Source organism: Coregonus clupeaformis, chromosome 35, assembly GCF_020615455.1.
Source record: "Coregonus clupeaformis isolate EN_2021a chromosome 35, ASM2061545v1, whole genome shotgun sequence".
Classification (NCBI taxonomy): domain Eukaryota; kingdom Metazoa; phylum Chordata; class Actinopteri; order Salmoniformes; family Salmonidae; genus Coregonus; species Coregonus clupeaformis.
This window is the reverse complement of record NC_059226.1, coordinates 8,402,886-8,547,064: the sequence shown is the minus strand read 5'-3', so window position 1 is coordinate 8,547,064 and position 144,179 is coordinate 8,402,886. Positions and strand designations below refer to the sequence as shown.

The following is a 144,179-nucleotide window of genomic DNA, read 5'->3' as shown; positions in this document are numbered from 1 at the left end:
ATGCTTGGCTACGTTTAGCCCATAGCCTCATCATAATGAAACAGCAAGCAGTCAGACTTGCAGCAGAGGCATTTCACTGGAAGAGGAGAGAAACTCTGTGCCCCAGGCTCTGTTAAATGATGCTCCTCGTCCACAGTCACTCCCTCATTTCTCTTCTTGTCAATACCCTTCTGAACGCTTGGTCGGATCTTTGTCTGTTCTGCACAAGAGGCACAGAATCTGTCTCGTTCCTCTGTATAGACAAGGCAATGGCAATGATAAATTAGATTTAGGTATATATTGGATGTTGGTATAAATGCATTTGTGTGTCTCCCCTCCACAACCGTATCCATAGTAGGAAATGTGCAGCGACTGACTGTCATAAGAATATATTGTGTTGTTATTGTTGCCCCGGTGACTTGTTGTGGATACACCTGTAAACCATAGAATGGAATTGTCAAAGCTTGACCTTCTGTCGCCTAACATTTTTTTGTATTCACTGATGCAGTGCAGATTATTGTTGAGATGTGTAGATGTTGCAACAGATAAGAGAAGGTCTAGGGCTGTTTTTCCGATGTGCCGTGGCAATTCTCCTTATTCTTCCATTGTAAAACATGAATAAATTAGGTCTGTTAGCTGAAACTAATCTATAAGATGTAATTATGGCAATGTTTTAATTAACTGTAATTACTAGCACTGTGTCTAGTTATTTATCCTAGTGCTAACAGAACTGGACAAGGTCGCTGTTCAATTAAGGAAGGACATGTTCATCTAAACAATTAAGGATGTAAATAAGGACCCATCCCCTTGAGCAATAGTGAACTTTGTCTGGGTTCAAACTGTGTTTCTTTCAACAACAGTCATTATCACAAAAATGAGTCCCCAAATGCATGTGATAAGGGGTTTGTGTAACATCTAATAGGAACACATCAATTGCAATGTTTCGACCATTATCATGCTTTCCTTTATTGGCCTTGACCTCAAGTCAAGGGCCAACAGTGGGAGTGGCCATATTTGAAGTGGCTCTCCATTAGTTGTGTTGTTTCCACGGTTATGTAGGAATAAATAACCATTTAGTTGTTTATCATTGTGTTTATGTTCTTGACATTTTAATCTTCCAAGTTTACTTACATATTTCTCTGCCACTATAAAAAGTTGTAGTGAATATGAAATGTGCTTTCCCTTGGTTTCGGTTATATATTATACATGAAGAAAAATGTATCTGCGTCTGAGAGCAAACTAAGAAATAATAAATGCTTAGATCAAAGGTTTGTTTTCTGCCCTGATGTTTTTGCAATAATATGTTGTATTCTCTTTAAATTAAATGTTGTATTCTCTTTGCATGTTACCCACTGGGCACAGACGTCAATTCAACGTCTATTCCATGTTGGTTCAATCTAATTTCATTGAAATGACGTGGAAACAACAGTGTGTGTGCCCAGTGGGTAGGAGCAGTAATTAGGTTGATATATACCGTACTTCACTTTAGATTTCTAGCTTTAAAACTGCAACATTTTCTCTCCACCCCATGGCAAAATAAAGAATTTCAGGAAATAAGCTTTAAAACTGCCAAATGTTCTCTCCGCCAACAAAAGGAGTGTGAACAGTTTGTGTCATGGACAGTGTGTGTGTGTGTGTGTGTGTGTGTGTGTGTGTGTGTGTGTGTGTGTGTGTGTGTGTGTGTGTGTGTGTGTGTGTGTGTGTGTGTGTGTGTGTGTGTGTGTGTGTGTGTGTGTGTGTGTGTGTGTGTGTGTGTGTGTGTGGGAGGGGGGGTCACATGGGTGGAGAATATCCATCCCATGTGACTCAAGTGACCGGACATTCTCAAATAGTATTTCAGTAGCCCTGCTGTAAACAGTAGGCCTAATTGAGTGAATGGACTTACAAACAGCTACAGTTAAGTCGTCATACCAGAGTTTCTCCAGTGACAGCTTGGTAGCTGGGTAGTGGAACCTAATAGAGCTGTGTGTACCTCACAGACTACCAGTTCCATTTCACAGGGTTCACAGAATACATTTTCAAAGTCATTGCTTTTATTTACTTCAAACTGTGGTTGTAAATGTGGTCAGTGGGTCGGTTGCCCTGTGTGTGCGTGCATATGTGAGACAAATAGTACTACAGAGAGTGAGAGGGGTGAAAAGCTGATTTAAGAGGCACACGTGTGCCTTTTCATCACATATTATTTGTTACTTGTATCTCAGGCACAGGTGGAAGTATAAGCTCTCTTCTGCAATATAAATTTTACGATTTTGTTATCGAATTTTACATATGCAGTGGTTTTCAATGAAAATATGCAAATAAGGGGTGCGAGTTAAAGTACACTACTGTGCACTGATCAACATGTTAGTATGATCAGTGCACAGTATGCCTTGGCTACAGGACTGAAGCCAGCCTAGATAACATACTGGAGTAGGTAATTGCAGTTCTTGGTGGGAGTGCAAAGCTTGTGATTCCTCTGTTCATTAGGGAAGAAAAACAGAATATATATCAACTTGACACAAACAGAAGTCTTGCATTCTGGCATAATGAATCACTCTCTGACATCGTCTCACATTTAATGAGCAATCTAAAATTGGTAACAGCTGATCATGAAAATGTGTTTTAAATATCCATTCTGCATAAGTGTATCATGAATGTTTCATTTGTATAAAATTGTTCAACTACTGATAAATACAATATTTACCACGCAGTTGTACAGACAATGTGAATAAACTTCAGGAAAAAGCTATAAAAACAATTGTAAGTATTGTAAATAATGTGGGAAATATTAATGTTACAATGCAAGAGGAGGTGGGGGCACAGGATTGAGAACGAATGCTTGGATATGAATGGTATAATTGGTTAGATAAGGTGTTATTTCAGAAGAGGTAGCAGTAGTTACCATGTGGAACAACATATGAAAACATAAAAGTAGTAGTATAAAAAACAGTAACTTCAGCAATGACAGACAGTAATTGTCTAGGTTATGGGAAACGTTATTAAGAGTGCCTGTGCTCAGAGGCCGACATTCTTCACAAATTAAGTAATTGAAATATTTATACTGGTTACAATATCAAGTTTCAGTTACAGGAGGAGGATGCCTCTATATTAACCTTTCAAAGAGCAGACCAGATACAGTTGAAGTCGGAAGTTTACATACACCTTAGCCAAATACATTTAAACACAGTTTTTTACAATTCCTGACATTTAATCCTAGTAAAAATTCCCTGTCTTAGGTCAGTTAGGATCACCACTTTATTTTAAGAATGTGAAATGTCAGAATAATAGTAGAGAGAATTATTTATTTCAGCTTTTATTTATTTCATCACATTCCCAGTGGGTCAGAAGTTTACATACACTCAATTAGTATTTGGTAGCATTGCCTTTAAATTGTTTAACTTGGGTCAAACGTTTCGGGTAGCCTTCCACAAGCTTCCCACAATAAGTTCGGTGAATTGTGGCCCATTCCTCCTGACAGAGCTGGTGTAACTGAGTCAGGTTTGAGGCCTCCTTGCTCGCACACGCTTTTTTAGTTCTGCCCACAAATTTTCTATAGGCTTGAGGTCAGACTTTGTTGTCCTTAAGCCATTTTGCCACATTTTTAGGAGTATGCTTGGGGTCATTGTCCATTTGGAAGACTCATTTGCAACCAAGCTTTAACTTCCTGACTGATGTCTTGAGATGTTGCTTCAATATATCCACATAATTTTCCTTCCTCATGATGCCATCTATTTTGTGAAGTGCACCAGTCCCTCCTGCAGCAAAGCATCCCCACAGCATGATGCTGCCACCCCCATGCTTTATGGTTGTGATGGTGTTCTTCGGCTTGCAAGCACCCCCTTTTTCCTCCAAACATAACGATGGTCATTATGGCCTAACAGTTCTATTTTTGTTTCATCAGACCAGAGGACATTTCTCCAAAAAGTAAGATCGATGTGCAGATGCAAACCGTAGTGTCACGATCGTCGTAATAAGTGGACCAAGGCGCAGCGTGATATGCGTACATCTTTTAATGCGTACTTTGCACAATACAACAAAACAACAAATGAAACGTGCTCGGTCATACAACACAAACCTAAACGGAACAAGATCCCACAAATGACAAGTGCAAAACAGGCTGCCTAAGTATGGTTCCCAATCAAAGACAACAAGCCACAGCTGCCTCTGATTGGGAACCACCCCGGCCAACATAGAAACGCATGAACTAGCACATGAACATAGAACACTAAACATAGAAACTAACACCCTGGCTCAACATATAAGAGTCCCCAGAGCCAGGGCGTGACAGTACCCCCCCCCAAAGGCGCGGACTGCGACCGCGCCAACTAAACCCAACAGGGGAGGGGCCGGGTGGGCATTCCACCTCGGAGGCGGATCCGGCTCCGGGCGTGACCACCACTCTCTAGACAACAAGCCACAGCTGCCTCTGATTGGGAACCACCCCGGCCAACATAGAAACGCATGAACTAGCACATGAACATAGAACACTAAACATAGAAACTAACACCCTGGCTCAACATATAAGAGTCCCCAGAGCCAGGGCGTGACAGTACCCCCCCCCAAAGGCGCGGACTGCGACCGCGCCAACTAAACCCAACAGGGGAGGGGCCGGGTGGGCATTCCACCTCGGAGGCGGATCCGGCTCCGGGCGTGACCACCACTCTCAGGAACGGGCCGGACCGGACTGGTGACACACACCACTTGCTTGGTGCGAGGAGCGGGACTGGGTTTCCTCATTAACCTCCGCTCCCTCTGCTGCCTACTCAGTTCCTCTCGCCGTGCCTCCACACTCTCCTTCTTCCTCCTGACCAATGACCCCCGTAAGCTGGTGGCCTCCTCTCCTAGTCCACAAACTCGCCCTGTAGCTGCCTCCAGCAGCCCCGTCGTCCATGCCGTGTGCCCCCCCCAAAAAAAAGTTATTGGGGTTGCCTCTCGCCTGTCCGACGACGGCCCGGTTGGCGCCGCTTCTCCTCTCCTGCCTGGGCATCCTCCCTCATCGCCCTCCGGTAGCGGACGGCCTCCTCCTCGGTGATCTTCCCCCAACCGAGGAGGACATCCACTAGCGTTACCTCCGGCGTTTGCTCCTGGACACACTAATTGGTCCTTATTTGGTGGGATCTTCTGTCACGATCGTCGTAATAAGTGGACCAAGGCGCAGCGTGATATGCCTACATCTTTTAATGCGTACTTTGCACAATACAACATAACAACAAAACGAAACGTGAAGTCCTCGGTCATACAACACAAACCTAAACAGAACAAGATCCCACAAATGACAAGTGCAAAACAGGCTGCCTAAGTATGGTCCCCAATCAGAGACAACAAGCCACAGCTGCCTCTGATTGGGAACCACCTCGGCCAACATAGAAACGCATGAACTAGCACATGAACATAGAACACTAAACATAGAAACTAACACCCTGGCTCAACATATAAGAGTCCCCAGAGCCAGGGCGTGACACGTAGTCTGTCTTTTTTGTGGCGGTTTTGGAGCAGTGGCTTCTTCCTTGCTGAGCGGCCTTTCAGGTTATGTCGATATAAGACTTGTTTCCTCCAGCATCTTCACAAGGTCCTTTGCTGTTGTTCTGGGATTGATTTGCAATTTTCGCATCAAAATACGTTCATCTCTAGGAGACAGAACGCGTCTCCTTCCTGAGTGGTATGACGGCTGCGTGGTCCCATGGTGTTTATACTTGCGTACTATTGTTTGTACAGATGAACGTGGTACCTTCAGGCATTTGGAAATTGCTCCCAAGGATGAAGCAGACTTGTGGAGGGCTACAATTAGGTATTGGCTGATTTATTTTGATTCTCCCATGATGTCAAGCAAAGGCATTGAGTTTGAAGGTAGGCCTTGAAATACATCCACAGGTACACCTTCAATTGACTCAAATGATGTCAATTAGCCTATCAGAAGCTTCTACAGCCATGACATCATTTTCTGGAATGTTCCATGATGTTTAAAGGCACAGTCAACTTAGTGTATGTAAACTTCTGAACCACTGGAATTGTGATACAGTGAATTATAAGTGAAATATTCTGTCTGTAAACAATTTTTGGAAAAAGTACTTGTGTCATGCACAAAGTAGATGTCCTAACCGACTTGCCAAAACTATAGTTTGTTAGCAAGAAATGTGTGGAGTGGTTGAAAAACAAGTTTTAATGACTCCAACCTAAGTATATGTAAACTTCCGACTTCAACTGTATACTATAACGGATGCTATAATTGTATTTTGTTGAATCAAACATTACAACACAAAAACAAAACAAATATGTATATATATATATATATACAGTGAGGGAAAAAAGTATTTGATCCCTTGCTGATTTTGTACGTTTGCCCACTGACAAAGACATGATCAGTCTATAATTTTAATGGTATGTTTATTTGAACAGTGTGAGACAGAATAACAACAAAAAAATCCAGAAAAAACACATGTAAAAATGTGATGAATTGATTTGCATTTTAATTAGGGAAATAAGTATTTGACCCCTCTGCAAAACATTACTTAGTACTTGGTGGCAAAACCCTTGTTGGCAATCACAGAGGTCAGACGTTTCTTGTAGTTGGCCACCAGGTTTGCACACATCTCAGGAGGGATTTTGTCCCACTCCTCTTTGCAGAGCTTCTCCAAGTCATTAAGGTTTCGAGGCTGACGTTTGGCAACTCAAACCTTCAGCTCCCTCCACTCCAGGACCTTAATGTGCTTCTTCTTGAGCCACTCCTTTGTTGCCTTGGCCGTGTGTTTTGGGTCATTGTCATACTGGAATACCCATCCACGACCCATTTTCAATGCCCTGGCTGAGGGAAGGAGGTTCTCACCCAAGATTTGACGGTACATGGCCCCGTCCATCGTCCCTTTGATGCAGTGAAGTTGTCCTGTCCCCTTAGCAGAAAAACACCCCCAAAGCACAATGTTTCCACCTCCATGTTTGACGGTGGGGATGGTGTTCTTGGGGTCATAGGCAGCATTCCTCCTCCTCCAAACACGGCGAGTTGAGTTGATGCCAAAGAGCTCCATTTTGGTCTCATCTGACCACAACACTTGCACCCAGTTCTCCTCTGAATCATTCAGATGTTCACTGGCAAACTTCAGACGGCCCTGTATATGTGCTTTCTTGAGCAGGGGGACCTTGCGGGCGCTGCAGGATTTCAGTCCTTCACGGCGTAGTTTGTTACCAATTGTACACAAGATCCTCCCGTGTAGTTCTGGGCTGATTCCTCACCGTTCTCATGATCATTGCAACTCCACGAGGTGAGATCTTGCATGGAGCCCCAGGCCAAGGGAGATTGACAGTTCTTTTGTGTTCCTTCCATTTGGGAATAATCGCACCAACTGTTGTCACCTTCTCAGCAAGCTGCTTGGCGATGGTCTTGTAGCCCATTCCAGCCTTGTGTAGGTCTACAATCTTGTCCCTGACATCCTTGGAGAGCTCTTTGGTCTTGGCCATGGTGGAGAGTTTGGAATCTGATTGATTGATTGCTTCTGTGGACAGGTGTCTTTTATACAGGTAACAAGCTGAGATTAGGAGCACTCCCTTTAAGAGTGTGCTCCAAATCTCAGCTCGTTACCTGTATAAAAGACACCTGGGAGCCAGAAATCTTTCTGATTGAGAGGGGGTCAAATACTTATTTCCCTCATTAAAATGCAAATCAATTTATAACATTTTTGACATGCGTTTTGCTGGATTTTTTTGTTGTTATTCTGTCTCTCACTGTTCAAATAAACCTACCATTAAAATTATAGACTGATCATTTCTTTGTCAGTGGGCAAACTTACAAAATCAGCAGGGGATCAAATACTTTTTTTCCCCTCACTGTATATATATATATATATATATATATATATATATATATATATATATATATATATATATATATATATATATATATATATATATATATATATTATAGCAGTTCTTTGACTTTAAGAATAGGACATAATACTAATGTATCTAAATTACTTAAAATTAAGAGTCCTAACAAGACAATATCCTGGCCATTAGCTATTGATTTGTTGCAAAACGTAATGAATTAGTACACATTTGTCAGGCATTTCAAGGTGTGAAAATACAGTATGACAGATCCCACAGAATATCAGTGAGTTCTCTGTCTAATTCTTTTTTGCCACTAAAATACCAAATACCAAAACTAAGGAATGACAATGACAAGTTGGTGAAAGGAGGGACTCAAACGATGGTCTCAAAGTCATGCTTCAGGAGTAAATGGCAAGCTCACTCAGACAGTACTGTGATTGACATATCTCGAGAGGATTCCCTAGGAGCAACCTGTTGAAATACTGTCTGTTACATTCAGAAAGGGGGCAGTAGTCATTACAATTAAAGGCCTAAGATTGACTGCAGAGTCATACGGCCAAATAAGAAACCTGTCTAGGCAAGTAACATACAGTCACACAATCTCATGGTCTTGTCTAGCAGCTCTGGGTGTAGTTAGTGTAGGGGCAGGTGACCTCTAAAGATTCAACATAGACCCTCTCTCAACAAATTGTATAGATGTCTCTCTCTCTTAGGTAAAAGGAACCATATTATTGTACTTACAGGACAGGTGTCTTGTAAGAAAGGATCCCTATCTGATGAGATGTTAAAGAAAATGTCCTGATGCGTTGTGATCATTAATAATCCCATTCCACATAGGCGGTATCTGAGTCCATGAAGAAAGTCTACCCTTTGTATTATTAGCTGAATAAATCATTGCTGCTGCCAAGCGTGCAAAGCAACCAGCCATGTAGGAGTTTTCTAATGCAAATGTATTGGACCTGTGTATTTACTATGCTTACTTTGTTTACTATCCAGGCTCTAGTGTTTCACTATGCTAAAATGGGTTGAGAGTTAGAATAAATATATTGTAATATGATATAATCCATCTGAACACCAAAACAATGGCTGTCAAACTTCCGGGATTCTGTCAAATATTTTTCTACACAGTTGAGACACACAGTATTTATGCTTGGCCACATGGATGGAGAATTTTAGCCAGGGAAATTCAAGTTGCTTGTGTGCCAATGGGGGAGCCTCTTGTACAAATACTGTATATCCCAATATCACTGTACAGAACTAGGAGACACTGCTTTAGCCTTCAAAATGCAGTCATTACTATGTTTCAGGGGAGGAAAGAGGATTTTGGGTTGCATAAAAAAAAATCGAAATAGTTCTGTGTGCAAAGCAGAAAAATGTCAATAGAGACATTAAGTAGACCCCGAAATGACAAATCCAACCACTCAAATTCAGCAAAAAAAATGACAAGAGAAGAATAGGCACAAACCAAGATTAACAGAGACAGAAACATAGCAGCATTGAGAACAGCCTTCAGAGAAGCGAGGCCATGGGCTGCCCCTCCCTCCAGATACGCCAATGACTGCCTCAACGTCTCCAAGACTCAGTGAGAGGGAACAGAAATATCTTGGATGGCGACCACAATAAGGGGATGGAGGGGGTAGATACTGGGCACAGAAAGAGGGTGAGCTACCCTGGAGCTTTCAGCACTGCATGGAAAGCAACAGACCATGTGCATGAAACTTGGTGAAAACAGAGAGCATTTGGCAGGAAAGGTTACACTGGGAGCATTGCTGGACTCTATGCAAAATACCTTGGAGGGTAGCCATGATTAGCTGTTCAGGAGTCTTATGGCTTGGGGGTAGAAGCTGTTGAGAAGTCTTTTGGACCTAGACTTGGCGCTCCGGTACCGCTTGCCGTGCGGTAGCAGAGAGAACAGTCTATGACTAGGGTGGCTGGAGTCTTTGACAATTTTGAGGGCCTTCCTCTGACACCGCCTGGTATAGAGGTCCTGGATGGCAGGAAGCTTGGCCCCAGTGATGTACTGGGCCGTACGCACTACCCTCTGTAGTGCCTTGCGGTCGGAGGCCAAGCAGTTGCCATACCAGGCGGTGATGCAACCAGTCAGGATGCTCTCGATGGTGCAGCTGTAGAATTTTTTGAGGATCTGAGGACCCATGCCAAATCTTTTCAGTCTCCTGAGGGGGAATAGGCTTTGTCGTGCCCTCTTCACGACTGTCTTGGTGTGTTTGGACCATGATAGTTCGTTGGTGATGTGGACACCAAGGAACTTGAAGCTCTCAACCTGTTCCACTACAGCCCCGTCGATGAGAATGGGGGCGTGCTCAGTCCTCTTTTTTTTCCTGTAGTCCACAATCATCTCATTTGTCTTGGTCACGTTGAGGGAGAGGTTGATCTCCCTCAGCCTGGGGCTCCATGCAAGATCTCACCTCGTGGAGTTGCAATGATCATGAGAATGGTGAGGAATCAGCCCAGAACTACACGGGAGGATCTTGTCAATGATCTCAAGGCAGCTGGGACCATAGTCACCAAGAAAACAATTGGTAACACACTACGACGTGAAGGACTGAAATCCTGCAGTGCCCGCAAGGTCCCCCTGCTAAAGAAAGCACATATACAGGCCCATCTGACGTTTGCCAATGAACATCTGAATGATTCAGAGGAGAACTGGGTGAAAGTGTTGTGGTTAGATGAGACCAAAATCGAGCTCTTTGGCATCAACTCAACTCGCCGTGTTTGGAGGAGGAGGAATGCTGCCTATGACCCCAAGAACACCATCCCCACCGTCAAACATGGAGGTGGAAACATTATGCTTTGGGGGTGTTTTTCTACTAAGGGGACAGGACAACTTCACCGCATCAAAGGGACGATGGACGGGGCCATGCACCGTCAAATCTTGGGTGAGAACCTCCTTCCCTCAGCCAGGGCATTGAAAATGGGTCGTGGATGGGTATTCCAGCATGACAATGACCCACAACACACGGCCAAGGCAACAAAGGAGTGGCTCAAGAAGAAGCACATTAAGGTCCTGGAGTGGCCTAGCCAGTCTCCAGACCTTAATCCCATAAAAAAAATCTGTGGAGGGAGCTGAAGGTTCGAGTTGACAAACGTCAGGCTCGAAACCTTAATGACTTGGAGAAGATCTGGAGTGGGACAAAATCCCTCCTGAGATGTGTGCAAACCTGGTGGCCAACTACAAGAAACGTCTGACCTCTGTGATTGCCAACAAGGGTTTTGCCACCAAGTACTAAGTCATGTTTTGCAGAGGGGTCAAATACTTATTTCCCTCATTAAAATGCGAATCAATTTATAACATTTTTGACATGCGTTTTTCTGGATTTTTTTGTTGTTATTCGGTCTCTCACTGTTCAAATAAACCTACCATTAAAATTATAGACTGATCATGTCTTTGTCAGTGGGCAAACGTACAAAATCAGCAGGGGATCAAATACTTTTTTCCCTCACTGTATGTCATATATGAATTATTAGATTGCTGTATTAGAATTGTTATTTATTAGGAAAGAATTCAGCTAGCTTGTCATAGAACTGTCCCTTTAGAACCAGTGGTGGAAAAAGTACCCAATTATCATACTTTAGTAAAGATACCTTAATAGAAAATGACACAAGTAAAAGTGAAACTCACCCAGTAAAATACTACTTGAGTAAAAGTCTAAAAGTATTTGGTTTTAAAAATACCTAAGTATCAAAAGTAAATGTAATTGCTGAAATATACTTAAGTATCAAAAGTAAAAGTATAAATAATTTATAATTCCTTATATTAAGCAAACCAGACGGCACCATTTTCTTTTCTTTTTAAAATTTACTTATAGGCAGGGGCATGCTCAAACACTCAGAAATAATTTACAAACGAAGCATGTGTTTAGTGAGTACACCAGATCAGAGGCAGTATGGATGACCAGGGATGTTCTCTTGATAAGTGTGTGAATTAGACCATTTTCCTGTCCTGCTAAGCATTCAAAGTACTTTTGGGTGTCAGGGAAAATGTCTGGAGTAAAAAGTACATAATTTTCTTTAGGAATGTAGTGAAGTAAAAGTAAAAGTTGTCAAAAGTATAAAAAGTAAAGTAAAGTACAGATACCCAAAAAAACGACTTAAGTATTTTTTACTTAAGTACTTTTCACCACTGTTTAGAACCATATACCTCCCATAGATTTTCTTCTGGTGCCGTGCCTGCCCTCAGTCCTCTAAGTAGTTTTGGGATAACGCTTTGGCTGGGGCGGCAGGTAGCCTAGCGGTTAAGAGCATTGGGCCAGTAACCGAAAGGACACTGGTTTGAATCCCTGAGCTGGCAAGGTTGAAACATCTTCTGTTCTGCCCTTGAGCAAGGCAGTTAAACAACAACTGCTCCCCCCGCACCTCTATGACTCAGAGGGGTTGGGTTAAATGTGGAACAGACACATTTCGGTTGAATGCATTCAGTTGTGCAACTGACTAGGTATCCACTTTGCACTTGAAATTCACCTTAAATGGATAGTTTGGGATTTTGGCAATGAAGCCCTTTATCTACTTCCCCAGAGTCAGAAGAACTTGTGGATACCATTTGTATGTCTCTGTGTCCAGTATGAAGGAAGGTATACACAAGTTCATCTGACTCTGGGGAAGTAGATTTAATTGCCAAAATCCCCAGCTATCATTGTTGTAATTAATTAATTTTAACAGAAAACACAGGGAAATGTTAATAAGAATGTACCAGTTATTTTGGAAATGAATGAATATGCCTGACGGAAGTAGTTTTCAATGAGTCACCTTCCTAACCTGGTGAAGGAATGCATTCAGAAAGAAAACATTTATAATCCACAAACACAAACCAAGACGAACAGAGCAAGAGAGAAATTGTAATTGTTAATTTCTGCCTGACACTTGACTTCTGCTGCTCTATCAAAGCCGTCATCTGCTATATGTGTTTCGTTTTCTCTACATTTTTAAACTGTGGTTGCCTTTTTTTCATATTAGTGTTTTGGCAATTGATGTCCGAGAAGACCGCTTGTCAGAAAGTAAGTTATGCAAATGAGAGATGACCACATATTTTATATGGGGGCACTACAGTTGAAGCAATAAAGCACTAGTGACAAATAGATGGGTCAATTTCTACAGGCTTGTTGCGCTTGAATGACATTCAGTAGCATGAGGCCTTGGTGGAAGGGAGTATTGGAGTAAATCATCACGCACTGACACTTGTTTCTCCCCTAAAGATGGTAATCTACTGTAAATCAATAGGCCCCTATACCATCTGCATGCCTGCCCGCTGACACAGCTTAATTACCAGCCAGTCTGTGCCTTAAATCACACCAATGAGATCAAATAAATAATGACGAGTTAAAGTGCCGCTGTCCAAGTGCTTCCGTCAAAATCGGCAAGCGCAAATGAACTGCAAATTTATGGAAATGCAACAAGCTCAGGAGGAACGTCCTGCGTTTTGGGTGACAAATTGAAGAGGAGGAATGCCCAGGAACCGTCTGCCTCACTGCCAAGTGAGACAGTTAATCTCTACTGAGTCCTGGGTCGCTTAATTCTCACTGAAATGCCGGCCACTTCTCTCCCTCTCTCTCCCTCCTTTCTTCTCCCACCTACCTCCGTTTCTGAGTTTCATTTGGAGTTCATTGATGGTAGCAAATATGACAGAACTTTATTTGCTAATCCTCTGCAGGCTGGTAACTTCCAGTCCTCAGGCAAGGAAGGAATGGGTATGAAAGAGGGGATATTTTCTCTGTTACATAAATGCCTGAATATCATAGTCCTGGCTGTGAGCAAGACTAAATAGAGAGATAACGACCTCTACATCATGCAGAGTAACTATGAGTAGATTTCCGCTTCCTCCTCCTCCTCCTCCTCCTACATAGTCTGGTGTGTATTTGTGGTGATTAGACTGCATTTACTGCAAAACTCCAAGATCAGCATATTTGCTGCTCTTGAGAACCAGTGATAGCTTAGTTGGTGCAATGGATCCTGAGCTTGATGTTTGTCAACCGGGCTGCAAACTCAATTTGCAGAACTACATTGATTTTTTTTTCTCCCTCCTTTCGCACGTTGCAAAATTATTTGTGGGGGCTTCCATCCCTTTTAAAAGTGGGTCAGATATTGTTCTTCAAGGAGTTGCAGCCATGTTTCTGCAGCTGACAGGTTTATTGGGTCATAGTGGTATTTTACGCAAAAATCTCCTGTGCTGGTTTGCACAATATGTGTTCTGCCAGGTAGGTACTGCTCCTGTAATAAAACATAGTTTTGCCTGTCAGTTGCAAACATGACACACTGCAGCTGGCTCTGAACTGGCCTTAGCAATCCACGTGATTTACTAAACACTACTCCTCCATTAGGGTCAAGAAATATATACAATGCTGTAAAGTACTTAAGTAAAAATACTTTAAAGTTCTATCTGTACTTTACTATTTATATTTTTGACAACGTTCACTTTTACTCCACTACATTCCTAAAGAAAATATGTACTTTTTACTCCCATACATTTTCCCTGACACCAAAAATAACAAAGTTACATTTCGATTGCTCAGGCAGGACAGAATAATGGTCCAATTCATGCATCTATTAATATAACGCGTTGTCATCCCTACTGCCTCTGATCTGGCGGACTCACTAAACACAAATACTGCATTTGTAAATTATGTCTGAGTGTTGGAGTGTGCCCCTGTCTGTAAAAAAAATGAACAAACAAGGAAATCATGCCGTCTGATTTGCTTAATATAAGGAATTTGATGTATAGCATTAACTTTTACTTTTACTCAAGTATGACAATTGAGTACTTTTTCAAACACTGTACTAAAGTACATTTAAAACTAGATACTTTTAGACTTTTACTCAAGTAGTATTTTATTGGGTGACTTTTACTTTTACTTGAGTAATTTTATTTTAAGGTATCTTTGCTTTTACTCAAGTATGACAATTGAGTACTTTTTATACCACTGTACTTAAGTACATTTAAAACTAAATGTAATGTTTGAGAGATAAGCAGCACGTTATTATGCACACATGGTTAAAATGGTGTGCATGTGTTCAGTGCGTGATATTGGAAATATGTATCTGATTGGATGCGCATAGCTTTATTGGCAGGCCCTCATTGGTTGTTGGCCAGGGTATTCAAGTGTGCTACCTTTGAGCAGGTGCAAATAGACCCGGCTATGTTGTATCCGCTGTCATGTTGGAAATAAACCGTCTTCATGATGTTAATGCTTTATACTGTAGAGTTTCTCTTTGCAATAACTAAAAAGAACCCGTTTCCTTTAACCAGGGATGCAACACTAAATACTTTTAGACTTTTACTCAAGTGGTATTTTATTGGGTGACTTTTACTTGAGTAATTTTCTATTAAAGTATCTTTACTTTTACTCAAGTATGACAATTGAGTACTTTTTCCACCACTGCAGACATATACCACTCGTTTGTCAACCTATTGTGAAGTGAAATCTATATGGAAATCCCATTTGGATTTGCAAAAAGTCATTAATCAGTACTGTTTTCATCTAATTTCAACCAACGTTGGAAACATTGAAATTAGGGTAAAACTTCAACTTAAATTCAATTACTTAACCTGACTAACTGGTTCTTACATTAATTTAATTTCAACATACCCTTCAAAACTATTGCATTGAAAGCTAATTGCATTGCAAATTCCACATAGAAATGTTTATCTTTTTCATCCTAGATTTAATATACAGGTAACTGCCAAAATAAAGGAAACGCTTGAGTAGATACGGGATACAAAGTACTGTATATTGAAAGCAGGTGCTTCCACACAGGTGTGGTTGTTGAATTAATTAATCAATTAACATCCCATAATGCTTAGGGTCATGCATCAAAATGCCCAGTTGCCCATTAATTTGGTTATCAGGCCAAAGGAAAAGATCGCAGGGACATTGAAAGAAGGGTTCCAAATGAGCATAGGGGATTTAAAGGGTGGGTGGGTGTGAGCTGTCATGTCAACACATTTAGTCATTGATCAGCTTCCATCAGTGTTGGGGAGTAGTGAACTACATGTAGTTCAACTAGTAATTTAACTACATTTTGCAGTACCTTGGTGGTAGTTGAACTCAAATCAAATCTAGGTTGTGTTTTCAGTAGTTAATTACTGTTTTGCCATGTAGCAGCTAACTACTGGAACTACACACTACTTCTTTGCAAAAATAAAATAATATGGGTGAAGTAGGCCATAATTTCCTTTCTTTTTGGGTCATCAGACCTGCCTCATTCTCACATGAAACATTGTTTAGATTTTAATAGGCTAAATGATACATTATGTTAACATATGACCCCAATGTGATCTGTTTTGCCATTTGTAGATTTACATGTGATCATTTTTCACGAAGTAGTTTGGATGTAGTGAATTACTTTTTCAAAGTAACTTTAGTTAAATAAACTATATTAGGGTAGCTTAACTTCTTCCAGTGTGGATTTGGTAGCTTGATAAACTATATTTTCAGAGTAGCTTGGCTGTGGCTTAACATTTTATTTCAATATACCTCTTTATTTAGGTTCATGGCATGATTTGATTCAAACATATCATGTTTGAATCAAATTTGATTCAAACATATCATTTGATTCAAACATATCATTTTTGTCACGCCCTGGCTCTGGGGACTCTTAAATGTTGAGCCAGGGTGTGGACTTGTTACGTTTAGTTTTCTATGGGTTTTGTTCTAGATCGTTTATTTCTATGTTGGCCAGGGTGGTTCCCAATCAGAGACAGCTGTAGCTCGTTGTCTCTGATTGGGGACCATACTTAGGCAGCCTGTGTTCACTAGTTTATTGTGGGATCTTGTTCCGTATGGTTTGTTGTATTACCTAGGACTTCACGTATCGTTTTGTTGTTTTTGTTCGTGTTGTGTACACTTAATAAAAGTATGTACGGCTATCACGCTGCGCCTTGGTCCGCTTCTCATAACGATCGTGACAGAAGATCCCACCAAGAGAGGACCAAGCAGCGTGCCAAACAGGAGAAGTTGGCGATGTCCCAGGTGGGCGAATGGTGGTCTTGGGAGGACATATTCGCGGGCAGAGGGCCATGGGCAAAAATAAATGCCCAGGCAGGAGAGGAGAAACGGCGCCAACCGTGCCGACGACGGACACGCGAGAGGCAACCCCAAGTAATTTTTTTGGGGGGGGCATACGGCGTGGACGACGGGGCTGCTGGAGGCAGCTACAGGGCGCATCGGCGATCTAGGAGAGGAGGCCACCAGGTTTGGGGGTCTGGAAGGCTGGTTGGCGGAGCCTAGAGGTAGAGCAGAGCCAACTCCCCGTACTCAGGCTAGGCAGCGTGAGACTGGGCAGGTTCCGGGTTATGCGGAGCCACGTACTGTGCCGCGAGTGTTCCGGCACAGTCCTGTACGTCATGTGCTAGCACCACGCACGTGTCGTGCTAAGGTGGGCATGCAGCCAGGACGGAGTGTGCCGGCTCAACGCTCGTGGCCTCCAGTACCCCTCCTCGGTCCCGGATATCCTGCGCCAGTGCCACGTGCTGTAGCGCCAGTACGAGTGCACAGCCCTGTACGTCCTGTGCTGATGCCTCACACACAGGGTGTGGAGATAGGCATTCAGCCAGGACGGGTTGTGTCAGCTCTCCGCTCCAGACCTCCAGTCCGCCTCCACAGCCCGGTCCGGCCTGTTCCTGTCCCTCGCACCAAGCCTGTGGTGCGCGTTGTCAGCCCGGTCCGGCCTGTTCCTGTCCCTCGCACCAAGCCTGTGGTGCGCGTCGCCAGCCCGGTCCGGCCTGTTCCTGTCCCTCGCACCAAGACTGTGGTGCGCGTCGCCAGCCCGGTCCGGCCTGTTCCTGTCCCTCGCACCAAGCCTGTGGTGCGCGTCACCAGCCCGGTCCGGCCTGTTCCTGTCCCTCGCACCAAGCCTGTGGTGCGCGTCGCCAGCCCGGTCCGGCCTGTTCCTGTCCCTCGCACCAAGCCTGTGGTGCGTGTCGTCAGCCCGGTCCGGCCCGTTCCTGCTCCCCGCACCAAGCCAGTGATGTGCGTCGTCAGCCCGGTCCGGCCCATTTCTGCTCCCCGCACCAAGCCTGTGGTGCGCGTCGCCAGCCCGGTCCGGCCTGTTCCTGTCCCTCACACCAAGCCTGTGGTGCGCGTCGTCAGCCCGGTCCGGCCCGTTCCTGCTCCCCGCACCAAGGCAGTGGTGCGCGTCGTCAGCCGGTCCGGCCCATTTCTGCTCCCGCACCAAGCCAGTGGTGCGGCGTCGTCAGCCCGGTCCGGCCCGTTCCTGCTCCCCGCACCAAGCCAGTGGTGCACGTCGCCAGCCCGGTCCGGCCCGTTCCTGCTCCCCGCACCAAGCCAGTGGTGCACGTCGCCAGCCCGGTCCGGCCCGTTCCTGCTCCCCGCACCAAGCCAGTGGTGCGCGTCGTCAGTCCGGCACGGTCCGTCAGCTACTCCACTCCGGAGCCAGAGCAATCCGCTCCACCGGTGTCCAGTCCAGCTCCGGCCAGCGGGACCAGACCAGGGGCGCTACGGGGGGGTAGAGGGAGAGTGGTGGTCACGCCCGGAGCCGGATCCGCCTCCGAGGCGGAATGCCCACCCGGCCCCTCCCCTGTTGTGTTTGGTTGGCGCGGTCGCAGTCCGCACCTTTGGGGGGGTACTGTCACGCCCTGGCTCTGGGGACTCTTAAATGTTGAGCCAGGGTGTGGACTTGTTACGTTTAGTTTTCTATGGGTTTTGTTCTAGATCGTTTATTTCTATGTTGGCCAGGGTGGTTCCCAATCAGAGACAGCTGTAGCTCGTTGTCTCTGATTGGGGACCATACTTAGGCAGCCTGTGTTCACTAGTTTATTGTGGGATCTTGTTCCGTATGGTTTGTTGTATTACCTAGGACTTCACGTATCGTTTTGTTGTTTTTGTTCGTGTTGTGTACACTTAATAAAAGTATGTACGCCTATCACGCTGCGCCTTGGTCCGCTTCTCATAACGATCGTGACAATTTTACTATCAGCATTAAAACAAGTCAAATAAAATGTTGAAATTAGATTGATGTAACAACCTTTTAGTCAGGTTAAGTCATTGCATTTAAGTTGAAGTTTTACCCTAATTTCAATGTGTACAACGCTGGTTGAAATTAGATGAAAGCAGTATTGGTTGATGACTTTTTGCTAATCCAGATGTGTTTTTCACGTAGATTCCGTGTCACAATAGGTTGACAAATGACGTTGATTTAACCAGTGTGTGCCCAGTGGGATGTTACTCTAAGTATCATTCAACATCTGGGGTTGCTTAGCTTGGAATATAATTTCTGGAACCTAAAATGACAGAATAAACATGTTGAAGTGCTCATCAATCTTCCTCATAAAGCCAGAAGGAGCGAACAGCTGTTTCCTCTATGGAAGCCTGAGCAACAAGCCACAGACCTCAGTGTGTTGGGTGGGAAAGAGACACAAAGGTTTTCTGTAGACTCTAATCACGTTGCCACAAGACCCAGCAATCAACTGGCCCTGGACAAATGGCCATGACTGTGGAGAGGTGCAATTACATATGACGCCACATAATTTTTACATTGTTGACTGTAATTGAATGTTTCTGCAGTGCTTCTGTGACTCCCTATGCTTCACTATGACTGCTCTCATAAGCCAGGCCAAACAACGCACATTAGAGGGCCACGCAGTGAGACAGTGCAATGTTGACTATTATCCAGTGGTAACAAAAGCAAGTGGAGAGCAGAAGCACCCTTTCATCTGCCCTGTGGGTCATTAAAAGCGCCCTAGGAAATGCCTCCGCCGTGCCCTCATTTATCCATTAATCCCCTGTAATTAATGATCTTTCATTTACCTTGGTTAGAAGAAATCAATACCACAGGTTTCACTTAATTTGACAAATGTTCTTTCTCTTAATCCCTTGGTGACTTATAGGATTTGTGAGAGTTTGAATGTGTGCTTTTTTAAAGTGTTCCATGCTTTTAATGACTTAGGCCATCAATGTAACAGGCCAAAATTCCCCAAATTACCTTTTTTGGTTGCTGTGGCTTATTTTGTGTACAAGACCTAACTGCTGACCCCTCCTATTGTGTACTCCCTCAAAAGAGAGGGTGGTATGGGTAGCATAATTTCCATTGCAAAAGGAATGATTCAGCGTACTGCACTGTGCCCCTGTGTGAGGCACTCTGCCATTTGTTAACGCCTGCCGTTTGCTAAGTCCTGGCTGTTGCTTCAAAGTTCCTTATTGCATTGGATGAACACATTTTAGCTTCAGAACTTCATTGAGAGAACTGTTATGCTGAGAGTAACTGAAGTGGATGCAGTATTCCCAAATATAATTGGGAATCCATATCATGTTTTCCAAATGATGACATTCATGGAAGATAATATTTAACATATTAAACATTGAATAATTTGTGATGTTGTGTTATGTAATGTAAAAAATCAATAACACATAATAAAGATTAAAACATGTTGAACAGTACTAAAGATACTCTTACATATACCTCTCAGTAGTGAACGAAAGACAGAGTCCAGCCATATCCAATAAGAAGTGAAAAGTATTGTTTCTGATAGTTGGTATATTCCTGACAGAGGAAGGGGAGAGGTTGTAAAGTATTGTTTCTTATATTTGGTATATTCCTGACAGGGGAGGGGAGAGGTTGTCTCTTGGCCTCCTCTACTAGATTGTTTTCAACCAGGAAGATGGCCTCTGATCTTTTGAGCTCTTTCCTAACATTTACATGCTTTTCTCGAAGCTCAAAAAGTCAGTCCCAAAGGTTTCAATTAGAAAAGTCTGAAGCATCGCAGTGTATTCACTTTAATAGTAGAGACTGATCTCCTGAGTGTTGTGCAAGGGTATTGCTAGAAGTGTTGCTCTGCCTCTAACTAATTGGCATCCTTTCAGCTTTAGCCAAAAAGAGCACAGAGGAAAAGGAAGAATCCTCTTATTGTGGGTTGGAATTGTTAGCCAAGTGTGGAATTCAAATGTATAGTCTGTCAGTTCAGGATTCAAGCCTCTAATATTCCACAAACGTTGGAAATAGTGTCACATACTTAACTCGGGGGAAAGGAGCAGGGCTTTTGAAGAGCTCTCTGACCTCTTCTGACTTCATTATTTCTCTGTGTATGTACACAGGAGAGACTGCTAAGCCATGCAAATATCCCTTGGGAGTTTGTTGAAGTTTTGTAACCAAGGAAAGGAAAGCATTTCTAAAAGTTGCTACAATGAGATGAATAGGGCTGTTCTCCTGTATTTCAAGGAAACTATTGGTGAATAACATAACTTCAGAGGGCCTGGACACATCGATATGTCAATCATCTATCCCACTCCAGAGAACCTCTACTGTCTACAAGACAATACTACAGAGATGTCCTGTAAGTACGTGTAGAGAAGTGTATCCCCAACTGATCTACAACTACAGTGATGTTTCTCGGACTGCATAGCACAGGCAGTCCAGGTGATTAACAATGTAGGGAAAACCTTTCCTATTTCACCTCTGATGTAAATCACATTCAAGTTCAGTCAAGCATATGACAATTTTAATTTATCATCATCATAGTTCCAGTGCCAAAAAGTGGAATGCTTTAACAACATAACCGACAATCAGGAAACGTTTGACAAAAGTATCAAATGACAGACTATTCCATTCATATTAATTCAATATTATGTTGCCTTCGTGTTCAATTTTGTTTATACAGTGCCTTCAGAAAGTATTCACACACCTTGACTTTTTCCACATTTTGTTGTGTTACAAAGTGAGATTAAAATGTATTTAATTGTAAAAAAAATTCAACTATCTACACAAAATACTCTGTAATGTCAAAGTGGAAGAAAAATTCGAACATTTGTTTAAAAAAGTCATATAAAATAAAACAATAATATATCTTGATTAGATAAGTATTCAACCCCCTTATGTTATTCACCAATGTTAGAATCACCTTTGCCAGCGATTACAGCTGTGAGTCCTTCTGGGTAAGAATCTAAGAGCTTTGCACATCTGGATTGTGCAACATTTGCCCATAATTATTTTCTAAATTCTTCAAGCTCTGTCAAATTGGTTATTGATCATTGTTAGACAACCATTTTCAGGTCTTGCCATAGATTTTCAAGCAGATTTAAGCCCAAACTGTAACTCGGCCACTCAAGAACATTCACTGTCTTCTTGGTATGCAACTCAAGTGTAGATTTGGCCTTCTGTTTTAGGATATTGTCCTGCTGAAAGGTGAATTCATCTCCCAGTGTCTGGTGGAAAGCAGACTGAACCAGGTTTTCCTCTAGGATTTTGCCTGTGCTTAGCTCTTTTTTTATCCTGAAAAACTCCCCAGTCCTTAACGATTACAAGCATACCCATAACATGATGCAGCCACCACTATGCCTGAAAATATGGAGAGTGGTACTCAGTAATGTGTTGTATTTGATTTGCCCCAAAAATAACACTTTGTATTCAGAACAAAATGGTAATTGCTTTGCCACATTTTTTGCAGTATTACTTTAGTGCATTGTTGCAAACAGGATGTATGTTTTGGAATATTTTTATTCTGTACAGGCTTTCTTCTTTACACTCTGTCATTTAGGTTAGTATTGTAGAGTACCTACAATGTGTTGATCCATCCTCAGTTTTCTCCTATCACAGCCATTCAACTCTGTAACTGTTTTAAAGTCACCATTGGCCTCATGAAATCCTTGAGCGATTTCCTTCCTCTCTTGCAACTGAGTTAGGAAGGACGCCTGTATCTTTGTAGTGACTGGGTGTATTGATACACCATCCAAAGTGTAATTAACAACTTCACCATGATCAAATGGATAGTCAATGTCTGCTTTTTTGTTTTACCCATCTACCAATAGGTGCCCTTCTTTGCGAGGCATTGGAAAACTTCCCTGGTCTTTGTGGTTGAATCTATGTTTGAAATTCACTGCTCAACAGGGACCTTACAGATAATTGTGTAGCAGGTGATTTGGACGGAGTCAGGCGCAGGAGGGTAAATCACAGAATAAATGGTTTATTCGGCAAATACAGCGGTACGCAGCAATGCGTAAAACACTACAGTGCGGTATAACGGCGCACTGGAGAAAACAAAGCACACGGGTGAATATCCCGGCGATACAAATATATAAAGCTCCACCGAGCTATCGTCACCTCCACAATAAACAATCACACACAAAGACATGGGGGGCAGAGGGAATACTTATACAGGTACTGATGAGGGGATATGAACCAGGTGTGTGTAAAAACAAGACAAAACAAATGGAATGATGAGATGAGGAGCGGCAGTAGCTAGAAGGCTAGAAGCCTGCCCTAACAAGGAGAGGAGGCAGCTTCGGAGGAAGTCGTGACAAATTGTATGTGTCGGGTACAGAGATGAGGTAGTCATTCAAAAATCATGTTAAAAACTATTATTGCACACAGAATGAGTCCATGCAACTTATTATGTGAATTGTTAAGCAAATATTTACTCATGGACTTATTTAGGCTTGCCATAACAAAGGGGTTGAAAACTTATTGACTCAAGACATTGCAGCTTTTTATTTTAATTAATTTGTAAACATTTTGAAAAACATAATTCCACTTTGACATTATGGGTATTGAGTGTAGGCCAGTGAAAAACAAATCTAAATTTAATCAACTTTAAATTCAATCTGTAACACAACAAAAAGTGGAAAAAGTAAAGGGGTGTGAATACTTTCTGAAGGCACTGCATGTACGTATACAAACGTTCAGAAAGACAATTCATTACTTTCCCTGTGCTGACAGTATTAATTTATCTTAGTAATTAAATGGATGCTCATTTAAGTGGATCATAGTGAAATTATTTTAGTTATACAGTCGCTTTAATCATTTCACGCACTGTAATGTAATGACTTCCATGGCCAAAATGTAAATGTGAATATTGAACTGACTGCACTATTGAACTTGAAGTTACACACCAAAATGAGCAGGATGTTCTGTGAGTCTGGTTCAACCATAAAGGATAGGGTCATGTTGAGGAGCATCCACTGAGGTAGCTTTCAAACTATAAATGTTCAGCTGCATGATGTAATGTGTTAATATCCAGGATGGTGGAATGGGAATATGTCTATTTAAAAGAAGTACTTCACAATGGGGAAATCAGTAAACCTCTCACAAGAGATCCTCTGTTAAATAGGGGGATCAGCTTGCTGTGGACTTCAGTTGATGGGGGCTGCATTGGTTTTAAATTGCTATATGCAGCGCATGATAGAGGCTATTATACTGGTAAATAGGACTCACACTAATGTTCAAACAGAAATCCCCCCATGCAAGTCTATTCAACCTCCATCCCCCTCTCAGCATCTGCCTTCAATCAATATCTGTGGAATAATACATTTAATGGAACTGGAGCTGTTATAAGCTACATCTACACAGCAGAAATGATGGATTCCATTCAAAGGCTTGCTAATTACAGGAATTTACAGCATTCCTCATGAAACATCAGTGGCAGAATAGAGAATGGAGTGGCAGTGCCAGAGACTTCCCATGGAGCAATAAAACTACATGGGCAGAACTGAAGACTGATGATGAAAAATGAGTAGATGGGAGGGACTTCACATGTTTTCTGCAATCCTATTGACATATTACTTAATGGATCGCAGCATACAAACTGTGGCTCGCTTACACAGAGCCTGGAATGACTGGAACTTCCCATTCTTTAATATGTTCTTTTGATTAGTATGAGGCTGAGGCTGTTAATGGTTTTTGTCAGGAAGTGGGGGTTTGGGGATGCTCCAGTCTGACTTACTGCAAGTGCCAAAAGTAGGCAGGCAGAGAGGGCGAGGCACATAATCTAAGTCATTATCAGACATAAATGGACAGAATGTGCAACCATCTCAAACGAACAAAGTGATTTCACAGATCGCTGATGCCCTTTTTTGAAGATGGCAAATGAATGGCTGCGCTATATATTTTTTCCTCCTCTGCTGTGTAAGTTCTCCTGAGTGCAGTTATAGTGGAGCGCAATGACCTCCAATCACGGTGTTGGAATCGTTGTGTGCCCTGAAAATAGAGTGATAGTAATCTAGATGGAGAAATTCATTTGCGTTTAGTCGTGTGATCCTGTTAATTGTGCTGTTATTTCCTTATTGATTAATTCACTCATTTTTCCGACTGGTTGAGTGGTCGTCAGCTGATGTTGAGGGATATTGGGGTCGAGTGGTCGTCAGCTGACGTTGAGGGATATTGGTCAGGAAATGAATTAAAGCAATAGTAATGTGTCATTAATCAAACTGGTCAATGCAAATATGGTCATTGGTCTTGAATTGGATGAATGTTCATACTATCTGTGTATTCCAATGAAGTGTAGGGACTAAAATACTGCTGAAAACAAATCGTAGTATGTTAATGCTGTATTCTGTTCAATTTTGACAGTGCTTTGTAAGAGAGAAATCTTCCACAACAAAATACCAGGTCCATCATCGCCTGGTTGCTGACCTGCTTGTCTAATCCAGGACTGGTTTATTCAGCCAACTAAATGGGAATGAAGAAAAAAACCTTCAACACCAGTCTGCATTATATTAATACATGTGGTATATGGGACATAGTTTCTCAATATCCTCTCTCACACCTCCCAATACAATGGCAAGTTCTTATCCATATGATTATGTAATTACATATATGCATGCCAATAACTACAAATCTAATTATCCTCCATACCACATCTAATCTGATTAACCAGATTAGAATATGAAATTAACAGAGAGTTAATTTTTCAATGGAAATTAAATCTCAACTGAATTTGGCAAACGTACTGATGTATTTTTGAAGTAGCAAAACGTTTTCCTGATCATCACTAAATAGGGTCAGTGGATGGCATCTTGACCTTACATGTTTTAATATGCATACTTCAAATGATGTTTGCTATGGCAACTGATGTTTGATAGTCAGTTACCATAGCTTCATTCAATTTATAAATGTTTATACTTTGGAAAAAAAGTTTTTTCTAAGATCTGGGTCTGAACCTATACTTAGAGCCTCATTTGTCTTAGATCTTGAATGTGTCTCACTGCCTTTCTGTCAAATTGTCAGATACTTTGAACTCTTTGCTGGATGAAGTGGACTTCAGCTTCATCTGTTTCCTTAATGATGGATGAAAAGTTGAAACGCCACAATTATGTCATTTGGGTTTACCGAATAGGAAAATCTAAATATGGCTATTCTATTGTAATTCAACTCAATGAAAATACATAATTTTAAATTTTTGTCATTAAGCAGACGCTCTTATCCAGAGCGACTTACAGTTAGTGAGTGCATACATTTTTCATACTGGCCCCCCGTGGGAAACGAACCCACAACCCTGGCATTGCAAACGCCATGCTCTACCAACTGAGCTACATGAGGCAATAATAATAACCCATGCCAGGCTCATATCCATGTGTTTGGAAGGTAATGAATACTTAACAAAGGCAATGGAAAACATTTCACATTTGAATGAAATAGACAAGGTGATAAGAGTTGGTATTTTTTCAGGGGAAAATGGTCTCTCCCTTTACAAATAATCTTCTATGTGTTTTGGCAGAATGCTGATTAATTCTGTAAAAAAACCTTGTTGTGAAGAGAACAGACTCCAAAGTTGAGAAATTACTCTTTAATCCTCTTTCTTCACTTCTTTTGAGAAACAAATCAAAGATGTGATCTTCTTAATCGGCATAGACCGCAGAGTCTAGTGAATATGGTGACCTTTTTATGACAACTAGATACACCTCTACTCACTAGACAGCAATAAATAGACTACTTCCTCTTGCTGAATCACAATAAAGACAGAGAATTGTCACACTGCTTCAAAGAACTTCTTAGAAGTAAGACATTGTCTCTTTGTCTTGTGACAGGTGGTGCCACTCCTACGCCACACTAGTCCTTGGACTGATGGGGTCATACTATCTGAGTAACACAATGAATACAACAACTTGGATTGTGTACTCTACCTCGTGAGAAAACTTTAGAGACTATGCTGTACATGAGACATGAGCATTTTCCATCCTCATTTATCAAATTAATGTTGTCACATTGACTGAGAGGGCAAATATAATATGTAATTCCAATGAAAGAAGTTAGAAATGTATGCAAATGTTTTTGAGCAAATTATGACAAACTTTTAACAATTTCATACAAGGGTGACATATGATTAAATTAAAGACATCAAACATTTTCCTTTAGCTATTTTTCCACAACATGTGAAGTCCTTTTCGGGTTTAGTGTCTTTCTCAGATCCCCAATTTCTACACCCTTTACTGGAAATGATTGGATTAGCCTTACATATTTCATCTTCAGCATGCTCAAATTCCACCACAATTATTCACGTTGAACAGACAGGGGAGAAACTTAAGCCACCATGCCACAGTCATCAAAGACGCCCACATCACCCTATTCACACCAGTTACAGCTACAGAGCTGGGGGTCCTGCTAAGCTTCACACTAAACGGAAGACAAAAGAGTTTTAGCTGTCATGACAATTAGAAGGAGACAGAGCTGAGTTGGGCTTTAGTTATTAGCTAACGGTAATTACGTTTGCATTATTCTCTCCCGACACCAATATGGCTTCCTCTGTCCTCTGTCATTGCAGACAGGGTGTAAACTACTCTGGCTGCCAGAGATACACAGGAGCTGACCCTTTTCTTCCTGGGATATGATGAGGAACAATGTGTCAGAGAGGAGGGTCTGAATGAGATTATGATTTAGAAGCAGGCAATGAAGGACGATGATGAGGAAAAAAAAACGAACTTCAACTGAAAAATTCTAAGAAATGTTCAAGTTTAAGGTGGTGAAGAATATGAAAAGTTTAATTTAAGTTCACATCCTGCACATAGTCCTGTGACATGCCAAACTATGTTGCAACGCAGGGCAGGCTAGAGTGATGCGTGGTGAACAAATTAGTTTCATCAATCAAATGACATGTGATGTGTGTACATGATTGTGTACATAGTTCATCCTGGTACTATGTGGGAAATAAGAGCTTTGATGTGCACGGTTAACGTCCCAACCTACAAATAACATACAGCATATTGGAATATGTGAAACTACAGCAGTTTGGTAGTTTGCTTCACATGTTTTCAAATAAGTATATAAAATTGCATGAAAACATGGGGAAAACATTGCAATCACAAACACACATGGCATTATCAACTTTAATTTGCTTTTTTCATCATGTTCCATTCTCTGTGTGTTTTTCCTGGTAATGTTGCTATGACTGTTCTCTCCCATCCCGAATCACTTAAAACGAAAGCAGTGCATCATGTTCTCAAGGACATTGGGTTTCTGAGAAGCAGCACCAGTCTGCGGGCTTCATTACATCAGGCATCTCCAAGGTCTCTCCTCCTCCCCCCAAGCAGCTGTTTACAGAGATTGGAGAGAGTATTCTGTGCTCTTACATTCTGAAGACACAGGGACTCAGGCTGGAGAGGCTTACCAATCACAGGGAGATGACAGCCTCAGGTAGAGCAGAGCAGAGCTGTGCAGCTGAAGAGTAGAAGGACTCAGTGCCCAGAACATACTAATGCAATGCTCTGCTATGTCTGCCTCTCCATTAGACACAAAGGTGGCATGTCAATATCATTTGACAGTAATACGTGAGCTTCGCGATGCATTCATTATGTTCGTAAAAATCCCATTAATGCGATGGGATTATTGGTAATACCTGTAATATGCATATACAGTACATATTTATGGTAATTGATGTACATTATAGGTGTAGTCAGGGAGTATATGCTGTTGTGTTAAAATGATTTACATACGGCCGAGTGAGTGACAGCTTTTTATATTGCACATTTTGAATACATGTGTATCTAATGAATGCACGTACAGTTGTGTACTGTAATTTGGATTTGCTTAGTGACCCTCGTCATAACTGTGTTAAGCACAGACTAATGTGAAGCTTTGAAGTCCCCCAGATGGTGTTCTGTGTCATTATTCATGTTGACTGTTAGGGCTCCGTGACCTGTAGCTAATGCTCCAACCTGGGCTGGGCTGAATGTCAACAATAATGAACATGTGGGCATCACTGCTTTTGAAACTTCAAAGGGTCTCACGGTTTCAGAACACAAAGCTGACTGACACCCCCTCCCAAAATAATGAACTTTAATTTCCCTGCCTCTCACTTTAATATAAACATGACACCAAAGGTACAAGCATGGTATATGTTTGTATTTGGGGTTGTTATACTTTTGCTTTACAACAATACCGATAATATCTGCCTGGAATACATTTATATTAAAACGTGAAACATCGATATTATTGTTCCTTTGTCCTTGTGAAACTACGGTAGCATAAACGACAGACTGTTCCGGGAAGGTTTAAGTCATGGTGGTTCTGTTACGGGTTTTATACTGCAGTAATTAGAAAGTGCTCTGATGCACTTTGGGGACTCTCCTGAGTCCAACCCTCCTAATGCACTCTGGGTAGGCCCTGCAGCTGTAAGAAGAAGACACCATTGGGTCAAGGACCATACTTGAAGACATAAATCCAGCTGCAGCCTCCCTTGGAAAATTCTTCCAATTTAAAGGGACATTTCTTATTGCTTCTGACTGTGGTTTATCTGCCGTCCACATGCTGTTCCTATTGTTTTGAATAGTTTCTCAGCTCCAGTCCGAGGCATAATAGCTTTCCCCTAGCAATTGTGACACTGGCAAGCCCTGCTTATAGAGGTCTGACACAGAATAAATTCCACTTTCACTGACACACATTGACTAGGGAAAATCAACCCCTCATTGGTGGAAACTCCAAACAGCACACAAATACACACTCATACACGCACACATACCCACACACACACAGTAAAGTGAAGGTGACAGTGAGGGCCAATCCCTTAATCTCTGCCCAGCTAACCCATAACGTTCTGAGAACCTTTTGTTTCTTAGAGCTTGCTGAGAGTGTGGTTGTCCTATGGTTATTTGCATACAACCTTCCCACAACTTTCTGGGAATGGTGCAGGATAGTTGATTGGCTTTGGAACATTCTCAGCACATTTTAGTAAAAGTTTTTTCTTGGTATTTCATTAATTTAACAGAACATTTCCTAAAAGTTCAAACATGGTTACATTTCATTTTAATTTTGGTAATGTTCTAGGAAGGTTCTACAACTGGTTTGACATTGGGAATGTTCTCAAATAGTTAATAGAACATTAAAAAACAACATTCTTCTGTGGAACTGTCAGTACTTCAGCAGAAGGTTTATTACAGGTTTCCTCGTGGTTCTATTTAAAGCCATGTTCTCAAATTGTTCCGAGAACGTTAAACATTACATAAAAAACACAAGAAAACGTTATTAACGTTCAGAGAACATTCTAAGAATGTTATTTAAAAACATATACATTCTGTTCTCATCTTCAACAAAAGTCTCTCTATATCTTCTATCTTGTTAAGTCTGTTCAGATGTGTTGGCCACACCTGATCTTAATGAGTGCTTGAAATGGGGTATTTGTTATGGACTAAAATGAACAGCTTTGTATGCGATAAAAAAACATGGCATGCTACCTCCAAACTGGTGGCAGTGGACTAATTCCATGGATAGAGAAAAGATTATAGGTTTGAATCTCACGGATGCCCTGTCACAATAATAAAAAAAAAAAAGTGTTTGCATGATTAATGCCTGAGGAAATTAATTTCAATGTCCTACATTATCTGTGCTTGGAGTTAAAAAAAAGTTTACCCAAAAATAATCTAGCAGTGTTATTAAAATACTTATTGAAACAGTCAGGGGAAGTTTTAAGGAAGTTATTCAAAAACCAGAAAATAAGCTATAATTTCCGTTCTCAAAGCGTTAATAAAACCTCCAGGGAAAGCTTTCAAGGAACCAGAGTAAAACGTTCTCAGACCTGCTTGGAACCTAAAAATATACGTTCCCAGAACAGGCAAAATGTGTACTTCTGTTTTACAGGGCAGGAAACGTATGGCTTCTTTCCGACAACCAATGTGAAACCAAAAACATGCATTCCCGCAACTTCCAAGGAACCAAATGTGCTGGCTGGGTGCTGGGAACATTTTGTTAACGCTAATGAAACGGTGATCTGGAGGGTCACATTGGGTGAACCAATTCCCTCCACTCTGCTGCAATGTGTCACCTTTTATAAGGGAATGTCATAACTTATTGTGCTGCATCAACCATTGTCTTATGATAACTGGAAATGGTTATACCTTGGCCAAAGCCGATGAGTAATACCTTTTCCCTTTTCAGAAGTTATCCGCGGGAAAAGTTAAATATCCAATTTCATTTAGTTGGTTATTCTGGCAGAAGGTGATTTTGCTGAGTGAAATTTAGCTTGACATAAAACTGTGTGAAGGGCAGAAAATATGAGGGTTTCAGTTGAACAAAGAATTTAGGGAAGAGATATTCATGTTCTCTAAAACATTGAATGAACTCCGGCACATTTCTGATGATGGGCTAGCTACTGTTAGCCTTTTACTGCTATCAGATAATGAGTGATACTGATGCATTAGTAAATTGTTTTGAAACATATACATTATAACACAGTATTCATGACCCTTTTGTTGAATGGGGATATTATTGTATTTTAGAGACAGGACTATGTTTGACACAGCTGGGTGAAACAGGCTCTATGATTTGAAAAGTGATTGACAGTGAAAAGTCCAAAGTTTTAGAACACCTACTCATTCAAGGGTTTTTCTTTATTTTTTACTATTTTCTACATTGTAGAATGATAGTGAAGACATCAAAACTATGAAATAACACATTTGGAATCATGTAGTAACCAAAAAAGTGTTAAACAAATAAAAATATATTTTATATTTAAGATTCTTTAAATAGCCACCCTTTGCCTTGATAACAGCTTTGCACACTCTTGGCATTCTCTTAACCAGCTTCATGAGGTAGTCACCTGGAATGCATTTCAATTAACAGGTGTGCCTTCTTAAAAGTTAATTTGTGGAATTTCTTTCCTTCTTAATGTGTTTGAGCCAATCAGTTGTGTTGTGACAACGTAGGGGGGGGTATACAGAAGATAACCCTATTTGGTAAAAGACCAAGTCCATATTATGGCAAGAACAGCTCAAATAAGCAAAGCGAAACGACAGTCCATCATTACTTTAAGACATGAAGGTCAGTCAATTCGGAAAATGTCAAGAACTTTGAAAGTTTCTTCAGGTGCAGTCGCAAAAACCATCAAGCACTATGATTAAACTGGCTCTCATGAGGACCACCACAGGAATGGAAGACCCTGAGTTACCTCTGCTGCAGAGGATAAGTTCATTAGCGTTACCAACCTCAGAAATTGCAGCCCAAATAAATGCTTCACAGAGTTCATGTAACAGACACATCTCAACATCAACTTTTCAGAGGAGACTGTGTGAATCAGGCCTTCATGGTCGAATTGCTGCAAATAAACCACTACTACAGGACACCAATACAAAGAAGAGACTTGCTTGGGCCAAGAAACACGAGCAATTAACATTAGACCAGTGGAAATGTGTCCTTTGGTCTGGAGTCCAAATTGGAGATTTTTGGTTCCAACCGCTGTGTCTTTGTGAGACGCGGTGTGGGTGAACGGATGATCTCTGCATGTGTATTTCCCACCGTAAAGCATGGAGGAGGAGATGTTATGGTGTGGGGGTGCTTTGCTTGTGACACTGTCTGTGATATGTTTAGAATTCAAGGCACACTTAACCAGCATGGCTACCACAGCATTCTGCAGCGGTACGCCATCCCATCTGGTTTGGGCTTAGTGGGACTATCATTTGTTTTTCAACAGGACAATGACTTAACACACCTCCAAGCTGTGTAAGGGCTATTTTACCAAGAAGGAGAGTGATGGAGTGTTGCATCACATGTCCTGGCCTCCACAATCCCCCGACCTCAACCAAATTGAGATGGTTTGGATGAGTTGGACTGCAGAGTGAAGAAAAAGCAGCCAATAAGTGCTCAGCATATGATGGAACTCCTTCAAGACTGTTGGAAAAGCATTCCAGGTGATGTTGGTTGAGAGAATGTCAAGAGTGTGCAAAGCTGTCATCAAGGCAAATGGTGGCTATTTAAAGAATCTTAAATATAAAATATATTTTTTGGTTACTACATGATTCCATATGTGTTATTTCATAGTTTTGATGTCTTCACTATTATTCTACAATGTAGAAAATAGTTTTAAAAAATAAAGAAAAACGCTTGAAATAGTAGGTGTTCTAAAACGTTTGACTGGTAGTGTACACTACATACATTCTGATAAATCTGGCACTTGTGTTCTCAGATGAGCTGGATTATAAAACACAAATCCTTCATCCTCATCTCTTCACCACTGCTGCTTCCTTCCTCCTTCATGTATCATAATTGATGACAGCTCAGCCCTCTATGAATGAGGGAATTTCATTAATATCACAAAGGAGTCAATCTGCCTACTCCACTTCTCCACTGTTGTCTCCAGATATCTCTGCCAGTAGTCATGGTTTAAGACTACAATAGACAGCTGAGATTCAAATCTGTCTCTTTGTCCTTTCTTTTTACAGCCATTGTCATTCACCATACATGTGCGGGATGAATATTTCAGCACATTACATTAATGTGATTGCTCTTTGACTGATCTGAGGATAAATTCAAATATTGAACGACACAAAATAAGGAATCCTTGACTCCTGTAACCTGACGAGGAAGACTATAACTTCCAATTCTCACATTTAAGTTTGAATAGTTTTGCAAAAAGTAGACAACAAAGAATTAGAGGCATCTCAGACATCTCACATCCTTACAATGTACTGCTCTAATAAAAAGGTTATATTTCCTGTATTACTCTCCAGAATTGGTCTAAGAAACAGGCAATACCGCATAATGAATTCAAACGAGAATACAACAATAGCTTGGCATAAAACCCAAACTCTCAAAGCCCTCTATGGAGACAAAGGTGTTTATCCTACTCTCTGGCTTGGTAATTCTCCAGGACATTAGGGGGAGGTATCTCTATGGGGTGCACTAGATAAGTAGCCTTGCCATAGCTTCTTGTCATGGGGGTAAGTGTGAGTGATGACCAATGAAGCACATCTCCTTGGTGCATCTCCTTCACCCCTGCCACTGTCCTTAATGCTGCTTAGTGCTGCCTGGCACAGGGAGCTGGTGCCCTACTTCAAATGATGTTGTTTTTTTTGCACACAGTGCCACATTGTCTTGGTGGCACATAGCCATTCATAGCACTCTCTACATTTGCTCAGATGTCGCATGTCTGTAATCGATATTATCGTACTGTACCACTGCATCACAACTCCTCAGTAGCTCTGGAGGTCCTATTACAAGATATGAAAAATATCTAAATAATTACTGACTATGTCATTTGATCCAATTAAATGGATTTGATGAGGCGCTGTCCTCCAGCTGTCATTGTTGGCGGGATATAGGGCATAGATTTCTATTCATTCATTGCTCATGGTAATTCTAGGTGAATATTATGATGGCCTTGTCTTTGAGGTAGTAAAGTCTGGATAAATTGCATTTACCACAAATTGCAGTGAAGTCCCTTCAGAGAGACAAGTAACAATCAGAGACGTTAAATAGACGGATGGATTTTCACGCAACATGAGCTCACCTCTTTTCAGCCGTCCACTTCAGACGAGACCCACAACACTAATCCCTCCCTCTGAGGACGTGACTCCTCCAACAAAGCATGTCTAATTTGGAGAAGAAAAAGGAAGAAAAAAGGGTTTAATTTAGCCAGAAAATGTCATGCATCTGCCCTTGCCGCTTTAATGGAAGTCCATCGACTTTGATATTAATGTGAGGATTTATTTGGCTATTTATGTATGCTGCTTTCCAATTGAGAGATCATGGCCCTGCTCTATTACATGGGTTAAAACTCCTGTAGAGATCACCTGAGACCTGTTTCAGACTCCCCCCCTCCTCTTTCTCTCTCACATGTTGTCACTCTACTGCTGGACTGAGTGCCTGTCAAAATCAAATATATAAGACTAATGTAAATCACCCAGGCTTGGAAATGGCTGATGTAGGTTATGACTCATTATACTCTTAAGACATCTCCCTCTTAAGACTTTACTCTAGATAATAAAGACCAGACCAACAATTTGGACTTTATTTCTCTTACCTATTAGATTAAATGTGCAATAGAATTTTTGGGATATTTTTCAACATAGCATAATAATGTGACAGCTATTCAAAAGTGAGTTCAGTGAGTTCTATGGTCAGTAAAACCAGGATATTAATTGTATAACATGTCAGCACAATATGGACGTAATTTAACCTTACTGGGCTTTTTATAAAAAGACTGATGTAATTGTAGCAGAGAAAAAATGCAATTCTACAGTTTACTTGAAATTGTGTCAAGTTAGATGTTTCACACACGCTGTCCTCCTGAGTCCTGCTAGATGATAGATGGTATTGCCACATACTGTAAGTCTTATTTGGGGAATGATTAACACCTTCTCCCCTGCACTTGTTGTCTACAAGAAAAGGCTGTCAACAACATCCCAAATCATTGACCAATATCAAGTCCACATTACAAAAGCATATCTGAAAGTAATGTGAGGCCATCAATAACACTGATACACAGGTACATGTAAATGCTAGGTCCTCACTGTAAATCACATTAAAACTAGGAGGTGAGAGAGCACAGAGATAGTGTCAGCTCAAAGATCTCTCGATAAGAGAAGCAGACAATCTTCTGGAAGTGTTGGTAAGTGAAGATGTCAATGTGCGACCAACCAGGTACAGCAGGTAGCATGTGGTGCCGGAGCAGAGGTTAGAGCCTCCTCGGACAACAGGTCTGGCACCACACGGTCCACTAATGGATCTGGGGGAAGAGGACATCTTGCAGGGGTTAGGACTCTGAACACATAAACAGCCCTGGGAGCCCCAGCAGTTTCAGGCTGAGAGAACAGATTGCTCCAATTACAGCAAGCCTCACGCACTGGAGTCCCCCTTGACGCATGTATCGGTGTGCTTGGAGTGGGCTCTGGGAAGCTGCATGCTGCTGTGGAGCACTGGGGGCCAACACTGAGCCCTATACCAATCAGTATTCAGTTTGAACCCGGAAACATCTCCTTTTAGCCCCCTCCGCTTGCGTTTCAAATTCTGTTCAGAAACCTGGTGTCTATAGCCACCAATTCAGGTGATTGGCACCCACTCTCTGAATTTATAACAAAATCAATTCTTCAACAGCATCCCTGAGCACATCAATCTGAGAGAGATTCTTTCCCCACCACCACCTTCACAGCTGCTGCATGGTTTCAGATTAATCCCTTGGCAAAGCAACCCTATATCGGATCGAGTCTTAGTGGCTGCCTGATCCTTTAATCGGCAGCATCAAGTAATGCACAAAATATTAGGAACTAGCAGCATTGGGAATCGCATGCGTTACTTGCGGACCGCAGTTGAAAGATTGACTAATTGACCAAGGCCTTTACAGAGGTAGATAATTCATGGCGGCAACGCCAGAAGGGAGGAGCCTTGTCATTGACGATTCATGTGTCTCTTGGAGGAGAGCCTGTCTCCGTCGGCTCTTTTGTTCAGCGGGCCTGGTGTGAAGGGTTGTATCATCAGCACCTCCGCCCAAATCCTCACTTCTCCCTCTAAATCAGAATTAAAAAGGTGAGCCCAGTGTTAATAGGTTGCCACAAATGATACAGTGTGTATGTCTGTGTGCTCCCCTGGATGGAGGCTGGCTGTACTCCCTGTACACCACCACGACACAAGGAAGATGTATGGCTGTGCTTTAATGAAGGCATGAAGGGAACCTACACCACGGAGGAAATGTCTCTATCACACAGGTAGCGCAGTAATCATGCCCTCGTGTATGTGATAGCAAATGAAAAATGTGACAACATTGTGAGGCCTGAGGAGGTTGTGGAGGGTAGGGAGGAGAGGCTGGGGGAGACTGCTATTGCTGCTGCATGGTGCTGTGAGCTACATCAACCAACTCAACTAGTAGCACTGTCACAATGGGACTACTGAACGGGAACATTTGGCTCCAGGGATCTCTTTATTAGTCGTATTAGAATAAGGTGAAGAAGACTGTGAGTTATGCTTAAGACTGTGTTACATAAAGGTTGAGCAGTTGAACAGCCCTATTAAGTATCATTAACTGTGTAAGTAGCAGTAGTAATGGTAATTATTAGTAGTAGCTTTTACTGGTAAGCTTGGCGATGGAGTCTTTCATCTTTCAATTTTGTCCAACATTAATTATTTTAATTCTACTAGTCTCAATGCCTGCTCCGTAATTTTCACTGCCTTTCAAAGAGTGATGTTGCCTTTGATAAGATTATATGACATGTTGGAGACAGAATGGAGTCTTGTTTCTTGTTGAGATGTGCTGTCACAGTGGTTTAAGACAGTGGTCTGTGGCACATACTGAGATGGCCACTGCAAATTCTTCAGATAGGGAACTGTTCAAGTCATGCACTGTAAATCTAATTGTTGTTTTTTCCCCTTCTTGCCTATGTCTGGAAGAAAATACATTGACTGCATTGAAAAATAGCTTGAGGGGTATGACTTGAATAATTTTTGTGATTTCACACGGGCTCCTTTTCTACCAGCGGCGATCCGCCCTATAGGGCATTAAGGGTGGCACCTGACTTGTGATTGTAAAAAAAATAAAAAAGATTATGTTTTAAATGCTCATAAAAGTACAGGAAATGTGTACATTTTCCTGTTTCAAAAATATATTGTTCAAAACATGCTGATCAGTTACTACTTTTCTCCTCAGTGACTGCCAGCAGTCATGGAAGCATAGGCCATGCGAACAATGCTTGGATTGTTTTGCCAGCTATTTTCTATGAGGGGGAACTGCAGCATAAATTATAACAGCACAAAGTAAATGGACAGTCCTGGGGCACTGAAATGTGTGTCCGGTCCAAATTTCTGGGTCTGCTTTAGTCTCCCCCCAATGAGTCTCTCGATCACGTCAGACAGCTAACTTCCACGTGAGACTAGATCTGCTCTATCAGGTACAGATGGCGCTAAAGCTAATTGTAGTTAACTTAATACATAATCATAACAGTCATGGAAGCCTGGCACCTGATAAATTGGACAGCTACATCCAACAAGAGTTGAAGGACAGAGGGATACACTAGCTAGAACCTTCTCATCACGTATCTGGTAGGACAAAAAGCATGGCCAATTTTGTTTGCCCCCATGTTGTTCATCAGGTTCTACTGGTAACAGGGAGACATGTTGTGTGGACTAAAACAGCATAAAACTGGGTGTATCACAAAGCATGATCAAATTAATTAGCCAGCTACAGTAATTTTGAGAAACATTGAGAAAAGTTTGGTCGATTTGGGGGTCATATTAACCAGATATCTACCTTTGATAAGCAGATAGCTAGCTGGTAGCTTGCTAGCTAGTTAGCTCCCATGCCAATTTCAAGTCTTTCTAAACTAATATCTGACTAACTCAGAAATATTTCAGAATGAAAGTTACCTGGCTAGTGCATCATGCTTTGTGACATTATGTTAGCTAGCTATCTCCAGTTAGATAATGTTTTCACTTACTGCATCTGCATGCTTGTTGTGACCTCCCTGGTTTCTACTAGTTACCACAGCCACAGACAGAATTGGCTATATCGTGACAATTCATGAAAACTGCAAATAGCTTTTTGATCTTAATTTAAGGTTAGGCATAAGGTTAGCAGTGTGGTTAAGGTTAAGGTTAGGGTTAAAATCATATTTAAGAAGATAAATTGTAGAAATAGGTGGGCTTTATGACTTTGTAGCTGTGGTAGCTAGTGACGACCATTCTCCCTGGTGCACTCGTTCGTTCATGACCTGGCTGCTCGTTCTAAATAGTATAATCTAATCTGTTCAAAACAGTGGCAGCATGTGCAGCAGTGGTAATTCGGTTTTTGACATGCAAAAGTGAAAAAGGTGTATTTATGCTTTAGTTAAAATGCACAGATAGCTTTATATCTCTTCTCAAAGAAACTACTGGTAGTTCCAACATCCTCGCGCCCTGGGTATTCAGCCAATCAGCAGTCGCCGCTGCTTTCTGCTAGTTTATTATCTTGAATGAATTACACTGCGTCTATGTTTTCCATAACATTAGCATCTACATCTGTGGACCATCTCTATAAAAATATAGTCAACTATTAGAGTCAACTCTCTAAACCGAATTACAAACTATGAAGTCTGGCCAACTTCAGCATGGAGTATCAGTGAACTGCTGCTGTCTCTTTAACTCCTTTTCCCAATAAAGGATTCATCTTAAAGTTTCAGGGATGGAAAATTATTATGGGTTTTAGAGATGTCTTTCAAGGCCAGACAGAGTGAGTCACAAGGTTTTCCCACCTGCATTTTAACTCCTTTGGAAGACAAAATCCTCTGGGTTACCAGTATACACAACAGAGTAACCTAGAATGTCAGGTCCTCTTCCATGAAAACATATTATTGGTTGTTATCTTAAGTGTCAATCAAATAAAGGTGTTTCAAGTATTCTTAGGCATGTGGCATGGATACACTTAGGATACAAGTAATGTTTAATGAATGACATTAATACTGTTCTGTAAATCAGTATAGTGTTACATAATAACGCCTACTGCTTTATAGAACCCTTTGTGTGAGAATGAAGCTGTCTCCATTGGTGAACCAGTTACATCACCAATGTCAAAATACAATCTCAACTAAATGTTTCAATGAATAGACAGCCTTACCATGTGACTGCCCGAGGCTACTCTCCACTAAAGTAGACAGAAGAAAACAATTAAATGGTTTGGGCTTTGATTTCAGAGGAAGTGTAAGAAGCTTATGGGCAACTGCAGTTCTTCAGCCAGTTCAATTACGTGTCTTCACCATCATGTATGACTATGCCTCTTTTTCCAGAGACTGTCTAAGATTTGCACAAGATTTGTTGCCGAATTAGACATGTAGGCTAATATGACAAAGCATGTGCTTTCATCTCCGCTTTTTTATAATGGACGGGTTGTTTATATGGACTGGCAAAACATATGGTCTTGCAGATAGATCTAGGAGGGAGAGGAACATCCAATGTTTTGTCATTTTTGATCAAACGGGGGAAGGAAAGCAAAAGCATGAAGTTCTTAGTCTGACTGATTCATTATTACAGTCCAAATGCCATTTTTCATAACAGGAAATGATCATAATCTACAATATGGAAGACTAGATTTAAAACAATTTTCATAACACCTTCAGTTTCCAAGGTTACCGCAGAGGCAGCTCTATTATTTAGAGTCCTGTGGGGACACCATTTGTTTTACAGAGGAAAATCCACACATATGGTGTAAGAGAATCTGTGCCTTTTTACATTTTGGTCTTTACTTTAAAAACATTATTTGCATTGTCATTTGTTTGTATCATGTTGAGATGGAGGCTTCCAGAACACAATATTCAGAGAACAAGTGAAAACAGAGGATAATCAAAGCATCCTTACGCAAACATCTGACTGTAATATGAAGATCAAAGGTCTCATGAAGTCAGAGGGCCTGAGCAAAATATTTTATGTTCAATGCCATTTCAGTCCAATATGAGCACTCACTGATCAAGGAAGTGTGGGGGAGAGAGATTCAAGAAATTTGAAATAAATGACTACTCTGTTTTGTCCAATGCACGTTAAAGCACCTCTCTCAGCCAAAGAAAAATAACAAAAGGTGCCTTTATGCAAATGGTTTCAATAATGATCTAGTGGCATGACAGGTGTATGGTAATGATTTATTCTAATGGCAATAAAATGGATGCAAATTATGTCCTTAAAGTCGGGAAGCGTCACTGTCAAACAGGCTTAAGTGAGCGGAGTGGCAATGAGGGGGAGGCTCATTGCTAAGCGAGGATAGAGTAGAAATCATCAAGCTACTCCTTAGATCTCTTAAATCAATAGCAAGCGATGGCATACACTTGGCAGGGTTCTGCACAGCCCTGAACGATGGAAGTGCAGCACCTACAGTACCACACATGGTTCCAACTGAAAGCTAGACTCTCTTCTGCAACTATGTATCCTCCTCTTTCCCTCTGAAATGACCTGGCAGTTGGTGGTGGCAGAAACAGAGGCAGGTCACAGGTGCCAGAGAAATTATCAATCTCCTGCTCCCACAGAAAACAAGTGTGAACGTTTACCCTCCCACGAGCGTAGAGAGGACATTCGCTTGTACTGGTACTGGAGTGAAGAATAGACTCCTCTTCACAAGCAAAGGTGACTGCTGACCTAGTTTGAGACTGGGCCCAAGTCTCAAGGTCACACTTCCTCCCACACATCCTGACGGTTTTGTTTGTTCACAAGCTGCCCAAAGCCATTCTTATACTCAGGTGAACACAAGGAAGTGTGTTTTTATATACACTCTACGATCATTCTAAATAGATAACAACAACACCTACCGACTACTTTGGGTTTCTGTTGTGGTAGTCATGCTGAGAAGAATGTACTGCAGTCAAAAGAAGCTCTCAGAATTTAAAAAGGAGCTTCTATTTGTCTGTGCTGATATCGTATCACCTTAAATAATCAGTTCAATTCTGAATGGACCCCAGGACAATTAGCTTTCCGACCTCGTATTCAAAATGGAATAAACCCTCTTATCAATGTAAACATTCACTTTGTGTTGCTTTCAAAATAGCTGTTTCCAGCTGCTCGGAGTCCTTCAAGGAACCAAGATCAGTATCCTTTTGATACCAAGTATGGTCACAACAATGTTGTCTCCAGACATAGTCAATAAACACAAAAAGCGATCTAAACATGATTTTAAAAGCTTTCTTTGGTTTTTGCTTACTAATCCGTTAGCACTAATAATACAGTAGACACACATGGGATGACTAGCAGTTTGCTGCCACACTACTGCCCTCTACTGGAGAAGAAGCCTGTTACAGTGTGAAATACCATTTGGAAATTGTGGGAAATTAATTGAAATTATCTGTTAAAAAAATGCTGGTACTGTGAATTTTGAGATAAAACCTTGAGGTTCCTTTGAAACATACTGAAAGAATAACACACAAGATTTAATGCACAGTCTACCTTATTCCATATTGTGTAGGGGGTATTCTATATCCCCACAATCAGCTATTCAAATGCCTTATCATCCCAACACACCAACACAAGGGTAGGGAGGGAATCTGAACATGTGTCGACATAATCCTCACACAGGAGGTCTCTACCATTCTGAGGTCTATAATACAGGAAGAGGCTCCTCATTTCAATGAAAGTGTCTCTCCACGAACAGGAGTGAATTTGTATCCCTGGTTGAGTGCACATTCCATAATCGAATCATTACTTCATTAATTAAGATATAATAAAGAATATCTAATTGTAACTGCTATCCACAGTCCATTATTCTGATATATGATGAGAGAGAGACCATCTCATCAATGTCATCAACTTTATTATAATTTTTACTGTCGACTGGATCTAGGTCTCGGTTTCATTGTCCTTTTGTTTCGATTTTAGGGTTTTGGTTGTCTCTTTCCAGAGGAACGATGGCTTAAGAGTGCACTGGTGACCCACTTTGTATTTGCAAAAACAGAAGAAAAAAAAATCTGTGGAGTCCACGTTACACAATGTTTTAGTTTGCACACAGATGTCACATTCTCTTTTTTCTCTCTGTCTAAAAACCAAAGAAAATCAGAATGGAGCCCACTCTTTATATATACTATGTCTATTATATGAGTAATGTCAAAGCCAGCTTAAACTTCCCCTACCACTCACCACTGTCCCTTGAGGATATGTCCTGTTGTTAGAATGAGTAGGTGAATCCTGCCACTACTTCCATTTCCCTCCCTTCAGGCCAAGCTAGCCAATTGCCAGGAGGGCCATGCCCACTTTTCCCCCCACGGACAGCTGTTTAAAAACAGTCATCATATCCAGTGAGACAAGCAGCCACAAAAACATAATGTTATATCTCTCTATATGTCCTTGTTAGAAAAATATATACAGTTGAAGTCGGAAGTTTACATACACTTAGGTTTGAGTCATTAAAACTTGTTTTTCAACCACTCCACAAATGTCTTGTTAACAAACTATAGTTTTGGCAAGTCGGTTAGGACATCTACTTTGTGCATGACACAAGTCATTTTTCCAACAATTGTTTACAGACAGATTATTTCACTTATAATTCACTGTATCACAATTCCAGTGGGTCAGAAGTTTACATACACTAAGTTGACTGTGCCTTTAAACAGCTTGGGAAAATCCAGAAAATGATGTCATGGCTTTAGAAGCTTCTGATAGGCTAATTGACATAATTTGAGTCAATTGGAGGTGTACCTGTGGATGTATTTCAAGGCCTACCTTCAAACTCAGTGCCTCTTTGCTTGACATCATGGGAAAATCAAAAGAAATCAGCCAAAATTGTAGACCTCCACAAGTCTGGTTCATCCTTGGGAGCAATTTCCAAACGCCTGAAGGTACCACGTTCATCTGTACAAACAATAGTACGCGAGTATAAACACCATGGGACCACGCAGCCATCATACCGCTCAGGAAGGAGACATGTTCTGTCTCCTAGAGATGAACATACTTTGGTGCTAAAAGTGCAAATCAATCGCAGAACAACAGCAAAGGACCTTGTGAAGATGCTGGAGGAAACGGGTACAAAAGTATCTACATAGAGGCGAAAGAAACGCACACATATTTAGGCGAGGTGCTAACTAACGGAGTAGAACACTTGAAAAAAAGGAAAGCCGCACACTCTAGGAGCTCAGATACAATAATTTAATAACCTAATAACCAAACACTGCGGGTCACTAGTTTATATAGTGTCAAAGGACACACGCAGGTGTCTGTAATCATGGCCGGGTGTGGCCTAATAGCATTGGTTAATTCACAGATAAACAGAACATACAAAAAAACATGGATAGCATACGATCATAGATACAACTTGGCTACATAGGCCCACAAACATTTACAATGAATAGCAAAATCACAATAATCACAAGAATGGCTTCAAATCAAAGTCTACGTTGAGACCGAAGGGAGCAAGGGTCTTTAAATTAAAGATCCAGGCAGCCTCTCGTTTTAACAATAAGTTGTCGATGTTCGATGCCGATGTAACGTTGGGACGAAATCGAGTGGTTCGCTTCCAAAAAGTGGGCAGCGACTGGGTATGTTGAGTTTTTGCACCTAATGGTGCTACGATGTTCCGAGATTCGTACTTTTAATTCGGCCTTTGTTTTACCCACATAATGTTTACCACAAGGACAAGTTATAAGATAAATAACTGCCTTAGTGGAGCACGTAATAACACCTTTGATTGGGATCTGTTTCCCTGTTTGGGGGTGTTTAAAGGATCTACATTTGTAAGTGCCATTGCATTGAGCGCAGCCGTTACACTTGTAGTTTCCATCCGGTAGAGGCGCAAATAGACGTTGTGCAGGGATATTTATGGTTGGTAAATCCGAGATCACCAATTGATCTCTGAGGTTTCTGCCCCGCGAGAATACAACCAAGGGAGGGTCCGAAAACACATTACCAATACTGTCATCGGATTTTAGAATGTGCCAATGTTTGTGAACGATTCCCTTAATTTGTTCAGAGCACCTTGAATAGCTTGTAGTTAGAACACAAGAATGCTTATTTTTGCGACTGTCTCTGAAAGAGGTCAAGTCTCGATTTGTTTTGAATTTTCTCAATGGCAGTATTAATCTGACAATTTTTCTACCCCCTCTCCTTGAATTAACTTTACAAAAGTATCTATATCCACAGTAAAACGAGTCCTATATCAACATAACCTGAAATGCCGCTCAGCAAGGAAGAAGCCACTGCTCCAAAAACACCATACAAAAGCCAGACTAAGGTTTGCAACCGCACATGGGGACAAAGATCATACTTTTTGGAGAAATGTCCTCTGGTCTGATGAAACAAAAATAGAACTGTTTGGCCATAATAACCATTGTTATGTTTGGAGGAAAAAGGGGGAGCTTGCAAGCCAAAGAACACCATCCCAACCGTGAAGCACAGGGGTGGCAGCATCATGCTGTGGGGGTGCTTTGCTACAGGAGGGACTGGTGCACATCACAAAATAGATTGCATCATGAGGAAGGAAAATTATGTGGATATATTGAAGCAACATCTCAAGACATCAGTCAGGAAGTTAAAGCTTGGTCGCAAATGTGGTCTTCCAAATGGACAATGACCCCAAGCATAATTCCAGTTGTGGCAAAATGGCTTAAGGACAACAAAGTCAAGGTATTGGAGTGGCCATCACAAAGCCCTGACCTCAATCCTATAGAACATTTGTGGGCAGAACTGAAAAAGCGTGTGCGAGCAAGGAGGCCTACAAACCTGACTCAGCTCTGTCAGGAGGAATGGGCCAAAATTCACCCAACTTATTGTGGGAAGCTTGTGGAAGGCTACCTGAAACGTTTGACCCAAGTTAAGCAATTTAAAGGCAATGCTACCAAATACTAATTGAGTGTATGTAAACTTCTGACCCACTGGGAATGTGATGAAAGAAAGAAAAGCTTAAATAAATAATTCTCTCTATTATTATTCTGACATTTCACATTCTTAAAATAAAGTGGTGATCCTAGCTGACCTAAGACAGGGAATTTGTACTAGGATTAAATGTCAGGAATTGTGAAAAACTGAGTTTAAATGTATTTGACTAAGGTGTATGTAAACTTCCGACTTCAACTGTAAATATATCTTTGGCAAAAAGATTGAATACTCTGTTGAATAATCCTATTGACAAGGACTAACCTGCAATACTGCCCAATTGGCTTTCGTGTCATTGGCTCATTGGCTTTTTGCCTCTCTAACACCATCAGCAACATACAGATATTTTATGATTCAAACCGGTGATTCAGGCTGTAGAGAGACATGGGACGATTGCCCCCTCTGTCTACCCTGAAACAGCTGTTTTAGCTGTAATTAAAGGGAAGTAGCAGGTGTCACCTGAGCCCCTACTGTGGGGCCACACCTGGTTGCATTAATTTGATCCAAAGTGGTTCAGACGGACTGCCTACACTGTGGCGTCTCACATTAGGCCACGGGAACTGAGCACCTGCTTGGATTGAGCTGAGCAACATCACTACAGCTCTGCTCTACAGTGTGGAGGCATGCCAAACTGGCAGAAGTGTGTCTTCTCAATGACCCCAGGGACGGTTCAGTCATTTCTGCCACCTCAGCTGAGAAGTGGCAACATCTGTAAACGAACAAGCTTTTGATGCGGACCTGTGGTCACTTTGAGATAAGGGCTGGCTCTACCCAAGATAATTGCCTTGTGTTCGGAAAGCGCCCTGAGGCTGAAATACATTTAACTTTATACCTCTCATTTGATACATCTTCAGGGCATTTACAAATGTCCATTTAATAGTATCCATGAAGCGTAGGAGGAACCCTTAACCTCAAACGGCTTCATGCATGCATAAATTGTCTTTGTGATGCTCAGAGATACTGCAGTGGTCAGTAGTTATATTGACACGGCAGCTAGGAAGTAGAACACAGCCCCCTGGGGAGTTGCTTCACTGAGCCAATACATTTCTGTACTGCGTGTGCATTATACGAGGCTAAATAATTTTAAACTACAAACTAGCCCACAGTTTTCAATATGGCCAGGAACAGACTTATCAATGCTATATTGTGCTGTCTCTTTGACAACCCAATCGGCGAAGTACAATTTGACATTTACATCATCCAGGTATGCTCCCATGTCAGTTTGATTGGGTGCTGCCTGAGGTAACAATGTGTTTTCTGTTGTACCTGCTTCTTTTTAGCAAAACAATACATTCATTTCATGAGTCAACAGGCTAAGACTGGCAGCTTGTGTAGAGCTAAACAGTGTTTAATTGGATTCTGATCCACGGCAACACCACCGCAGGCTTTTTTCATTCCCTTCTTTTTTTTCAGAGAACCAGGAGCGTAGTGGAGTGATTACATCCCTGCGATGGGGCCTTGGTGGTTTAGTGTTGCAGGGCCCTGGGAATGTTCTGTTGACAGTCACGCTCCACGCTGCCCTGATTCCCTGGCTGGCTGGGGCCCTGGCATCCCTCATAATGTCACCAGCAGCGCTTATGCTGCTAATGCTGCTTCTGCTGCTGCAATGGAGAGACAAGCCTAGTGTTGCAGGGATTAACCCACAGTGAGTCCAGCAACCGTCCGTAATACTTTCTGGCTCTATGGTGGCAGATAACACGCTAAAGGGACTGTTCATTACAAAGTCAATGTATGGGATTTGAAATGGGGTGCTATAGTGCTAGTAGCAAGGTTACTCGGTTGACTGTAATCTTGAGGATTATGATGATAATAATCTATGACAAGATTATGTAAATGTAATTACAGTTTGGCTTTTCTGGGGGTTCTTTTTCTACCCCATGTTGTTTTCCACAGCTGGTAGAGAGACACTAGAGGTAACTATAAGTTATGGTTCTACACTACTACGGAGTGTCCTAACTGCCGCTAAAAGTTTGAGCAATATTCTGTACCAACCCAAGTCAGTCAAAGAGAGCCATGCCTGATGTTTTTTTTCTGATATTCAAGACAAAAAAGTAAATCCCACCAATAGATTCAAAGAAAAATCACCACAACAAAAGGACACCCTGAAACGCATTGCCACTTTAATTTACTGTCAGTGTCAGTGCTATTGGTCAGGGTTCAAACAAATATTGCATTAGCGATTGGAGGTTCTTTATCAAAATGTGTTGATCCAGAATAGATAAGCAGTGTATGTTGTTGAGTGACACCAGCTAACGAGTCCCTGGGCATAACAGACACGTTGAGATCTCTCAGCCCTCTCTCTACTGCACGAACCAGGAAAAGCTCAGAAACCCCTGCCGAAAAGGACCTGGCAAAACGGCCGGCAGGTGATGTCAGTGTTGACAGCCCAGGGAGGAACAGCGTTGTTGGGCCTCTGGCCTTCACTGCACTCACACCCTCCCTCCCACACACACACACCCCTCACCCCCACAGAGTGAAACACATCTGAATAATACATCGCTCTCTCCTGCAGGAACACCCCCACCTCGGACAGACCCAGAGATAAACAAACATGGCATCTACATCACAGTGTGAGCCATGTCTCTTCTACAGCACATTTTACATTTACATTTTAGTCATTTAGCAGACGCTCTTATCCAGAGCGACATACAGTTAGTGAGTGCATACATTTTCATTCTGCACCTCATGCAACACACACACACTCTAACTGCATGCCCAGCTGAGGCCAAATGTATGTTTCCTCATCATGTTCCAATGATGCAGGGACTCACAGGGACTTTGACCGTGCTACCCCAGCCCATTATTAGCCTGAAAACGTCATGGCACGTTTTTACAAAAACTTTAAATGTCACCGTAGCTGACATTTTTCTCAATAAATTGCAGTCAACTGGAAAAAAATGAGTGTCAGAGGGTTGACGTTTATTTCAATACATTGGGTTCAATGGGAAAAGATGAGTGTCACAGGGTTGATGCTTATGTCAATACATTGCATTCAATGGGGCAAGATTAGTATCACAATATGGACCCATAAAGAAATGCATCACAGAGATGACACCCTCCTCTCTCTTTCTCTTTCTCCCTCCTCTCGCTCTCTCTTTCCCCCTCCCTCCTTCACCTCCCTCCCTCCTTCACAGAAACTAAGAGCCTTGTTATGAATTCTTGAATTAATTCTGAAGAGGATATTGGTCCCAAAAAAATGTCTGGACTTGAAACTTGAAACTGTCTGTCTGCCTGTATGCCTGCCTAACTGCCTGCCTGCCTGTCTGTGTCTGCCTGCCTTTCTGTCTGTCTGTCTGTCTGTCTGTCTGTCTGTCTGTCTGTCTGTCTGTCTGTCTGTCTGTCTGTCTGTCTGTCTGTTTACAGGAAGTGACTTAATTGGGGGTCATATGGGCGGTTTCAAAGTGTAAAAAAGGTTTAATCTTCCAACATTTTACATATTTGTGACCGGGGGACTGTCATGATCCGGCATATAAAATTTGAAGTAAATCGACCCAAAAGCATTTTTGACCTCCATTGGACACAATGGTATTTCAGTTATATAAACTAAGAGCCATGTTATGAATTATTGAATGAATTCTAAAGAGAATATTGGTCACATTTTCTTTTTGATTTACGTCAAATGTTGAAACTGTCTGTGTCTGCTTGCCTGTCTGTGTGTCTTCCTGTCTGCTTGCCTAACTGCCTGACTGCCTGCCTGTCTGTCTGTCTGTGTCTGTTTGTCTGTCTGTGTCTGCCTGTCTGTCTTGTCGGCCTGTCTATAGGAGAGAGGAGGGAGAGGGAGAGAGAGAAAGATGAGAAGGGGGGAGGCAGGGAAAAAAGGAGGGACAGAGAATGGAGGGGGAGGAGAGAAAGAAAAGGGGAGAGTGAGAGAAGGGAGGGGAAGGAGAGAGAGAGAGAAGGAGAGGGTGAAGGGGGAGGGAGTGAAAGAAGGAGGGAGGGAAGAGAGTCAACAGACAGAGAGGTGGGAGAGAGGAGGGAGATGAGAATTTGTATTTGTATTTATTATGGATCCCCATTAGCTGCTGCCATGTATTGCATGTGTCTATGTTTGTGTTGCTTCACAGTCCCCGCTGTTCCATAAGGTATATTTGTATCTGTTTTTTAAATACAATTTTGCTGCTGGCATGAGTTACTTGATGTTGAATAGAGTTCCATGTAGTCATGGCTCTATGTAGTACTGTGCGCCTCCCATAGTCTGTTCTGGACTTGGGGACTGTGAAGACACCTCTGGTGGCATGTCTTGTGGGGTATGCATGGGTGTCCGAGCTGTGTGCCAGTAGTTCAAACAGACAGCTCGGTGCATTCAACATGTCAATACCTCTCACAAATACAAGTAGTGATGAAGTCAATCTCTCCTCCACTTTGAGCCAGGAGAGATTGACATGCATATAATTAATGTTAGCTCTCTGTGTACATCCAAGGGCCAGCCATGCTGCCCTGCTCTGAACAAATTGCAATTTTCTTAAGTCCCTCTTTGTGGCACCTGACCACACGACTGAACAGTAGTCCAGGTGCGACAAAACTAGGGCCTGTAGGACCTGCCTTGTTGATAGTGCTGTTAAGAAAGCAGAGCAGCACAGTATTATAGACAGACTTCTCCCCATCCTAGCTACTGTTGTATCAATATGTTTGGACCATGACAGTTTACAATCCAGGGTTACTCCAAGCAGTTTAGTCTCCTCAACTTGCTCAAATGCCACATTATTCATTACAAGATTTAGTTGAGGTTTAGGGTTTAGTAAATGATTTGTCCCAAATACAATGCTTTTAGTTTTTGAAATATTTAGGACTAACTTATTCCTTGCCACCCATTCTGAAACTAACTGCAGCTCTTTGTTAAGTGTTGCTGTCACTTCAGTCGCTGTGGTAGCTGACGTGTATAGTATTGAGTCATCCGCATACATAGATACACTGGCTTTACTCAAAGCCAGTGGCAGGTCATTAGTAAAGATTGAAAAAAAGTAAGGGGCCTAGACAGCTGCTCTGGGGAATTCCTGATTCTACCTGGATTTTGTTGGAGAGGTTTCTATTAAAGAACACCCTCTGTGTTCTGTTAGAAAGGTAACTCTTTATCCAAAATATAGCAGGGAGTGTAAAGCCATTTCACATACAGTGAGGGGAAAAAGTATTTGATCCCCTGCTGATTTTGTAAGTTTGCCCACTGACAAAGAAATGATCAGTCTGTAATTTTAATGCTAGGTTTATTTGAACAGTGAGAGACCGAATAACAACAAAAAAATCCAGAAAAACGCATGTCAAAAATGTTATAAATTGATTTGCATTTTAATGAGGGAAATAAGTATTTGACCCCCTCTCAATCAGAAAGATTTCTGGCTCCCAGGTGTCTTTTATACAGGTAACGAGCTGAGATTAGGAGCCCACTCTTAAAGGGAGTGCTCCTAATCTCAGTTTGTTACCTTTATAAAAGACACCTGTCCACAGAAGCAATCAATCAATCAGATTCCAAACTCCCCATCATGGCCAAGACCAAAGAGCTCTCCAAGGATGTCAGGGACAAGATTGTAGACCTACACAAGGCTGGAATGGGCTAAAAGACCATCGCCAAGCAGCTTGGTGAGAAGGTGACAACAGTTGGTGCGATTATTCGCAAATGGAAGAAACACAAAATACTGTCAATCTCCCTCGGCCTGGGGCTCCATGCAAGATCTCACCTCGTGGAGTTGCAATGATCATGAGAACGGTGAGGAATCAGCCCAGAACTACACGGGAGGATCTTGTCAATGATCTCAAGGCAGCTGGGACCATAGTCACCAAGAAAACAATTGACACCACGCCGTGAAGGACTGAAATCCTGCAGCGCCCGCAAGGTCCCCCTGCTCAAGAAAGCCCATATACAGGGCCGTCTGAAGTTTGCCAATGAACATCTGAATGATTCAGAGGAGAACTGGGTGAAAGTGTTGTGGTCAGATGAGACCAAAATCGAGCTCTTTGGCATCAACTCAACTCGCTGTGTTTGGAGGAGTAGGAATGCTGCCTATGACCCCAAGAACACCATCCCCACCGTCAAACATGGAGGTGGAAACATTATGCTTTGGGGGTGTTTTTCTGCTAAGGGGACAGGACAACTTCACCGCATCAAAGGTACGATGGATGGGGCCATGTACCGTCAAATCTTGGGTGAGAACCTCCTTTCCTCAGCCAGGGCATTGAAAATGGGTCGTGGATGGGTATTCCAGCATGACAATGACCCAAAGCACACGGCCAAGGCAACAAAGGAGTGGCTCAAGAAGAAGCACATTAAGGTCCTGGAGTGGCATAGCCAGTCTCCAGACCTTAATCCCATAGAAAATCTGTGGAGGGAGCTGAAGGTTCGAGTTGCCAAACGTCAGCCTCGAAACCTTAATGACTTGGAGAAGATCTGCAAAGAGGAGTGGAACAAAATCCCTCCTGAGATGTGTGCAAACCTGGTGGCCAACTACAAGAAACGTCTGACCTCTGTGATTGCCAACAAGGGTTTTGCCACCAAGTACTAAGTCATGTTTTGCAGAGGGGTCAAATACTTATTTCCCTCATTAAAATGAAAATCAATTTATAACATTTTTGACATGCGTTTTTCTGTTTTTTTGTTGTTGTTATTCTGTCTCTCACGGTTCAAATAAACCTACCATTAAAATTATAGACTGATTATGTCTTTGACAGTGGGCAAACGTACAAAATCAGCAGGGGATCAAACACTTTTTTTCCCTCACTGTACATTATTCCAGCAACAGACTGTGAACGAAAGCCGCACTGAAGTCTAACAAAACAGCCCCCACAATCTTTGTATCATCAAGGATGAAATAAATTAATAATAATAATGTAAGTCGCTCTGGATAAGAGCGTCTGCTAAATGACTAAAATAAATAAATAAAATAATCAATTTCTCTCAGCCAATCATCAGTCATTTGTGTAAGTGCGCTGTGCTTATTGAATGTCCTTCCCTATAAGTTTGTTGTCAATTTGTTTACTGTAAAATAGCATTGTATCTGGTCAAACACAATGATTTCCAAAAGTTTACTATGGGTTAGTAACAGGCTGATTGTTCGGCTATTTGAGCCAGTTAAGGGGGCTTTACTATTCTTAGGTAGGGGAATAACATTTGCTTCCCTCCAGGCCTGAGGGCACACACTTTCTAATATGGCAAATAGGAGTGGCAATATCGTCCGCTATTATCCTCAGTAATTTTCCATCTAAGTTGTCAGACCCACAAATATTCTCCACATCAACAACATAGGAATCACTACAAAACTTATAGTTTTTTTCTTGCTTTATTGGGAAGCTTAGCAGAGGTAGACGTGCTCGAGTTATTTTTATTAGTGTAGCGTGAGCTACACACAGTGGACTTACTAGTAGGGCACACCACCTCAGTGCTAACAGTTTTACTCTGGTTCATAGGCATATGATTACTGCATACAATAGCTGTAGGATCAGCAGAGCCATTCTGGGCAGTAAGCGGGACATAAATTAAGTTACTTACATTGTGTCTTCCAATGTCTCTAGGATAATGTACATTTGCTGAAGCATTATGACAACTCAGCGACACAATGGTAGGGATTAAATGAGCTGGACTTGGGACATTGATAAGTCATTGTCTCAACGCAGCCTTATAATGCTGTGAAAGGATCCAGGAAACCCAAATTATTTGGGTGGATCCTATCCTCCTTATAATACGAGCTTTGTTTCCAGAAGGTATCAAAATTGTCAATAAATGTTACACCTACATAGCTGCAATAGTCTCGTAGCCAGTTATGGAGGGCTAAAAGTCTGCTGAACCATTCAATGCCACGATTTAGGGAGGGCAGACAGCCAGATATTATGGGGCGTTTGTTGGTGTCAAGTAGAGACCCAATCAGTTCTTTAAAATCCATCTTCAGCTGTTCTGAGCTGCCCTTCATAATGTAATTTGACCCCACATGAACCATGACAGTATCAGCCATGGTGACTGACTCACAGCCTCTGGAAGCAACCTGGTGATATCCTGAACTTTTGCCCCAGGAAAACACAAAGAGAAGGGGGAGAGTGAGGGAGAGAGAGAGAGGGGAGAGAGACAGAGAGGGTGAGAGAGGGGGGAGAGGGCGGAGGGAGAGAGAAGAGCATGACGGGAGATAAAGAGGTGGTAGAGAGAGAGAGAGAGAGAGAGAGAGAGAGAGAGAGAGAGAGAGAGACGAGATAAACAAGCCCAGCATCAGCCCTGTGACACTCATCATTTTCCATTGACTGCAATGTACTGAGAAAAAACGTCACCTACTGTAACATATTACCTTTTTGCAAAACCGTGCCAGGAGGATGTTTTCCTATGATATCATGTTGGCTAGCCAGAAGCTGATAGCAGCTGATAGCTGAGATCAGACATTCACATCTTTGGAAATAAAAGGTGGGAAATGTGGAATAGGGTATGGGAAATATGCTATCCTTGATTTGTTGAGAATAGAATGTAGCCTATAACTCGGAAGAAGTCATTATTTCATGGAGTCATTTCCAAACAAGTGAGGAAACGCAGAGAGCAGAAAGCATTTATGGGGTACTAAAATCCTGCTTCCACTCCAGTAGGTGAACAATGGAGTGAGCTCCAAGCATTCAGGCTGTTTACATACAGTTGAAGTTGGAAGTTTACATACACCTTAGCCAAATACATTTAAACTCGGTTTTTCACAATTCCTGACATTTAATCCTAGTACAAATTCCCTGTCTTAGGTCAGTTAGGATCACCACTTTATTTTAAGAATGTGAAATGTCAGAATAATAGTAGAGAATGATTTATTTCAGCTTTTATTTATTTCATCACATTCCCAGTGGGTCAGAATTCACATACACTCAATTAGTATTTGGTAGCATTGCCTTTAAATTGTTTAACTTGGGTCAAACGTTTCAGGTAGCCTTCCACAAGCTTCCCACAATAAGTTGGGTGAATTTTGGCCCATTCCTCCTGACAGAGCTGGTGTAACTGAGTCAGGTTTATAGGCAAATACTTTTTTCAGTTCTGCCCACAAATGATCTATAGGATTGAGGTCAGGGATTTGTGATGGCCACTCCAATACCTTGACTTTGTTGTCTTTAAGCCATTTTGCCACAACTTTGGAAGTATGCTTGGGGTCACTGTCCATTTGGAAAACCCATTTGCGACCAAGCTTTAATTTCCTGACTGATGTCTTGAGATGTTGCATCAAAATATCCACATAATTTTCCTTCCTCATGATGCCATATATTTTGTGAAGTGCACCAGTTCCTAGTGCAGCAACGCACCCCCACAGCATGATGCTGCCACCCTTGTGCTTCACAGCTGGGATGGTGTTCTTTGGCTTGCAAGCACCCCCTTTTTCCTCCAAACATAACGATGTTCATTATGGCCAAACAGTTCTATTTCTGTTTCATCAGACCAGAGGACATTTCTCCAAAAAGTAAGATCTTTGTCCCCATGTGCAGTTGCAAACCGTGGTCTGGCTTTTTTATGGCGGTTATGGAGCAGTGGCTTCTTCCTTGCTGAGCGGCTTTTCAGGTTATGTCGATATAGGACTTGTTTTACTGTGGATATAGATACTTTTGTACCTGTTTCCTCCAGCATCTTCACAAGGTCCTTTGCTGTTGTTCTGGGATTGATTTGCACTTTTCGCACCAAAGTACGTTCATCTCTAGGAGAAAGAATGCGTCTCCTTCCTGAGCGGTATGACGGCTGCGTGGTCCCATGGTGTTTATACTTGCGTACTATTGTTTGTAGAGATTAACGTGGTACCTTCAGGCGTTTGTAAATTGCTCCCAAGGATGAACCAGACTTGGCTGATTTCTTTTGATTTTCCCATGATGTCAAGCAAAGAGGCACTGAGTTTGAAGGTAGGCCTTGAAATACAACCACATGTACACCTCCAATTGACTCAAATTATGTCAATTAGCCTATCAGAAGCTTCTAAAGCCATGACATCATTTTCTGGTATTTTCCAAGCTGTTTAAAGGCACAGTCAACTTAGTGTATCTCAACTTCTGACCCACTGGAATTGTGATACAGTGAATTATAAGTGAAATAATCTGTCTGTAAACAATTGTTGGAAAAATTACTTGTGTCATGCACAACGTAGATGTCCTAACCGACTTGCCAAGACTATAGTTTGTTAACAAGACATTTGTGGAGTGGTTGAAAAATGAGTTTTAATGACTCCAACCTAAGTGTATGTAAACTTCCGACTTCAACTGTAGCGAGCTAGTGAATAGAAATGCATGAAACATTTTACAGTCCCTTGTGATTCTTAGAAGAACTGGCTGCCTTGTTTTCCATCTACTTTACATACGGGAACATCTCCACGGTTTGCTCTGAGATTATTTGAATTTCATGGGGTTTCTGACAGTTGACAACAGTGTTGTGTCTATAGATTATTTTGGGGTCTGTGACAGGAGATTTCCTCTTGTGTTTCTTCAGGTTTCCCCAAAACCGTAATATAATGGGATATGAGAACACAAATCTCCTCGGATTAGATCAAAGACACAAGCCTATAATTATTTTGTAGCTTTTTTCATTAGCCAAACACATACAGAGATACCAATCAAATATCGATCTGACTCAGCTACACTACATGACCAAATGTATGTGGACACCTGCTTGTCGAACATCTCATTCCGAAATCATGGTTATTAATTTGGAGTTAGTCACCCCTTTGCTGCTATAACAGCATCCACTCTTCTGGGAAGGCTTTCCACTAGCATTAGTGAGGTCGGGCGCTGATGTTGGGCAATTAGGCCTGGCTCGCAGTTGGTGTTCCAATTCATCCCAAAGGTGTTTGATGGGGTTGAGGTCAGGGCTCTTTGCAGGCTAGTCAAGTTCTTCCACTCCGATCTCGACAAACCATTTCTGTATGGAACTCGCTTTGTGCACGGGGGCATTATCATGCTGAAACAGGAACGGGCTTTCCCCAAACTGTTGCCACAAAGTTGGAAGCACAGAATCGTCTAGAATGTCAATGTATGCAGTAGCGTTAAGATTTCCCTTCACTGGAACTAAGGGACCTAGCCCGAACCATGAAAAACAGCCCCAGTCCATTATTCCTCCTCCACCAAACGTTATAGTTGGCACTATGCATTCGGGCAGGTAGCGTTCTCCTGGCATCCGATAAATCCAGATTCATCCCTCCAATGGTGGTGAACTTTACACCTCTCCAGCTGAAGCTTGGCATTGCGCATGGTGATCTTAGGCTTGTGTGGCGGCTGCTCGGCCATAGAAATCCATGGAACTTGGTAGTGAGTGTTGCAACCGAGGACAGACGATTTTTACTCGCTACGTCCTTCAGCACTCAACGGTCATGTTGTGTGAGTTTGTGTGGCCTACCTCTTTGTGGCTGAGCTGTTGTTGCTCCTAGACATTTCCACTTCACAATAACAGCACTTACAGTTGACCGTGGCAGCTCTAGCAGGGCAGATATTTTACGAACTGACTTGTTGGAAAGGTGGCATCCTATGACGGTGCCACGTTGAAAGTCACTGAGCTCTTCAGCAAGGCCATTCTACTGCAATGTTTGTCTACAGAAATTGCATGGCTGTGTGCTTGAATTTATACACCAAATTCACTAATTTTAAGGGGTGTCCACATACCTTTGTATATATAGTGTGTATTTAATGTTGGAGCACCTGCTGGGATGATCCACCATTTGGTAGAATACCTTTTGTTGTTCTCAACTATGAATTATATTATACATATTATAATAATCAGAGCATGAAAGAAATCATGTCTGAAGGAAATTGATGCAAAAACATGCATTGCTATTGCATCCAAATAGGTATTGTTGTCTTTATCTTCAGCCTATGTTTAGTAAGCAATTGTAATGAAAGAGTGATAGAGGGAAGAGAAAACAAATTGCTCAGCATTTCACATGCTAATGACTTCACCATCAATTCCCATGGCTGAGACTTGTATCCAGCATGTCAAACCAACGAGATGATTCTGTGGATGAAATCACGCTGTGCAACACACACACTGAAGCACAAGCTTTCTCTTTCAAAGCCACGGAGAAGGACTTTTAACACTCCACAGGGATTGTACCTACAGCTACAAGCCCTATAGAGTTGTCAGGATAGAGCTGTATGACTTTGGCACATATATAGATCAAAGTCGTCTCAGCAGGTGTGTTGAAGTTCAGCTTGAGGATACAGAGGGAGGGGGGAGGCTCTCTCGTACACTTCTTCTCTACAATGTGCATCACTACATTAGAGCTTTTGCTCTACTAATATTAGATTGTTTGATTTTCTTGTCATCTGGTGCCCTTTCCACCATAATGAGACCCCACTATCATTTAGAAGGTTTATTCAATAGAGCTAATGAAACTATCCTCCTGGCCTCCTCACACACACAATCCTTCACAGATCATCTAACTGCATTCACATCGCCAGTCTCAGGCAGCTGGCCCATTTCCATCTAATAGTCAGACTAATCGCCAAGGGAGGAATTACCACTAAATGAAGGACTAAACAAATGTTCTAATTCATAGAAGGCTGTAAATGGATGAGCCAAACTGGAGCCATCCTCCCTATTGCATTGTCAATATTTGTTGAATATTTTGCTGCTCCATATCACTTAAATGTGACTTTATGGGCATTGATCGAGGGAGTATGATGAAAAAGCATATTCTGAGGAAATACACTGTGCTTAAAGTCCTCCTCCATTCTATTTTTCACCTCATTTAAAACCTGATTTACTTAACAAAAGGTGGTCCAAGTTGACACAACTGGGGGGTGGGCCTTTACTCTTTTGTTCTCTATTGCTCCTCTATTGTTCCTCAAGCAAGGGTGAGGCAGATGACATCACATCAGCCTCACCCAACTCTTTGAATGCCCTACTCCCTGAAGTTTGCAGTTGTGTCTAAAAAACATTTAATGTGTGTACTTTACTGTATACTTGGGATATCACTTTTCAACAGGAAATGTTCAAAAATCGCTGGAGGACGTCTTTAAGCATGGGTCTGTTGAGTCAGTCTCTGATGTTAATTGGAAAATAATATCAGTGGGGTAGAAGGGAATTTATCTAATATGCATCATATTGTTCTGTGCCGTCTTATCATGTACTTTGTACATTTATGCACATCATTAGATCAAAACAATATTTTGTATTTGTCTCAAACTTCCTTTGTGAACTGAGTATGACATCAACATGTATCTAATCTGCAGATCATTAGCCATCACAAACAATGAAGACATGAACCACACAAAGGTTCTATTAATTTAATTTTTGGAAATTGTACAGTAATTTCAGGGTGTAGTAAAGTAAAGAATGTATTAACTAAACACTGACAATGGTTCTATTTTAGTAGCAGGTCATATAACCTGGGCACAGGAGGTTGGTGGCACCTTAATTGGGGAGGACGGGCTCGTGGCATTGGCTGGAGCAGAAGAAGTGGAATGGTATCAAATACATGTTTTCCATGTGTTTGATGCCATTTCAATCGCTCCGTTCCAGCCATTATTATGAGCCGTCCTCCCTTCAGCAGCCTCCTGTGAACTTGGGCAATGCCATGACTGGCGTTTCCCCTAAACCAGTCACCCATGCAATGTTGGGCTCTTCATTTCCTAAACAGTCTGGAAAAACCAGACAATGTATAATCAATTATCTAACAAAAGTGTTAACTGTGTTAAACTATTTTCAATTTGCTTCAGTCCACTGAGCATGTTACAGTTTGTGCAGGCTATCCAGCCAAATCAAGCCTGGCTGCAACGGTCCAAATGAAATCGATGCGACATTGATAGATTGATCTTGTGAGGCTAGAGCTCTGGGAGGTCGTGAGCAGATGTGACTGGGTAAGAGAGCCACGGGTTGGCTGGGTTTACACAGTGTGGGTGTACTGTGACAAGATGTCACCAACAGCACATTTCTTTCATGAAGTTCAGTTTTTGTAAAGGGAAAACCTTCAATTTTTCACTGTCATCCATGCTTTTATTTGCAAACTATGAACCTTGAAATTGAGGATTATTAATATTCAATTATATGACTATTGAATGGAATTCAACAAACCATCATGGTCCAAACACACCAAGACAGTCGTGAAGAGGGCACGACAAAGCCTATTCCCCCTCAGGAGACTGAAAAGATTTGGCATGGGTCCCCAGATCCTCAAAAAGTAATACAGCTGCACCATCGAGAGCATCCTGACTGGTTGCATCACCGCCTGGTATGCCAACTGCTCGGCCTCCGACCGCAAGGCACTACAGAGGGTAGTGCGTACGACCCAGTACATCACTGGGGCCAAGCTTCCTGCCATCCAGAACCTCTATACCAGGCGGTGTCAGAGGAAGGCCTTAAACATTGTCAAAGACTCCAGCCTCCCTACCCCCAAGCCATAAGACTCCTGAACAGCTAATCATGGCTACCTGGACTATTAATGGAATTTGAGTAAATTATAGTGAGAACGTACACAGGGTTTATGAATTTAACCATCAATGAAATTTCTACTTAAAATATCAAAGTGACACAAAAGGCACTCTTTTCGTGGAACGACCATTCTTACTTTTTTAAAACGTAATCATCTTCGTTCCTATGTAGAATATAAGGCTTCCATGAGAGCCTATCTGCCTTTTTGGGGATGGTTTTCCATGACACGCCACAGTCCTTCATCTCCTTCTCCACAGTTCATTGTCAGGTATCCTTTGCTTCAGAATTAGAATAGAGTTAAAAATAATGATTTCAACCTATATCATATAGTCATCAATGAAATTGCCTAAATATTCAGAGTATTAATACTCATTAAATATTCAGAGATGCTGATGCTGTTGGATGGGGTGACAACCCGAGGACTGCGTTCCGCCACCTCCCACCCCTACTGGAGGGCAGCTCCCGCTCAGCCCAGGCCAAGCTCTTCTCTGTCCTGAAACCCTACCTCTTCAAACAGTATCTTAAATAATCCTCCTCCTCACCTCGACCCCTCCGCCCTAAAATAAAATAATGATAATAAAATAACACTTAACTAGCACTTGCACTTGACCCCCCCCCCCACACACACACAATTATTGTCAATAAATGTTACACTCACAGAGCTGCAATAGTCTCGTTTCCGGGTTTAAGGAATTAGAGATGCGCGGGTCAGCTGTTTGTCACCCGCAACTGCCTGACTATATGTGATAAAGACAAAATCTGAAGCCCGCACCCGACCCTAACCCGCAAATATAAAAAATGCTCTGTAGTCAGAGATTTCAGAAAGATTTTTTGACAAGGGGGGGGCGTGGGATAAATATATATTATTTTTTTACTCATTTATACTGAACAAAAAAATGTATGCAACATGTAAAGTGTTGGTTGCATGTTTCATGAGCTGAAATAAAAGATCCCAGAAATTTTACATACGCACAAAAAGCTTATTTCTCTCAAATTTTGTGCACAAATGTGTTTACATCCCTGTTAGTGAGCATTTCTCCTTTGCCAAGATAATCCATCCACCTGAGGTGTGGCATATTAAGAAGCTGATTAAACAGAATTATCATTACACAGGTGCACCTTGTGCTGGGGACAGTAAAATGCCACTCTAAAATGTGCAGTTTTGTCACAAAACACAATGCCACAGATTTCTCACGTTTTGAGGTAGTGTGCAATTGGCATGCTGACTGCAGGAATGTCCACCAGAGCTGTTGCCAGAGAATTTAATGTTAATTTCTCTACCATAATCCGGCTCCAACGTCGTTTTGGCAGTACGTCCAACCGGCCTCACGACCGTAGACCACGTGTATGGCGTCGTGTGGGCGAGTGGTTTACTGATGTCAACGTTGTGAATAGAGTGCCCCATGGTGGCGGTGGGGTTATGGAATAGGCAGGCATAAGCTACGGACAACGAACACAATTGGATTTTATCGATGGCAATTTGAATGCACAAAAATACTGTGACGAGATCCTGAGGCCCACTGTGAGGCCCATTATTTTTTAAGGTATCTGTGACCAACAGATGCATATCTGTATTCTCAGTCATGTGAAATCCATAGATTAGGGCCTAATTTATTTATTTCAATTGACTGATTTCCTCATATGAACTGTAACTCAGTAAAATCATTGAAATTGTTGCATGTTGCGTTTATATTTTTGTTCAGTATAGATAGGCCTATGTTTCTGCTTATAATTTCTGACATTTTGGTAGACTATTTGTTAGTCAACTTGTCTATAATTAGATGCAGCTTCTCTTCTGTCATTATATGTTGCCCTAGAAGACTAAATAAACCTTTGCTCATCAGATACTATGTTTTATACAACGGGTGGGTCTAATCCTGAATGCTGATTGGTTAAAAGCGCATTCCAGACGGTGTCTATTCCACAAGTTACCACCGGCTAAATCTATGACATTAAAATGCCTATTTACTCTGTTCCATCTGACTGCGTAATCCACTGTCTCATCAGCTCAGGCAGGGAAGTTATAAACTTGATCTCCACTATAAAAAGCATCTAGACATGATCTCACATTTCTTATAGACTAACATGTAGTTTTCAACAGACCTTCCTGTCTGTCTCTACGACATTTGCAACATTGTTTCAATATTCAAATTCGATCTCCAACTGTAATGAACGTGTAGGGGTCGGGAGTCAGGACGAGAGAGAGTGTCAGGCAGCATTTCTCAGTTAGTCGAAATCATGAATCAGCTGGCATCATTTCTATGGGTATATACAAAGAAATGTTAATTAAAAAAAGGCCAAACAAAATGCAGCTAGTTTGCAGTCTTTCCAGCTTCAGTTTGAAGTGAAATTGTTAGCTATGTTGTTGGTTAGCTCCTCTGAACAACAGTGTCCTAACGAGAGAGCACATTTTCTATGCCAGGCGAAATCGTGCCTCATTAGCTCATTGTTATGGATGTATCCAAATAAATGTCACTAGAAAACAGCTTAAACAAATGCAGCTACTGTTGTTATTCTGTCTGCACTGTTTGACGTGACCGTAAATAAGCCGTAGTTGGCTAGCTAGCAAGCAAGGGATAAGAACGTTGCCAGCCAGTATGGCAATGGAACATTTAGTACGAACGACTGGGTCGCGTCCATAGATACAGAACAAAAAGACTGAACGACTGGGTCGCGTCTCTGGCAACCGAACCAATAGAACGAACGACCAGCCGTCTTGGGTAGCAACCCTAGATTTGTTTCGGGACTATATATTGTGGAAGGATGAAACAGTGAATAAATTCATCTAAATAACTTTTTTAATGAAAATATGTCAATCATTATTTGAATATGTTGGTAACCCGTTGTGTAAAAGTGATAATGAAGTCGAGGGCCGGTTTGCCACCCCACAACTTCGTCTCGGGTCTAACAACACCCGTGCCAATATATCCTCCAAACACCGGCTTCTCTGGCATTATCACTTAAATAGCCTAGCCTACATCGAAAGAATGAATGGGTGGGCATATAACACCAAAGTCTAACAACCCAAAGGTTTCAATTTCGAATCTCATCAACGTGAACGTCTAGCAACCTAAAGGTTTCGAGTTCAAATCTCATCGATGCGAACGTCTAGCAACCCAAAGGTTTCAAGTTCCAATCTCAACACGGACAACTTTAGCTAAATTGCAACTACTTAGCATGTTAGCTAAACCTTCCCCTAATGTGAACGTCTAGCAACTAAAAGGTTGTGAGTTCGAATCTCATCAATGACACTTTAGCATTTTAGAAACTTTGCAACTAATTACTACTTTTTAGCTACATTGCAAATTTGTAACATAAAATACGATTTTTAATTCATAACATATCAGACGAAATGGATGATGGACATTCACAAATTAATATATACCATACGAAACGTAACATATCATACTATATGGAGTGTGTCGGATCTACGTACATAATAATACGAAATGCTCTGAGACCAGGTTGCTTTTGACTGTTGAATTTGTAAAGTGCCTCACAATCATCACACTTAACATTTGCCAAACATTAGGCTACTGTTCTGGCCCGCCCGTCTCTTTATTTTCAACTCTCCATTTTGCAGCTTTTCACTTATTGAATTAAACTCCGATATTGTCATTTTTGACTCGGTGGATGAACGTTAACTATTTCTGCCCAAGCTCCCAAAAGCATTTGTCAATTGCTGTGTATTTGGCGAATGTAGGCCTACAGTTAGGCCCTAAAACTTAAGCTTAAGCACTAACGCCAGATAAAAATAATGGAGAAAAAAAAACGAAATGTTGGCTATAGATATGAATTGCACAAGAATGATACATTTATTTATTTTTTCATGCATTGTTTTCTCTTTATTCAACCCGCACGCGCATCACCGCCAGGGATACAGTCAAATATATGTATAACTAACCCTTGTTCTATGGGGGATAGGAGAATCTGGGGTAGTCTACAGTACAGTATTTTCAACCTAAATTTCGTTTCCCCAAAAAAACGAATTTGGGGACTTCGCTCAGGCGTCTTTTTAGGTATTTTTGAAACCTCCTAAATTAGGTTAGCCGATGGCAAATTACAAAATACGTAAGGAATATTAGCGCCATTTGGCAGCAGGGCTACTATGTCACTAGCCTCTACTGAAGCTAGAAGTCAGCACAGCTGGAGGTTAGATCAAACTGTCCCCTCTTCAGACTGGAGCAAGGGGAGCAGACATGATAGATATATTTAGCTTAAGGTTGTTGTTTTTTTAACGAAAAATGTGCTTCATGTGCAAAATAATGTGATATTACTGATTGCATGATCGAACCCTATCATCACGTCGACAAGGAACATAAATAATGTAGTCGTTTTCTACACGGATATCGTTTAACGCAACACCAGCGTCTACACATTGCAACAACGGTAATTAACAGTGTTTTGTGCGTTATCCAAATTACTACAGCATTTACTATTTATTTGTCCACATGTTATAATCTCATTGTCGGTCTATTAAAGATAACACGTGCCCAGTGATGAGAAGTTTGCTTGGGGAAGAGCTATACAGTATTTCATTAGATATCTGAGCCATTCTAACAATATTTGGGGATAGGGATATTTTTTTATTGCTCTTACAGGACTCGAGGTTCAGGGGGTCTCGCGGTTCAAGGGTCTCGCTCGCTTAAAAGCTCTGTCGCTTCAAATTTAATTCAGTGACGTCATGACACACGTGAGGAAGGATATGGAAAATAGTGGTTTTAATAGAAGTCTGTTGTGTATTCGTTAGAGTTAACAGGTAGCAAAGGTTTTTCAGGTAGGCAGCCCCCATCTAGCTAACTGTTTGGTTATAACATTAGTGGTTTTCCCACCAGATTGATTGTGCCTTTTGATTGGGTCTAACAGTTCTTTCTATTCCACAGCACTAGTCTATGGCTGAACTGTGGTCAGCTATCTCTGCTGCTTTGCCTGTGACAGAGGCAGAATTTCCACTTGACTTCAGTGAAAAGGTTGAGTCCAGTGTGTTGGATGTGCTGAAACCAGAGGTGTGGACTCGAGTCATGTGACTTGGACTCGAGTCAGACTCGAGTCATGAATTTGATGACTTCAGACTCGACTCGACAAAATGTACAAAGACTTGCAACTCGACTTGGACTTTAACATCAATGACTCGTGACTTGATTTGGACTTGCGCCTTATGACTCGAGAAGACTTGCTACGAGGACTTGTAATGACTTGCAAAGGCTTGCTAAGAGGACTTGAAATGACTCGAAACTAAAATGTAGGACTTTGGACTCGACTTGAGACTTGATGGCTTTGACTTTTGACTCGACTTGGGACTTGCCTCATCTTTGACTCGACTTGACTCGGGACTCGAGGGCAAAGACTTGAGACTTACTTGTGACTTGCATAACAATGACTTTGTCCCACCTCTGGCTGAAACTTTGCAGGCAGCATCTGTACACCGGGAGCAGTCAATGGAGGCAAAACGCTCAGATCATCTTGGACTTTTCCTGGGAGAAGCTCAACACAGGAACCTGGCGTGATGTGGACAAGGAGTGGAGGTGTGTGTATTCATATGGCTGCCTGTTCAAAGTAGCAGCCCTATGCCATGATGACGCCTCACCAGGTGCAGGAGGAGGCCATACGGACATGTGACTTGGGCATGCTCATGGGGGCAGCCATCATGGACAATATTTTACAAACCTTTGTAAGGATCTTGCAAAATGAAGTCATGAAGAGGCACTCTAAAGAGGAGGAGTTAGTGCCAAGGTGGATTTAATATATTATTACATTTACATTTACGTCATTTAGCAGACGCTCTTATCCAGAGCGACTTACAAATAGGTGCATTCACCTTATAGCCAGTGGGATAACCACTTTACTAATTTTTTTTTTTTTTTTGGGGGGTTGGAGTAAAGGGGGGTAGAAGGATTACTTTATCCTATCCCAGGTATTCCTTAAAGAGGTGGGGTTTCAAATGTCTCCGGAAGGTGGTGAGTGACTCCGCTGTCCTGGCGTCGTGAGGGAGCTTGTTCCACCATTGGGGTGCCAGAGCAGCGAACAGTTTTGACTGGGCTGAGCGGGAACTATGCTTCCGCAGAGATAGGGGAGCCAGCAGGCCAGAGGTGGATGAACACAGTGCCCTCGTTTGGGTGTAGGGACTGATCAGAGCCTGAAGGTACGGAGGTGCCGTTTCCCTCACAGCTCCGTAGGCAAGCACCATGGTCTTGTAGCAGATGCGAGCTTCAACTGGAAGCCAGTGGAGTGTGCGGAGGAGCGGGGTGACGTGAGAGAACTTGGGAAGGTTGAACACCAGACGGGCTGCGGCATTCTGGATGAGTTGTAGGGGTATAATGGCACAGGCAGAGAGCCCAGCCAACAGCGAGTTGCAGTAATCCAGACGGGAGATGACAAGTGCCTGGATTAGGACCTGTGCCGCTTCCTGTGTAAGGCAGGGTCGTACTCTCCGAATGTTGTAGAGCATGAACCTACAGGATCGGGTCACCGCCTTGATGTTAGCGGAGAACGACAGGGTGTTGTCCAGGGTCACGCCAAGTCTCTTCGCACTCTGGCAGGAGGTCACAACGGAGTTGTCAACCGTGATGGCGAGATCATGGAACGGGCAGTCCTTCCCCGGGAGGAAGAGCAGCTCCGTCTTGCCGAGGTTCAGCTTGAGGTGGTGATCCGTCATCCATACTGATATGTCTGCCAGACATGCAGAGATGCGATTCTCCACCTGGTTATCAGAAGGGGAAAGGAGAAGATTAGTTGTGTGTCAGTCAGCGTAGCAATGATAGGAGAGGCCATGTGAGGATATGACAGAGCCAAGTGACTTGGTGTATAGCGAGAATAGGAGAGGGCCTAGAACTGAGCCCTGGGGGACACCAGTGGTGAGAGCACGTGGTGCGGAGACAGCTTCTCGCCACGCCACTTGGTAGGGAGCGACCGGTCAGGTAGGGACGCAATCCAAGAGTGAGCCGCGCCGGGAGATGCCCAGCTCGGAGAGGGTGGAGAGGAGGATCTGATGGTTCACAGTATCAAAGGCAGCAGACAGGTCTAGAAGGACAAGAGCAGAGGAGAGAGAGTTAGCTTTAGCAGTGCGGAGAGCCTCTGTGACACAGAGAAGAGCAGTCTCAGTTGAATGACCAGTCTTGAAACCTGACTGGTTTGGATCAAGAAGGTCATTCTGAGAGAGATAGCAAGAGAGTTGGCTAAAGACGGCACGCTCAATAGTTTTGGAGAGAAAAGAAAGAAGGGATACTGGTCTGTAGTTGTTGACATCAGAGGGATCGAGTGTTGGTTTTTTGAGAAGGGGTGCAACTCTCGCTCTCTTGAAGACGGAAGGGACATAGCCAGCGGTCAAGGATGAGTTGATCAGCGAGGTGAGGTAAGGGAGAAGGTCACCCGGAGATGGTCTGGAGAAGAGAGGAGGGGATAGGGTCAAGCGGGCAGGTTGTTGGGCGGCCTGCCATCACAAGTCGCAAGATTTTATCTGGAGAGAGAGGGGAGAAAGAAGTCAAAGCATAGGGTAGGGCAGTGTGAGCAGGACCAGCAGTGTCATTTGACTTAACAAACGAGGATCGGATGTCGTCAACCTTCTTTTCAAAATGGTTGACGAAGTCATCCACAGAGAGGGAGGAGGGGGGGGGGGGGGGGGGGGTTCAGCAGGGAGGAGAATGTGGCAAAGAGCTTCCTAGGGTTAGAGGCGGATGCTTGGAATTTAGAGTGGTAGAAAGTGGCCTTAGCAGCAGAAACAGATGAAGAAAATGTAGAGAGGAGGGAGTGAAAAGATGCCAGGTCTGCAGGGAGTCTAGTTTTCTTCCATCTCCGCTCAGCTGCCCGGAGCTCTGTTCTGTGAGCTCGCAATGAGTCATCAAGCCACGGAGCTGGAGGGGAGGACCGAGCCGGCCGGGAGGATAGGGGACATAGAGAGTCAAAGGATGCAGAAAGGGAGGAGAGGAGGGTTGAGGAGGCAGAATCAGGAGATTGGAGGGAGAAGGATTGAACAGAGGGAAGAGATGATAGGATGGAAGAGGAGAGAGTAGCGGGAGAGAGAGAGCGAAGGTTGCGACGGCGCATTACCATCTGTGTAGGGGCAGAGTGAGTAGTGTTGGAGGAGAGGGAGAGAGAAAAGGATACAAAGTAGTGGTCGGAGACTTGGAGGGGAGTTGCAGTGAGATTAGTAAAGATGCATCTAGTAAAGATGAGGTCAAGCGTATTGCCTGCCTTGTGAGTAGGGGGGGACGGTGAGAGGGTGAGGTCAAAAGAGGAGAGGAGTGGAAAGAAGGAGGCAGAGAGAAATGAGTCAAATGTAGACGTAGGGAGGTTGAAATCCCCCAGAACTGTGAGGGGTGGGCCATCCTCAGGAAAGGAACTTATCAAGGCGTCGAGCTCATTGATGAACTCTCCAATTATACTGGGATCCTTGTAGCTCAGTTTGTAGAGCATGGTGCTTGCAACGCCAGGGTTGTGGGTTCGTTTCCCACGGGGGGCCAGTATGAAAATGTATGCACTCACTAACTGTAAGTCGCTCTGGATAAGAGCGTCTGCTAAATGACCAAAATGTAAATGTAAAAATATGTTCCACAAGTCTCCCGAGTGGCGCAGTGGTCTAAGGCACTGCATCGCAGTGCTAGCTGTGCCACTAGAGATCCTGGTTCGAATCCAGGCTCTGTCGTAGCCGGCCGCGACCGGGAGACCCATGGGGCGGCGCACAATTGGCCCAGGGTAGGGGAGGGAATGGCCGGCAGGGATGTAGCTCAGTTGGTAGAGCATGGCGTTTGCAATGCCAGGGTTGTGGGTTCGATTCCCACGGGGGGCCAGTATGAAAAAAATAATGTATGCACTCACTAACTGTAAGTCGCTCTGGATAACAGCATCTGCTAAATGGCTAAAATGTAAATGATGTTGTGGCCTATTACTTTCTAACCAGTCTGTGAGCCTGTGTCATATCCCTTTTGTTCTTTCTCATAATTTTGTTAAGGTCTAGGATACTTTTATATGTTGATATCTTCCTTTGCATATTGCTTATTCTTCAAGTCAAACTGTGTTGTTAGTTTGTGCTAAAATGGTTAAATTCTCCTTTCTTCTCAACAGAAAATTAAGGTTGACTGTGTCAGTGGCTGTGGTCAAGCAGGCTCTGGCAGTACCAAGGATACACTGTCTGTCATTGGAGAGCTTCAAGACAGATTACATCCCCAAAAGCCAGTCATGTTAGAGGGTATCATAGATCACTGGCCAGCCTTCAAAAACCACCCTTGGAGGTACCTTTTTCTTTATTTTGTGTCCTTTTCTAGTCCCTTGCCCTTACCTTCTCATAGTCCCTTAGACACCTCTGTTGATTTTGTTTTCTTCCTTTGCAAAGCATAGAATACCTGCAAACTGTTGCTGGTTGTCGGACTGTACCTGTTGAAGTGGGCTCTAGATATACCGATGAGGAATGGTCAGACACTCCTTACGGTCAATTAATTCATTGATCGCTATATTGTTGTGAAAGTAAGTACTTCCTCTTGAAAAATATTGCCCCAAGGATAGACGCCTTACACTCAATGTCTAATCCCGCTCTCTCTCACTCACATTAGGACACATCAGGTTTGGGATATCTTGCTCAGCACCAGCTATTTGATCAGGTTGGTCATTGCCCTGTCCTGTTTTTTACATAACAAATTTGGGTGAGGATGTCAGTGTTGATATATACTGAACAAAAATATAAAAGCAACATGTAAAGGTCCCATGATTCATGAGCTGAAGTAAAAGATCCCAGAAATGTTTCATATGCACAGAAATCTTATTTCTCTCAAATTCTGTGAAGAAATATGTTTACATCCCTGTTAGTGAGGATTTTTCCTTTGCCAAGATAATCCATCCACCTGTGGCATATCAAGAAGCTGATTAAACAACATGATCATTACACAGGTGCACCTTGTGCTGGGGACAATAAAGGGCCACTCTAAAATGTGCCGTTTTGTCACACAACACAATGCCACAGGTGTCTCAAGTTTTGAGAGAGCGTGCAATTGGCATGCTGACAGCAGGAATGTCCACCAGAGCTGTTGACAGTTAATTGAATTTTCATTAATGTACTAAATATATATATATATATATATATATAAACCTTTATTTAACTATGCAAGTCAGTTAAGAACAAATTCTTATTTACAATGGCAGCCTACTAAAAGGCCTCCTGCGGGGACAGGGGCTGGGATTAAAAATAAAAGAAGCCACCTCCAATGTTGTTTTAGAGAATTTGGCAGTATGTCCAACTGGCCTCACAACCGCAGATCACGTGTAACCACACCAGCCCAGGACCTCCACATCCGGCTTCTTCACCTGCGAGATCGTCTGAGACCAGCCACTCGGACAGCTGATGAAACTGAGGAGTATTTCTGTCTGTAATAAAGCCCTTTTCTGGGGAAAAACTCATTCTGAGTGGGTGGGCCCTTGCCCAGTCATGTGAAATCCATAGAGTAGGGCCTAATCAATTTATTTCAATTGACTGATTTCCTTATATGAACTGTAACTCAGTAAAATCGTTGAAATTGTTGTGTTTTATATTTTTGTTCAGTATAAAACTAAAATACAACATATAAATTTCAGATTGACGTTCCAAATGTATATTTTACTGTCCAATGTATTTTTGGAAATGTTGGATATTGGCTTCTATAATCCTTGCCTCCATTTGTGTATTGTATGCTTTAAATGTGATTTGTACAAGTTTTTCAGTTACAAAAACAGTATTTTGTTCAATGTACTCTTCTCCAAGGTCCCCGAGCTGAAAGACGACATCCGTATCCCTGACTACTGTTGTCTTGGTGAGGGAGATGAAGATTACATCACGATCAACGCTTGGTTTGGGCCAGGAGGTAGTGTCCCCCCTTCATCAGGATCCTCAACAGAACTTCCTGGCTCAGGTGAGTCCAACACACATCCAGTGAGTAGGATCAGACTCTGTCCAGAGATATGTGTGAAACTGTATTTTTGCCAATCATAATTTGGTGATTGCATGGTTTCCCTATTGTGTAACAGGTGGTTGGGAGAAAGTACATTCGTCTGTACTCCCCCAAGGACACTGAGAAACTCTACCCTCACCAATCGCAGCTCCTACACAACACAAGTCAGGTTAGGATTCCATTTTAAATCTCCACATGCATCAGGTCTATAATTTTAACAATCTAGCATGTAACTGATCTACCTAATCCCTAAACTGTTAGTGCTGCATACTTTGAATGGGAGAAATGAGTAAAGTGTTTTCCATTTAAACACAAAGCTTTCTTCAATGCAGGTGGAGAGTCCAGACGTGGTGCAATTCCCAGAGTTTGTGAAGGCTCCCTACCTAGAGTGTGTGTTGCAGCCTGGGGAGGTCTTGTTCATCCCAGTCAAGCACTGGCATTACGTGCGTTCTTTGGAGCTCAGCTTTTCTGTGAGCTTCTGGTGGTCATGACTCATGATGAGGGATCCAGATTGTTGCAGTGGTCTTGTAAAAAGTCCTGTGCTCACGTATGTTGTGACTTAGGTCTGAATGTTGTTCTTTTTTAAAACAAACATTAACATGTCTCTCCTTTCATTGCTTCAGCCCTCTGAGCCTCCCCCACCAAATGGCTTTAAAAACACTTCATTCTATAAACAAATTAATGCTTAAGTGTCAATGGTAATTCAAATAGAGATCAAAATAATTTAGAAAGGAATAAGGTTGGAAACAAGTCTCAATTTACATAGTTCATAACTTACACAAAGGCGATTCACATTCAAGAATTATGGGAAATCTGCTCAACTCAATTAACTTGAGTAGAGGAAAATGGCCTAATACTACGGCTGTTTTACATAATTAAAAGTATCCCTTCCTCATGTCCATGATAAAGGAAAGCCAGTTGTGTTCATTCTGTCAACACTTGAACGTGATTGTGGCACACATTGAATGCCAAGCTACCTGCATGATTTGCGCTGGCTTTCACTCATTACAAAATTAAATGAAGGCGCAGTTGATGTATACTTATTTCCTCCTGCATATAAAATATGGAGTTGTTACCCATTTAATTTAATAGGGTATGCGTTTTCAAATTAGCATATTTAATTGTTCCCAAATTATTTCTGCAGATACTCAGATGAGAGGTAATTTCCATAATTTATTCAAATAAGGCAGTACTATTCTAATTTAACAACCTAATGAACCACAGGTACAAATTATGTAAACACAGCTTTCCATTTAAACTGCCTGAAAGAATGATTGAAGTAGTTGCCACATTTCCCAAAATTGCTCCCCTAGAAAGGAACTTAATAAAATTAAGATAATCAAGTTAAGAGTGGAGCTCATGGGAGACCACTGCCGATTCAATGAAAGATGTTCTCCAGAAATAATCTAACTAACATTTGATATACAATTATGAAAAATATTACATTGCGTTAACTGTACATTTTAATGAAGGCAAAACATTGTACTGAAAGTTCTGACAACTATACATGTATCCGTGAGATTATGACCTCCTGGTCCTCCGGGTCTGAGCTGTAGACCGAGGAGTGGGGGTGGGGTCCGTGTTCTCTTTGGCTGCTGACTGACTCTCGCTCTGAGAGGACGGAGGCTCTATAGGGAAGAGAAGTGGAAAATTAAAACATGAATGACTAGATAAGGTAGGTAAATATTTGTTTAGTCTGAGTCAAAACAGATGAACGTAATATGTATACACAGACCTTTATACAAACTATGATAAATTGTATAGACAGACTATCATGGTACCACTTGTGTTGCAATTCTTTGAGCAGTGTAACATTATTACCTGGGATCTCATGTGGCCAGAAGTCCTCACAGGCAGGGCATCGTGGATTAGTCCTTCCTTTGAAGTATCTGGCGACACAAGGGGTGTGGATTTTGATGCCACATGTAGGATTTTCACACATCTGGCACTGAGAGGTAAATATACCAGATTATTATAAAACTGAAGCATGAAACCAAATGGTTGCCTATAAAAGCCAGGCTATATCAGTGGTGTCAATCCCATTTTAAATTCAGTCAACATATTTTGAGTAGCAACTACACCATTCATGAAAATGTCATGAGAAGCATATCCAACAAAACATTGTACATGCAACATTAAACATTTATGTCTACCTTCTAGCAAGTTTGAAAAGAGAGCAGAGGATTGAGGAAAGTGAGTTTGGGAATCTAGCAAAAAGCAGATGTTACACCAATTTCAATTTAGATTCGACACGGGTCTGATTTAGCTAACAGGAAGAATATATTAGATGCAACTCATTTACTGTCATTTAAATTGAAGTTGTATCACTTTACCTGCAAGGCCACATTGTGACAGATATGGCAGACCTTGACCTGATCTTGGTACAACATCCGAATGTATGGCTCCATCTCCATTATACATCGAGTGGAGAGCGAGTAGTCACCATTTTTCTGAAGAAAAGAAGAACACAGATTGCAAGTCGATCAGTGACACAAGAAAGTGAGTGCGCACAAGTAGTAATAACTGCATGCATAGAATGTGTCTTCAGAGACTGCACCTCATTCAGCCACTTCTCCTGAACAAGCCTGTTAAGTACATCTTCTGTTTCTCTTTTCTTTAGCTTCTTCGTCTGGAGGCTGTCGGCACAGTTGAGAATGTCCGTGGAAGAGGCGGTTCCATTGTCAGAGTCCACAACCATCTAAAAGAATATGCCAGTTATTACTGAGATTTTCAAATGTTATTTAATTCTTAAGTCTTATTGTCAGTCATTTACCATTTAGTGAAAACAGCATACTCACAGTTTTTCTGAATAATTCCAACTCGTTGTCTGCATAATCAGTTGACATCCTGGTCACATCAGTTTAAGCCATGTTCACCTGGACAGGAGTAGATGTCAACAGGAAAAATAAGAGCAGTTCATGATGGTTCCAGTAGTCCTAAAAGAGCTTTGTGAATTAACTTGATTAGTGTCACTGACCAAAGCATGGAACTGAAGACCATCCTCCTCAGACATCCCTTTTCAGATCTGCATGAACATAGGCTGCAGCTGGGCATTGATCACCTCGAATTCATCCAGTTTATCATGAGCATAGTGTGCTGTATTAAAAGAAGTAAATGTGAGCGGGTGGCCCTCAACAAATACATTTTGGGCCAGTTTTTCAGACGTAGAGTAAGCCTAGTGCTGGACTGAAAGGCACTTTCAATAGAGAATCTCTATTGTGTCTGGAAAACCAGACCTTTGAGTTTAAGGTTTTACCATACGGACACTTTGCTGACAAAGATTAAACAGTAGTTTGAAGTATGCAGCTATGCTGTTCTTACCACCGTGTGTCTCACAGCAATGCCGATGGAGAGCCCTTGCCTTGGCACCATCAATGATCCCATTGACCATCATGGTTTGCAGGAACCTTTTATGGCTTTCTCCCAGTGGTCGAGCCATAGTGCAAGGAAAGCCCTAGAAAATAGTCAACAACGATTTTGAATAAGCAGCATTTGAGGGGATGAGATTCCATTGGACCCCACACGATGTGGTTGACCAAGAATTGCTAGTGCCTGGGCACACACATCGACAAGCCAATTTGCCTCTTTGCACTATAAACTGACAGACTATACACTGAACAAAAATATAAACGCAACATGTAAAGTGTCGGTCCCATGTTTCATGAGTTGAAATAAGAGCCCAGAAATGTTCCATACGCACAAAGCTTATTTCTCTCAAATTTTGTGCCGAAATTTGTTTACATCCCTGTTAGTGAGCATTTCTCCTTTGCAAAGACAATCCATCCAACTGACAAGTGTGGCATATCAAGAAGCTGATTAAACAGCATGATCATTACACAGGTGTACCTTGTGCTGTGGACAATAAAAGACCACACTAAAATGTACATTTTTGTCACAACACAATGCCACAGATGTCTAATGTTTTGAGGGAGCGTGCAATTGGCATGCTGACTGACGGAATGTCCACCTGAGCTGTTGCCAGAGAATTGAATGTTCATTTCTGTACTATAAGCCGGCTCCAACGTTGTTTTAGATAATTTTGGCAGTACGTCCAACCGGCCTCACAATCGCAGACCACTTGTATGGCGTTGTATGGGGGCGAGCGGTCAACGTTGTGAACAGAGTGCTCCATGGTGGGTTATGGTATGGGCAGGCATAAGCTACTGACAACAAACACAATTGCATTTTATCGATGGCAATTTGAATGCACAGAGATACCATGACGGGATCCTGAGGCCCATTGTCGTGCCATTTATCCATCACCTCATGTTTCAGCGTAATAATGCACGGTCCCATGTCACAAGGATCTGTACACAATTCCTGGAAGCTGGAAATGTCCCAGTTCTTCCATGGCCTGCATACTCACCAGACATGTCACCCATTGAGCATGTTTGGGATGCTCTGGATCGACGTCTACAACCGCGTGTTACAGTTCCCGCCAATATCCACCAACTTCGCACAGCCATTAAAGAGGAGTGGGACAAAATTCCACAGGCCACAATCAACAGCCTGATCAACTCTATTTATTTATTTATTTTATTTCATCTTTATTTAACCAGGTAGTCCAGTTGAGAACAAGTTCTCATTTACAACTGCGACCTGGCCAAGATAAAGCAAATCAGTGCAATAAAAACAACAACAACAGAGTTACACATGGGATAAAACAAAACATACAGTCAATAACACAATAGAAAATGTATATACAGTCTGTGCAAATGTAGTAAGTTATGGAGGTAAGGCAGTAAATAGGCCATAGTGCAAAATAATTACAATTTAGTATTAACACTTGAGTGATAGATGTGCAGAAGATGATGTGCAAATAGAGATACTGCGGTGCAAATGAGCAAAATAAATAACAATATGGGGATGAGGTAGTTGGGTGGGCTAATTACAGAATGGGCTGTGTACAGGTGCAGTGATTGGTAAGATGCTCTGACAGCTGATGCTTAAAGTTAGAGAGGGAGATAAGAGTCTCCAGCTTCAGAGATTTTTGCAGTTCGTTCCAGTCATTAGCAGCAGAGAACTGGAAGGAATGGCGGCCAAAGGAGGTGTTGGCTTTGGGGATGACAAGTGAGATATACCTGCTGGAACGCATACTATGGGTGGGTGTTGCTATGGTGACCAATGAGCTAAGATAAGGCAGGGATTTGCCTAGCAGAGATTTATAGAGGACCTGGAGCCAGTGGGATTGGCGACGAATATGTAGTGAGAGCCAGCCAACGAGAGCGTACAGGTCACAATGGTGGGTAGTATATGGGGCTTTGGTGACAAAACGGATGGCACTGTGATAGACTACATCCAATTTTCTGAGTAGAGTGTTGGAGGCTATTTTGTAAAATCGCCGAAGTCAAGGATCGGTAGGATAGTCAGTTTTACGAGGGCATGTTTGGCAGCATGAGTGAAGGAGGCTTTGTTGCAAAATAGGAAGCCGATTCTAGATGTAACCTTGGATTGGAGATGCTTAATGTGAGTCTGGAAAGAGAGTTTACGGTCTAACCAGACATCTAGGTATTTGTAGTTGTCCACATATTCTAAGTCAGAACCGCCAAGAGTAGTGATTCTAGTCGGGCGGGCGGGTGCAAGCAGCGTTCGATTGAAGAGCATGCATTTAGTTTAAGAGCAGTTGGAGGCTACGGTAAGGAGTGTTGTATGGCATTGAAGCTCGTTTGGAGGTTTGTTAACACAGTGTCCAATGAAGGGCCAGATGTATACAAAATGGTGTCGTCTGTGTAGAGGTGGATCTGAGAGTCACCAGCAGCAAGAGCGACATATATATATATATATAATATATAATAATAATATTATATAATATGCCATTTAGCAGACGCTTTTATCCAAAGCGACTTACAGTCATGCGTGCATAATTTTTTTTTGTGTACGTGTGGTCCCGGGGATCGAACCCACTACCTTGGCGTTACAGGCGCCGTGCTCTACCAGCTGAGCTACAGAGGACCACATTGATATACACAGAGAATCGGCCCGAGAATTGAGGTCCAGACAACAGGCCTTCCGATTTGACACATTGAACTCCATCTGAGAAGTAGTTGGTGAACCAGGCGAGGCAGTCATTTGAGAAACCAAGGCTATTTAGTCTGCCAATAAGAATGCGGTGATTGACAGAGTCGAAAGCCTTGGTCAGGTCGATGAAGACGGCTGCACAGTACTGTCTTTTATCGATCGCGGTTATAATAACGTTTAGGACCTTGAGCTTGGCTGAGGTGCACTCATGACCAGCTCGGACACCAGATTGCATAGCGGAGAAGGTACGGTGGGATTCGAAATGGTCGGTGATCTGTTTGTTAACTTGGCTTTCAAATACTTTCGAAAGGCAGGGCAGGATGGATATAGGTCTGTAACAGTTTGGATCTAGAGTGTCTGCGGGGGATAACTGTGGCAGCTTTCCAATCTCTGGGGATCTCAGATGATACGAAAGAGAGGTTGAACAGGCTAGTAACAGGGGTTGCTACAATTTCGGCGGCTAATTTTGGAAAGAAAATGTCCAGATTGTGTAGCCCAGCTGATTTGTAGGGGTCCAGATTTTGCAGCTCTTTCAGAACATCAGCTATCTGAATTTGGGTGAAGGAGAAGCGGGGGGGGGGGCATGGGCAAGTTGCAGCGGAGGGTGCAGAGCTGGTGACCAGGTGGAAAGCATGGCCAGCCGTAGCAAAATGCTTATTGAAATTCTCGATTATCGTAGATGTATCGGTGGTGACAGTGTTTCCTAGCCTCAGTGCAGTGGGCAGCTGGGAGGAGGTGCTCTTATTCTCCATGGACTTTACAGTGTCCCAAAACTTTTGGAGTTAGTGCTACAGGATGCAAATTTCTGTTTGAAAAAGCTTAGCCTTTGCTTTTCTAACTGATTGTGTATATTTGTTCCTGACTTCCCTGAAAAGTTGCATATCGCGGGGGCTGTTCGATGCTAATGCAGTACGCCACAGGATGTTTTGTGCTGGTCAAGGGCAGTCAAGTCTGGGGTGAACCAGGGGCTATATCTGTTCTTAGTTCTGAATTTTTTGAACGGGGCATGCTTATTTAAGATGGAGAGAAAAGCACTTTTAAAGAACAACCAGGCATCCTCTACTGACAGAATGAGGTCAATATCCATCCAGGATACCCGAGCCAGGTCAATTAGAAAGGCATGCTCGCTGAAATGTTTTAGGGAGCGTTTGACAGTGATGAGGGGTGGTCATTTGACCGCGGACCCATTACGGACGCAGGCAATGAGGCAGTGATCGTTGAGATCCTGGTTGAAGACAGCGGAGGTGTATTTAGAGGGTAAATTAGTCAGGATTATATTTATGAGGGTGCCCATGTTTATGGATTTAGGGTTGTACCTGGTAGGCTCCTTGATAATTTGTGTGAGATAGATTGGGGATAATCAATTCACATATGGTGTCCAGGGCACAGCTGGGGGCTGAGGGGGGTCTGTAGCAAGCGGCAACAGTGAGAGACTTATTTCTGGAAAGGAGGATTTTTAGAAGTAGAAGCTCAAACTGTTTGGGCACAGACCTGGATAGTATGATAGAGCTCTGCAGGCTATCTCTACAGTAGATTGCAACTCCGCCCCCTTTGGCAGTTCTATCTAGACGGAAAATGTTGTAGTTGGGGATGGAAATTTCAGAGTTTTTGGTGGCCTTCCTACGCCAGGATTCAGACACTGCTAGAACATAAGGGTTGGCGGAGTGTGCTAACGCAGTGAATAACTCAAACTTAGGGAGGAGGCTTCTGATGTTAACATGCAAGAAACCAAGGCTTTTACGGTTACAGAAGTCAAATGATAGCGCCTGGGGACTAGGAGTGATACTGGGGGCTACAGGGTCTGGGTTAATCTCTACATCACCAGAGGAACAGAGGAGGAGTAGAATAAGGATACGGCTAAAGGCTTTAAGAACTGGTCTTCTAGTGCGTTGGGTACAGAGAATAAAAGGGGCAGATTTCCGGGTGTTGTAGAATAGATTCAGGGTATTATGTACAGACAAGGATATGGAAGGATATGAGTACAGTGGAGGTAAACCTAAGCGTTGGGTAACAATGAAATAGATAGCATCACTGGAGGCACCGATTGAGCCGGTCTCCGCGTGTGTGGGTGGTGGGACAAAGGAGCTATCTGAGGCAGGTTGAGCGAGACTGGGGCTCTACAGTGAGGCATATTGACATGGCAGAGAGGCTTAAAGCAATCACAGGTGTTATTCGAGAGAGCTAAGACAACAACTGGTGATGGCTACGAAAGTTTGGGCTGAGGCTAAACAGGACAGATAAACAGGATCGGGTACCGTGTAAAGGAACAGTCTAGCAGGCATCAGCTGTGTAGCTGAGTGATCATAAGGTCCAGTGAACAGCATTAGGTGAGTCCGGGAGCAGTTTGATGGCTGCTACGGCACAGGCGAGCAGGAGGCACGGCTTTTGATTGCGTGTGCTAGCGGGCCGGGGCTAGCAGATGGATCTTCGTGGTCGTCGCAACGGGAAGCCTGTTGAAACCACATCAGACGATTACGTCAGCATACCAGTCGTGATGGATTGGCGGGGCTCCGTGTCGACACTAGGAGGTCCCGTCCGGTTGACAGAGAGGTAAATAGCCGGGAGTTGGGCCTGGCTCGAGGCTAGCTCAAGGCTAACTGGTGCTAGCTTCGGGACAGTGGTGATTAGCCAACAACAACATCCATTCGGTTGCAGCTAGCTAGTTGCGATGATCCGGTGTTAAAGGTCCAGTGATTCAGGCAGAAAATCCTATATGTTCTGGGTCGATAGCACGCTGTGCAGACTGGCCGATAATTGTCCAGGCTAGAGCTGGCTGGTAGGTAGCGCAGGCCACGGACAATGGTGAAAACCGCTAACAGTGGCTAATAGCAAGTAGCTAGTTAACTAGCCAGCTTCAGCCGGTTCTAGATAAAAAGGTATAAGAAATAATAGAATCCGTTCCACATTGGGTGAGGCGGGTTGCAGGAAAGTATATTTAGTTGAAGGATGAAAAGTGAGATTGAGAAATATAAGAAAAAAAAACAAAAAAAAAAACAGGCTATTTACACGAGCACACTACAGAATACACGACTGCACTGCTACGCCATCTTGGATCAAAAATGCGAAGGAGATGTGTCACGCTGCATGAGGAAAATGATGGTCACACCAGATACTGACTGGTTTAATGATCCACGCCGCTACCTTTTTTTTTAAAGGTATCTGTGACCAACAGATGCATATCTGTATTCCCAGTCATGTGAAATCCATAGATTAGGGCCTAATGAATTCATTTCAATTGACTGATTTCCTTATATGAACTTTAACTAAGTAAAATCTTTGAAATTGTTGCATGTTGCGTTTATATTTTTGTTCAGTATAGTTATCAATCTTTGGTTATCTCTAGCTGTCAAACAGTAATGTTAGTTAGCTAGCTCGCTCTGGGTGGGCGTGTAGCTCTCCTGTAGTAATAGACAAGGTGACTCACACACAAACATCTCATACACACACATACTCCTGTACTCACACTGATTGTACATAAAATTAGGAACACCTTGCTAATATTGAGTTGCGCCCCCCCCCCCCCAAATTGTAGAATAATAGTGAAGACATCAAAACTATGAAATAACACATATGGAATCATGTAGTAACCAAAGAAAGTGTTAAACAAATTTCAGATTCTTCAAATAGCCACCCTTTGCCTTGACGACAGCTTTGCACACTCTTGCCATATACACACACTACCAGACTCTCAAACACAGCCAACGTTGCGAGAAGGGGTTAGCTGCAACTCAATATGGCGACCAGAGTATGGGCGAGTGGGTGTGTCGAAAAGAAAGGAGTGGGTGTGACGAAAGCACTCTGCTATAGGTTAGATGGTTTTGATTGAGCTGTGTTTTTTTCTTTCGTTGATTATCACGCCACTACTGTACATTTGAGCTACCGAACGTGAGAGTTTGGACTTATTTAACTGTTTTAAACAAATAAAACGTGAGAGTCTTGAGTCGTATTTCACTGTTTTAAACAAATAATTTTACATTTTCAGTTATAAAACTGAAGATTGTTTATTTTTTATTAAAAGTATTGATGATGGGTGTACTGTTGCTTCATGCGTTGTATGTGTGTGCTTACTGTGACTGTCACCCTGATATTGGCTACTAGGTAGCTACTTCCAAAGCCGTTGCCGGACAGCAGTACTTGTCAAGTGGGAGCGAAGGGCACTGTGTCCCGGTGTTGTGGCTGTGTTTACTCCTCAGTAAAAGGCACATGACAGCCCGCTTTTGTTTCCCAAAAGGCACCTAAAGGACTCACAGACCATGAGAAACAAGATTCTCTGGTCTGATGAAACCAAGATTGAACTCTTTGGCCTGAATGCCAAGTGTCACGCCTGGAGGAAACCTGCCACCATCCCTACGGTGAAGCATGGTGGTGGTAGGATCATGCTGTGGGGATGTTTTTCAGCGGCAGGGACTGGGAGACTAGTCAGGCTCGAGGGAAAGATGAACGGAGCAAAGTACAGAGAGATCCTTGATGAAAACCTGCTCCAGAGCGCTCAGAACCTCAGACTGGGGCCAAGGTGCACCTTCCAACAGGACAACGACCCTAAGCACACAGCCAAGACAACGCAGGAGTGGCTTCGGGACAAGTCTCTGAATGTCCTTGAGTGGCCCAGCCAGAGCCCGGACTTGAACCCGATCGAACATCTCTGGAGAGACCTGAAAATAGCTGTGCAGCGACGCTCCCCATACAAAATGACAGAGCTTGAGAGGATCTGCAGAGAATGTACATTGCATTTTGTTAGCTACACTGTTTATACACTCGATTCTCGTCATGGCGCACTGTAATATATCTAATGCTGTAAGTTACATATCATTATTTGGAAATATATTTTTGGTTTAAATACGCATAGATTGCATTTTGATTACGATGACCACGTTTACATACACACCTATATCCCGTTATTATACGGGATACTCAAGTATTCTGTTTTTGAGTTGACGCATTTAAACATCATATCCTGTTTACAATAACCTCAGAAAGCTTGTATTGCAGTTATGACAAACCCGGATAAGGTGCCTGGGATATGCTGATTTTAGACGGGATACTGTGGCATGTAAACATCTTATCCCGTTTACTGTTGTTTTTGCAGTCTGCGTAGGCTCAGTTTCACATATCATGGGTGTTGTGTGATGTTTTAATCTGATTGTCAAACAAATTGCATTTTCTCAAGAGATGCTTAAAGAAATATTTTCTCCACTACTGTTCCCGAGTCAAAATTAACATTTGTTGTACCATTTTAAGAAATGCATAATTCTCCAAGAGTTCATATTATATTAAGTTACATGTGAAAGGTTATATGCCTACAGTCAGTGTCCATATATCAGTTACTATTCCATGTAATCCTTATGAATTTAAAAGGAGGAATATTCTCTTGAGCGGGATATCAAAGGTGCATGTAAACTGCTTATCCAGAATAAGACCGTGATATGAGCTACTATCCAGAATACTGTGCCCATGTAAACGTGGTCAGTGTTATTTGGGGTTGTTAGCTAACTGTCTGGAGATGTTATTTGTATTATTTGTGTAGTTGTTTGACATTTTTTGTGCACTGTTAGGAGCTAGTAACACAAGCATTTCGCTGCATCCACTATACTAGCTGCTAATGTGTACGGCAACGCGACCAATAAACTTTAATTTGGCTAGCCAGTTAACGTTAGCCAACTAGTCAACGACAGCTAACCAGCAGTAGTAACAACATGTCAGCAAATGTTCCAGGAAAAATAGACCAGCACCAGGGTATAGCAACAACAACAAAAAAGATTTAAACAACAGCATCCCCACTCACCAGGCAAGTCAGTCCTTGCTCTGTTTTGTTATGCTGGTTCTTCTACTTCTGTCAAAAGTTAGCTAGCTAGCTTTGTTTACGCAGGTGTGCTTGAGACTTGCGCGGGCCTCCCTCTTTCGCTGTAATGACGTTAACGGTGGTTCTGGGGAAAAAAAACCTTGAAGCCAAGGTGCTACCGCCACCAAGCGGACTGGTAGACCAAAAGCGAATCAAGCTAAAATAGCGCTCAGGGAACGATAGTACAGTAGCAATGGTTTAGATTGGAAACTCTGTGGCTCAGGGTTCCATGTCTTTATCTGCAAACGGACTTCCCGACAATAGATCAAGTTGCGAAAAGATAGCCTTTTCGAAATATTATCAAGATGTCGTTGTTGGAATTTGAAGTTGGTAATCAACCATAAAATGTGTTTAAAAAGCGTACGTGTGATATGGTCATACAAGGAACGGGGACGAACTTCCCATAAAAGGTGTGTCCTGTTGGAACTGTAATTTCCAGTAAGCAATGCGGAGTTGTCAACACCACAGCTTTTTCTATTTGTGTAAAGTGACAAAGTATTGTTAACACTTTTTATTTAGTTTGTTCTTTAAAAGAACGAATGGCTACTTCCTCAAAATGATGATCTATCATTGTGAGGGTGAGTGACTTTCTATTTTCTATATCTGTATGTAATAAAAGGGAATCTAGTGGGAAAGTTAGGTCTGTAAACAAAAGCAACAACTGTAGACCCATAAAAACCATACTGTATTGATAATCATTTACTTCTTCATATTTAGGCTAACATGTAGCCTATTGTAATGTACAGGAATTTAAACACTAACAGGAAACATTTTCGCTTTCTGATTTCAGATTGAATTATACTGTGTGGTTTAGTCTCGAGTACTCAGCAACAATGTTTCTATTGCTTATTATATTCACAAACCTTGGGACTTTGATAGCTGATGATGGTAAGCAGTCTTTTTTTATATAGCCTATAAACATGTGAGTAGATTTAACCTCAGTATTTTGCCTGATCATGATTAACATTTGACAAGTTTATTTTATTTTTTATTACTTGTAGTAATGAGTGATGAAAATCTTCAATGCTTCAACGACAAAGACAAAAGTATGGTTTGTCATTTTACAACTGACAAGTCTAAGTGTGCTGAATACAACATGACATTGAAATTATTGGACCCACAAAAAAAGTACGTTTATGATTGTTTAAGGTTTTCTATTGTTGATGTTAATCTCACCAGGAAGTCATATTCCATTTCAAAATTGCATACTTATTTCCCAGGGTCTGGAATGATTGTACTTTCAAGGAAAAGGAGAGGTCCAATGGTGTTTCCAAATGTGGATGTTATATTCATCCAATGGAACTTGTTATTGGGGAGGAGTTTAATGCAACACTTTGGAATTCTGGGAAGCGCCTAAATTCCAAAGTAATCAGTATCAAAAGCAGCAGTGAGTTGCATCTACATATGCAGATTTCTATTTGCAAATTAATTACTGTTATAAAGAATATTGCATGAAATTAAAACATGCTTTCATTGATTGATATGTCAAACGAGCCCTATCGTTGCCCTATACAGTAAAACCCAAAACCCCCACTGTCCAAGAGGTGAAACCAACAGAAAATGGGAATTTCCTGGTCAAATGGAAGACAAACTACCCTGATGATGCACTGTTTCCTAAGTACTTGATTGCCGAATTGAGCTACAGAAAGAAAGGAGAAACAGATGAGGTAAAGGAGGGTGATATGATAAAGCCCTCATATTACAGCATTCCCCCATTTGCTATCACATCACAAAGACAACTTTCCCTCTACCCCTTTCCTTTGTTCCTACAGGTGTCCAAAAATGACTCAACAACTTCCCATGAAATACTTGGCAGAGACTTGGAGCCAAACACCATTTATGCTCTGAAGGTCAGAACCTATACTGACTTTAGCGGCCGTTTCAGTGACTGGAGTGAAGAGTTGGAATTCACTAACCGTAAGTGATTAAAGGAGATTTATCATCCATGGGTTTTCAAACCTTAATTTCACTTTCACCTTGTAGCTCATTGTATACTCTTCTCTGCTCCACAGCTGCATCATCTCAGAAAGTGCTCCAGATTGTCATTGTTTTAAGTTGCATTACCATTATCATCATCACAAGTACTTTGTTTTGGTGCAGTGTTAGGTAAGTTGTCCTGACTTGTCTTTAGGTGATAGTACAGTGGGGGAAAAAAGTATTTAGTTAGCCACCAATTGTGCAAGTTCTCCCACTTAAAAAGATGAGAGAGGCCTGTAATTTTCATCATAGGTACACGTCAACTATGACAGACAAAATGAGATTTTTTTTCTCCAGAAAATCACATTGTAGGATTTTTAATGAATTTATTTGCAAATTATGGTGGAAAATAAGTATTTGGTCAATAACAAAAGTTTCTCAATACTTTGTTATATACCCTTTGTTGGCAATGACACAGGTCAAACGTTTTCTGTAAGTCTTCACAAGGTTTTCACACACTGTTGCTTGTATTTTGGCCCATTCCTTCATGCAGATCTCCTCTAGAGCAGTGATGTTTTGGGGCTGTCGCTGGGCAACACAGACTTTCAACTCCCTCCAAAGATTTTCTATGGGGGTTGAGATCTGGAGACTGGCTAGGCCACTCCAGGACCTTGAAATGCTTCTTACGAAGCCACTCCTTCGTTGCCCGGGCGGTGTGTTTGGGATCATTGTCATGCTGAAAGACCCAGCCACGTTTCATATTCAATGCTCTTGCTGATGGAAGGAGGTTTTCACTCAAAATCTCACGATACATGGCCCCATTCATTCTTTCCTTTACACGGATCAGTCGTCCTGGTCCCTTTGCAGAAAAAACAGCCCCAAAGCATGATGTTTCAACCCCCATGCTTCACAGTAGGTATGGTGTTCTTTGGATGCAACTCAGCATTCTTTGTCCTCCAAACACGACTGAGTTGAGTTTTTCCCAAAAAGTTATATTTTGGTTTCATCTGACCATATGACATTCTCCCAATCCTCTTCTGGATCATCCAAATGCACTCTAGCAAACTTCAGATGGGCCTGGACATGTACTGGCTTAAGCAGGGGGACACGTCTGGCACTGCAGGACTTGAGTCCCTGGCGGCGTAGTGTGTTACTGATGGTAGGCTTTGGTACTTTGGTCCCAGCTCTCTGCAGGTCATTCACTAGGTCCCCCGTGTGGTTCTGGGATTTTTGCTCACCGTTCTTGTGATCATTTTGACCCCACGGGGTGAGATCTTGCGTGGGAGCCCCAGATCGAGGGAGATTATCAGTGGTCTTGTATGTCTTCCATTTCCTAATAATTGCTCCCACAGTTGATTTCTTCAAACCAAGCTGCTTACCTATTGCAGATGCAGTCTTCCCAGCCTGGTGCAGGTCTACAATTTTGTTTCTGGTGTCCTTTGACAGCTCTTTGGTCTTGGCCATAGTGGAGTTTGGAGTGTGACTGTTTGAGGTTGTGAACAGGTGTCTTTTATACTGATAACAAGTTCAAACAGGTGCCATTAATACAGGTAACGAGTCGAGGACAGAGGAGCCTCTTAAAGAAGAAGTTACAGGTCTGTGAGAGCCAGAAATCTTGCTTGTTTGTAGGTGACCAAATACTTATTTCCACCATAATTCGCAAATAAATTCATTAAAAATCCTACAATGTGATTTTCTGGAAATGTTTTTCTCAATTTGTCTGTCATAGTTGACGTGTACCTATGATGAAAATTACAGGCCTCTCTCATCTTTTTAAGTGGGAGAACATGCACAATTGGTGGCTGACTAAATACTTTTTTCCCCCACTGTATGTCTGTTTCCACAAACATTTGTTATCATACAGCTTCATATTGGCCCTATAGGCTTTCAAATCCTCCTGTTTTCCCCCTCTGCAGACTCAAAACCAAGTTGTGGGATAATATTCCTAAATGTTCAAACTCAGAACTTTTGTATATGGTTCCAGGAATACATAAGGTGAGGCTCTATCTCCAAATATTATTTGTTTAAATAAACCTTCATTACTTTCCTACTGTAATTCCTTCCATTTGTGTATTTGCATTTAGTGATGTTTGTTCTCCACCACAGATATTGTCTCCTCCCAAAATACTTTTGTCCCCCATCTATGTTGATTCTTCAAAAATGGACATTGAAGGAAAAACATGGTGAGCATATTGATGCAATATAAACATAGCAAAATGTAAAGGTGTCTTCATGTTCAGTCCTATTCGCGTGGGCAGTCAAGTCCTTGCAATGAAAATAAGCTTTAATTCACTGTAAATTGCCCGCTTGTCTTTTCACTACAGGACAAACCTCTCGATAGGGGATGGGAGCAGTGGAAGAGGCCAGCAGCAAGGCAGTGGCTCAGAGCTTGACTCATCATCTTCCCTGGGCTATGCCCACACATGTTCCGTGAGCCCGGAGACTAGTAATGTGCAGATCATTAGCCATCTTCAAGAGGCCCTGAGCAAAGTCTTTCCCAGCCTTGTTCCTTTGGACGGGAATCCTCAGTTATTGCTCTTGGCCCCTCCTATGACAGATGCTTGTACACAAATGAACTGCCCTGAGTCAAATAGAGACAGTGGTGTGTGTTCATCTGACTTCAATCGTCTTCATTTAATGAGTGAGTTTGGAGGCTCTCGTGGGTCGTCTTGTTACAACAATATTACCTACTCCCACTCAGTGCCCCTCAACTTCCTTCAAGAGTTAACAACAAGCGAGACATCCTCATTTCCTACACAGCCTCTGCTCTTTTGTAACTCCTTCTACCATACTGGTGAGGCTGAAGTGTTGAAAAATTGCCATCCACAGCTGTTTCTTGGTACTGGTCAACAAGACCTTAACTTGTCCACTAACTGTGCACCCCTCTTGCAAACCGACTTTTCATATCACCCATGTGATGGCGCCAGTGATGATTCAGAGACTACCACGTCAGCAGAGGACACCAGTCTGATCTACGGCTCTAATGACAGCAATGTTACCAGTGTCGTTGCTGGATATCAGAGCTTCAGTGAGGCGGTCGGTAAGTACAATGAGCGAGGGACTGATGCCTTCATGGACGTGCCACTGCCACTTAAGGGTTTCAAGGATGTGAATCCATGTTACCACAGCCTGCCAGACCCTGGATGCAGCCTCCCCCCGAGTGACGGCGATTATCAGGCTTTACAGAGCCTGGGACAAAATAGCCCAGATCAGTGGGTTTCAGGGCAGAGTGCTGAACAAGACAAACTGTTGAACAAGTGTCTGGAGACTGAGATCCCTCAAAACTCCATGGGGAACATGCCTCTAAATTTCATACCCAACTCACAGGGAGGACAATGTCCGATACTTGGAAGTCCCTTTCTTACTGCTTTCTGTTCAGACCAAGCCATGCAATTAGACAATGACAGCTCTTATCATTGTGTGTGATGATACGGTAGACGCTTTTGCATTTCACTTTGCTATTTTTTTTATCTTGAGGAATTGAGCTCATAGATGTGTTTTTTCAATATCATACAAACGGTTTGAATACCATTCTGCCATGAAAATGCTGTAGCCTCAAGTCCAGAAATGGTCCACATGTTGCATGTACAGCTTCTCTAAATAAACATTTGTGTGTGGGAAACTGCAACAGTTAATTGTTGAAGAGACATTGTGTGGATACATAACATGTCTTGTCTTTGCCTCGTCTGTCTGAGACATGTTGTTCATCATCTGGGATGGAAAAAAAAGGGATGTGTACGTCAGTTGAAATACTGAGGAATAACATCTAGATTACACATCAAGGTCGTCAAACTAGTCTCCAGCCTCTAAACGTTACTTATCTTCTAATGGCTTCGCAAAATAGTCAGACAGTTTCATTGTATCTGATGTTTGATAGGCTAAATAGTGTTAGCAGTACAACTCTCATGCAAACATGGAGGTTGAATTTCTGAAGAAAAAAGTGGTAGGCCTACTTCCTCATTGCGCTGTTCCTTCAAACACGTACGTTGCAGCTTCCATGGAAATACACACCCACAAAGTAGAGCCAGCCCCCTGATGTCATAGATGTGTTGAGCAATCAAAAATAGGGTTTGTTTAGGGTTATTTTCTGAGGATGAAGTTCATGTTTTATAGTGTTTATTGTAGTGTTCTTCGCTTAACTGGTGAAGCTTGAATAAAGATTACCTGACTAGTGACACACAGTGATGGTTTATCATGCAGAAAATTGTGAGGCATTTGCCACAGTTTAACCATCAATAATAGTATACGGTTGTAATGACTGAGGCATTCAGCATAATTTCTTTCACAGTTTGTGGCGGTTTTGTGACAGGCTGTTTTTGAACAAAGTCCAAGATAGAAGTGTGGTGACACCGGAGGGGATTGTGAAAGGCCATTTTCACAGAGCCACAGGTCTGCTATGCCAGCTTGTCATGCTTGTATTGAGCAAGCATGCAGGAAAGCATTGTGGCATTCACAGCTATGTCATACTTTGAATACTTTGGACAGGCAATGCAAGTGATGGAAATTACGTTTCACAGCCTTCATTGCAAAATTGAATTTTGTTGAGGATAAAGGTCAAAGGTCTTGAAAATGTGAATTTATTGACTTGTTCTGTCATGGGCACCACTTTCTGTCATTGCCATTTAATAGCTCAAATACCTAGGTACTTCTCTGTGTTAAAGGTATGTTAAACTTCAGTCCAGTTAGTGTTAGAAATACCAAGTGAGCACTTGTAGATTCCAATGGGTAATGTACATTTCAGGACTTATACCACACGTCCTTCTTTATGTTTGTATGCAAAGGATCAAGTTGCGCAATTGACTAGAAAATGGCACGAAGGAAGAACACTTTAGGATTCTGATTATAATGCAATCAATACTCAATTACCTGTAAAGTACTGTGGGACCTCTGGTGCCCTTACTGCTTCAGTGCTTCTCTAAGGCTCAGCGTCCACCTCTATGATTTATGGGCCCTGCTCTTAAACCTTGCTTGGAAAACAAATGAACTGAAGTGATATCACATCTTCCTGCCAGTGATCAACATTAAAATGTCCTTGTTAGAGGGAGAAAATATACATCACTTTAAGGGAGTACTAACAGTTCAATCACTTTTATCCAGTTCTTTTTAGCTTTCTATCTAAATTGTTGCAAGTGTAATAAAATGTTTCACATAGATGCATTTTAAGGTGGGCATTTGTAATGGAAAATATTTTTTGGCTGAAAGTCTGCATCACCTTTAGCAATATGTACCACACATTTACAATGACGTACAGTACCAGAAAGGACTTGCAATAGAAAACAGCACACACAACCTATTGCATGGGAGGAAAAAAGAGAAGTGCATTATCATGAGGATGTAAATGTGTCTACACTTGGACTGAGTTAACATATCCGTTTCCTGTATCTAAGAAAAGGAGATCCGCAACAGTATAGGTGCTACCTGACAGTCTTTAAAAAGGAGTAGTTGCAATAGGAGTTGAATTAGAGTGCTTTTGATTGAATGATCAACGTTACTGTTTCCTCCACTCTAATCTAAATTGAGGCCTACAGTGGTATCTTAGCACCATCTTCTGAGCATAATTTGTATTGCATGTCGTTGTCCCACACAATAACCTCTGATTTTGAATGTGCAGTCTAGAACTTCAATTCCCAGTAAAAAAAAAGAAAAGAAAGTGTAGCGCGTGCCCTGTGATGTCTACCAACACAAACCGAAGAAGAGGTACAAGCAAACGCACTAGTTGGTGTAAATAAAAAAATCTGGTTGTGTTTGTGCTTTCTTGTTGCCACCGAGGAAAGGAACTCATATTGCACCTTAATACTAGGTTACTTATACCTAATCCAAAAAGTTTAGAAGTTTACAATAGTAGACATTCGCTTTATTTATAACAGATACATTAACAGGCACTTAGACTGAAAACACATTGATATGTAAAATGTAAGTAAAAGGATGCCATAAATGTTCATGCATATGGATGTATTTGTTAACTACTCTACTACTACTACTACTACTACTACTACATGCTATGCTCACTGAAAATAAGTTGTACAGTAATTGTATTATTACAAGGCTAAATTATTTCCTAAACATCACTGGATAGCACTTGCAAGCTTTGGCATGGTGGATGTTGAGAATTACATATTTTCTCAAACTGTAAAATCATTCAATAAGCCTCAATATTTACATGTCTTGTGTTTCGTATGGATCTTACATTCTAATAAACATCTAAAAACAATTCCATCAAGATACGAAATGTATGACGTATAATCACACTACAACAGAATATGCAACAATGACAATTAAATAACAACCCTGAGAGCAATGCATAAAGACAGCTAATACATCAGGTGAGTGGTTACAACTTATATTACACATACACAATCCTATAGGAACCTCTCTGTAGTTAAAAAATTACATTTACTCATAATATTATTAGTGTGTTGTGCAAGATAAGTTAAAGCTAAGACAGTGAAGGTGCAAAGTATCTTTCCTGTTAAAAAACCTAGAAATATAAGTCTGACACACATGACTGCCAGTGTTGAAATGACGGGTCCTAATATTCTTGTTGTAGGTCTACAGAGAAGTTCTGTATTCTTTCCACCATGAAGAAGCAGAGTGTTCCAATGAAGCCCAGGATGGCCATAAGGAGCAGTTGCCATGTCAACAGCAGGTAGCCACTGTAGAAAAAGGCCACTGCTGCAAAAATGGACTGGCAAAGGAATGAAGGAAACAGAAACATGTTGAAAGTAATACAAAGAGTTGACTTTGTGTTACTACTATGTTATAGTAATGTATTAATTGTATCTTAGATTGTGAGTTCTTACAGAATACTACTGTGATAAACTAATTGGTACATACAGCTATATAATAATAATGCATGTTTGTGTGGCTAAATAGACAGACACAATATGGCTTTCAATCGTCCTTCCCTCTAGTTATTCTTACAGTATAACCACACAAGGGATACATCGGCCTACATATACCTAAACAACAGCCATTCATTATTAATCAACTACACTGCAATGAACTACACCCAGCGCACCACAGTATCAGTTGCTGGTACATATGTTTTAGTAAATTATCAGCTGTATCAAGCTCTCTCGAGGGTTACCTGGATGAATTTGAAGATGGCAAAAGCAGGCGTGCTTTGCTCAGCATAAACACGCCCCAAGATGCTGTACAGTTGAGTGTTGAAACAGCTGTCACCGAGTCCAAGCAGGAAACTACACAGCAGTGCGATGGAGATACTAGGAAACAGATAGGACACGCTCAACTGTGAGGGGGTTACAACAGGTCGTTTTCAACTGACATGAACAATATACAGCCCTGTTTTTATTATTTTGTTTTCTATTAAAACAATACCTTGGTGTCAGATATGGCTTGTTCAGTGTGCTAGTTTTTAAAACCACAGGGGCATCATCTGGGATGTTGAGGTAGATCAAGTAGAAGGCGATAAAATGGACGACCATCCCCAGGAAGACCACAGATGTCCGTCTGAAGCGGTTGTTCTTACATACAAGTCCAAAGATGCCTCCACCTGACAAATAACATCAGATTACTGTCAAACTAGTTCCTTGTTAGATAGTAACACCAACATAGAGTGATGGGTAAAAGTTACACTGGGCAACACAAACCTACCAACTATCTCTCCAATCCCCACCACGATTCCAGAGATCCCAATCAAGCCTTTAGCTGCCGCTCCAAACTCTGTTGTTGCCCCGATACATGTCCCATACACACCACTATAGAAAGACAGCTCCAGACCTACGATGACAACACACTGCTAAAAACACTATTCCCCTGACAGAAATGGATGGACTTTTGGTTGTGCAGTACAATCTACTTACCACTGTATGCCATGCAACAGCTCAGGAGCAATATGGTTTTGGTTTTGAGCAGTTGCAGGATTGTCTCTGAAGAGAAGGAAACACACAAGGAATTGCTTTGGATGACTAACAGGATAGTAAACAGTGAAACAACATAAATGAGGTAACAGATGTGTCCTTTAACCCTAAGGAATAGATCAATGATTGATTGTATAATAACACATGAGCCTGTGAAGCTACATTAACTTACTGAATTCTGACTTTGCATCTTGTACTGCAAAGTTGGCTCTTTGCTTATACCTGCAAAACATTAAGAGGGAAAATGATCAAATTAGCAAGACAAATTAGACACATTATTTTCGATATTGTGATACTCAAATTCTTAGCAGAATGAATAAACACCATTTAAAACAGAGACACCAACGCAGTGCCATCGCTTCCCATTGGAATAAGGGTACAGTGAGAGAGTACTGTCAATAAATTAGGAAATTAACTAACATCATGTGAGTTGAGAGCAAAGGCTGGCCCTCCTCATCGTTGAGCATCTCCTCCTCTGGTGGAAGAGTCTTTCTCAGAGCCAGGAAGCTGAGTGTTCCCAGCACTGAGGTGACCAGCAGACCTATAAAGATAGTCTTTCTGCTCCTATCTGAGAGGGACATCAATAACAAAGAATAAAGTATCAAACAGAGAACACACTAAGTAGGGCAACAATATTGGAAGGACGCATGAGTCATATCCTAAATGAAAACAAAGATGCAATTGCAAGTTTTCATTAATGTTAGCTCTATTTTATCCATATTTTCCCATTGGATGATCTTCACATGCACATACCTGAGATTTCTGTACTTCCATTCCAATCGAAATAAATGTAAAGATTGCCAAATAACATGCTGAAAAAGAAAAAAACGTGTTACGATTACACCTTCTGCTCTAGGCCACCAAATAATGGAAATGACTGCCATTATTATGTAGTCTACCGTTAATATATACTATTAATATACCTGCACTGTAAAAGGGCCCAAAACATCCCTGTGTTCCTATTGATGGTGGAAGCATCAGAGTTCTCCACAAGGAAGTGTCCTTGAGCTGTCCAAAGCACTGATGAAAGGGATAAAAAGAGTGAGTGAGAGAGGCTGGTTAGGAACTGCAGATGTAATGAATAGAGATGGTTGCTATTTAATGACATTTGAATTTATCAAAATGCAGTATCGGGGAACTATTCAGGGTAAATATGGGTCTCTTATTTGTCACAAACTAACATTATCAAACAACTCGGTTCATCTGAATTTGTGCCCTAAGAATTCTCATTTTGGTCTCCCATTTGTAAAATGTTTGCTTTGCTTGCGATCGGAGACAATGAACATAACCCCAGCATTTCCCTTTGATGCAAGTCATTAACAAGCTCCATTTCAGACATCATAACCTTTGTCCAATGCTCAGCAACTGACAAGACACTCAATACGCTTTACCATGCATGCAGGTCATGTGCTCCTTCTGGATTTGATCTGCCGTACCCATATTGATAACTCTTTATAATACTGTGTAATTACTATGGCATTTGATCTACTTACAATTTACAAATCATTATTCCGACAGCAAAAAATGGGTACAATTCAGTTTACAAATGTGTTAGGAATGAATGGCATGCGTAAGAGAATAGTAGACTCCAGAGCCACGTAGAGAATTTTGGATTGGATTAGGCATATGCACAAAGAGGTGAAACATACACTACATGACCAAAAGTATGTGGACACCTGCTTGTCGAACCTCTCATTCCAAAATCATGGAGTTGGTCCCCCCTTTGCTGCTATAACAGCCTCCACTCTTCTGGGAAGGCTTTCCACTAGATGTTGGAACATTGCTGCGGGGACTTGCTTCCATTCAGCCACAAGAGCATTAGTGAGGTCGGGCACTGATGTTGGGCGCGATTAGGCCTGGCTCGCAGTCAGTGTGCCAATTCATCCCAAAGGTGTTCGTTGGGGTTGAGGTCAGGGCTCTGTGCAGGCCAGTCAAGTTCTTCCACACCGATCTCATCAAACCATTTCTATATGGACCTCACTTTGTGCCCAGGGGCATTGTCATGCTGAAACAGGAAAGGACCTTCCCCAAACTGTTGCCACAAAGTTGGAAGCACAGATTTGTCTAGAATGTCATTGTATGCTGTAGCATTAATATTTCCCTTCAACTAAAGGGTCTAGCCCGAACCATGAAAAACAGCCCCAGACCATTATTCCTCCTCCACCTAACTTTACAGTTGGCACGATGCATTCGGGCAGGTAGTGTTCTCCCGGCATCCACCAAACCCAGATTTGTCCGTCAGACTGCCAGATTGTGAAGCGTGATTAATCACTCCAGAGAACGCGTTTCCACTGCTCCAGAGTCAAATGGCGGTGAGCTTTTCATGAAGCTCCCGACGAACAGTTATTGTGCTGACGTTGCTACCAGAGTTTGGAACTCATAGTGAGAGTTGCAACCGAGGACAGATTATTTTTACGCGCTACGTGCTTCAGCACTTGGCGGTCCCATTCTGTGAGCTTGTGTGTCCTACCACTTCGCGGCTGAGCCGTTGTTGCTCCTAGACGTTTCCACTTCACAATAACAGCACTTACAGTTGACATGGGTAACTCTAGCAGAGCAGAAATTTGACGAACTGACTTGTTGGAAAGGTGGCATCCTATGACGGTGCCACGTTGAAAGTCACTGAGCTCTTCAGTAAGGCCATTCTACTGCCAATGTTTGTCTATGGAGACTGCATGGCTGTGTGCTCGATTTTATACACCTGTCAGCAACAGGTGTGGATGAAATAGCTGAATCCACTAATTTGAAGGGGTGTCCACATACTTTTGTATATATAGTGTATATGACTTTATACCAAATTGTCATGTAAATCATGACAGTTCAATGTAAAAACATATTTGTACCAATATGTAATGATGTGAGTGATTCTGTAGTCGGGGAATGTTAACCAGATAGCAGAGGGAACATAGGAGAGATCCCAAGAAACCGGACTTACTGGCTGCTCCTATACCGATTAGTACTGAGGTGAAGTAAAAGGACCATGTTGATGGGGTGATGAATACAGCTACGTAACCACTATGGAAAATAATGGAACCATAACAAACAACAGCACATGACCTTGTTCTAACTAGACAACTACTTCAGAAATATCAATCAACTACAAATAGAAAATTAATGGGGGGGGGGTAATTCCTTTAGAATTCTTGATACTCACCTGTAAAGAATTCCACTGAAAAACATTGTAAACTGTGGTCCAATTATTGCAACAACAGTTGGAGCTAACAAATTTGAAAAGGAAAACATTCCATAGATGATTCCAAGGCTGTTGTACAAGGACAGAAAGAAAACAGTACAGAGACAAGTTTAGTGTCTGGTATAAGGGTCAATGATTCTGAAAGATGCACATTTTCTCCCACACTTATTTTGCTGGGATAATGTGGTTTTCCAATATTTAGCCTATGGTAACACCATCCAACTCACCTGTGATAACCACTTCCAGTGAAGGTGTCATTGTCCAGGCTTTTAACTATGGTTTGCTTTAAAATAGAGGAGAAATGGGATATTAATGTGAAGCATAAGAACATAGAAAATATGTTCTCAAATATTGTTGCCACCACTACCAATGTGCTCTGTGGATATTGACCTTTACATGTATTAATTTGAGTAATTCCTTTGACATGACAATCTATTGACCAATGAAGAAATTGGAAACACAAGATGTGCCTGAACCAGGACTCCTCCAACAATGCACCACTGACAAGGCAGCTGAGGACATCATGTGAGCTGGAAGATGCACTGGAAAATAAACTGATGCAATTTATCATGGGGTAAAAGTTCTTAAACTTGAGAGTCAAAGGCAATGGACTTGAAAAAAGCAAAGTATGACTGCAAAATGACAACAATTCAAATAAAATCACATTTTATTGGTCGCATTCACATATTTAGCTAATGTTATTGCGGGTGTAGCAAAATGCTTGTGTTCATAGTTCCAGCAATGCAGTAATATCTAACAATTCACAACAATACACACAGATCTAAAAGTAAAAGAATAGAATTAAGAAATATATAAATATTGATGTACCATGAATGATAAACAATGATGACATGTCTAACGTAACAATTTTTAAAGATGACAAACAGCTACCAACTTCAGATAGCAGTTATCAATGGGTAACTGTCCATTGTCTTAAGTGAAGTTTAATATTTAGCAAACAAAACAACTGATCAGTCAATAGATTACAAACATGTCAAATGACAACATATATTATATTTCTGATTAATTAGAGTATGTAGCCTACATGACATGTAATTTGAAGGGGAGAGGTCAAACAGCTGTCAACTTCAGATAAATTAGCTAGCTAGGAAGTTGCTAATATCTGAAATATTAATGGGTAGGTGTGAATTTTCTCCAGTGATAATGACTAGCAAACAAAACATATTACCAGTCAATATAGTTTGCCTAGGTAACGACTTCAGCTGAGGTTACACAAGTGAAAGTGTGTCCTTTGACTTACTTCAATGTTTCCACACGTGGTGAAGGCAGTGAAAATGAACAGAAATCCTAGTCCCAGAATGACAACGTTGTAAATCCTAAAGTCTGCCATGATTATATTATTCGTGCACCACCTCTTGGTAGATGTCCCAGGTCGCTACACAGCACTCAATGCAATGAGATAAGATTTTTCCAACAGTTACACTTCTTGCGTCGACCAGACATTTCTGAGATGGCTAAGCAAATACAAAAAGCATAGAATCTAGGAGACCCCACGCCTCTGCTGGACATGCACTTTTCGGCTACTCTTCTTCAAAAGGTAACTTTTCTTCCGCACGCTCTCTCTGTCAATAAGTTTTAAGCACGAGCCAATTTAGCATAACCCTACCATTAGCACATTTGGTAGATTGTTGTAGTAGGCTATGTATCTAATAGCTAGCTAGCTAGCGAAGTTTCTCGTGATTGCACACAATACGACCAAGCTGTATGTCGTTGTTGTCGGGACGACAAATGCCAAATGACTTTCATTAGAAACCAAGCCAACAGTTGAGATTTATCAAACGCTTTACAGGCTATGGAAGCCCCGTAGGGCCAATACACGTCAGCGCGTACGTTTCCCAGCAGTCTCACTTCATATTGTACACAATCATCATGGCGACCCAGGATGGTGGGTATTGACAAAATATAATGTTATGCTTTCCCAAATGTCTATGCGGTGCAATTGATCAATTTTCAATTAATTATCTTAGGCATTTAATCGTCTTTCTGGTGTTAGTGCAAATTGAACATGTCAATGGGATTTGAAATCATATTTTCTTCATAATCCAATGTTCGCCCGGTTATCCTGGTCACTGGCTAGCTGCTAGCCAACCATATTTAGCTAGCTAACGTTAGCTCTTTCGATTTTGTTACAGAGCCAAAATAACTAGAGCTATGGTTACATAATTTTATTCTAGAAACCTATGACAAATGTAATATGTGTAGCTATCTCTATGTTCTCATGTAGCTATCATTAGCTATATTAGGTATTTATAAGCTAGCAAGTTATGTTAACTAGCTAGCCAACTCTATCTGACTGCAAATGTAGCTTGGATGTGTCAGCTAACTTAGCTAGCATGACTATGTAGTTAGCAAGTTAGCGCTGTTTGCAAATAAGCTACAGTAACTCGCTAACAGCCACGTGAGATGTCAGACTTAGCTAACGTGGCTAAACGACCCACAGAATACCAAATAGGTCAACCAGCCAGTTGCTTGCAGCTGCTTTGTCATAACAAACAACGAACTGCATGAAGCCATACTTGCTAGCTGTTACTTGGCTGAGAAGACCTAATGTGACAAACTTTTCCCAGACATTGAGTTTTGACATAGCTGTGCCTGGCTGAGAATTCTTGTGGATTTGAGAATTCTCAGCTAAAATGTGCCTTTCTTAATCCTTTCGTAGGAAGTGAAGAAGTCGTAATGGAAACTGAAGCCACGTTGAAAGAGCCAAAACCACTGTGTGAAAATGTTGGCAAAGGGAATACTGAAGTATCGGAAACTGTGTCTCGGACAGATGATGCCGGGGAAAGCTCTTCAACTCAGGACCCTACTGTCAGCAATGGAGATGACAGTGATGAAGGAAAGGAGATGGTGGATCTAAAGATTATTTGGAACAAGAATAAGTATGATCTCAAAATTCCTTTAGATGGCACTGGAGCCAAACTGAAAGAGCGGATCCATTCACTCACTGGTAAGTAGTTGTTTAGGCTTGCGTACTAACTACTTGGATACATATAACAGTCACAATGTTTATTAATCTCTCCCACTCTCTCTTTTTCTCTCTCATATGTTAATAGGTCTTCCACCTGCTATGCAGAAAGTGATGTACAAGGGACTGCTACCAGAAGATAAGACGCTACGTGAAATTAAAGTTACAAATGGTGCAAAAATAATGGTGGTGGGATCTACAATAAATGATGTACTAGCTGTAAATACTCCAAAAGAGGTTATTCAGCAGGAAGTTAAAGCTGAAGAAAACAAAAAGGAACCTTTGTGTCGGCAAAAAGTAGGACTTTTCAACGTCTTTTGATTTCCATATTTGTAAATAAACAACAGCTTTTTTGCCCAAGGTATGGTCACAGGTTATTATATTTTTTATTCAACTGTGAACTTAAAATAATAATGTATTGAATTTCAGCAACACAGAAAGGTGTTGGACAAAGGCAAACCAGAGGACATAATGCCATCTGTTAAAGGAACAAAGGTGAGTATTTTCATCAAGACAGCCTCCAATTCTTCAGGAAGTCAGGAACCAATATACACAATCAGTTAGGAAAGCATGTGTTGCAGTTCTTTGACACAAACCGATGTGCGCCTGGCACCTACTACCAGACCCGTTTCCAAAGGCACTTAAATATTTTGTCTTGCCCATTCACCCTCTGAATGGCACACATACACTATCCATTTCTCAATTGTCTCAAGGCTTCAAAATCCTTTAACCTGTCTACTCTCTTCATCTACACTGATTGAAGTGGATTTAACAAGTGACATCAATAAGGGATCATAGCGGTCACCTCTAATCTATGTCATGGGAAGAGCATAATTTTTTCACAGAAATTTCAACTGGAACACTGTATCGCTTGTCAGGAGCTTGGAGATGGGTTGTTGTGAATGACTTTCTTGTTCTTCGCTAATGACCAGCAAGTGATCTCTCATTCTGTTACACAGGAACGCTTACCAACAGTGCCTTTGAAAGGAATGTACAACAAATCTGGTGGAAAATTCGGCTCACCTTCAAACTGGAACAAGATCACTGTGGATTGGAACTATGGGTGAGATGACCCCCTGGTTTGGTTGGATCGTGTGTAAGAAACCAAGCGTTATGGCGCTCACCCTTATCTGTCGGTATATTCTCTCCCTACAGAAATGTTTTACCACCTAATGTCCTCCCTTGCCCTCAGAACAGCCTCAATTCTTCAGGGAAGTCAGGAACCAATATACACAATCAGTTAGGAAAGCAAAGGCTAGCTTTTTCAAACAGAAATGTGCATCCTGTAGCACTAACTCCAAAAAGTTTTGGGACACTGTAAAGTCCATGGAAAATAAGAGCACCTCCTCCCAACTGCCCACTGCAGTTGGCTAGGAAACACGGTCACCACCGATAAATCTACAATAATCGAGAATTTCAACAAGCATTTTGCTACGGCTGGCCATGCTTTCCACCTGGCTACCACTACCCCGGCCACCAGCTCTGCACCCTCCGCTGCAACTTGCCCATGCCCCCACCGCTTCTCCTTCACCCAAATTTAGATAGCTGATGTTCTGAAAAATCTGGACCCCTACAAATCAGCTGGGCTAGACAATCTGGACCCTTTCTTTCTAAAATTAGCCGGCGAAATTGTCGCAACCCCTATTACTAGCCTTCGTAACTTCTGAGATCCCCAGAGATTGGAAAGCTGCCGCGGTCATCCCCCTCTTCAAAGGGGTGACACTCTAGATCGAAACTGTTACCGACCTATATCCATCCTGCCCTGCCTTTCGAAAGTATTTGAAAGCCAAGTTAACAAACAGATCACCGACCATTTCGAATCCCACCGTACTTTCTCCGCTATGCAATCCGGTTTCCGAGCTGGTCATGGGTGCACCTCAGCCACGCTCTAGGTCCTAAATGATATTATAACCGCGATCGATAAAAGACAGTACTGCGCAGCCGTCTTCATCGACCTGGCCAAGGCTTTCGACTCTGTCAACCACCGCATTCTTATTGGCAGACTAAATAGCCTTGGTTTCTCTAATGACTGCCTCGCCTGGTTCACCAACTACTTCTCAGATAGAGTTCAATGTGTCAAATCGGAGGGCCTGTTGTCTGGACCTCTGGCCGTCTCTATGGGGCTGCCACAGGGTTCAAGTCTCGGGCCGACTATTCTCTGTGTATATCAATGATGTCGCTCTTGCTGCTGGTGACGCTCGGATCCACCTCTATGCGGAATACACCATTTTGTATACATCTGGCCCTTCATTGGACACTGTGTTAACAAACCTCCAAACGAGCTTCAACGCCATACAACACTCCTTCCGTAGCCTCCAACTGCTCTTAAACACTAGTAAAACTAAATGCATGCTCTTCAACCAAACGCTGCTTGCACGCGCCCACCAGACTAGAATCACTACTCTCGGCGGGTCTGACCTAGAGTATGTGAACAACTACAAATACCTAGGTGTCTGGTTACACTGTAAACTCTCCTTCCAGACTCACATTAAGCATCTCCAATCAAAAGTTAGATCTAGAATCGGCTTCCTATTTCGCAACAAAGCCTCCTTCACTCATGCTGCCAAACATGCCCTCGTAAAACTGACTATCCTACCGATCCTTGATTTCGGCGATGTCATTTACAAAATAGCCTCCAACACTCTACTCAGCAAATTGGATGTAGTCTATCACAGTGCCATCCGTTTTGTCACCAAAGCCCCATATACTACCCACCATTGTGACCTGTACGGTCTTGTTGGCTGGCCCTCACTACATATTCGTCGCCAATCCCACTGGCTCCAGGTCATCTATAAATCACTGCTAGGCAAATCCCAGTCTTATCTTAGCTCACTGGTCACCATAGCAACACCCACCCGTAGTCTGTGCTCCAGCAGGTATATCTCACTGGTCATCCCCAAAGCCAACACCTTTGGCCGCCATTCCTTCCAGTTCTCTGCTGCCAATGACTGGAACGAACTGCAAAAATCTCTGAAGCTGGAGACTCTTATCTCCCTCACTAACTTTAAGCGTCAGTTGTCAGTGCAGCTTACCGATCACTGCACCTGTACACAGCCATTCTGAAATTAACCCACCCAACTACCTCATCCCCATATTGTTATTTATTTTGCTAATTTGCACCCCAGTATCTCTATTTGCACATCATCTTTTGCACATCTATCATTCCAGTGTTAATACGAAATTGTAACTATTTTGCACTATGGCCTATTTATTGCCTTACCTCCATAACTTGCTACATTTGCACACACTGTATATAGATTTTCTGTGGTGTTTTTTACTTTATGTTTTGTTTTACCCCATATGTAACTCTGTGTTGTTTTTATCGCAGTTGTAAATGAGAACTTGTTCTCAACTGGCTTACCTGGTTAAATTAAGGTGAAATAAAATAAAATAAAAAATCCTTGGGGCATGGACTCTATGAGGTGTTCACAGGGATGCTGGCCCATGTTGACTCCAATGATTCCCACAGTTGTGTCAAGTTGGCTGGATGTCCTTTGGGTAGTGGAACATTCTTGATACACACGGGAAACTGAGCGTGAAAACCCCAGCTGTGTTGCAGTTCTTTACACAAACCGGTGCGCCTGGCACCTACTACCAGACCCCGTTCAAAGGCACTTAAATATTTTGTCTTGCCCATTCACCCTCTGAATGGCACACATACACTATCCATTTCTCAATTGTCTCAAGGCTTCAAAATCCTTCTTTAACCTGTCTACTCTCCTTCATCTACACTGATTGAAGTGGATTTAACAAGTGACATCAATAAGGGATCATAGCGTTCACCTGGTCAATCTATGTCATGGGAAGAGCATGTTTTGAAAGAGCATTTTTCTCACAGAAATTTCAACTGGAACACTGTATCGCTGTCAGGAGCTTGGAGATGGGTTGTTGTGAATGACTTTCTTGTTCTTCCGCTAATGACCAGCAAGTGATCTCTCATTTGTTACACAGGAACGCTTACCAACAGTGCCTTTAGCCGGAATGTACAACAAATCTGGTGGAAAAGTTCGGCTCACCTTCAAACTGGAACAAGATCAACTGTGGATTGGAACTAAGGGTGAGATGACCCCCTGGTTTGGTTGGATCGTGTGTAAGGAACAAGCGTTATGGCGCTCACCCTTATCTGTGTATATTCTCTCCTACAGAGAGGACAGAGAAAATCCCTATGGGCTCCATCAAACATGTGGTGACTGAACCCATTGAAGGCCATGAGGATTATCACATGATGGTAACATGTTTCCTTACTACAAACTGCACAAACCAGATTGACAGTTGATGGAATGTATGTTTTTTTCCCATAAACACATACATTACTTTGTGTATTTTGTCAAAAGTAGCTATCTTAATATCATTTATGGTGCAATAATTTTTCTCATTCACTTTCCTAGGCATTTCAGTTGGGTCCAACAGAAGCCTCTCAGTATTGGGTCTACTGGGTGCCAATTCAGTTTGTTGATGCAATCAAAGACACAGTCCTTGGAAAGTGGCAGTATTTCTAATGTGCCTCTATTATTGACATTGAAGAACTGCGATCTAGAACAGGAACAAATGAAAATGGGGATCTGGAGACAAGGAGTCCTAAGGAACTTAACATTGAAGCATATTAGAGAAGCAAACTGAAGGATGCCTATGGACTAATCATATTATTTTGGGTTTCAAGTGCACTATGAGGCAGCATCATATTCCTCAGCCCAGTTCATCATTCATTTTTTTGAGCAAACCCAAGGGAAAACAATAAAACTAAATGTACAGAGATTGCGGATGCATTTCTCACAGTTATTCTTAAAGTAATAAAATGTATTTAAGGAAAAGAAAGCTGCACTAGGACATTTGTATGTGGTAGCCTATGTTGTATTTATTCTATGGATCAACACAAGCAAACTTGCCAAAGTTGAATCCGGTTTCTAATGGTCTCAAGATATTGGTTTACCTGTAGTCATGATAAATGTTCATGGTAACAGAAAATATTGAAAGATCTAATGGAATTTATGGAGATTCCCTCAGCAGTAGTAGTAAGCAACTTACTCATGTAAGTTTTGCTATTTACAATCATTATTTAGAGTTGAGAGGGGATTTCTGTTGATTATTTAAAAAGAAGGGTGGGTGTTTGGGGATGGGCGCTGTGGTATTGTGTGGAATAGTCTCACAGATGATTCAGAGCATGTTTCTATTCAGCATCAGGCCAGACATTGAGCATTGCGGCAATCCAGTGTCATGGTGTCATGAGACCTCTGTCACATGCAAAGGGAATTGGTTAGTATAATCACATGGTTTAGATCAGCGATGGGCAACTGATGGGGGCCATAACAAATCTGAACTCATCATGAGGGGCCGCAGTTGCTTGCGAGTCCCCCGCCCCATCACATTAGCAGCCTCCCTCTTGACAGCGGATATAATGTTTTTTTGTTGCTATAGATTACTAACAGAGGAAAATCCTGTAATTCTACACTTTTTGCCATAAGGTGGACAGAGAGAAAAGTTTGCAGTTTTTAATATATCTGAGTGAGACTGACTAACAAAATCAATGGGGGCCCCCTGGACGGTAATTCGACCATGATTACTAAATTTAGATACTGTAGCTGGCCGCAATACTTAATTTACCAATCTAAAAAATGTAAGCTGACATGGGCTATTTGAGTGACTATCAGTGACTGACATAAGAGAACTGCTTATGCACAACCACGTTTTGAAATTGCACCTTGTGTATTCTACTATTCTAACTTGCAACAGTAAGTTGAGACCCCCATTGAGTTAAAAATTAAAAATAAATTTGATCCGAGGGCCCATCCCTGGTTAAGATGCACTCTGCTGTTCCTACAGCAGAGGGCCACAATGTCACACTTTTACATTTCTTGTTCATAGCAATATCAACTGGCATGGGTATAATTTTTCAGAAATGCATTTTCTGAAATGTATTTAGTAACACAAAGAAATAGGCCTTAATGTATTTATATACAGATAAGAACCAGTAACTGCAACATTCATATACATCGTTTTATTTAATTGAAAGTATTTGATAAATATACAAACACATTTCCATAGCCTAACAATGTATTTATTTTCCAAATCTGCAAAAGAAATACAGACACTTTAAAAGCAAAGAACTAAAATAAGTTGTTCGGGACTGATGTACTGATATTGAATGGTTATAGCTTTGCCAGTAATAAGGTCATCAACTGAGGTCGATACTGAACTAAACGTCAATTAAGCAACCAGCTTATAAGAACATGTCAGTGTTGTCTGGCTTTAAAAAAATATATATACTTTTGGAACCATTTCTTGGAATTGTCAGAGAACCATCAATTTAATCATTGTACTTGACATACTTACAATTATGATGGTTATAATGATAATATTACAATGGTTACAGTTGTTATAATAATACCTCAGCTTCCAGTCTATAAATATAAAGTAATTTGTATTGACATTGACATGGCTAGAGAAAGACCTGACCTTTGAGCCAGGTGGCTCCAAGTGTCCAGTAAAGATCATCACCCTTTGGTATACTCTGTTACTTTAGTGACATTTTGCTGGCCGCTCAATGGGTTATTATTAATCCTTGGTTGTATCTCTTCAGACCTTATTAATGTAAAAATTCACATTTTTAGTCATTTAGCAGACACTCTTATCCAGAGCGACTTACAGTTAGTGAGTGCAAACATTCTTTTTTAACATTTTTTTATTTTTCATACTGGCCCCCCGTGGGAATCGAACCCACAACCCTGGCGTTGCAAATGCCATACCAACTGAGCTACATCCCTGCCGGCCATTCCCTCCCCTACCCTGGACGAATTGTGCGCCACCCCATGGGTCTGTTGGAGGCGGTTTATGGCAGAAAAATAAACATAACATTCTCTGGCAACAGCTCTGATGGACATTTCTGCAGTCAGCTCCCTCAAAACATTAGACATCTGTGGCATTGTGTTGTGTGACAAAACTGCACATTTTAGAGTGGCCTTTTAATGTCCACAGCACAAGGTGCACCTGTGTAATGATCATACTGTTTAATCAGCTTCTTGATATGCCACACCTATCAGGTGGATGGATTATCTTGGCAAATGAGAAATGCTTACTAACAGGGATGTAAACAAATTTGTGCACAAAATTTGAGAGAAATAAGCTTCTTGTGTGTATGGAAATTTCTGAGATCTTTTATTTCAGCTCATGAAACATGGGACCAACACTTCATATGTTGTGTTTATATATTTTTTTCAGTGTAGTTAAGAAATGTCCCCAAACCACTACAGGCAGCAGTGTTAGCAGCACTTATTCGACAACCAATGTTTGCCTAACTACACTCTAAAAATAAAAGGTTCCTGGAGTATCCTTTAGGGGTTCTTCAAATTGAAACTGTGGGGGAACCCCTATAAGTTATTTGAAGAACCCTTTTAGGGCTCTTCAATTAACCCCTTTTAATGGATCCTTGATTAACCTTTTGAAGAACCTTGTCGGGTAAATTTTTTAACTACACCCCCCTCGCCTATTATTATTATTATTATTATTAATAATAATACGCATAACAACAAAAACACACTATTTTAGTTTATTATGATTTTAGTGGCAAAGCAGAATAAAGAAATCAAAATATGAGGTAAACTCCCAGCAGAGCCCCAAGTATAATGGGTATATCCTCTGGCGTGTTGATGGTAATGTGTTGATGTTCTCCATATCCATAGCCAGAATGATTTTGCAATGCATTGTGTCGTGACGTGACTCTCATTATTGTGATGACTATTATTTATCGAATAATTACCTACTATGTTTAATTGTCACTAGATTAAATTAATCATGTAACAATTAACTCATTAGGAATTTGGGGCACCACAGGAAAAGTTGTTTAACGAGTTACCGTTTCCCGAATTAACTCTAAAGATATCTAGATATCTCTTATCATTTAACAGTCATTTATTAGTCATTTACCTCATATTAGTCTCATTCAGAAAGTCGTAGGCTCTTTAAGTCTGCACGAACCCGAGTCTTACTGATCATTCCGTACCACACAAATTGATTTAATTATGTGTATTCCGCTACGCGTGCCGAGCATGTGTCCCTGGTTCGCAAAGTGCTGGCCTGACGGTTGGAAAATGACCTTTATTCCAAGACCTGCCGCCTCCTTCCTCTGCCCGGTCTCCCCACGGCCCTGCAGTCTGCGTAGGCCCTGTTTACTCACGTCTTCCAGCACTACGGGGTACCAGAGGACATAGTGTCTGACCGGGGTCCCCAGGTCACGTCCAAGGTCTGGAAGGCATTCATGGAACGTCTGGGGGTCTCGGTCAGCCTGACCTCTGGTTTCCACCCCGAGTCTAATGGGCAGGTGGAACGGGTAAATCAGAACCGGCCGGGGGAGTGGTCAGTGTTCTTGCCATGGGCCGAATATGCCCAGAACTCTATCCGTCACTCCTCCACTAACCTAACGCCATTCCAATGTGTTTTAGGTTACCAACCGGTTCTGGCACTGTGGCACCAGAGCCAGACCAAGGCTCCAGCGGTGGATGACTGGTTTTGGGGCGCGGAGGAGACGTGGAACGCTGCTCACGTCCACCTCCAACGCGCCATGCGTCGTCAGAAGTCCAAAGCTGACCGCCACCGCAGTGAGGCCCCGGTCTTCGTACCGGGTGATCAGGTCTGGCTCTCGACCCGGAATCTGCCTCTCCGCCTGCCCTGCCAGAAACTGAGCCCGCGGTTTGTGGGGCCATTCAAAGTCCTGAGGAGGATCAACGAGGTTACCTATAGGTTATTACTCCCCCATGATTATCGTATTAACCCCTCGTTTCATGTGTCTCTCCTCAGGCCGGTGGTGGTTGGTCCGCTCCAGGAGTCTGAGGTGCGGGAGGTCCCTCCGCCTCCTCTGGACATCGAGGGGGCCCCGGCGTACTCCGTCCATTCCATCCTGGATTCGAGGGGTCGGGTGGGGGGCCTTCAGTACCTCGTGGAGTGGGAGGGGTACGGTCCGGAGGAACGGTGCTGGTTCCCGGTGAGGGATATCCTCGATCCCTCCCTGTTGCGGGATTTCCACCGTCGCCATCTGGCTCGCCCTGCTCGGCGTCCTCCTGGCCCTCCCTGAGGCCGGTGTCGGCGCGCTGCTGGAGGTGCGTGTCAAGGGAGGGGTACTGTCACGACTTCCTCCGAAGCTGCTTCCTCTCCTTGTTCGGGCAGGTTTCGGCAATCGTCGTCACCGGCCTTCTAGCCACTGCCGCATCACATCTCATCATTCCATTTGTTTTGTCTTGTCTATTACACATTGTGATTGTTTAATGTGAGGAGAGAGTAGCTTGGTTGAGCTCAGTATATTTTGTATTGCCGGGGTATATTTTCCCTGTGTGCCTGTTTTGTTCCAGTGCGCCTGTTTTGCGCACTGGACTGGTTGACGCTGTTCTGCGTAACGCTGTACTACGGAATAAACTCTGTATTCTGTGATTTACCCTCCTGCGCCTGACTCCTTCAAATCACCCATCACATACTCAACCTAGAAATTATTGAAAATGTGTTGTTTTTTAACAAACTTGCATGGTTGTGGTTAATTCAGATTCTTACTTAATCATCACGTTCACCAGCCTCATTACAATTAGTAAATGTTTTTTTGTGTTTAATAATAGTTTCTGCCAAGGCAGCAGCTAATCTTCCTGGGATCCGGCATGACCTCTCCTCCTAGATGCACATTTTGCGATAGCTTCATCAGAGACACCTTACCTAACCTAAGCCACTTTTGTCTAAGGAGGTAATCCTTCTGAACCCACAAACATACAGACGTAGCCTATTGTATTTTGTGGATATTGTCAACCATTTAAATCTATGTCAACTATGTTAATGAATATCCTTGTAGCTTTTGGAACTGCCACCTTGACAGAATACACCTTTACTAATGTCTAGATCCCTAGACTGAAGTGTTGCACATAACTTGAAATTCCAGCAGTTAGAGCATTGGAAGATGTTTGAAGCACAATATTGTGTAACCAAAGTGGTGACATTAATGACTATCTAGCCTAAATCATTTTGCAATAAACTTATCACTATACAATAGTGTAATATTTCATCCCAATAATGGTCTTAGTGTGTATGTCCTATTCAAGCTCCATGGGTCCTTTATATAATGTTCTCTAGTACTGTAACTTGAGATTTAGTGTCACATTATTGTGTGACGTTCACAACTTGCATGGTGTTGTTCATAGTGTTTTATAAAGTACAAGAACTTGGTAACCTGTAATCACATACTTCACAACCCTCAAACAATAGTGTCTTGCAATGCATTGTTTTCTCTCATAAAAGGAGAATGCAAAGTTTGATTGTGTTTCTAGATCGAGTTTGTTGAAGTTTATACCTAGAATTGTCATCCACGATCACATTGTTTTCATTTCAAAAACCTACTGGAACTTAGTGTACTGTATACATTACCTACACATTACTTTAGATTGACATAGTTTTCTATTTACATATAAGTTCCCATTTCATTTTTACAAAGCTTTTTACAAGCATATTTGTCACAGAATGCCCCTTGAAACCCCCAAAGTTAACCCACTTGGCAAAAGAAGGCAAAGAAGATGGGGGGAAATTACATGTCAATGAAGAGCAGCAAAGCAGTGTCAATTCAAAGTGATGTTGGCTCTCTATTTATTATGTAGTGTTGAAGCTGAAGACAAACCCTCAGCAAATGTTAATGATGTACATATTAACAGTCACACAATCTATAATATTCCTTGATGTTCTGTCTATTACATGACTGAACCAATGTTTCGGCACAGAGTGCCTTCATCTGTGTTACGAAGGTTCAGTCATACAATATAATAGTGTGCACATTTCTTTATTTTTGGCCTTGTGTTTGTTTCGTATAAATATACCCTAGCCTAGAGAGCAAACAGATACTGTATTGTTGGATCAATATTTACATAATTAAGAACACCTTCCTAATATTGAGTTGCACTGCTTTTGCCCTCAGAACAGCCTCAATTCGTCGGGGCATGAACTCTACAAGGTGTTGAAAGCATTCCACAGGGTTGCTGGCCCATGTTGACTCCAATGCTTCCCACAGTTGTGTCAAGTTAGCTGGATGTCCTTTCGGTGGTGGATCATTCTTGATATACACCGGAAACTGTTGAGCATGAAAAACCCAGCAGCGTTGCAGTTCTTGACACACTCAAACTGGTACGTCTGGTACCTACTACCATACCCTGTTCTAAGGCACTTAAATATTTTGTCTTGCCCATTCACCCTCTGAATGGCACACATACACAATCCATGTCTCAATTGTCTCAAGGCTTAAAAATACTTATTTAATGTGTCTCCTCCCCTTCATCTACACTGATGGAAGTGGATTTAACAAGTGACATCAATAAGAGATCATAGCTTTCACCTGGATTCACCTGGTCAGTCTGTCATGGAAAAAACAGGTGTTCCTAATGTTTTGTGCACTCAGTGTACATGTATGCAAAAACATGTACTGGAGGAATTACTTTTTGAATCCTTTTGTCAGTTTATTTATCCAGATTTGTATAACTTTACATTGGTGTAGCTTGTTTGTCAACTTTGGTTGTCCTTAAATCCAAGTGAAATCTCATCTTAATCTGTCTTTTATGTTGGGTTGCTTGTTGTGCACACCCTTCCCCACCCTTTTTGAGAAATGTTTCCTGTGGGTGTCTCATATGTCACTCACTTATCCATTCTCGCTCAGTGGTACCTCATATCGTCAGCCAGTCAGGTCAGGTGAGCCCTTCATTGTCCTTTAACTATTATGAATATGATCAAATGTTTATTAAAAACTTAAAGGATTCCATTTTCACTTTGCAAATTATGAATAGATGGATGAACATAATAATTTATTATTGAAAAAGATTAGTTTTGCCAAATTATTGTATGTCATTTATTTATGTACAGATTTTCCATACCTATAATAGTGTTTCATATTAGCTGAAACCAAAACAGTCAAAAGTTTTTCCTTGTATATGATTAATGAGAATACATGCCTGGGGATAGATGGAGTTACCCTGTCTTTACGGTGAAATCTTATTACTGTCATCTTGGTATAGGCATACTTAAAATCTTTTTTGGTCTCAGGAAACTGTCTAGATATATTTGAATTATAACATAACTTTTAGACAAAGTTTTGGGTACTTATTTGTTTTCGAGCACACACAAGATGCCCTTGAAAACAGCTTACTGTTTTAGAGGCTGCATGGGTGGCATTGTACTGGTGACCAACCTATCGGTATGTGGGTGACAAAGGAAAAAAGGAAAAAGACAGAATAAATGGAAATAGCTAACGAACCACCTTTTCATTGACTTGCACAAATCAAGAGATCTTCATGTAAGATCTATGTTAATACTGAGCATCAGTACAACAATTTAACATGAATATGATATCTATAAGATGTCCATTTTATTACGGCTTTTAGAATCTCTCTGCCCCACTATCATTGGTGGTGGTATAGTAGGGGAAGAAACAAGCTGGGTTAGGTGTGAATCTGTTGTGACTTTATCAAGTCTGTCTTTTTACATAAATGTAGTTGTTGGATGAGCCAATGACTTGTGGTGCCAAAATGAGACATCATGGGTATTGTCTTGCCCTCACCTTAGCTGTCCTGGGATCAGGTGGGTAAATGTTCTTCTCCTCCATTGTTAACTTTGTTCTTAATTGATCTAAAGACATGCATATGAGAATAAAAGGCTGGCACTCAATGTTACACATAAAACAGAGCCAAGTTGCCTACTGTTTCATGCTTCCATTTTAATGTTCTGTTTATTTTAGGTATTTTCACCGTTGGGTCAGCCAAGGTAACATACATTATTGTCTATACACAACAACAGGGTTTTCAAGATCCTAAACACTTGGTAACGGAAAAATACAGTAGCTCTTGTTCCTAAAAAGAAAAACAGGTTTGCTAAGAGCCTTTCAACTGATGAATGATGGTATCAGTTGTATAGGATGTACCTATTGTGGTGTGTTTAGTCATCGAAAACCAGTTTGATTGTGACAATTTGATTAAATCAATATGATAATGCAGCATATGTCAATGTGTTTCAAGCTATGCTGATATCACAATGTCTTTCTTTTTACTCAAGTGCATTACATTGTGCGATGGAGGAAATAGGTAAGTTAAATAAAATTGGGTATGTTTCTTGTTTCATTGCCACTGTGGTCATGTAAAACTGATTAGACAGGGGGCTAAGAGATTGACTTAACTTGCGATCTATGTAATCACTAGCACCCATGGAAACTCCACCGGTGGAATGTGTAACAGGACTGAGGGTGCATGTGCTCCTGTGAGTTTCCCCCCCCTACATGTTACACTTCAATATAAATCCCCAAATACCTCACAGAAAATTCCTTAACAAGAGATTCATATTTTTATCACTATATTTTTTAGTTTTCAAATGTCACATTTGACAGCTTCCTAAGCTGTGCTGGGCTGAGGAGGATCAATGACACACAGGAGTCAACATCGACAGACTCAAAGGAGTTATGGAAGAGGCCTTTCACCTCTACTCAGACTCCTTCATGGTACAGTACAACAAGAGAGACACATTTGATCAACAGTTTCAGAGGGAAAATGACAAAATACCGTTGTGGAAATTCTTACACAGGGACACTCGAAGTCAATCTTAGATTAATCATAGTTTATTTGCTCAGTGCGCTGGAGAGGTTACAACCAACTCAATGCACCATAGTACACGTCTGTCAGAAGCCCCGGGGCCGTCCCAGCAGTTATCTTATATACGGCTATACACAGACAAGTTATATTTGCATGATTTAGCATAATTAATTAATCATTACCGTTTTGTTTCATCCATGTGACCGACCAATACTGGTAAATAACATGTGACAGACCAATACCTCACGAGGCTTCTTCTCTCTAAGCAGATACCTTGAAACTGAGATATCTTTCTCCTCATGTTCTCAAAACAAGGTCTGGGCATACTGCCAAATTGCAGATACTGATAAGTGAGGATTTGTCCGATCAGTCACTTGCATATACACAGAAATTGGTTATTAGATCAGCACATTAATAGAATATAGAAATGTATAGAATAGGAAAGCACCAACATTAACATTTCCATCACATGTTATAACAGCATGAAGTGGACGTAATGTGCTTTATGTTGACATCACTGTTATTTCCCATACAGAGGTTCAGCAGGGATCTGCAGCCCATCCTAGAGCTGATCAATGGGCTCAGCTTCAACACCTCAAAGCCCAGGTTCCACGACGTCAACTTCACCAGAGTGTGGTTCCAGCTCAAGCTCAGGCCACGCCTTGCCTATGTCTCAGAAAGCCTCCTCTCCTGTCTCAGCACAAGCGACCTCACCTGCGAGACCTACCAGGCTCTGTGAGTTTCCCATTTTCCCTGTGATTTTTTGTGTGTTTCCGATACTTGATTTGTTGTTGTTTTGATAATTTTTAGTGTACATGAATTGGATGTGAATATCCTGAGTATGGACCCTCAACGCCAAAGGATGGTCTACACGTCCTTCATGCGCAGGTTTCTGGAGAGAAATGATACAGCAGGTAGCCTATTTATTTCATTATTGATGGATATTGTCACTCAATATATTTGTACTTGGCTGGTGAATGCGGTAATCTGTAGGATGTGATTGAGAGTTCTATTTGTGTTCTAAAAAAGGATGCCTCATCCATGGGAACAGCAGTGAGCAGTGGCTGATGCGGAACTTTGGATCCTTCTCTACCTTGGTTGACTTTGAAGACTTCTTTGCACTGAACATGAATTTCAGTGGTGTAAGTGTAGAACTTTATAGGGGCTCTTAATAAAGCAGGGACTGTAATGTCAGGAAGATACAGGATGTCATTAAGATGTTATAGGATGGTACAGGAAGTTCATGACCAATCAAGATCAAAGTTCTCTCTCCCACAGCTATCAGTCCTGGCACTGCTGAGCCCGGAACAGAAGGCTGAGTTGGTTCTTCACCCCGGAAATGGAGGCCTGGACAATGGCACCATCAGCCTGGTCTTCCAGAGTCTGCTTGGACCTCTAATGAACAATTATCACCTGAATCAGTCAATGTACAATTCAACCATGATGTCCAACATGACTGCAGGCAATGCCACAGGACCACATGAACTTGATAGAGTGGGTTATGTGTTTATTTATTTCTTTTTAATTTATTTGGATCTCCATTAGCTTTTGCAGAAGCATCAGCTACTCTTCCTGGGGTCCACACAAAAAAACACAAAACATGACAAGTAACAAAACACTGATAGACAAGGACAGTCAAACAAATTTCAAATACAAGGATATACAAGCAATACAACTAAAATATGTTGAAAAATCTGTCGATGTGCCTTTGAGCAAGGCACTTAACCCTTATTGCTCTGTATAAGAGCGTCTGCTAAATGACTAAAATGTTAACATCGAATAAGGCTGTATATTTTGCTGTCATCAACTCCATGTACATTATGAGCCAACTAATGATTATAAATCTATGGTTGCAGACTCTAAACAACTTCCTGTCATTCCTGAGGCCCTTGGGTAGTTTCATCAAGACCTTGGTGGGCAGCATTCAAGCGGTATGTGTTGTCTTTTACAATCTCACAAATTATTTCCTTTCCCTAGTGTTGAATGTAGGTCCAATCTGAAACGATGTACTATGCACTATGTACTGTGTCCCCACAGAGGAATGTGAGCTCGGAGAGACGGCATGTTCTGGCCCAGGCTGTAGTGAAGTGGATCCTGGCAGAGCTAGCTGGACACTTCTCCCCCAACTTCACACTGACGAATGAGACCACCCCCAGCCAGACTCCCTCTCTCAGCAACTTCAGCATCACCAGCCTTGAGGACTGGTTCCAGCATGTGGTCCTCCCTGCCCTGAGACGCTTCCAGCCCAACATCCAGACTCAGATCCCACACGACCTTCCTGCTGTCTTCGACCATGTCTTGTGAGTTAAATACATATGTTATGTTATTAGCCTTATGGACTTTGTGGACTTTGTCTAGTTGATTCTGATCATTTGAATATGATCATTAGTAGTATTTTGCACTAAATATTATGCCTCTATATTATTTTTCAGCTCATTAAATCCTCCAATGGGTTCTAATTCTTCAATGTATTCAATGGTTGGTGCCATGGATGTCTGTCACATTGGCAACAATGATGATATGTGCTCGGTGAGTTTTATCTGTCACTATGTTCACCTTGGTTAAGCCCTCATTATCTCTCATTCAATATGGGATCACTATATAGAGGAAGCTTTGTGATTCTTAGCCAAAGTATTTCAACAATCTAGACTGTTCCAACAAAAACATTTCAAGCAAATACATTGACATCAAGTAGGCCACTCCTAGTTGATAGGCATCATTTTTCCTAATGCTACTATTATGGGTGTTTGTTCTTTCATTCTTCATTATTATCTTAAAGGTAGACTCAGCGATATGACGTAGGTGCACAAATTAAACAGCATAAACTCTTAGAACCTAAAAGGGTTATTCTGCTGTCCCCATAGGAGAACCCTTTGAGGAACCCTTTTTGGTTCCAGGTAGAATGCTTTTGGTTCCAGGTAGAACCCCTTTGGGTTCAATGTAGAACCCTTTCCACAGAACCCAAAATACTTCTACCTGGAGCCAAAACTAGCTATCCTATGGGGACAGCCGAAGAACCCTTTTGGAACCCTTTTTTCGAAGAGTGTAGTGGGTCAATTTCTGTAACAACTAAGAGTGTTGAAGTGCAAAGCTCAACTCCCCCACTGTTTTGGTCCCGTACCTACGGGGCTCTAACAGCGTGAAGCAAACCCATGTACATGCACAGATACTGTATGTGACTGTGTGGGAGCGAAGTCTTGCATCTCACTCATCATCTGCAGTGCTGCTCGTGGCTTCCAATTCCAAAATCCTTTTAAATCTTTATTGACTTCATGATGACACGTCTTCCCCTGTCACAGGTATCCCATGCAGCAGAAAACTTGGCTGTGGTCCTGAGATGTGTGCCCCATTCTAACCTGAGCCTCGCTGGAGAAAATCTGAAACTATTGGTCACAGAGCTATCCAAGACACTGGATAACCCATTGACAGGACCACACCAAATGGTAAGAATACTTTATTTTCAATCATCAGAGATTCAATTAAAGTCAAGACAAATGTCATGCCACTGTGGAATATGACTCATATTGTGAAATCCTTCCCTTTTAGAATGGCAGTTTGGGTCTGTGGCCCAACCTCACAGACTTGTTTGGCCAGCTTCCGACAGACAGCTTCAGTGCTGAGAACCTTGGTGATGAGAACTTCATCCACTTCTGGTTCCTGATCAGACTGCGGCCCCTCCTACCTTCAGTGTCAGAGGAGTACCTATCCTGCCTCAGCACTAGAGACTTCAGCTGTCAAGCCTACCAAGCCCTGTATGTACAATCCAAAGACAACTACAAATACATTTTTCAGTTCATCAACATATTTGTTTCATGATCTCCTTCAATAGAAATGTTACATATCCTATTGATAATACCAAAAGTGTGTATTCTGAATCCTGATTTTCTCATTACTTACAGTGTCATGGGGCTGAGTGATCACATCTCATCAATGGATGAGATGAGACAGAAACTGGTCTACACATGCTTCATTCACCCATTCCTCTCAAAACACCGACATTCAGGTATTTATTTTGATATGGCGATTTGTTTCATTTAGGACTGATTTTGTATGTATTTTTTCAACTAATGTATTGAACTGAGTGAACAAGCTAATACGATACATTGCATACTTTTCTTTCAGATATGATGGGATGTCCTTCGAATGGGAATTTGGATTCAATTAAGAGATATTTTGGGAGATTTTCTATTTTCCCACCTCTACAGCACTTCTTTGATTTGCACAGAAACTTTTCTGCAGTAAGCATTTACATTACATTCTACCAACTCAGAATATTTCTATAACTGGATGTCTTTAAGGGATCAGGCTACGTGATTATGTCTTTGTAGCACAATATTAATCAGTGTGATGTGTGTGTCTCATCTCTCGTTCAGCTGGATGCCCTGCCAGCTCTCTCTCCAAAGCAGATAGCAGAACTGGTGCTGATGCCCCACACTCCACCTCCACAGAGAGATAACATTATCAACAGAGTCTTTGACCACCTCCACAATGACACCAGACTCAGAGATTTCCTCCATGACCTGCAGATGCTAATAAGAGGGGTACTGTCGCTACCTTAAGCACACTTCAAATGATATATTTGTTGGGCATATTGAAGTTTTGCTAAACTCCTTTTGATTTTTTTTCTCTCTCACAGGCTAACCTTGAGTGTGAGTCTTTCAGAAGCATGTAAGTATCAGAAATGTTTTTGAAAAAAAGAACACCCACACTGTACAACTTTGTATGTTAGCAGAGTTAATTACATCAGTTTTTATTTCTCATCAAAGATTCAACAGGCTGGACAGGGCTGCTACATCTGGCCCATCTGATTTGGGACCAGTCATCAGAGACATACAGGACTCCGTAATGGTTGCTTTTCCTCCGGGTGAGTCAGGATTTAGATATGATTATGTGATTGTGAGCTGTGACTCAATGTAGTATTTTTCCATGTCCTGACATCTGTTGTTGGTTTTGTCTTACATCAGATTGCAACGTCGTTCCCTTTAAGTTTGGGGTGAGAAAAATCTCAACGATATTATTATATTATCATTATGTTTCAATGAAATAATTTGTATTCATCAACAATAAATGTAATATGGTCCGAATTAAATATACTGAATTGAATTCTATGAGATTTCCATTATGCCTGTTTTTTCCACCAGTTCTCTGTAACCCCCCCAGTCAATGGTGAGGCAGTGTTTTGAACACCATATCAGATTTATTTATATTAACTTAGAACTTAGAACTTTGATAGTAATTAATATTAATCTCCTCCTGCAGAGAGCCACATCTGTGCTGGAGTGAATACGTGAGTGCTACCCCTTACCCTATACAACAGTCATAACAAATGTAAAGACACAGCACATCTTTATAATAGTCTATAGTACATTAAATAAATTATGTTTATTCATGCATGTCTTGTTTCTGATATGATTTCCCTTCTCACAGCACTGATGTGGAACACTGCATGGCTGGCATGAATATGACCCATATGCTCTGCAACTTTACCATCCGACATTATGCTTGCCTACCTCAGGTTTGACACTCTGCATTGTGTGTATTTATGAAACCCACATTCTACATGCAACATGTTTGATTTGATTGATTACATTTTTGAGGTGGTGGTTGAATTGATTTCCAAAAATAAATGTCCTAATGTATGTGTTTCTTTGTGCCCTCTCAGCGTACCCAGCTAAAACCAGAGCAACTCTCTGAGATCCTGCAATGCAAACTGTCAGGCAATATGACCTATCCCAAAGAAATGTGGAAGTTGTTCTTCACCAAAAATTCTGCATTTCTTGACGAGGCTCTTCACAGGTTTTCAAACACGGTAAAAAACATCCAAAAGAAAGGAGGACCAAGGCACTCTTCATATAATTAATTAAAATGCCTTCATTTGTATCCATGTTCAATGGAAACAAAGTTTTAAAACTCTGACGCATTTCGGCTGTATGGCCTTGGTCGGGGAGTACAAGGATATGATAATACAATGTCCTCTTTTGAACAGCTTCTTTTGAAACATATTCTTAAAGAGTTTCTTGAATTTATACTCTTGAAAAAAATTAGAAAGTCAGAAGATTGTGGGTAAAAGTCTTTATCCAAGAGAACATCTTCTGAGTTGTCTTTGTGTTGTCTTTGTGTTCAGTCTTACCAGCCCAGCGGCCCATCCATCTCTCTGGTGCTAGATGTACTTGGGGAGGTAGTAGTTGACCAGTTTAGTCAGCATGACCTGAGAAGTCCAAACCACACCCGCAAGTGATTCCTGGGGAATCTCCGACCCTTCCTCCCACAAGCCTCCAGAGAGTTCCTGTCCCGTCTCAGCACCAAGAACTTCACCTGTGGGACCTACCAGATTTTGTATGTGAAAACATCAATTTTATTTCAGTGTGGTTGACTATTTGCCCTCACTTGATCTAGTACTTCAATGTGGTGTCTTTGCCTTCGCAGAGTGGAAGCTCTAGGTCATCAACCAGCTAACCCTAACCCAGCTAACTCAGCTATGGACAGACAAAGAAAGCTTTTGATCTACACTGAATTAATTGGGCCCTTCTTGAAGCGCAATGACACTGAAGGTACATTTAAATTATTCTGTAACGTCAATGATACCTGTAAATGTAATTTTACTAAGCATGGTGAAGACAAAGGAATTGTAATTAATTAGGATAGAAAGACTGCTATTTTTCTCCAGTCTTTGAAAATATTTTGTATTATTTCAGACCCCAACTGTGTCAACAACTCAACCAACAGCACTGACTGGCTTAAAAAGTACTTTGGGCCGTTTGCTGGTTTTGCCCCCCTAGAAGAACTCAAACGACTGCATGGAAACTTCTCAGTGGTTGGTACTAGTTCATGATTTTGACCTTTTGAACTTACTGATTCATCCAAGAGCCATTTGTTACCAGTCTGAATCCATGTTCTTATTTCACTGTGTAGGTGGATGTCCTGCCTATGCTGAGCCCCAGGCAGCTGGCGGAGGTGGCCTCCACCCCTGGTCAGCTCAGAAACCCTGGAGATGTCGACATCATACTGATCCATGTGCTTACCAGAGATCTGGGCGAGTTCTTTGACATCGTTTCTCCAGCTGTTGAGGTATGGATGAGTGATGTCTATGGTCAATTCTTATACCACTGCCTTATTTCCTATATACCATTGCTTAGTACAATCTTCTCATGTGCTTCTGTCCTTCAGGGTCTTCACCTTCCGGTGGCTGTGCGCCAGGTGCTGCTCCAGCAGGTGTTTAACAATGCCAACCTATCAGATCCCTCCATCAAAGACCCTGAGGTGCTGGTGTGGTTGGGCCAGAGACTCCGCCCCCTGTTACCCAACTTGACAGAGGAGCATGTGGCCCCCCTCTTCAACATCGTCAGACACAGAGACTGCAACACCAGCCAAGAACCGTAAGATCAGCACAGTGTATTATAGAAACACTAATAATTTTGAATAATGTGATGCATGTTTGCAACTGACCTTCGTGAACAGTACATTACTGCTCTTAGTTGTGCTTGATAATGCATATCAAAGGGTGCTCTTTCTGGTTTCTGCCATCTACAGAGTGAAGTTGCTGAACTCTATCCTACCATCGCTGTCCAATGGCACACAGGCTGCTGTCCAGCATCAAATCCTCATGTCTCTCAGAGGTATTCACCTAGTCATCATCTCATAGGTTAACCTGTAGAATTGTCTTGTCATACCATTAACTGACCTACAGTATTTAAATGTTTTATGTCATCATATCATGCAAAACTCGTCATATCGGCTGTATTTCTGCCTGCTTGAACGGCAATAGCTCAGATACACATGAAAACACGAAATAACCCCAGGAATAAATAGACAACGCTCAGAGATGCACAAAAATGATATAACGTTCAAAATGGGTGAATCTTTCCAGACAGCTAGGTGAATCAACAACATATTACAATCGTAGCAAGTACATTTTCCCTCAACAAAGTACTAGTTACCAGTAGCAGTAGTAGCTTCTCATGATCCTATAATTCTCCCTAAATGCATGATAATACACAATAATGTGTTTTATATACCATGGTTTCAGGACCGCAGTTTTGGGCCTAGTGCTGGACCAAATGAGGGATGAGTTAATTTACAGTATCTCATTGTTCGCAGAATCAACTCCACTACGTTGCTATAGGAACAACAGCTTCTTCGTGTTCCTGAGACAATCCTTCCTCAACTTTCCATTCCCAAAGTTGACCAACTTCCTCTCCCTTATTCCACCACAGCGGGAATCTGAGGTACAGTACATTTAACGTGTTTCAGCTACACTTCAACTTTTGGAAAGTGTGTTCTGGCCTAGAAAGTCACTGTGTATCCTATGCTATCTGTGTTTCCAGCTGCTCAACACCATGCATCCCTCAGAGCTCGGTACCTTCCTCAGGAAGCCACAGGTGGTGGACAACAAGACTAAGCTCTGCACAATCTTCCGAAAATACAAAAAAACTCCTGAGTTCTTGGAAACCGTAAGGACACACACTGCTGATTGTGGCCACCATTTTCAAGCACTCACTCCCTCTCCCTGAGTATCCCTTTCTTAGGATTTACTGAAAGAACAACCTCTGTTAAATGGTGCGTTCTCTCAATCCTTTGACTTTGAACATTATCTGTCTGTAGGAGACTCTTCCGGATGATGTGATGCGTCCAGTCCTGCCCTGCGTCTGGCCTTTGGCTCTGTCCACTGATGACAAGGCTGAGGTTGACCGCTGGTTTGACAACAGGCTGAGGAACTACCTGAAGTTCCTCAACAGAGACCTGCTCCAGTCCTCTGACACACTCAACGCCTCCTGCTTACCCTTCAGGAGACTGTAAGCAACCACACTGGAAATACATTACATTTGCTGATGCTATTACACAGAAATATCTACATAATTGAATGTGAATAAAAGGAAGAAAAGTTTGATGACTGTCTGCTGTGGTTTTGACAGTGTATCTGTACTGGGAAGCAACCACACTTTCAACAGCTCAGCCATAACTCAAGATGATGCATACTACACCATAAAGACCTACCTCAACACAGGAAGTGAGTGTTTTAGTACTGACTACTGATTACTCCAGTTTACATTATACATATACAGTGAGCACCATAATTCATTGGACAGTGACAATATTTTTGTTATTTTGGTTTTGTACTCTAGCACTTTGAGTTTGAAAGGATACAATGACAATGAGGGTGAAGTGCAGACTGTCAGCTTTAATTTGAGGGTATTTTCATACATATCGGATGAACCGTTTAGAAATGACAGCACCTTTTGTACATGGCCCCCCCATTTTTAGGTACTACAAGTATTTGTTAAATTGGCTTCACAGATGTGTGTCGTTAGGCAGGTGTATTCATTTGTGTCGTTAGTGAATGCAGGAGAGCTGTTGATGAATAGTATTGATTCTAGACTTTGCTATTGCCTTTGGAGGTTGTTGTTGGGGTGTGACAACATGAGGAAGACAGCAGTGTCGATGCAAATGAAGCTGGCCGTCATAAGGCTCAGAAATGAAAATCAATTAATCAGGAACATTGCAAAAACCCTGGCCATGCCCAAGTCAACAGTTTGGTTCATCATTAACAAGAAAAAAACTACCGGTGAACTCAATTATGTCAAAAGACCCGGTAGACCGAGGAAGACCACTGTAGTGGATGACCGGAGAATACTCTCTATGGTGAAGAAAACCCCCCTGACAACAGCCCAACAGATCAAAAACACTCTCCTAAATGCAGGTGTAGATGTATCAAAGTATACCATACGTAGGAGACTACACCAGCAGGACTACAGAGGGTACACTACAAGATGCAAACCACTAATAAGCCAGAAGAACAGAAAGGCGAGATTACAGTTTGCTAAAAAGCACCTAAAAGAGCCCCAAGAGTTCTGGAAAAAATATTGTGGACAGATGAGACAAAGATTAACATGTACCAGAGTGATGGAAAGAGGAAAGTGTGGAGAAAAAAAAGAAATGCCCATGATCCAAAGCATACCACCTCATCCGTGAAACATGGTGGAAGGGGTGTTATGGCTTGGGCCTATATGGCTGCCAGTGGAACAGGCTCACTTGTCTTCATCGATGATGTGAAGTAGAACAATGAATTCTGAAGTATACAGGAATATTTTATCTGCTCAGATAAAACCAAATGCCTCCAAACTCATTGGACGGCACTTCATCATGCAACAAGACAATAACCCCAAACATACTGCTAGAGCAACGAAGGGGTTTTTGATGGCCAAAAAGTGGAAAATCCTTGACTGGCCGTGTCAATCACCGGATCTGAATCGAATTGAACATGCATTTTACATGCTGAAAAGGAGACTGAAGGCAATAAGTCCCCGAAACAAGCAGGAACTGAAGATGGCTGCAGTACAGGCCTGGCAGAGCATCACCAGGGAAGATACCCAGCGTCTGGTGATGTCGATGCTTCGCAGACTTCAAGCAGTCATTGCATGCAAAGGATATGCAACCAAATATTAACAATGATTACTTTATTCTACATTATGTTAAACTGTCCAATGTTTTTTGATGCCCGAAAATGGGGGGGACCATGTACAAAAGCTTTTATAATTTCTAAACGGTTCATCCGATATGTATGAAAATACCCTCAAATTAAAGCTGACAGTCTGCACTTCACCCTCATTGTCATTGTATCCTTTCAAACTTAAAGTGTTAGAGTACAGAACCAAAAAACACTCACTGTATTTATTATTGTACTTTACAAATTGCATGAATGGATATTTTTCAACATAAAGGCTGTTACCAAAGAATATGCATAAATTCTGCTTCATGACAGATATTCCTCAAGGATGTATGCCGTTTTAATAAAAATGATTTGGTGTAAATTGTGCTAAAATGATTTCTCACATCAAATACATTAAACACATATTTATTGATTTGTGACTTCTAGGTTCAGCAGCACCCAAGTGTTATAGTCCCACTGACCCAAAGCTCAACTCCACCGCCTGGTTCCTTAACTACATTGGTGTGTTCATCACCTTTGTGACCATTGAAGACTTCAACATGTTTGGCTCAGAGTCAACGGTAAGCCTATGCACCTGCCTGTTTTGATGAAGGGACATCATACATTACCAAAAATACATAACCAAAGGTTTGTCTTTTTGTTTGTTTTTTACAGCTACAACTATTTGCCGTGAACCCTGTCAACATTGAGTTGTTCAATTTCGCTGGAGCTCCTCAAAATCTGACTAAACGCTTTACTGAGCTTATCTTCCTGCAGAACTCCAACTTCCTCCCACTGAAGTGAGTTTTGAACAGTAGCCACTAAAATCATTGGTTTTATGTTATAACTTTATTTATTGAGTTTATGTCAAGGGTATAATAACAGACAACAGTCTACATTGAATCAGAGTGACGCTATGGGGAAATTAGGCTTGGCATTCTAATCCAAGAAAGTGTTACTCAGTATTTCATATTTTTGTTTTATTCCCATATCTTTAGGCTTCCACCACACTTACAATGTTATGTCCCAGCCTCCGCTTACTCTAAGCTCAATGAGTCAGAGAGTGTGGTTGTCTTGGGCAACCTGAACCAATCCTGTACTAACGTGGACTCAGAGGTGAGCACCATCTTGATCTGTCTCCATTTTTGTTACATCTTAACCTTAGACCTGTGTTTTGAACACAAGTAAATTAAATGTTACAGTATGAGCCATTATTTTCATGTTATCACAATCCATTGGTTGGTTAAGTGATACTGTTACCTAATCTTCGCTGATGTAATTTCCTTCCAGATTTATTCTGCACTGGCATCGATTATCCAAACTGTCAGTCTGGGATCAATCACGGCCCTGGGCCCGCAGGTCACAAGTCTGACCACTGGACAGATCACTACAGCCCCCCCCAGGGTGATTTTACAATCCTTGAGTACTCTGAGCAGTGTTTCTGGATGGAACTTGGGACAGTCCTTGTCCATCATACAGATACTCATCACCCAAAACTTCCAGGTGATTCATTTCTTAATAGGTGTATTGCTGGTGGCGTATTGGTTGTGAGCATCATTCACAACCATGATTCCTGCTTTAAACCATTCCATTCTCTCTACCTCCACTGTAGAGGATATTTAATAATTCTATGTTCTCTTTCTTCAGATAAACAATTCCAACAGTCTAATAAACCTGGGCTCTTTAGTGGGAGGTATTCCTACCCAAACACTCACCGCAATACCCGCAAAGCAGGTTCTAACAACATCCGCCAACCCAACATTTGTTACCAACATGCTGACTGCTCCAAAAATTTTGCAACATATCTATGTTAATAAGGTATGTACTTGGCTAGCTAACAGTAGCTAGACTAATTGATGTGAAGTAGGCTTTATTAATTTCCCTCCCAATGTTTTTCAGTATGAGTATAATAGTGTATCTAATGTAATGGTAATAGCTTTTTATTGGTTCTACATGCCTGATTTAAATGTGTTATGAAAAAATCAAGGGTAATCAATCATAATAACAGTATTCATTTAGAAATGTTGACATGTTTTTGTATTACTTATTCAGATCATCTCAGTCGACACAGCACCAACGCAACTGATAGTCAATGTCCCAGATGAAATGGCAACCGAAATTCCCAGGAATCTACTGAATTTCCCAACAACTGGAAATCAAACACTCATTGCTCTGAACATCAACAAGAAAAACTGGAAACCTCAGCAGGTATTGAGGGGTTTGTAGTATTCAAAAGCTGTGTAGACCTTCAACATTTACACGATTATATAATGGTGAACATGTGTATTATACGTCTATAAATGTGTCTGCACCTCTGTTTCTCTCTGTTTCATTTATAGGCAGTGCTGTTCTTTGATACAGTATCAAATGGATTGGATGAGCCTGATGAGTAAGTGTAACAGTGTTTAGAGAATGTCGGTCCTGACCAATAGCTGAGCAGAAATCATACAAATGTATATTTTCCCATGGGGATACATTTTTATTATGTACTTGAACAGAAAGTGGTTATGATGACATTTATAGTTAATGTATTAACTCTAATGAATGTACTCCATTGATTTCTTTATAGCCTTTCTGAGTATGTGCTTCAAGGATTCACTTGCTCTCGTGTCCAGACTTTCGCCAAAACAAAAATTAAACGTCTCATCAGAGCTTGCAGACATAGGGTCGGTCGAAGAAAGGTGGTTCTCAAGGAGACACAGGTGAATATTAAAAATAAAACTTTCTCTACATCAACTAAAGGGCCCTACTCAATCAAAACCGGTAGCCAGGCCTCCAGATTACATTGTTAATGTGCCTGTATGAATTATAATGCAAATGTTTTTAATTTATTTTTCATGGCTACATGAATCCAAGCATGTATTTTCTCAGCACAAGAATGACAATACTTACTGGAAACCCAGTAACAAGTATTGATTGAATATGTTTATCTGTTTTCAAGGAGCTTATTTTACAGACATATGAGAAAGTAACATTTTGTTTTACAGCTAACTTGCATGTGGAACAACGTTGAAGATGAAAGTCCTCAAGATTTTATCAACTATCCATCAGATATGTTGCTGTATTACAGGTAAGTTGGTCATGTCACTGACATTGTAAAATACATTGTAAATGAGGGTAACTAATTACTGTTCGTTTATTACGCTGACATAACCAAATGAAAATGCCATATAAATGAAGCATAAAGACAATGTAAACTGTTTGTATCTTTCTCCAGCTACACCAACATACAACAGACCAACTGCAGATCCTACTTCACTGAAACAGGAAGAGCAGACTTCTCCGTCCTGTCCAGCACGTTGGATGGAAGAAAGGTTGAGCTACTGAACAATGCCAAAAAGTGCCTGGTGAGTTATGTATTCAAAATGAAAGACACAAGTATATGACTGAATGTTTAAAAGCAGTGATTATGATGACATTTGATTTATTCCAGAACATCCAAGGGACACAGCTCAGTCGAGATCATGTCGAGGTCCTGGGCAACATGGCCTGTACTCTGGATGAGAACTACATTCAGAATTCTGACTTTTACATCCTGGAGAAACTAAAGAAATGCAATGACTTCTCAGATGAGCAGATTACAGCTATGGAGAATGTTATCTGCAGTGGCAACACCACATATGGGTATGTCACATTGTTGCTATTGGAGCTGTGCTGATTTGTGTTAATGTACAGTGGGGAAAAAAAGTATTTAGTCAGCCACCAATTGTGCAAGTTCTCCCACTTAAAAAGATGAGAGAGGCCTGTAATTTTCATCATAGGTACACGTCAACTATGACAGACAAAATGAGGAAAAAAACTCCAGAAAATCACATTGTAGGATTTTTAATGAATTTATTTGCAAATTATGGTGGAAAATAAGTATTTGGTCAATAACAAAAGTTTCTCAATACTTTGTTATATACCCTTTGTTGGCAATGACACAGGTCAAACGTTTTCTGTAAGTCTTCACAAGGTTTTCACACACTGTTGCTGGTATTTTGGCCCATTCCTCCATGCAGATCTCCTCTAGAGCAGTGATGTTTTGGGGCTGTCACTGGGCAACACGGACTTTCAACTCCCTCCAAAGATTTTCTATGGGGTTGAGATCTGGAGACTGGCTAGGCCACTCCAGGACCTTGAAATGCTTCTTACGAAGCCACTCCTTCGTTGCCCGGGCGGTGTGTTTGGGATCATTGTCATGCTGAAAGACCCAGCCACATTTCATCTTCAATGCCCTTGCTGATGGAAGGAGGTTTTCACTCAAAATCTCACGATACATGGCCCCATTCATTCTTTCCTTTACACAGATCAGTCGTCCTGGTCCCTTTGCAGAAAAACAGCCCCAAAGCATGATGTTTCCACCCCCATGCTTCACAGTAGGTATGGTGTTCTTTGGATGCAACTCAGCATTCTTTGTCCTCCAAACACGACGAGTTGAGTTTTTACCAAAAAGTTCTATTTTGGTTTCATCTGACCATATGACATTCTCCCAATCCTCTTCTGGATCATCCAAATGCACTCTAGCAAACTTCAGACGGGCCTGGACATGTACTGGCTTAAGCAGGGGGACACGTCTGGCACTGCAGAATTTGAGTCCCTGGCGGCATAGTGTGTTACTGATGGTAGGCTTTGTTACTTTGGTCCCAGCTCTCTGCAGGTCATTCACTAGGTCCCCCCCGTGTGGTTCTGGGATTTTTGCTCACCGTTCTTGTGATCATTTTGACCCCACGGGGTGAGATCTTGCGTGGAGCCCCAGATCGAGGGAGATTATCAGTGGTCTTGTATGTCTTCCATTTCCTAATAATTGCTCCCACAGTTGATTTCTTCAAACCAAGCTGCTTACCTATTGCAGATTCAGTCTTCCCAGCCTGGTGCAGGTCTACAATTTTGTTTTTGGTGTCCTTTGACAGCTCTTTGGTCTTGGCCATAGTGGAGTTTGGAGTGTGACTGTTTGAGGTTGTGGACAGGTGTCTTTTATACTGATAACAAGTTCAAACTGGTGCCATTAATACAGGTAACGAGTGGAGGACAGAGGAGCCTCTTAAAGAAGAAGTTACAGGTCTGTGAGAGCCAGAAATCTTGCTTGTTTGTAGGTGACCAAATATTTATTTTCCACCATAATTTGCAAATAAATTCATAAAAAATCCTACAATGTGATTTTCTGGAGAAAAAAAATCTCATTTTGTCTGTCATAGTTGACGTGTACCTATGATGAAAATGACAGGCCTCTCTCATCTTTTTAAGTGGGAGAACTTGCACAATTGGGGGCTGACTAAATACTTTTTTCCCCCACTGTAGATACGCATGAAATGAAAAATGAATGCATTTTTGTCGATTGATTTAGTCTTAATCAGTCTTTATTCTTATCTGTTCAGAAACCCAAGTACATGGAATGTGACCACTCTAGAACAGCTTGACATTCTTCCACTGTACTTAAGAGAAAACTTCTGGAGACACATCAGCACGGTATACTATACATGACAATTGCGTAGCACTTTGACATTATTTTCAAATCAAATCAAATTGTATTGGTCACATACACATATTTAGCAGATGTTATTGTGGGTGTAGCGAAATGCTTGTGTTTCTAGCTCTAACAGTGCAGTAGTATCTAACAATTCACAGCAATACACACAAATCTAAAAGTAAAATAATGGAATTAAGAAATATATAAATATTAGGACAAGCAATGTCGGAGTGGCATTGACTAAAATACAGTAGAATAGAATACAGTATATACATATGAGATGAGTAAAGCAGTATGTAAACATTATTATTTTGTATTCACTCCTATCTTTTGAATGACCTCACATAATTTGTATAAAAAATGTATGCACTCACTAACTGTAAGTCGCTCTGGATACGAGCATCTGCTAAATGACTAAAATGTAAAAATGTAAATGTGAATTTGAGTTTGTTACCCATCTCAATTTGAAAAGCTCTCATTTACCTTTTATGCATTTCTTATTTCTTAATGTGTTCTGTTTTGACTGAAACAGCAAAATAAAAGCATGTTCCTGAAGAAATTCATGAAAAGACTGCGTACAAACAAGACAGAGAAGAGGAAACTGAAGAAGCTGTTCAAAGCATGCACCGTGTCTTTGAGATCCAAACGAAGCACTGGTAGGTTTAAATAATATCAGGTCAATATAGCTGTTCTGTGGTTTAATAGTGGAGGCTCCTCTATGACATGAATGATCACATTTATTTTCGATACTTGTCTTTTTAGTAAATGCATGTCCAGACTCCCTTGGCAACATTACTCAAGTGACCATAAGCGATGACGCGTTCCCCTTTGGGTACGAGACCACCACGTTCAACCACTGTCTGAGCGCCCAAGTAGTAATGGACAATCTGGCCAGCCTGACTGAGAAGATAGATGATGATGGCATGCAACAGGTCATTTTGGAGAAGCTACACCAGGTATAAAACTTTACTGACAAAAATGGGAAATTACAACAGATTTCAAACTCACAGTCTGCCAGGGGGTGGTCATTCGGTAACAGCTCTTTATGGTGTGGTCTTGTCCACCAGGCGTACCCCGAAGGTCTCTCAGACCAGCAGGTTCAGGTGCTTGGGTCGGTGTCTCGTGTGGCCTCCATAGAGCAGATCAACAAGTGGAACATCACTACAGTGGACACACTGGCAGCACTGATGGACAATGACAATGGAGAATGGGACTCTGGCAAAGTAGGGATATTTAACTTTACACCAACAACGTCTTTAAATGGTGTTTAAAAAAACATGATAAACATTTTGCTTCTAAAAGATGTGTATGAGTGGCTTTTTGATTTAAAGGTATCTTTCTTCTTCCTTTTCAATTTCAGGCCAAAGTTATTGTCACCAAGTTCTTAAGTGCTGGCAATTCTCTTGGTGCCTCTAAACTGAATTCAATTGGAGGGCCTAACCTATGTGCACTGCACCCCAGTGTGTTGCAAGGCATCAGAAATGACAGTCTCAAGTAAGATCATCTACAGATCTTGCTGTGTGAGAGAGACACCCTGTGGTCGAGTCATGCAAGTCACTCCACTTCACATTTATCTTTGTTGTGCTCTGGCAGTTTGACCTCAACAGAGGATCCAGGCCTAAACGCCCTTAAATGATGTTGGAACATTTTCATATGCTTTTTTGTTTGCATGTTCATAGTTTGTGTTTTTCTTGTGCCTTTTGAACACAACAGAGACGCAGATGCTCTGGAAATCACTAACTGTTCCTCAGCGCATAAGAAGGCATTCTTTGCAGTAGCTGAGATCGCCTTCCCTATCAACTTTGTCCAAACCCGCGCCACTGCAGATCAGCTAACATCCTACCAGCTCATTCAGCCATACCTGGGTAAGGGTTCTCTTTTCTGTATACATACAGAAAAGCGATGCTTTCTTGGATATCCTGTAATAAAAGTTATTTCAAATATTTAGTTCGCTTGCGTGGTGACCTTAAAGAACCCTTGTGCCATTCTCACCATGTTCGTAGCCCTTCTTTAGGAGGTGCCAGTACCAGCTACATACAGAGTCTGTCTGGGCTCAATGTTAGCATGGACATCTCCACTTTTGTTGGTTTGGATTCAACTGTCTTCCAGGTATGTGCTCATTCCTGTAACCATACCATTAATCATTGACCTGTGATGGCAGTGACTCATATTAATAATATGCCATTTAGCAGACGCTTTTATCCAAAGCGACTTACAGTCATGCGTGCATAAATTTTTTGTGTATGGGTGGTCCCGGGGATCGAACCCACTACCTTGGCGTTACAAGCGCCGTGCTCTACCAGCTGAGCTACAGAGGACCACATTCATTGTCATCTATCATTTTTTCTGTAATTCTCTGCCTCTAAATAGAATCTTACTGTGAGTGAAGTGTCTGGACTCCTCGGCTCCAACCGAAATGACCTGAAAACCTTTGAGAATAACACTGTAGTGAAGAACTGGGTCTCAAAGCAGTTACAGTCTGAGCTTGACAAGCTGGGTATTGGTGTGACCGGAGGAAGGGTGGTACCAACGAATGGAACAGATTCAAACACCACCACCATCACACCAGCAGTGACGATGACAACAACTACTGCCACCACCATCATCAAAACAACTTCCGGTAAGGTGTCAAACGTTGCATTAATGGTTAGCATGCTTCGCCTGTGCTAAATCCATTTAAAAATGTGATTCGCTTAGAATGTGTAATTTGGTTGGAAAGAGGGGAAATTAGTTATCTGCTTTGTAATGTACCGTAAACATAATTTTACTTATAATTTATAGGAATGTGTTTGGGAACAGATAGTAACAGTAATGACAGAAGACATGCAAATCTTAACCTTGTTTTTCTGTTCTCTCTCTCCATGTATTTTAGGCCAGAGCAGAGGCACATATCCAGCTCCTCTGCTTTTCCTGTTTGGTCTCTTGTTCATTGCAGTGCAAATGTAGATTCTAACATTGCAATAGAAGCATTATAATTTAGACCAGGTTACATAATTAACATATCACGTCATAATATTCTATCTATTTTTGTAATCTATTTTTAAAGAAGACATTAAAGCTGACATTATCTTTGACAGCCATTATCTTTGACTAGCCGGTGCCCCCGCACATTGACTCTGCAACGGTACCCCCCTGTATATATAGCCTCCCTACTGTCACTTTATTTTACTTCTGCTCTTTTTTTCTCAACACTTTTTTTGTTGTTGTTTAATTTTTTATTTTTTATTTTAAAATAAATGCACTGTTGGTTAAGGGCTGTAAGTAAGCATTTCACTGTAATGTCTGCACCTGTTGTATTCGGCGCATGTGACCAATAAAATTTGATTTGATTTGATTTGAAATGAGTGCAATATGCAATAAATATGCCATATAATATGCAATGTTTTATCAACTCCATTGCTCCAATTGTATGTTCTATTGGTTAATCATTAATATTCATATCACTACTTTTGGTTATTTATCAACTACTTAATCATTTTTGTTTATTTCATTTTGTATATTGGGGATGGGAAAGAAATACAAATTAATATGAGGGTGTTCTGTTGTGTGTTTTACTAAGAAGAGCCTCTGGTTGGAAAAACAGAGCCACATTTCACTTTAACTTGGCAGAAATGCTTTTCTCAAAGAAAGGGAGAAAGGTGTGACTTCAAATCAAATGAAAAAGTGTCCAATTTGATTTTCTAGTTTTATGTTTTTTTTATTTATTTTTTTATTTAACCTTTATTTAACCAGGTAAGCCAGTTGAGAACAAGTTCTCATTTACAACTGCGACCTGGCCAAGATAAAGCAAAGCAGTGCGATAAAAACAACAACAACACAGAGTTATACATGGGATAAAACAAAACATACAGTCAATAACACAATAGAAAATCTATATACAGTGTGTGCAAATGTAGTAAGTTATGGAGGTAAGGCAATAAATAGGCCATAGTGCAAAAATAATTACACTTTAGTATTAACACTGGAGTGATAGATGTGCAGAAGAAGATGTGCAAATAGAGATACTGGGGTGCAAATGAGCAAAATAAATAACAATATGGGGATGAGGTAGTTGGGTGGGCTAATTACAGATGGGCTGTGTACAGGTGCAGTGATCGGTAAGGCGCTCTGACAACTGACGCTTAAAGTTAGTGAGGGAGATAAGAGTCTCCAGCTTCAGAGATTTTTGCAGTTCGTTCCAGTCATTAGCAGCAGAGAACTGGAAGGAATGGCAGCCAAAGGAGGTGTTGGCTTTGGGGATGACCAGTAAGATACAGTGGGGGGAACAAGTATTTGATACACTGCCGATTTTGCAGGTTTTCCTACTTACAAAGCATGCAGAGGTCTGTAATTTTTATCATAGGTACACTTCAACTGTGAGAGACGGAATCTAAAACAAAAATCCAGAAAATCACATTGTATGATTTTTAAGTAATTAATTTGCATTTTATTGCATGACATAAGTATTTGATACATCAGAAAAGCAGAACTTAATATTTGGTACAGAAACCTTTGTTTGCAATTACAGAGATCATACGTTTCCTGTAGGTCTTGACCAGATTTGCACACACTGCAGCAGGGATTTTGGCCCACTCCTCCATACAGACCTTCTCGAGATCCTTCAGGTTTCGGGGCTGTCGCTGGGCAATACGGACTTTCAGCTCCCTCCAAAGACGTTCTATTGGGTTCAGGTCTGGAGACTGGCTAGGCCACTCCAGGACCTTGAGATGCTTCTTACGGAGCCACTCCTTAGTTGCCCTGGCTGTGTGTTTCGGGTCATTGTCATGCTGGAAGACCAAGCCACGACCCATCTTCAATGCTCTTACTGAGGGAAGGAGGTTGTTGGCCAAGATCTCGTGATACAAGGCCCCATCCATCCTCCCCTCAACACGGTGCAGTCGTCCTGTCCCCTTTGCAGAAAAGCATCCCCAAAGAATGATGTTTCCACCTCCATGCTTCACGGTTGGGATGGTGTTCTTGGGGTTGTACTCATCCTTCTTCTTCCTCCAAACACGGCGAGTGGAGTTTAGACCAAAAATCTCTATTTTTGTCTCATCAGACCACATGACCTTCTCCCATTCCTCCTCTGGATCATCCAGATGGTCATTGGCAAACTTCAGACGGGCCTGGACATGCGCTGGCTTGAGCAGGGGGACCTTGCGTGCACTGCTGGATTTTAATCCATGACAGCGTAGTGTGTTACTAATGGTTTTCTTTGAGACTGTGGTCCCAGCTCTCTTCAGGTCATTGACCAGGTCCTGCCGTGTAGTTCTGGGCTGATCCTTCACCTTCCTCATGATCATTGATGCCCCACGAGGTGAGATCTTGCATGGAGCCCCAGACCGAGGGTGATTGACCGTCATCTTGAACTTCTTCAATTTTCTAATAATTGCGCCAACAGTTGTTGCCTTCTCACCAAGCTGCTTGCCTATTGTCCTGTAGCCCATCCCAGCCTTGTGCAGGTCTACAATTTTATCCCTGATGTCCTTACACAGCTCTCTGGTCTTGGCCATTGTGGAGAGGTTGGAGTCTGTTTGATTGAGTGTGTGGACAGGTGTCTTTTATACAGGTAACGAGTTCAAACAGGTGCAGTTAATACAGGTAATGAGTGGAGAACAGGAGGGCTTCTTAAAGAAAAACGAATAGGTCTGTGAGAGCCGGAATTCTTACTGGTTGGTAGGTGATCAAATACTTATGTCATGCAATAAAATGCTAACTAATTACTTAAAAATCATACAATGTGATTTTCTGGATTTTTGTTTTAGATTCCGTCTCTCACAGTTGAAGTGTACCTCTGATAAAAATTACAGACCTCTACATGCTTTGTAAGTAGGAAAACCTGCAAAATCGGCAGTGTATCAAATACTTGTTCTCCCCACTGTGTACCTGCTGGAGCGCATACAACGGGTGGGTGTTGCTATGGTGACCAATGAGCTAAGATAAGGCGGGGATTATTATTTACGGACCATGGTTTTATTTTGTTCATTTGATGGTTCAAAATAGTGATAGGCCTAAGAAACTGCATGGGTAAATCAGGATCAAGAAATCTAATGGGTTCGACAAAGCTTGTGTTCACCGTCACACAAGTGAAAATACCATGGAAAAAATAGGAGGTGCTCAACTCGGCGGACACTCATTCTCCCTCTAGCAGGTGGCGTTGTTTCGCCCATGGTGGTCAATGGGTGTCGAATTTGTTCAACAACAAAATATAATGGTTTATTTGCTCGTGAGGTTTATTTGATCGAATATGACTTTCTTAAATTGTTACGAGTGTACTGATATAAGTAGGACACGTGACATCCCGGCAACTTTGAGAAAAAAAACTTTATATTGGGAGTTTTCTCGAGATGGCTATGCATATTCATTGCATGAGGCTATTAGCACAGTGTCTCTCTCCAATAAATACAGGCGGTTGACGTCAACAACCCTCATCGAATATTCAAAACAGGATTACAATAATTAAATGTATCCACCAATCCAAAGAAAGGATAGGCGGGAGCTAGACAAACCACGATACTACCCATTGTTAGCACCACGTATGCAACCAATCCGAGGGGATTTTATTTTAAAACGTTCAAATCAACATCCGGGTTATTGGTCACAATAACGTCTAAGGGTAACACGAAATATTTTTTATAACTAACTCGTTTGAAAGTTTTCACTCACAGATGGCATGGACTCCACTGGGCTAATTTCAGGAGAAAATAAGAAAAGTCCTCCTATCAAAGTTATTTCCAGCCAACTCCGAGAGGGAAAAGAGAATCGATTGAATGGCAAGCTCGAATGTAATATAAAAAGACTGGGACAATGGAAAAACACTGCACTTGTAGTCTCTGTGGTTTGGATGCAAGGGACAATACTGGAAGTTCGGTCGGATCACAACACAGTGCTTCTTTTGGACGAGACAGGGACATTTGTTGTCAATGGTGTCAACAACATTCCTAAGGGCAACCCATGCCTACTTCAGGGTGAGATGCACCTTTATTTTCCTTTTAGCTGCAGCTAAAATATGTACAAAATTGCACAAAACACTTGATTTGTTACTTCCTGATTTTACCCAGGTAACTATGTCATGGTGATGGGGATGATCCAGGCCCTCTCTCCAGAACCTGTCCTGCGCGCGGTGAAGATGGCAGACCTCTCTGAACGCGCTGCGATTCACAGAAGAATGTGGAAGTTTGAGGTGGAAGACCTTCAGCAAACGCTCACGTAGAAGCATCAGCAGTATGTTGCTATCAAATCAAAATCAAATCAAATGTATTGGTCACATACACATGGTTATCAGATGTTATTGCGAGCGTAGTGAAATGCTTGTGCTTCTAGTTCCGACAGTACATCAATATCTAGCAAGTAATATCTTAACAGTTCTACAACAAAAACCTAAAACACACAAATCTAAGTAAAGGAATGGAATAAGAATATATAAATATATGGTTGAGCAATGTCATTATCATTAAAGGGAGTGGCATAGTCTAAGATGCAATAGATAGTATAGAATACAGTATATACATATGAGATGGGTAATGCAAGATATGTAAACATTAAAGTGGCATTATTAAAGTGACTGGTGTTCCATTTATTAAAGTGGCCAGTGATTTTCAAGTCTGTATGTAGGCAGCAGCCTCTCTGTGCTAGTGATGGCTGTTTAACAGTCTGATGCCCTTGAGATAGAAGCTGTTTTTCAGTTTCTCGGTCCCTGCACTGTCCTTGCCTTCTGGATGATAGCGGGGTGAACAGACAGTGGCTCGGGTGGTAGTTGTCCTTGTCAATGCCTGTTTGTGTTTTCATTCATTCTTTTTTTTTTGCAAAATGTAAAGACTGCTGCTGGTTCTGGGTGATTTCTGGCCTGCCTGATATTTAATTGCCAAAGGTAATGGACCACAGCATAGAAGTACGTGCCCAACACCATTTATGATAGAAAGTGCTTTATATGCATATATAATAGCCTAACACTGTTTATTAGGCTATAATATATGCATATAATGCACTAAAAACCTGTCAGAAGTGCTAGTCTGGGCAAAAAATCACGAACTCAAACAAAATACAAAGAATGTACATTATAAAGAATAAACAATGTGGTAAAATGATCATTTATTTGTGCTTATGTCATACATACACATTTGAAAAAATGCCATTAAGTGAATTCTACAGAAGCACACAATTGTATGTGATGAATGAAAATAAACAAATAGGGCCTATACAATCAATGACACCCTTGTGAATCAATGGACTTAAAAAATATATTATTTTGAAGGACTGCTCAAAGGTGCCTGGATTTCAATCAATCAAAACATCCTAATATAATACTTCTTCCACTGCATAACTTACAACAAAGCCATTCATTCGTTCAACCTAAAGGCATTTAGGCCTAAGACAACAAGTGGATCTACTTAGGGCAGTTTGTACGATGAGCTTGCTTACCACTTACCAGTAACCATCACAATAAGACTATAAAAAGGTAGTCTTAACAGGTAGTCATGTTGCAGTTCGATTATAAAAGATACATATAGATCCTATAAAAATGTAGTTACAATATCAACCAGTCTTACCCTACCAACATGGGGTGCACATTACTATTCAAACTGACTGCATATATACAATTATATAATAGAATCCTTCATTTGAAAGTGCAATATTGACACATTATCTAGATAGTTATCTAGTGGACAAAGCTCTTAATAAAGGTAATATATAGACCACTCAAACTCAACTCTGGACCTCAAAGCCAGTTCCACTGCATTTTTTGTATTGTTCCCCTCTAATCAGGGACTGATTTAGACCTGGGACACCAGGTGTGCAATTAATTATCAGGTAGAACAGAACCAGCAGCTCCGGACCTCATAGCATAAGAATTGAGTACCTCTGATGTAGACTACATGATGACCATCATCAAAATATGCATGTTTAACATGATTATTTAGCCTCTGACAGTATTTGTAATTAGACAATTCAAGATAGAGACAGGCTGCAAGGTTGCATGCTCAATAGAGAGACTACTCTTTTCAAACGGCAAAATCAAAGCCGTTTGTGTTCTCCAAGGACGTTGTTGCAGTTGGGACATCGATGTGTCACATCCTTCAAACCATCCACACAGAAAGGAAGCAGGCAACAGCCATAGATGCAACTAGAAAAAAACAAAATATCAGATTACGCATTATGCAGCCCATACAAAATGGGACTTTTCAGGACTATGAACAACCATACAGGGGGACTCTTGATAAATTAATCTTACCCGAAAATGAACAGGCCAGCACATGTTAACCAGGCCATTGTTCCAGAGGTGTGCTCCAGCCGAGTGATCACCATTTGGGCACATGCAGGGCAATGCGTCTGCACTGGAAGATCCCCAAACACCACACCCGGCTGGACGTAAATGGTCTGAACTGACACTGAGGAACAAAGAATGTTAAACACCAAACAGGAAATTGAAAGTTAACGTTAATTACGTAGCCTCCTAGAGATAAGCTTGGTCCCTTGCACAGGACACTGTTTATTAACATCCATCAAGACCTATCAGATTCCAAGACTATTGTGTTAAAAGTGCAAAGCAAACCAATAGTTTAAAATAGGGATTAGGCTACTTGAGATGATTTGAAACCAAAAGAGTACATTTTGGATGGCCCAGTTTGAGCTGTCTCAAGCCAAGTGTGTCTAGAGAGTTCGACCTAAGAGGGAACAGCATAGTGAAAAGTGAAAGCAATGTGATGAAGATTTTATTTACCTATTGGACTGCTAGTACTGTGAGCCGTTGGTTGATATATTTGACTATACGGCTGTGTTGGGTATGGATACTGTGCAGATTTGGTGTAGGCAGGAGGAAGCACCGGCCCCTGGTACTGAGGACCCACTGATTCTTCATAGGAAGGTGGCTGAGGGAGCCCCACAAATCCAACTGTCTCCACTGGAGGTGCACTTGCCATGTCTTTGTTATCAATCAGCTAAAAAAAAAAAAAGGTCCAAGAGAAAATCATAACTTAACTTTATATTGCAATGACTGGGAGTCGACAGATTCATAATTTCTTAGCACATTTTGTAAATAAACTACAATCAGATAGCCAGGTCTACAGTCACAGCTGTAACTACAGGCTGTAACGTTTGCTAATAATACCTTAATCCTATTACATAGCTCTATTAAATCCAACGTTATACAAGAGTCATGAAACATGATAACATTATTAATAATTACTATGCTAGTCAGGTAGTTGGATTAAAGGGTACAGTTAGTTATGTAACTCAAGACTCGCGTCTGGCTAGATTATTGCTAGCTAATTTAGCTAGCTAGCTACTATGCTAGGAAACTAATTTAGCTAAGCTACAAAGCAAAACAAACTTGTCAGAACAAGCCCTAACTTCGAAAGCTAGCCAAAACATATGTGGCCAGTGGCACCTGTGAAAGGCTGACTATAGACCCACGGGCCCATGTTACTACAATTAATCAGCAAGCAAGCTGGCTTGCTAGCTAGGCAAATAGCTACAACTCGGTTAGCTAACTAGTCAAGACGAGATTGAGTGAGAGAGGCGTCAATGGCTGTCAAATCGATGGCTGTCAAAAATATGACGGCTTGCTAGCTAATACTAATATTTACAAGAGCTCAAGGCATCAGTGTACTGTAGCTACATACTTTTTAGAAGAAAAAAAACACTTAAGCTAACTAGCTTTTCCTTACCTAGCGATAGCAAAGTTGGCTAATTAACCTGCTTCTTGACGTCCAAACAAAATGCTGCTTTACAGTAGCTCGAGGCAACTTCGAGGAACAAGCGTCCTGTATGTATCACGTGATATTTTGGGGTCTGGAGGGTCTACGGGTATTTCCATGACATTGAGCTAGGACTGATATGAGACCAAGAAGGTAACACAGTAGCACATCTATGAGCTCCTATAACTATAACTTTTCAAAATGATGTCCATAGACAAAAATTAAGTGATATTTATATATTTTAAACATTTACTTTTTGTTGTCAATGAAGATAATCTAGCTACTACTTTTGCTTTAAAATAGAGATTGACAGCACAAATAAAATTTTATTCGATATATTGTGCGTCACATGATCTCATTTTCTGCACTGAAACAGGGGCCTTGAAATTCGGTTATTGCGTTCTTACACTGTATTGGACATTTTTACGAATGAAATCGGTTCCATTCGGAAGAGGCATGCATTTTATGTATTGATACAGGCAGGGCTGTTGCTGCATAGCGCATTGATGAAGAAGACACGCGATCCCGTCGTCTGTTTCAATGGAATGGTAAGGAATCTCAGCTAGTGCGTCTTGATTCTCGTTAGGACCCGATGTATCATGTATGAACATACATAAATGCGTATTAATGTGCAATGATTCAGCGTGCACAGTTATCACATGCGTTGGCATTGATGGCATAAAGGCGTTCCGTTCATAGTTCATTATTGCTACCTGCAGTATATTTCCAGGCAATTTCCATACGATATTATGCAGAATATAGCCAATAGATAATATATGATTACCTACCACAGGGTGGTAGGCTATCAACTTAATTTTGTATCAATAAATTATTTCAAGCCTTTTGCTTCTTTGATGGATTTGGAGGTTAGAGGATTCTGTGTTCAGTCCTATTACATATGTCTATGGTTGAGTCAGCAGATTAATTGTAAACACAAAGTAAACAGATTCAGATGTGCAGATACAAGCACTGACAACAGGGTTTATTTCGTAATTTTTTTAAAATGTTAAATATTCAACATTCTTTGCTTTTTGTGACCCCCAGGTATCCCAAGCAGAACTGTAAGACACCTGAGTCAGCAAGGGATCATACCACGCTGTCCTTGTCAAGTCTCCTGTTCTGTGACAATGCTCTGAGTCACCTTCCTGTCGCAACATGTACATCACAGACCACAGCCCCACTACTGGGGTGGTGACAATCGTAGTGATCCTCATTGCTGTTGCTGCCCTCAGTGTTCTCATCTGCGGATGTTGGTGCTACCTGCTCCTGCAGCGGATTGGCCAGTCTGAAGATGAGGAGAGCATTGTGGGAGAGGGTGAGACCAAGGAGCCCTTCCTGATGTTACAGTACTCCACCAGGGGCCCTCACGTTGAGCACAAAACCAAGCTCGCCCACAATGGCACTGAGAATCACACTTAACTGAGCCATCAAGAAACCGTGTCATCACCTAATATTAACCAAGAGGAGCCCCTCATTCACATTTCCTGCTGATCATCATCATCAACAAGGATGATAAACGGCTCAGTGTCATGAGGAAATGTGATATTTTTGTTTGTCATTCCACTGTGTGGATCCCAGTCAGGATGTGAGGTTGTGAACACTTCATTGTTATGTTTCTTAGGTGTACATATTTTGTACACAAAAATGTAAATCTGATTGATGTTGGTACTTTTTGTTAACTCAGAAATCCACTACTGAATTGTGACGGTAAACACTAGACAGCGCTCTGAGCAAATGAGTGGACATAACCTTCTTCAGAGCTTGTTGGAATAATGTATGACAAATTGATGAATAAAACAATTTACTTTATGTCAAGTTACTCAGAAATTATTAGAAATTAGCTTAATTTGTTTGTTTATTTTGCATAGTTGAACTTGGTTTTGTTTAACTTCAGTATTCAAATGTGAGTTAATAACCATTTAAATAATTTGCTAAATGCCAAATTTGCCCAAAGAGACAAAGTGTGATTCACTTCCTAATTTGTGTCTGTTGTTGCTGCTACTTACTATATAATCTGTTGTACAAAATACTGTTTCTTTTCTCCTGTGGTTGCACGGGCCTCAACTAAAACCAGACATTGATAAAACATCACGTTTCACAAGCACAACAGGGTCCAGGGTCTGAGTTTTAGTGAGGTCCACACTCTATAATACTATTTGGAGAACAACAAAAATTTGGCCATGATTACTACATGTTTAGATAGCTGGCTAGACTAATTTACCAATCTTCAAAAAAAATGTAACTGACATGGGCTAATTGAGTTACCGTCAGTGAGTGACATATAACAAGAGGGAAACTGCTGATGCACAACCAAGTTCGAAATTGCACCTTGTGTATTCTACTATTCTAACTCTCAACAGTAATTTGAGACCCCGACTGTTCCTAAAAAAATGTAGGCGAATTCTGTACCTCGGTGTCCTCATATGTAGCTACAACCCTTAGTAGCAGCTACAACCCTTAGTAGCAGCTACAACCTTTAGTAGCAGCTACAACCCTTAGTAGCAGCTACAACCCTTAGTAGCAGCTACAACCCTTAGTAGCAGCTACAACCCTTAGTAGCAGCTACAACCCTTAGTAGCTGCTACAACCCTTAGTAGCTGCTACAACTGACATGGGTTGAGAAGTCCTGTCAAGAAGCTACCAAGAGCCAATGACATATTTTCTATATTCAGTTGCAACATTGGAAATCCTGATGGCCAGATTCTATGGTAGCTGAGCAGGTTGATATTTGATGAAACAATGTTATAAAGTATTATGAAATGTAAATAACATCACAAAGACTATTGTTCTCTTTGTCATTTGATGTACCATTGTAACATTTCCAAATCCACTTTAAATGTTATATCGGTCCATATGCCTTATGATTACTTTTAGATGAATTCCTAACATGTATGTATTGTTGATAGTTATTCTTATTGCTGTTTACAAGATGGAGAAAGATCAAAATAATGTGAACATTTGTAGATTTTTATATGATTATACAAATAGTAATAGTATAGGTTCAAATAAGTTTTGCTTTCAAACTTGAGATGACTGTTACCCCACTTCTGTTTTGAGAGTTTGGCAGCTTGTGAGATACAGTATACATTTAAAAGTACTACCTATAACACGTTTATGACCACCTGTATAAGTAATTTGCAGTCTGCATAGACTTCATTGGAAGGCTCAAAAATATCTGAAGTTTAGGATCAGATTTGCAAAAGAAGTGGGTTGATTTGCTTTTGAAGCTTGATTCAGGAAGTGAGAATTAATATTTTTGCAATAATTCAGTCTATGTACATCATGAGCCTGTTCCTCTCATTTGTCAGATTTGTGACCATCACATTTGTGAACATAAATAAATAAACAAATGCCATTCCAGTGCAGAGGGATGATTCAGCATCTCCCACAAAGCCTGACAGCAGTTAGAGTTAGGACAAACCCAAAACACAGAGCGCATTCCTCAGCCCAGGCATTGCTGACACATGCCAAATTTTACAACGCCTGAATAGGTATTTTACATATCAGCTAACCACATCATATGTTATAGCAATCTGTCAGTCGATGACACAGTCGATGATGTGGCACGAAACCATTGGTTGGTGCATGCAACGTCTGAGCAGGGGAACGCGACCTGCTTATGCCAAAGTGGGATTGACATTTATTTAATTGTAATTATTTGTCATTTAACTACACAAAATACTCCATAATGTCAGTGAAAATAAAAATCTACAAATTGTTACAAAATTAAATAACTAAAATATAGTACTTGCATAAGTATTCACCCCCTTTGTATAGGCAAGCCTAAATTAGTTTAAAGTAAAATGTGGCTTAAAAAATCAAAACCTATATGGACCCACACTCTGTGTGAAATAACAGGGGTTGACATTATTTTTGAATGACTACCCCTTCCTCTGTCTCCAATACATACAGTGGGGAAAAAAGTATTTAGTCAGCCACCAATTGTGCAAGTTCTCCCACTTAAAAAGATGAGAGGCCTGTAATTTTCATCATAGGTACACGTCAACTATGACAGACAAAATGAGATTTTTTTTCTCCAGAAAATCACATTGTAGGATTTTTAATGAATTTATTTGCAAATTATGGTGGAAAATAAGTATTTGGTCAATAACAAAAGTTTCTCAATACTTTGTTATATACCCTTTGTTGGCAATGACACAGGTCAAACGTTTTCTGTAAGTCTTCACAAGGTTTTCACACACTGTTGCTGGTATTTTGGCCCATTCCTCCATGCAGATCTCTAGAGCAGTGATGTTTTGGGGCTGTCGCTGGGCAACACAGACTTTCAACTCCCTCCAAAGATTTTCTATGGGGTTGAGATCTGAGACTGGCTAGGCCACTCCAGGACCTTGAAATGCTTCTTACGAAGCCACTCCTTCGTTGCCCGGGCGGTATGTTTGGGATCATTGTCATGCTGAAAGACCCAGCCACGTTTCATCTTCAATGCCCTTGCTGATGGAAGGAGGTTTTCACTCAATATCTCACGATACATGGCCCCATTCATTCTTTCCTTTACACGGATCAGTCGTCCTGGTCCCTTTGCAGAAAAACAGCCCCAAAGCATGATGTTTCCACCCCCATGCTTCACAGTAGGTATGGTGTTCTTTGGATGCAACTCAGCATTCTTTGTCCTCCAAACACGACGAGTTGAGTTTTTACCAAAAAGTTCTATTTTGGTTTCATCTGACCATATGACATTCTCCCAATCCTCTTCTGGATCATCCAAATGCACTCTAGCAAACTTCAGACGGGCCTGGACATGTACTGGCTTAAGCAGGGGGACACATCTGGCACTGCAGGATTTGAGTCCCTGGCGGCGTAGTGTGTTACTGATGGTAGGCTTTGTTACTTTGGTCCCAGCTCTCTGCAGGTCAGCTTGTGATCATTTTGACCCCACGGGGTGAGATCTTGCGTGGAGCCCCAGATCGAGGGAGATTATCAGTAGTCTTGTATGTCTTCCATTTCCTAATAATTGCTCCCACAGTTGATTTCTTCAAACCAAGCTGCTTACCTATTGCAGATTCAGTCTTCCCAGCCTGGTGCAGGTCTACAATTTTGTTTTTGGTGTCCTTTGACAGCTCTTTGGTCTTGGCCATAGTGGAGTTTGGAGTGTGACTGTTTGAGGTTGTGGACAGGTGTCTTTTATACTGATAACAAGTTCAAACAGGTGCCATTAATACAGGTAACGAGTGGAGGACAGAGGAGCCTCTTAAAGAAGAAGTTACAGGTCTGTGAGAGCCAGAAATCTTGCTTGTTTGTAGGTGACCAAATACTTATTTTCCACCATAATTTGCAAATAAATTCATAAAAAATCCTACAATGTGATTTTCTGGAAAAAAATTCTTAATTTGTCTGTCATAGTTGACGTGTGCCTATGATGAAAATTACAGGCCTCTCTCATCTTTTTAAGTGGGAGAACTTGCACAATTGGTGGCTGACTAAATACTTTTTTCCCCCACTGTACATGTTAGGCCTACTGCTGCTAGGTAGCTCTCTCTCTGCTCTCCCCCTCCCCTCTGTCTGTTCTTGATTGCAGGAGTGAAGTCTGGTGTGCGGGAGTCAGGGTTCCAGCTGCAGCTCATTCACCATAATCACCTCAGCCTTTAAGACCCGGTCAAACTTGCCACTCATCGTCAGATCATAGTCAAGACGACCATGTTAGTCTCGCTGTTGACTCAACCTGCTTGTTTTCGCTCTTTGTGTTTTTTGGCCTGTTCTATTTACTTTTCTCCTGTGCCACAGATTATTGGAACCTGACTCCTGCCTCCGCTTCACTCCTGCCACCACCATCCTGCTTTCCACTACCGGACCTCCCTTTTGGACTCACCACGGACACTAGGACGTTACGGTACCACTCCTGCTCAGAACCTGGATCTGTTACCCTCCCTGTAAACCTGGACTTGCTCTTCCCCTATTTTTGGAAACCTGGACAATTGAACCTTG

General features: G+C 41.6%; 8 protein-coding genes and 2 pseudogenes across 8 annotated transcripts; 7 read left to right on the top strand and 3 right to left on the bottom strand.

Moving 5' to 3' along the window:
* The first annotated feature begins 63,705 nt into the window (after positions 1–63,705).
* Positions 63,706–70,871, top strand: LOC121550666 (annotated as a pseudogene).
* A 558-nt stretch (positions 70,872–71,429) lies between these two features.
* Positions 71,430–82,166, bottom strand: LOC121550665 (annotated as a pseudogene).
* A 106-nt stretch (positions 82,167–82,272) lies between these two features.
* On the top strand, positions 82,273–87,678 carry LOC121550662. Its single transcript, XM_041863009.1, has 10 exons — positions 82,273–82,704; positions 82,917–83,014; positions 83,128–83,254; positions 83,347–83,513; positions 83,642–83,793; positions 83,899–84,043; positions 84,139–84,232; positions 85,960–86,038; positions 86,150–86,226; positions 86,368–87,678. Exons 2-10 carry the CDS (start codon positions 82,960–82,962, stop codon positions 87,467–87,469), a joined length of 1,998 nt encoding a protein of 665 aa, XP_041718943.1. The 5' UTR covers positions 82,273–82,704; positions 82,917–82,959; the 3' UTR covers positions 87,470–87,678.
* Positions 87,679–89,875: 2,197 nt separating this feature from the next.
* Positions 89,876–96,866, bottom strand: LOC121550663 (UNC93-like protein MFSD11). The gene is made up of 13 exons (XM_041863010.2): positions 96,378–96,866; positions 95,344–95,399; positions 95,078–95,185; positions 94,859–94,938; positions 92,847–92,943; positions 92,677–92,735; positions 92,344–92,491; positions 92,096–92,145; positions 91,867–91,932; positions 91,658–91,783; positions 91,382–91,556; positions 91,131–91,266; positions 89,876–90,728 (listed from the first exon to the last, which is right to left on the bottom strand). Exons 1-13 carry the CDS (start codon positions 96,465–96,467, stop codon positions 90,573–90,575), a joined length of 1,347 nt encoding a protein of 448 aa, XP_041718944.2. The 5' UTR covers positions 96,468–96,866; the 3' UTR covers positions 89,876–90,572.
* A 58-nt stretch (positions 96,867–96,924) lies between these two features.
* Positions 96,925–102,857, top strand: LOC121550664 (ubiquitin domain-containing protein UBFD1). The gene is made up of 7 exons (XM_041863012.1): positions 96,925–97,022; positions 97,797–98,084; positions 98,191–98,399; positions 98,532–98,597; positions 102,054–102,159; positions 102,248–102,330; positions 102,491–102,857. The coding sequence occupies exons 1-7, from the start codon at positions 97,007–97,009 to the stop codon at positions 102,599–102,601; spliced, it is 879 nt and encodes a 292-aa protein (XP_041718946.1). The 5' UTR covers positions 96,925–97,006; the 3' UTR covers positions 102,602–102,857.
* A 22,250-nt stretch (positions 102,858–125,107) lies between these two features.
* Positions 125,108–128,831, top strand: LOC121551739 (mesothelin-like protein). Its single transcript, XM_041864476.1, has 7 exons — positions 125,108–125,181; positions 125,329–125,458; positions 125,545–125,735; positions 127,469–127,559; positions 128,093–128,216; positions 128,323–128,516; positions 128,628–128,831. The coding sequence occupies exons 1-7, from the start codon at positions 125,108–125,110 to the stop codon at positions 128,829–128,831; spliced, it is 1,008 nt and encodes a 335-aa protein (XP_041720410.1).
* Positions 128,832–129,579: 748 nt separating this feature from the next.
* LOC121550304 (mesothelin-like) lies at positions 129,580–130,661 on the top strand. The gene is made up of 3 exons (XM_041862518.1): positions 129,580–129,669; positions 129,931–130,180; positions 130,433–130,661. The coding sequence occupies exons 1-3, from the start codon at positions 129,625–129,627 to the stop codon at positions 130,504–130,506; spliced, it is 369 nt and encodes a 122-aa protein (XP_041718452.1). The 5' UTR covers positions 129,580–129,624; the 3' UTR covers positions 130,507–130,661.
* Positions 130,662–134,055: 3,394 nt separating this feature from the next.
* Positions 134,056–134,849, top strand: LOC121550821 (recQ-mediated genome instability protein 2). The gene is made up of 2 exons (XM_041863190.2): positions 134,056–134,507; positions 134,601–134,849. Exons 1-2 carry the CDS (start codon positions 134,213–134,215, stop codon positions 134,750–134,752), a joined length of 447 nt encoding a protein of 148 aa, XP_041719124.1. The 5' UTR covers positions 134,056–134,212; the 3' UTR covers positions 134,753–134,849.
* A 764-nt stretch (positions 134,850–135,613) lies between these two features.
* Positions 135,614–138,303, bottom strand: LOC121550653 (lipopolysaccharide-induced tumor necrosis factor-alpha factor homolog). Its single transcript, XM_041862999.2, has 4 exons — positions 138,207–138,303; positions 137,261–137,477; positions 136,772–136,928; positions 135,614–136,663 (listed from the first exon to the last, which is right to left on the bottom strand). The coding sequence occupies exons 2-4, from the start codon at positions 137,457–137,459 to the stop codon at positions 136,555–136,557; spliced, it is 465 nt and encodes a 154-aa protein (XP_041718933.1). The 5' UTR covers positions 137,460–137,477; positions 138,207–138,303; the 3' UTR covers positions 135,614–136,554.
* A 225-nt stretch (positions 138,304–138,528) lies between these two features.
* Positions 138,529–140,482, top strand: LOC121550654 (stannin-like). The gene is made up of 2 exons (XM_041863000.2): positions 138,529–138,784; positions 139,281–140,482. Exon 2 carries the CDS (start codon positions 139,392–139,394, stop codon positions 139,653–139,655), a length of 264 nt encoding a protein of 87 aa, XP_041718934.1. The 5' UTR covers positions 138,529–138,784; positions 139,281–139,391; the 3' UTR covers positions 139,656–140,482.
* Positions 140,483–144,179: the final 3,697 nt, after the last annotated feature.

Bases quoted from the DNA above. Each gene is read 5' to 3' on its own strand.
- LOC121550664 (XM_041863012.1), top strand. The intron at 98,085-98,190 runs GTAAGTAGTTGT...ATATGTTAATAG, and splicing joins GCGGATCCATTCACTCACTG to GTCTTCCACCTGCTATGCAG. The intron at 98,400-98,531 runs GTAGGACTTTTC...ATTGAATTTCAG, and splicing joins AACCTTTGTGTCGGCAAAAA to CAACACAGAAAGGTGTTGGA.
- LOC121550304 (XM_041862518.1), top strand. From the start codon at position 129,625: ATGGACATCTCCACTTTTGTTGGTTTGGATTCAACTGTCTTCCAG. The intron at 129,670-129,930 runs GTATGTGCTCAT...GCCTCTAAATAG, and splicing joins TGGATTCAACTGTCTTCCAG to AATCTTACTGTGAGTGAAGT. The intron at 130,181-130,432 runs GTAAGGTGTCAA...CATGTATTTTAG, and splicing joins CATCATCAAAACAACTTCCG to GCCAGAGCAGAGGCACATAT.
- LOC121550654 (XM_041863000.2), top strand. From the start codon at position 139,392: ATGTACATCACAGACCACAGCCCCACTACTGGGGTGGTGACAATCGTA.
- LOC121551739 (XM_041864476.1), top strand. From the start codon at position 125,108: ATGTGGAACAACGTTGAAGATGAAAGTCCTCAAGATTTTATCAACTAT. The intron at 125,459-125,544 runs GTGAGTTATGTA...GATTTATTCCAG, and splicing joins ACAATGCCAAAAAGTGCCTG to AACATCCAAGGGACACAGCT. The intron at 128,217-128,322 runs GTAGGTTTAAAT...TTGTCTTTTTAG, and splicing joins GAGATCCAAACGAAGCACTG to TAAATGCATGTCCAGACTCC.
- LOC121550663 (XM_041863010.2), bottom strand. From the start codon at position 96,467: ATGGCAGACTTTAGGATTTACAACGTTGTCATTCTGGGACTAGGATTT. The intron at 95,400-96,377 runs GTAAGTCAAAGG...TCTATTTTAAAG, and splicing joins CCACGTGTGGAAACATTGAA to CAAACCATAGTTAAAAGCCT. The intron at 91,557-91,657 runs GTAGGTTTGTGT...GTTATTTGTCAG, and splicing joins GGGGATTGGAGAGATAGTTG to GTGGAGGCATCTTTGGACTT.
- LOC121550821 (XM_041863190.2), top strand. From the start codon at position 134,213: ATGGACTCCACTGGGCTAATTTCAGGAGAAAATAAGAAAAGTCCTCCT. The intron at 134,508-134,600 runs GTGAGATGCACC...GATTTTACCCAG, and splicing joins CAACCCATGCCTACTTCAGG to GTAACTATGTCATGGTGATG.
- LOC121550653 (XM_041862999.2), bottom strand. From the start codon at position 137,459: ATGGCAAGTGCACCTCCAGTGGAGACAGTTGGATTTGTGGGGCTCCCT. The intron at 136,929-137,260 runs GTAAATAAAATC...TTTGTTCCTCAG, and splicing joins CAGTACTAGCAGTCCAATAG to TGTCAGTTCAGACCATTTAC. The intron at 136,664-136,771 runs GTAAGATTAATT...GTTTTTTTCTAG, and splicing joins GCTGGCCTGTTCATTTTCGG to TTGCATCTATGGCTGTTGCC.
- LOC121550662 (XM_041863009.1), top strand. From the start codon at position 82,960: ATGTTTCTATTGCTTATTATATTCACAAACCTTGGGACTTTGATAGCT. The intron at 83,015-83,127 runs GTAAGCAGTCTT...TATTACTTGTAG, and splicing joins GACTTTGATAGCTGATGATG to TAATGAGTGATGAAAATCTT. The intron at 83,255-83,346 runs GTACGTTTATGA...CTTATTTCCCAG, and splicing joins TTATTGGACCCACAAAAAAA to GGTCTGGAATGATTGTACTT.